At 35.5% G+C, this 127,839-nt stretch overlaps 3 long non-coding RNA genes across 3 annotated transcripts; 2 read left to right on the top strand and 1 right to left on the bottom strand.

Moving 5' to 3' along the window:
* The first annotated feature begins 15,388 nt into the window (after window positions 1-15,388).
* LOC135578656 (uncharacterized) lies at window positions 15,389-25,598 on the top strand. Its single transcript, XR_010470630.1, has 3 exons — window positions 15,389-16,336; window positions 20,690-20,790; window positions 23,383-25,598. It is a non-coding gene; the product is annotated as an uncharacterized LOC135578656 (long non-coding RNA).
* Window positions 25,599-30,729: 5,131 nt separating this feature from the next.
* LOC110363799 (uncharacterized) lies at window positions 30,730-33,884 on the bottom strand. The gene is made up of 2 exons (XR_002422133.2): window positions 33,675-33,884; window positions 30,730-33,545 (listed from the first exon to the last, which is right to left on the bottom strand). It is a non-coding gene; the product is annotated as an uncharacterized LOC110363799 (long non-coding RNA).
* A 370-nt stretch (window positions 33,885-34,254) lies between these two features.
* On the top strand, window positions 34,255-80,502 carry LOC110363798 (uncharacterized). Its single transcript, XR_002422132.2, has 3 exons — window positions 34,255-34,393; window positions 75,208-75,290; window positions 77,315-80,502. It is a non-coding gene; the product is annotated as an uncharacterized LOC110363798 (long non-coding RNA).
* The last annotated feature ends 47,337 nt before the right edge of the window (window positions 80,503-127,839 follow it).

The following is a 127,839-nucleotide window of genomic DNA, read 5'->3' as shown; positions in this document are numbered from 1 at the left end:
CATCTACTTCCTGTAGGCATATTCATAATGATTAGATGTAGGACATGGTGTGCTGCAAAGTCTCTAGCCATGTTGTGTGACACCTTCCAGTCCCCAGAACGTAAAGGGGTCATTAATCATAGATAACAATGGGGTAGATGCATGGCAGTTCCAAATTCCCACTCAAAGCCCCTGCCCTTTCATACCAATCCTTTTCCTGACTCCAAACACTTTCATATTTCAACCCTCCACACCTTTCTTATCCCATCATGCCTCTTAACAATGTCTGCACTCTCTCTGTAATGTCACTCTGGTGCAAAGTGCTTCCCAACACAACTGACAGTCTAGCTCTGACAGACTAAGGAGCCCCTTGTGGCAAACTACAAGTGCTTACCAGCACAGAAAGCTGTCTGAGCAGCAGCATACTCAGCTCTGGAGACAACACAGTTTCCAGCTGAGCTACCAGCTTTGCTGCAAAGCCTTCTCTTGATGGAAAACTATGTATAGAGTTCATTGCTAAGAAATATTGGGATGTTAAGCCACTCCTGGTCAGACATCATGGTGATGAGGATAGTGACGAAACAGTGATACTCCAGAATGAGTGTTGGAATGAAACCGCATCTGTAGACCCATTCCTTCTGGGAGAATAAGAGGTAGAATATTTTTTCCTATTTCCTCCACAACTGCTTGTCGATGCAATGTCTATTGTAATCTCAGTCTATTCTGCAGAAGCGTGCAACAGGAATGTGCAATGGGCATGCTTGTGTGGGCATCTGTGCTCTTGTGTAACAGACACCATCTTGGATAACTCACTGTAGATTACACCAGGCACCTCCAGAGCTAACAGCATGAGCTACTACAGCTTGAGAAAACAAACCAATCTCCTGTAGCTGTGGCTGTAACAGACATATATCTCCTGTGGATCCAGCACAGAGGGGGACCTGTAACACATACTCATCACTAGTTTATACATGCACATTCATGTGTGAGATTTTTGTACTTATTGGAGTGGGATTCTTTACTTAGTAGAACCCAAGAGAAGACAAATCAAAAACTTAAATTGAATAACATTTACAAAAACATAAGGCTACTAACATGACTGAGGTTTCTAAAGACAGATTAGGAAATCAGGTTACAAGAATCAGCCTGTAATAACAGAAAAGTACAGTCAATCTTTGAAGCAGAGTTTTCCAATATGAGGTGTAATTTTTGAAAGGAGTTGGAACTAGGAAAGCTGTTGGTTATAGACACAGGTCAGCATCTTCAAGAAAGGAGATATAGTTGTGAAGAAACAAAATGAAACAAAACAGAAAACACAGCTTATATGTGACTTTCACATGAATGGCTGCCTGAATTTGTTTGCAGCCTTAATGTATAAAGCGTACCATTTATTTAAACAGGCAAATATTCACAGCAATATCATTATAGCAGTCATCTATGGCTTTTAGATGTCTTCAATTTTAATTTTTTTTCTTTAAAATATGATCAAATGTTCAGTTTTGGGGAAATATACTATGCATTATTGGTTTGGTTTTTAATGTTCTAGTTAAAGGAAGTTCCAAAAGTACTAGAAGAGTTTTTTATTTCCCTTGGTCTCTGATTAGTGTGAGTTTGTTGAAAATGAGAACTATGGTTTTGGATAAATGTTTTAGTGTTGGATTGAAAGAGTGGCCTACTACCTGCAACCATTTTTTTGCAGAGTTGGTGTACATGCAAAATAAAACAATATTGAATAACATACACCTGACTTCACACCCCCGATTTCTTCTTGACTGGCAATTTGCATAACACTCTGAATATTTGTTATTTTCTAGAGTGGTGTTAAACTCTGAAGTAGACACAAGAGATGCTTTTCTTGTGTTGTTTTGGTCCTGATAAATCATACAGAACCGTAGCTGAAATGTGAGGAGAAAATTAAGACAAATAATTTAAAAATATGCCAAAATTGATATGTTTGGGGGTTTTGTGTTTATTTGTTTGCTTGTGTTTTTGTTTTTGTTTGTTTGTTTGCTTGTTTGTTTTCCTATATGATTTATAATTCAATATGACCCTGATGTGAGGAATCTAATTGTAACAGGAAGTACAACCACTATCCTAAATATAATTCTTAGAAAAATTACTTGAGTCAACTCAAAATATCAGTTGTAACAGAAGTGTCCCTGATAAATGAACACTAGCCTTCCTTGTAAGGCTTAATAAACCAGTTCACTTTTGAACTGGTCACTAGGCTAAGATTAAATTCAAGTGAAAAAACAATTCAACATGCCATTCACTTCAATCAGACTGCTACCAAATAACATGAAGTGCCTTAATTCTTTGACTTAGTTCATATGACCAGTATCCACTATGTTCCATTTTCATAGACTGTTCCTTAAAGACTTGTGTAAAATCAAATATGCATTAGTACTTTCAAAGTAATTTTTATTTATTTGCTATAGACTAGATCAGGCATTTATCGACCATGCTGAACAGTGTGCAAAGCAGACCACTGTAGATGATTATAAGAGGAAATGTTCTACATCAGAATTATGACCTAAATTATAAATTTAGGTTAAATATGTATAAATATGTAAATAGGTTAAATATGTATAAATATGTATAAAAATCTCCTAAAAGGGGATGTGATTTACTTACAGTTTTTGAAGACTCTGCTCTGTTTATCCTAGAAAGTATATGGAATACAATAGCCATTAAATCATCTCTTAGTATTGAAGGCTATGTCAAAAGTTAAAATCTCTCATTTTTGGCCAAACTGTTATCTTCAGGTGAACACAAACTGTACTAATCTCTAATAGGACACATATAAAGATTATAGTATCTAGATACTGTTGCAGTTTTGTTCTTGTGTTCCAGTGATTGTCTTGCACAGGTGTGATTTGGTTCTATACATTAGGCATTGGCATATGTAAAGGAAGAAATGATTCAATTCTGAAAGACGCTAAAATACCCTCAATTTCTTTCTAATTTCAATGAGACCAATAACAGTGGGATTAATTCAGTGGGGCTCTTGAACTGGGTCATTATAAAGCATTGAAATAGCTGTGTCCTGCAGCTACATTTGCAAGAGATGAGGACTCCAACACAAACCAAAGGCACTCAATCCACTGTGTACATTCTTGTTGATTTTTAACTTTATTTTTTGACACCATTAAAAGTAAACAGGAACTTATCACGGAAATAATGGCAGTTGACAAGAACTCATAATCCTTCAGAAGCCAGAAATTCATCAAAGTAGGTTTTAGCAGGAACATCACAATATTTTTTGTATGAATAAATAAAGTTTCTTGTAAAGACACAAGAGATTATTCTATTTTGTGTGATACAAATAAAACTGTCCTCACAAAATTGTAATCTTACACAATTTATGGTAGTTTCCCATAAATTACATGAGTGTATTGGAAGCTTGTTAATAATTAAAAGTCTTTTACTTTTTCAACTCTCAAATAAGTATTAGAGTAAATAATTTCAAGTCTTCATCTGACATGACATCTAACCGATACAGGCATCACAAAATAAATAATTTATGAAAAATATTTATTTAAAGAGCTGTAATTTACCTTGCATTTACCATATGCCATTCATCCAAGTATCAATATAAAATATTCATTAGAGAAACTCATTAAAACAAACTTCTGTACAATGAGGTGATGGGCCAACAAAAACCATCAGTCATCACAGGGGTTTAAGTTCTGATTAGTCCATATGCATAAACTAATATTTCAAGGTAAAAAAAAATATTAATATTTTTACATTTACTCTGGAATGACCAGGACTACATTCAAGCTTTTTCTTCCTCTGTGTCACAGAGGACAAGAGGTCCATGACAGAACACAGAGATCTAATTTATTAACGATGAAAAGATCTTATGTAATAATTAATGGGAAAACTATAGCTAATCTTAATGGAAGAATTGTTAGTCATTTAACGATATTTAAGTTTGGCATAAAAGATCTTGCATTGCATTGCAAACAGGGCAATTACTTGTAAATGTATGCAACTCTAGATTAATGGAAGACTACCAAGCATTAAACCAGTGCCGGACTCCCCACGCTCAAAGATAAGGAATCTCTTATAATTGCTAATATACTGTTTTTAAACCTTACCTTAGGGTAGTGAGATGATATATGTATAGGTAAATATTTGGAAAAGTATATGCTATCAATATCCTCAATCAAAAATAACTATCCTGTGTGAAAATTAGGTAGGCAAATAACATGACTTCATGTCTAAATTCAGGAAATCTAGCATACCACATCAATACATTTATGGGATTCACCTAAGAAACTGCGTAGCTTTCTCCCATATGTAGATTATTCCACATTACGAAGTTCTGCTAAATATCTGCTTCACATAGACTGCAATTCTATTACACTGTTGATCTGTGATTAAATGTTCTAACAAAATTAACTGGCTTTGCTACAAACAGAACATCTGGAGCAATGTTTAATTTCATGTCAAACATACACAGGAAACACCTGTCTAGGTGAAGTAATTTTTAAAAAAAATCATATTAATCCATCTGTTGTGGAAATGCACATCACAGTTGTCACATTATAAAGCAATATCAACAAACACAGAAATCTTAAATTACTTTGGAAGGTAACTCTTCTAAAATTAACAAAAAGTTCATTAATCCAAATGTTACCATGTCAGTCTGATTTCATACTGAATAAGATCTCTCTTTTCTCTTCAGATTAAAAATGTCTTTCAATTATTGCATGGTACAACTTCCAGATGTGAAATTAAGCTGCACAGCTAGAAGACTAAAAGTATTTATGTGGCTCTTCCTAAGTACCTGTACAAAATTTTGCCTTAGAAGACTCTTAAGATAAATAAAATGCATTCCATATAAAAGGAAAAAGCACGTAAATAAATCTAAATATATCTGGTATTTAGAATTGAGACTCACAAGTTTGAACAAGACAAAATGAGTAGGACAGTGTGTTTGCTCAGAAGTGTAAAAATTCATATGATGACAGAAATATTCTTATTTTGTGGGATTTCTTTTCTCCAACACATTAGTACAAAGTATACTACAAATTTTTAAATACCTGTTTGGAAGACAAGACTAATAGAAACAAAAGAGAAACAAACCCAATATCTAAAAAGGATATGTGGCCTTTGTGACAGAGTTCATCCACCTTACATTTCTGCATTATGTTGCAAACTTTCAATTAACTTTTCATTAACTTTCCACCTAAAAAAAGGTCTTTCAAGGCTACAAGCAAGACTGCTTCTTCAATAGTGGTAAAATTTATTAAAAGCAATAAAAGGAAAAAAAATGTTTAAGATTAAAAAGAAAGCAGGAGATTCCTGCTTCAAGGAATATTATGATAGGAGCTATAAAGAAATTTTCTATGAGCAAAGTTTAATTATTATACATCACGGTGTCTTAAAATGTCTTCTGCCTCTTCTGGTACTGTCCACTGTTAAAGATAAAACAAGTGACCAGCTAAAACTTTATTTGACCTGTTGATAAATTTGTATGCCCTTCTGCTTCCCGTTTCATCTGGTGTTGATCACAGATAATAGTAGGTGCTATTTTGTTTAATAATTTCTACTGTATTTCAAAACAAAGTATTTTGTATCCTCTTACGTACATTCTGAATCATAGAGTAATTTGGTGGGATGGTCCTTTGAGATGGGTTAAGAATAAAATTCATCAGGAAATGTGCAAACAAAACACAAATGTGTTTTGAGAACCCTCAACATATTCTGGAAGTGATTTTGAGACTGAAGTTTCTAAATCTTCCTCTATCATCACCAGTAATGTGAGGATGAAAGAATGGGCAGGGGTTTGTGAGGGCCTACTTGGACAGCCAAAGTCATGTTGAGACCTACAAAGCCAAAACTAGGGATAAGAAGACAAATAACTATAGAAATATCTGCTTGCATGTCAAGGGGTCTCAGAAGAGACCATGGGGCTTTATGCCTTACATGGTCCTGTTTGCAAGAGGATGAGAGAACTCCTTGATCTTGTGAGGGACAAGCAGAAAATCATGCTGGAAGCAATAGAGAAGTCAGCAGTACCATATGTGCTGGACTTCCACAAAAGAGTAAGTGGGTTTATGGCCTTAGCACGCCATAATAACCTTCCTGAAACATAGCAAAAGCAGAAAATCTGGTATGATTGACAAGTTAAGGCTTAGACATATGAGGTGGGGCAAGAGGTCGTCGTTCAGATCCCAGCTTGGCAGGAAAACTGTAAACATACTAGGAGGGACCATTTAACAGCATTAGACAGGTCAACAATATTATCTACATCATACAGCTTCCAGAGAGGTAGTGGAAGCACAGACTCTACAGTTTTAAGACAAAGCAAGCTCTAGCAAGGACAGGAATTTTCTTCACTATATGTGGACACAGTATGAAATTGAGGTAAAATTCATAATGGATTTAACAGGGAAACAAAGAAAATACTATCATAGAGGGAATGATTTCCCCGCTCCAGGTTGTATCCATGAAGACAGTTCAGAAGTCAGTAGTGAGAAGTTCTGCCACCAAGGTGCTTCAGATGAACTGTGACAGAACTCAGCAGTAAAGCCTTGGGTGAGGCTTGACTCTTCAGAAGTACAATTACAAAACTATAACAGTCATATAAAAGGGAAGCACTGCGTAACTACATATTATGGGCTGAATCTAATATCTTAACCATTTTTGACTTCTCATAGGTGTTTTGTGATGGCTTTTACAGACGTTTCCTCTGCCGTAGCAAGATTATTTGGAATAGGCACTCAGAACAGTTAATTGTGGTTTTTGTATCAATGCCGGAAGAAGTGAAAATAATCCGTCAAAGATAAAAATAATTTTATAAAATAAAATAATCTAACAGCTCTCTCAGTCTTTTTAATTTTGAAGGACCATTGAAAGATTGTTACCTATTGCCTCCCTAGACTTTTTCGGTCTTCCTCATGGCACCATCAAACCCAAATATAAATAATTAAGACTAACAGCCCCAGCACATTGGAACAATAAATTCTACTTCTCTAGTGTATTTTTTTTTTTCATCTTCAAAGATGTCAGGCACCTTGGTCAGTCTGCAGCTACCACAGGTTGGGAATGATAGTATGACCTCAGATGAAATTAGGGTAGATGGAAATAAGAAAAAATTTGGGGGTCACACTCTTTCAGTGGTAAAGATAAACAACTCAGAAGTAGAGAAGAAATCAACCTCTGAAGTGTCTGTAACAGCAGTCTGTGGTTTTGACGGTGAAATGAATCATGTTCGTTGCTTCAGCCACAGTTGGTGGCATTACCTTCAAAAGCAAAGGAGGAGAGAGACATTTTCTGATAACTGACCTTTCTCAGATGTGCAGAATAAGCTCTGCATTTGTGATGCTTTTATCTAATTCAGCACTAAACTCTTAAGTATCTTTCAGAAGCCTCAGCCCATGAAAGCAGTTGAAGGTATTGTCCATGTCTGAAATGGACTGTAATGGCACTGAAATAATATTTTCTTGAAAAAAAAAATCCATGTTTCATTAATTACACACATATTTCTATGTTTTTCTTGAAAAAGAGTGTTGTATGAGCACGAAATTAGTCTTTGGCCTACATTATCTTCCAAAGAGTTTACTGGAATTTTAAGAACATTTCATTCTCTCCTGGTTTTCTTTATTTGCAGAATTGATAACTTTTTGCATGTCTTATGATTTCAATCAATTTTCCTATGGCTGTCTCCCTCAAATACAATGTTACAAAAGTTATAATGCTTTTATCAAATGTGTATTCAAATCTTTTCTCACATTTGGATGTCTTCACAAAGGATTAATATATGAGAACAATTTTTAGCCATATGTTAATTCTATAAGGAATCTATAACAAATGTTCTTTCAAGAGGTGATGTGTGCTGTCATTCTATCATCTTGAATAAATTAAATAAAGCCTCATTTTTTCTAGTAGTTTTAGTCCCTTCTTTTTTCACTGCCATTAATAACGTTGGGAAGAATTCACAAGACACAAAAATAATTTAACTGTAAGCAACATCTTCCATATGAAGACAGAGTTGAATATTTACACAGGTCCTTCAGATTCTGCTGCTGCAGCAGTACAACCAATCAATGTGCCAACAATGATGACTTTAATTATTGTTTGTTTCTTCCTACAAGTGTATCCCAAAAGCATTTTCATTGCAGTCGTCTTCATGCTTTGTCCAGGCAGGTAGGGGACCAAACCTCTCCACACCCTGGAGTACCTTGGGGAGCTCTCTGTTTCCTCAGTCTGGGGAGGCTACTTAAGCCACTATAAATGTGCTGATGGGTCAAAGCAGACCTCACAACATCTGCAAGGGAAATCGTCCTGGCACAACGGCCTCAGCAGTAGCAGACTGGGGAGAGAGAAATTTAAAGAGCAAGTGTAATGAAATGCACAAAAGTCTCAAAAGGACATAGAGAACGCCAGGACTTTTTCTTGGTGTGTGCTTTTGTTCGTTTGTTTGGTTTTTAATTTTATTTTTATTAATATTTTTGTTTGTTTGTTTGTTTGTTTGTTTGTTTGTTTTCTCTTTTGGTTCTGCTATTTCTTAGGCAGCATACCCCTACTATATCCTTTTTTTCTTTTTCATAGCTACCTGTAAGCACCAGACAAGTTCTTTTTTTTTTTTTTTTTTTTTTACTGTGTAACCTTCCTCAGAGTGTATCTTGAAGAAGTCATCATGCGCATGTGATCTGAATACATTTTGAGGCATTCCAAGGCTGGTACTTTACAGCTCTGGCTTTTGCACACTGTGTGCTGGACTAACCTTTCCCAGATTTTTTGCCTGCACTTTTAAAAATGTGTTTTGGCCTCAGAAAAAGGAAAAAGATTCATATAAGTATGGTTTCTTGTTTCACCATTTTCAAATGAGGAAGCGAGCCCTGCAACATCATTTGGTTTTTGAACTCCTCTCTTGGTCCTGTGAAAGATTGTTTATGTTTCACACTAGTGTTTTTACACTTAAAAGCACTGAAGGATGCTTCTTCTTGGGAAGGCCTTTAGTATTTTTGATCTCTCAAAATAGGAAACGAACTCAGTCACAAATTGCCATGTTCCTATTCTGAGTTTGGTTTAATGCAATTTGGTTTAACCAACAGATCATTCAGAAAGGTTGTTAGGTTGTTGACATTCTGGTTAGTGCATGGTCATTTTCAACATTTGTACGTGGGGAAAACCACCTTAAAGAGTCTTAGTTACAGTTGTAAGATGTCATGATAATCAACCCGACTTCTACAAATCCTATCTGGATGTCACCTTTGGTGGCCCATCTTAATAAAAAGGTAGTTTTTATTCTTACAGAAAATCAGTTTGCATATCTCCTAGTATTTCCCTGTTCCCATGTTTTTGTTTAATATAGATCTCATCTGTGTTTTTAAATGCAGAGAAAGAGATATGTTGCCTTGATGCTGTTTTCTTTAAAATATGTGATTACAATACCTTGAACCTAGAGATATGTACATAATTAAGTTTTATATGAACTGATTTTGATTTATAAGTTCTTTATATGGAAATTTAAGTCTATATACCTGCATGACCTCTTATGTTATATATAAACAACAGCAATTGTTATTTTATTTATAATTAGATTTTCAGTGTATGTCTTCTGTCCAGTTAGTGGAATTTTCAATCATCTGAATATTTACTGTATTTCACAAAGACTTCATTAATGGTTGCAAGCATGTGTCTTGGTTCAAAATCATACAGTACTAGAAAATAAACTGTAATATAAAAAAGGCTGGCCAAATTTAAAGCCTGAGATATATTCAGGGATCACCTACATATTTCAGATAGAATTCTGTGTACAGAACAATGGGAGAGATCCCAGCTTTGCAGAAGTTACTGCTAGTACTTTCAGTGAATCCAGGATTTCACATAATGTCTTATTGTTCCCTTAGGATAAACAGACTCACCTGGTCTGAAAATCAAAGAATCTATTATTCTTCAAATGAATAGGAGTAGGAGAGCACATATGCTCACTGTCTGAGGGCAGAGGAAAGTACAAATAGTAAGAATTGTAGCTGTACTTCTTTTAAAAAATTAGAAAATTTAAAAATGTAAGTAGGAGCTAACATAACCTTTTATGGTCTTCAATCACCTAGAAAGAAGGCATGGAAATTCAGTATGTGAAAAAAATCTTTAAAACAAAAAGCTGTTTCCATAGTCTCTTATTGGAAATAACCTGCTAGCACTCATACAGGATTAAGAGAACCTTAGGCCAAAACAAATGAGAGAGAAACTGTTTGCAATGCGTTGATAATGTGAATAAATGTAAAAGATTCCTCTGTAGAATCTGTCAGCTTTCAGTTTCGTGACAGACCACAGAATCATTTTGGTTCAGGAACCCACATTATGATACAGAAACTGCTTTCCAAACTAAAAAAAAATATATATATTTGTAGCTAGGAATCAGCATTTCATATTTAGGCACAATATACTGTCACACTGTGTGATATTGCTAATGATGTGCTATGCAAAACTGATGAGATAACTGGCTACTTGCAAAAAATGTAAAGTGACATTCTATACACCTATCTTCAGCAGGAACAGTTCTTGTAACATATGTCATGTAGTAACAATGATACAGCCAACTGACACCAATTAAAAAGTCACAAGTGGTTGCTTTTCTCTAATGTTCAAAGAGCTCAAAGAATTTAGATGTGTACATTAAGGATCAGATGCTCAGTTGCATATTTTACAAACTATGTTTTAAACAAATCAGAATACAGATGACTGTGACAATAACTACCAGGAAAAAGTGAAGGGTGAACTGTCACAAAGTTTGACAGGCCATTGCATATTGAGGGTCTTCTTTTCCCATTGCCATTTGAACAATCCCATAGTATTTCTATGCTCTGTTTTGCAGGCAGATGGAGGACAGGTACTTATTCTGATTAAGGCATGGGACTGGAGGAACAAGAAAACTGCAGTAAATATTTTTATACTTCCATAGCAACTTTCAGTATGACCTTAGATAAACGTTTAACCAATCTGCCTTGGTTTTCTGTATCTGAGAATTTTGGATACTACTAGCTTCCTATCTCAAATTTTCTGTGTGTTAGTGAGACAATGAGGTGCCATGGCAGTTGAATTACTACCATAGTCCCATTTATTTTTTTTAACTCATTTTACGGAGTGCGGGTTTTGTGCTTTTGAAAGTAGTTTCAAATGCCAGGGACCTGTACTTAGTGGCAGAGGACAGGAAACAGACATTTGGGGACAAAAGGAACTTGGTTGATCCATTCCCTGGAAAAGAAAACAGGTATGAAATACAGGTCTGGGCTTATCCAGAAATACAGGCAAAAAATTGGTATAAAAATGTTGTGTATGATAAAATATAAAAAAAAAAATAAATAAAAGAAGGCATAGGCATTTATTAAAGAGGATCTTCCAAGGCCAAAGTCACTTTTTGGTAAAATTCCTTTGGCGTAGTTCATGACAAAAGTCTTTGCACCCAGGGGATCAGATATGGATATGTCTATGGATAGAGTTATCTGTAAAATTAGCAGAGAGAAACATTGTTCTCAACAGTTATGACACTGCAAAATCTTAATTCTCAGGTTATACGTTGGAGAACAACTGCAACTAATAGCCAAAGGAAATCTGTATTCCTAGATGTGTTTAGCTGACGTGTTTCTTAATCAAGTAGCCCTCAGAAGTAATCATGGAGAAAATAACTTTAAGTAATTAATTAATATGGAGTTAATTAAGAAGTTGATTCAATTTAAATTAAAGTGAAGATATACAAAAGTAGGACAGTAGGTAAGGTTTGGGATTTCAGTAGAATCTATTTTGGTACGAGAATTGAGTAATAAATTTAGATGGGTTGAAAACCTTGAATATGGTTAACCTCAGCTCAAGAACTTGAGGCGTGAAATATTTCCAAGTCAAAAGTCAAATCGAAAAGTAATCTGTGCCACAGACAAAGAGACCTTACAAAAAGGAAATTAATGCATGCATAGCCACCTCAAAACCTGTACAAACAGAGGCATCTAAATACTGGAAAAAAATATTATAACAAAGAAGAAAATGTTTTAAAGTCGAGCTGTGATGGAGTTTGCCAGAAGATGTAAAGTGTCTGAAGTGTTTTAAAAGCAGGTTGATTTTCACCTAATTGCACCAACTAGTAGACTGTTTAAGGTTTTCTTTGGCCAGCCAATTCAGAACTTCCTTTTTTTCCCAACTTGAAGACACCCAGGACCAATTTCACACCACTATTTCTTAGACCAATATTGCCTTTTAGTTTAACTCTTCCCTCCTTCTGATGTTCTCATGAAAAGGGGATCATCCCTGCTGTTTTTCTTTTGCTTTTGCTTCCTTTTGTATACTTCTTTTAGTTTCATTTAATCCTTGAATGATGGCAACAGGAAATGTAGCCATTTCCAAGCTGTACTGTTATGAATAGTGTTCTGTTGCTGGCTCTGACCTCTCACTTTGTAAGTTTGCCTTTTCATAGCTCCAGACCAGTGGTGATCCCACGGTCATCAGCTAATACTCCTGCTACCAACTCTTCTCCAGTTGTTTTCCTTGGGTGATTTCCCAAAATAGGTATGTCATCAATAAACCATTAGTAATACTAGAAGGAAAAAAGAGCTGTTTGAGTTGAAACCTTATATTGATTATTCCCAGCTGAGAAGCTAGAAATAAGTTGCCAGTTGTTATATTTTTCTGGAAATTGGAAGGACATCCCTAACCCACTGCTTTACCAAGCAGTAAGATTCCGATGGCTTCCTAAAGAGGCTTGCAGTAAAATTTCCCCTAAATTTTTCAGATACATCTCAATAACTTCATAAAAGAGATTATATGATATGCTGTCTGTGAGTTTGAATAGCAGATCTGAAATGCCTTCTCCAGTCCTACGTTTCTAGCTGATTTTTGCTTTCCATAATTAAAAATCTCTCCAGATTCCTTATATAAAAGTAGTTTTTATCTTGTAACTCCTTATCCTTTGGTTTACTTTGCAAAATATGGAAAAAATGGCTTTCGACCCTTTTTTTGGTTTGTTTGTTCGCTTGTTTGTTAGTTTGGTGGTTTTTCTTGTGTGTTTTTTGTTTTGTTTTGTTTTGTTTTGTTTTGTTTGTTTGTTTGTTTTGTTTGTTTTTCCTAACAGAGAAAAGTCAATCCTACTGTTGATGCATTGTCTCTACTCATCTTCTTGAATGTATGGTTCAGTTTTAAGCTGCAGTTTTGAAAAGACAATGGTATTTCCAGGTTTGCACCCGATAAAAAGCATGACACAGAGGGAGAAGGAGTAAAATGTCTGGAAAATTAAGACTTATGGCAATGTAATGACCCGAGAAGAAAGCACTTCCACTGTAGAGAATTCCCTACAGTAATTTTGGAAATCTCATTAGAGACAGATCTTCTTTTACTTCAAGTATAGTCTCAAATACAATTCTCCTGCATTTCTGTGCAATAATAAGAAGACCTATCTGTTGATTAAGCCCCAAATCTTGAACGTCTGTAATTCAGGACAATTTGTAGAAAAAATAAAGAGTGTACTATGCCAATTAAATCTCCCAGAAGACTGGATTACCACAGTTTTGTTTGATCATAGCCTTGTTTAGTGTTTGACAGGGTAATAAATAGCAGAGAGAGATGTAATATTCCTGTTTCTTCAAGTTCAAGTGTTACAGTTTCACTTGAAAGCCAATATTAGCTATTTCACATACTTAAGAAGGAAGAGAAAGAGCAGGAAAGACCCTTGTTCAAAATGGCATAACAGCTGGCCTTTCCTTTCGAACGAAAATGAAGGGAGAAAAGGAATCAAAACAAGACACTATAATCATACTCCAAGCTATATGTTCCTTTTCTCAAATCTTGTTTCCTTCAGTAGCTGAAAGTAGATGCCATGCCTTATTTTTATCTCTATAGAAATGGACAGTCTTGCTAGTTTGATGACACAAGAACAGAGGACAAGCATCGTGCTTGATGCAAAATATTTAAGGGAAAAAAAGGATAGTGGCTGAATGGTATAAGCAATTCAAAATTGTCCTCACAGATGATAAAAGTAAATTATAGACTAATTTTTCTGAAACTGTTGCTTCACACACACTGCATCAGTAATTAAAAAAAGCCCAAACCCCATATAAATATTACCATATGTATCTAATAGTATCTTTATTATCTTCTTGTTGATCTTTTTTTCCTTCTTAAGTATATATTAATACATCTATAAAAATGTTATTGCTCTTCCTAAAAGATTTCTGCTGACCAGTCTGTTATTTCACAGTATTAATTCTGGATAAAGGAAAAGCTACCACTCTCTGATTGTCTTGGGTACAGATGTCACCCTTTCTTTAAGTTAATAATTTCATAATCAGCGATATGGCTGATTTGCTCATAAAAATAAAGGCTCTGTGGTCCTATATGTTATTTATCATTTGGTTTCACAAGGAGATCATATTTTGATGTACAAATCCATTCTCAAACAAATCTGATTCCTTGCTAATCCATAGCATGTTTTGATCTTTACTGGGTAATGAAGTCTTCATTTTTATGTGTAAAAAAGTCTCATGTATAATACAAACAACATTATCTCTAAAACTGTGATACATCATCATACATGCAAAACCAAAGCCTTGGGTAAGACAGCCTGGCAAGTTAGATGAACCACTTCAATTTTCCATCAATCAAATTATAGTTTATTGTTCAGCTGAACTACCTCAGGCGACACAAATCTAAAAACTGTCATTTTGGAAACATTACATTTTTTTTTCTGTCACATTATAACCCAAGCCATGGCCATAAAAAAGAATGTCATACCATTACTGACTGTAATATTCTTTAATTTAAGAACAGCTAATTCATCTGTAGTGCATGCAGTGTTCCTAGTATTCGAAACTTATAGCAGTGTTCAGTTACAGTAATCTTATCAAACTCCATTAGTACCTTTATTATTTTTTAAATAATGGATATTTTTGAAAATTCAATTAAGAATAGAATGGTTGTTTATAACAGCATTTTAATGCCTACATTAGAAATAAGGTTTACATTTCAGAATCATCTAATATTTCAATTATTTGGTTTCTATGAGCACTAAATTGTAGGGAATTTAATTAAAAATTAGGCTTCTATGGCATACACTTGATGAAAGAATCTGATGTCTTTTTTCTATTTCTTTATAGCAATGAGTGTCATCACTGTAAAGCTCAGAAGTTTAAAATTAACCCGGTAAACATTACAGATCTGTTTGTATTCTGTCACTCCAAATGCACCTATATCCTTTTTGACATTTTTGTTATGAAACTTGTCTAACATTGAAGACCAGAAATTTAATGCCTGTACATTTTAAACATTCTTTTTTTCATTTATCCTAGATTTCTAAATGATAACTTTATGATGTACCTTACTTATTTATGCACATTAAGTTGAAGTGCATATGCTAGTTAATGGAAGAGTAGAGGGTGAGAATTACAAACAGAAGAGGGTATATTTCTTCCCTGGTCAACATAGATAGAATTGAGAATGTGAAAAGGAGGAGACTTAATAACACAGGTATGCTCCCATCACCATCTATATGCTTAAAAATATAATCATGTTATCCTCGGAAATCATGAACTTAGGTAAGATACAAGTCTTTAAATAATGCATGGTGAAATGTAAAGATAACTGAAATGTAAGAACATCCGCTTCACTGCCAAGATATATATCATGAAGACACCTGTCCCCCCCGCTTAATTGACTACCCGCTAAAAGAAAAACCTGCTAAAAGAACAGATTTAGTGTGCAGTGAGGCAATGAATTTAAGAGATCTCTGCTGAATAAAAAACTAGTTCTATTGGTTATGCTGGGTCATGTTCTTGAACAAGTTCAGACATATTAACTGAGCTTTTATGTGCTTTTATGCAATATTTATTTTTGAAAAATCAGAAATTTCCACGGCAACGATTACTTATGCACCAAAATTACTGATGTTGGTATCCACAAAATCCATGCTCAGCAAATTATAGCAAGAGTTATTGTAAACACTTTGTATGTTCATGCAAAAAGTTGAGGGAAATCAACCCAACGACACTAAATGTAAAGAACATGGCCCGAGTTTTCAGGAAAACAGAAATACAAGGCTAAAATTTTCAGAGCATATTAGAGTCGTAGCCAACTCATTCTCTATTGCATTGAAAAGTATCACACTGGTGAATCTCTTAAGCAGCAGTTAGAAAAGGTAGGCGTCAGACATCATTTTCTGAGTAACAAACCGCTACCTTCTAGTGTTATGCTTGTTCTGTAACAGTTCTTTTTTCTGTTTTCTTCTATTTTGTTTCTCCTCCTGAAGGAAATTGTTTTTCTTTGAGCTGAAAGTGGTCCCCTAAGCACTTTGCTGTCTCAGATGTGAGTTTTACAGATCAAAAGGAACTCTGAGAAAGCCGTGATCTTCATTCTTACGGTAGGTAAAAGAGAAGTAGGAAGAGGGTGCCATAAAACTAGTTACAATAAAAAAAAACCAAAAAAAAAAAAACAAAAAAAAAAGACTGACCCATGTAAGACTCAATAATATGGGTTAAAGTTGCTTCCTCTCAAGTGAAAACATGGTTTTTGTGACTCATTCTACTGACTCATGCATATATGTATATTTTCACTAAGTCTATAAAAATTCTTGTTTTATCCTGTTTTGTCAGAAGCTGGACTTTCCTACTGTGATACTAGCTGCCAGCAGTGGAAGCACCCAAACATTTGGCACATTTATTCAGCCTTGAAATAAAATCCAGGGTGTTTCCTAGGTACAGTATAATTAACATCAAATGCTATGTTACAATTGTGCTTAGGGTGTGACTTAGACAAAACAAAGCACTTCTGAGTGAAGACTGATGTTCAGTTCTAAATGTCTGCTTTTTTTTTTGTGCCTAGGTAGTATAAATATTTCAGAATACTATAGATAGCACCGAACCAGAAAAAAATTATGTCCCTTTAATTCAGGATCTTAGTATAACAATGTGAGATTAATTTTTTTTTTTTTTTCTTAGCTCATTTAAGCTCTTAATGTTTAAAATATGAGTAAAACCTAGCAAGCCATAGCCACATTTACCTACTTGTATTTAAGATTGTGCATTAGGATAAACATAGTAATCATGTACAAAGCTTGATAAAATCAGCATGGAAGCTCTCTGGCTCTGGTAGCCAGAAATGGACACTGTAAGTGTTTATGCATACCTGCTTCAGATCCTTTGAAAAGGTTTCCAGCTATAATAATACATTGAAATGGACATGCTCTCTTCTAGTTTGCAAAAAGTACAGATTCCAAAATAATTTTTCTCATGTTTCAGTTATGTCAGTCAAACAACCTCTAAAATGTGACACCAGTTTCCTCTTACAACCACTTCCAGGCTTCTTCCAGTTAAGTTTATCTTTGGCCATCAGTTCATGTGACAGGCTATCAGGGAGTGAACCAAACTGCATAGGCTTAAGTGCCATCTCAGCCCTGAGACCTTCACCATTACCCTCTGTGCACTCCATGCTCAAAAGAAGCCCAATTTGGAAGACAGGCACTGGTCGTCTGCCTACAGTGTAGCCAGATTTTGAACAGACAACACCAGAGCCCAGTCATGGGCCGTGATTCAGTCATTCAGACCATAATATACTCAACACAGAGCTCCCTCCAGGGTTAAATGTTTTCTTTTAAAATAATACGTGTCTAAAGAGGGATGCTTTAATACAATCCTTTGACATCACCAATTGACGGACTACACTTAGATCCACTCCACAACTATTGTCCTTTGCAATCTGCCTTATAGAATACAGGGAATTTCTACTTTTCTGTTATTCCTTTATTAAGCACCTCACATCAGGTAAAGTACAAGCGGTAGGAAACACTAGATGTACCTATTGAAATGGGCACAAAATGCAGCTCAGGCATTTTCAGGGTAAAGACATTTGTAGTTGTTATACAGTCCATAAAAAATGAACTAAAATGAAAATATGGATGCATCCTTAATAACAACTCATGGATGGGTTTCATTTATGATCCTATTATAATAGCCTGATCTCATTACAGACTGTATCATCAATTTATAAATAGTGAAAAAATCAATAAATAGTAATTTATTCAATTTTTCTTTAAGCCAATGTGTTGGTATAGGAATATGGCAGATCCCCAGGTATTCAAATGCTGCCTGTGGCTTGCCCTTCTCTGAGATTCTTTATCTTGTCATATTTTAGAATGGTTTCAAAGGAGAAGATCAAATGCAGAGTAAGATTTTTAACAAGGCAGTCATTTTTAACTACCAAAATTCTTTTCATTCTCTACAGATACACATCAAATAGAATCACATTTGTAAATTCAGGTCACAGCATTAAACACAAAAGAGAAAAATAAAGAATTGCTTGTAACAATATTTTTATATTGTACTGATTGGATCATTAAATGCTGTTTTATAAAAATTTTACAAATTTGAGTCCAAACATAAATTGTAAAGAATCTAAGTCTTAGAACATTACAGACAAAAGTTAATCAAAGCAATACTTTTTCTTAGGCTGGTGAGCAGAGAAGGCATACAAGAAAAGGGAAAGAGAGAAAAAGTTTCTAAACAACTGCATGCAAAGAACTAGAAAGTACTTTGATGTGAGTTCTTTTGCTGAATAAAAATGTGCTCTCCTTTATGGAGAATGAAGCTGTAGCTCAGTGTCTCCGTCCTTCTGAGAATGTTAATCCTATACAAGTGATGAGAACGGAGTAGGACCAATGATCAAATCTTACAACTTCCTCATTTATTAAGACACAGAATCCTATTTTTAACATGTTACATGAAAGATAAATTACCACCAAGTACTAAAGAGTAGAAGCCAGAAAATGGATATTAGACTTGGTAAATATGTCAGATTGTTGGAAAATGACCCAAATGTTCCAATTTTTATGAGGGTTCTTGCTCTGCTTCGGACCTTTTTTCTAGATTTGTATTTGGAGTCAGAAGGACTTATTTCCTCTCTTGGAAATCTCTTTAAGAAGGTCTGTGGACAACATGTGTTGGATCAAAAGTTTCAGAACTTTAAGGCCTTTTAGAGTTTGTTTTGTTTTGTTTTGATTTGTTTGTTTTGTTTTTGTTTATTTTTTTAATATTGTATTTCTTTTCATTAAAACTCATCTTGATGATGGTTGGGTAAACTGTTCAGAAAATTAAAAAAAAAAAAAAGAAAAATAAATAAGTGAATGTGCACAAAGTTCATTGGTTAAAAAATCTGACCTAAATTGAAGCACAGCTTTTTAATGGTATTTCTCTCTTTCTGTTTTAGCAGCTCTGTAGCACCAGTGGTTTGTTTGTTTGTTTGTTTGTTTTTTGGTGTCTCTTTGTATATTTTTGTACATTACACAAACAAACAATGTTTCACAATGAAGTAATTAGCCTGAAGCTGATACATACCTTCTTATTCTGGTCAATAGGGAGAATGTGATTATCCCGAAGCCACAGGAGTTCTTTCGGATATGGAATGAATTTTTGTATTCTTAGTTTACTCATTATTTTGTATAATTTTTGCATGCACTGTAGTGTCATATATATACAGCAAGTGGAAAGTGCAAATATATATTATATATATTATCTATACATCGTAATTTCTGAAATTGTGAAATCTATTACCTGAATATTTACTCATATTACAGATTGCTCACTTAGAAACTTTTGTCTCTCTCTCAATATTTTTATGTATACAAGCATATAATGTGATATCAGATTCATACTATTACACATGACAGGGTCAAACTTAGTACCAGAGAGACCAGAGTTTTGTATATAGTCAATCAACAAAGAAAACCAAGATAGAACAGTAATGGTAGAAGTAGTAAAATAAATAAATGATTGCTATAAGGATGATAAATTTTTCTTCATAGTCCCTGGTGGTAAGAAAAGAAGTAATCAGTGTATTCGTATCAGAAAAATGTTGAATTCAAATATTATGGAAAACTTAATAAACAATAGTATTGAAACAGGTTGCTCAGAGAGGTTAAGGAAGCCCTTGCAATGGCTATTTCTTTAAGAACATACTAGACAAATGTCTGTCAGTAGCACTCTGCATATAATTGATCTCTTACAGAGCAGGGAGATAAAATAGGTGACCTCTTCACATGCCTTCCAACCCAACATCTCTACAAAGTTCTGACTGAAAAGAGCTCGATACTAATATTTGTCAGACTTTTTTTCTTGTTCACATAGTTGGTTACTTTATGATTCTATGAAAGAATAGTAAACTCAGGAATTGACAGCAAATGTTTTAATTTGGCAGTTTTTAGGAAAAAAACCTTTGGGCTTATTTTGATGGCTGTTACTGGCACAAAATACAAATGTAAAGCTGCCAAAATCTCTTTGAGCAAAATCAGCCAAGTAATTTTCTTTCAATATGAGACATATGATTGTGTCTACCACCAATCTCTGAACTTTTACTTGTATATTTCATACCACCTTGAAAATGTATTTTGTTATATGTATACACAGACAGGCAGACAGGCCTCAGACTTTCTTTAAGCAGTCAAACTGAAGGAAAATTCCACTCAAATTTTATAATGTTGGTGCACAAAAATGCAAAATGTTATGGATAGCATTGGTTACAGAAAACCAGGATAAGGACAACAGTCATATCTATTAGGTGTATTGAGCTACTTCCAGTTTACAGTTAAAACTGTTCTCATGCAGAACTATCTGATGGCTGTGACTGTAAGATGGTGTGATACTTACCTCTGAATCCAGGAACTGCACATCAAGTGACCACAGAAAAGCTGAAAAATGCCATCCCCCATTTTTTTGTTTTTCAGCAGAAGCTGTCATTAGACAAAGGCTTGGAAGCTTCAGATACAGGGTAATTTCAACCACATTTCCAGCTCTTCTGTGGGTGATGGAGAGAAGATTCAGACTGGTAAGCAGTTTGCACTCCCCAAAATGGAAAGGCTGGGTTTCCTCATCACCTTACATGCATGAGGTAGAAGAAAAGCTTTTGTCTAATGCAATTCATAATAGCCAGGAATAATATTGCTATAGCTGCTACCTGGGAGCCTCTGCAACAGTCAGAAAGGTGGACTTCCAGCTCACTTATGTAAGGCCAAGGGCTTACAAACACCAGTCAGATGAGACTTGAGAAGAAGTGTCACATTTGGTGGTACCCAGATGCACTGAAATCCCAAATGTAAAACCAAAAAAAAAAAAAAAAAGTCCGATACACAGTCACTTTAATTCTCTTTTCTGAGTAAATAAATCCAATGTTGCCTAGAGAAGAGGTTTTTAAAAATTACAGCTTTTTCAGGTCTCTGTTATTAAGAACTATGATGTCACAGATTGTGGCCAGAAAACAGGTATTTACAGCTGCTTTTTGTCCTAAGGCTTTAAGGTGTCAGGAAGTGATCCAAGTTACTGAAAATATTACGATAATGCCATAATCACTTGCATTCCTTCTCTTCCTGCAATCATCATCACCAAAAGCAAGAGTAGGCACAACTCACCTTTCTTCTGAGAATCTCACAAAACTGTTTCAATGTACTTATTTATAAATTTCAGTCATGTTTTATTGCTTCTTCATCTTTTCCTTTTAACATCCTTTCACCTAATTTGTTGGTAAAATTATAACTTTATGAACATCCTTTTAATTTGTCTTTGAATACCTTCCAGTTTTGGTTAATACTTTCCACTTCAAAAGTCTTTTTACAGTCTTTTATGCCAACAGTTGCATTAAACTTTGAAAGCTGACCCTTCTGAGTTGCAAGTATAAAATTATTGGGCGTTATAACATATTTGCATTAAAGAAATGCAACTAAATAAGAAGTAGCCTTATTATTTGGACTATTAATAACTGTTAGGTCATCTGTTGATATTCCTTTAACTCTACAAAAAAGAGTACAACTCTATTTAAAGTATAGCAGTATCAAGCATTTTGTTATTATCCTGGATGCTAACCATTCAGTTAGACTTTAGACAACTGTTATACTGTACACAAGTAGCTTTGAAATTTCCTCGGAATCCCTTTCTTCTGCAAGCTATGCCACAAACTACATATGCTGAAACTAGAATATTGTGGATCAGCACTAGTGTGGGCGCAAGGCAAAAGCAAGTGTTTTTCAACAAATTCAGCACAAGTAGTTTGCATACAAATGAACAATTTGTTCTTGAAAATGTTCTTTCCATCTTATTTAACTATTAAGCACAGTTGGAGACAATTGTTGGTATAAACAATTGTTGGTATGATTATCATGAAAACTTTGGCAGTGAAACCAATGAGAACATACTGCAGGAGGATGTCATGCCTTCCAACTAACATTTAGAGCAACGGAAAAAACATATAAAAAGTATAACGCCCACACTTTTACACACAATATAACACAGGACAACAGGAATTTTAGGATCTCACACTGCATACTCTTACTCTTATTGCTAATAGAGTGTATTATGTGGTAGAACTTGTAGACTCAGACTTGAAGTAAGATCCACTAGGAGCCTATGTCTGTGTATAACAGAACAAAGTATTTAGTTTTATGATGACTTTTCAGTATATAACTTCACAGCACTTCTGGCAATTTCAGATATTTTGGAAATCAACAATGCCCTCACAGAGTATTTTTTTTCCCCTAAAGCTCCAATTTCACCACCACTTGTACTAGATTTTTGCACTATCAAGTACTAATTTGATTTTGTTCAAATGTAGATATGACATTGCATTACTGTTGAACTGGCCAGAACATGCAATATAGTATTTATATCAGCTTTCTGCTCTGATAGAGTTTTTATGTCAGCTGTAGAAGAAAAAATGATACCTGATCCAGCAAAAAGTTTTGGTACAAATACAAGAGCGGTCTTATACCAGATGAGTGCTTTGCATCACACGGCTATGGCATTTCTAGTCCTGTGGCAAGAGCTCTGAAGCAAGATTTACTGTATTGTCAAACCATGGCCTGAGGGGTTTAAGCAGCTTGATTAGAAGATTCATACTGTCACATAATAAGATCTGTTGAATGCAATGAAAGGTTAGTATTTCACACAATGATTTGCAAACCTCCAGTTGAAATCCAGTAGGATTTTTTTTTCCCTTGGGGAAAGTAGATTGTGTGTATTTTTTGCCTCCAAATTTCAATATGTTATTTGTAATCTAAACCACAACAACTTCTGTACAACATGTGGTACATTAATTTATAAGAAAAAAACAATGCACTAACTCTGATCCTAAACTTTTTCCTAGTGTGTCTATAATAAGAATAAGAAAAAAATTTTATCTTCAGATGATACTTTTAGTTAAATAAAAAACATTAATAAGGACAGATCCCTGAACATATCATATAAAGAAAATTGAATCTAGCATCTATAGTCAGATATTTTCACCTGTTCATGAATGGCATATTTCTGCTTCAAGATAAAAGGAGATCTCAGAAAGGGATATTCAAGTAGGAAAAATAATTTGATGACTCAGTCAGGTCCAGATAAAAACAGGACTTTTTCTAATGGGAAAATACATATTGTCTTTCAGGATTGACTCTTGTCCAGTACTGAATGTTCCTCTAACCCCGATTACTGTGAGGTGCTACAAGATTCCTGCAGAGATAACAGACGGATGTGGCTCAAATCATCCATGTAAATAAAAATCTCCCAGGAGATTTTACCTCTGTGGTATTTTTTGTTGTTGTTGTTTTATTTTTCTCCTTTTTTTTTTTTTTTTGGGTAAGGTATTTAGCTGAAGTATCAGGACTGTAATTGAGTCAGTATCCTCCTTTTACTTTCTTCCATGTCCCACAAAATAATTTTTATAAGCAAAAATCTATCACATTTGACAATAATGGGAAATGTACCTGCTATCAGATTTTTTCCCCTGCCTATACTTGATTTTTCCTTTCCATTTGCTTTATTTACAATGTAAGTAAATACATATTTGGTATATATTTAGGGACACCAATTCTTTGAGATATGATAAAAAAAATAATACTTTCTGATCATAGAATCATAGAATGGTTTGGGTTGGAAAGGATCTTAAAGATCATCTAGTTCTAACCCCTCTGCAATGGGTAGGAACACCTTCCACTAGACCAGGCTGCTCAAAGCCCCATCCAGCCTGGCCTTAAGCACTTCCAGAGATGGGGCATCCACAACTTCTCTGTGCAACCTATTTTAGTGCCTTCCCACCATCATAGTGAAGAATTTCTTCCTTGTATCTAATCTCAATCTATCCTCTCTCAGTTTAAAGCCATTACCCATTGCCCTATCATACATGCCCTTGTAAAAAGTCCTTCTCCAGCTTTCCTGTAGGCTCCCTTTAGGTACTGGAAGGCTGTTATGAGGTCTCCCCAGAGCATTCTATTCTCCAGCTGAACAACTCCAACTGTCTCAGCCTGTCTTCATAGGAGAGGTGCTCCAGCCCTCTGATCATCTTCGGGGCCCTTCTTTGGACTCAGTCCCACAGATCCCTGTTCTTCTTACATTGGGGGCTCCAGACTTGGACACAGTACTCCTGGTGGGGTCTCACAAGAGCAGAATAGAAGGGGAGAATCATCTCTGTTGACCTGCTGGTCAGTCTTCTTTTGATGCAGTCCAAGATACAGTTGGCTTTCTGGGCTGCAAGTGCACATTGCTGGCTCTTGTTGAGCTTTTCACCAACCAACACCCCCAAGCCCTTCTCTTCGGGGCTGTTCTCAATCCATTCTTCACCCAGTCTGTATTAGTTCTTGGGATTGCCTGGATCATGTACAGGACCTTGCACTCAGCCTTGTTGAATTTCCTGAGGTTTGTATGAGACTATCTTTCCATCTTGTCAAAGCCTCTCTGAATGGCATCTCTTCCCTCCAGCATGTCGACTGCACCACACAGCTTGGTGTCATTGGCAAATTTCCTAAGGTTGCACTCCTTCCCACTGTCCATGTCACCAACAAAGATGTTAAACAGTGCCAGTCCCAATACCAGGCCCTGAGGAACACCACTCATCACTGGTCTCCACTTGAACATTGAACCACAACACTTTGAATGCGACTATTCAGGCCATTCCTTATCCAACAAGTGGTCCATCCATCAAATCCATGTCTCTCCAATTTAGAGAACAGGATGTCACATGGGACAGTTCTTTGCACAAGTCCATGTAGATGGTGTCAGTTGACCTTCCCTTACCCACCAGCACTGTAACCCCATTGTAGAAGGCCACCAAGTTTTTTAGGTACGATTTGCCCTTAGTGAAGCCGTGCTGGCTGTCACCAATCACCTCCTTATTTCCACGTGCCTTAGCATAATTTCTAGGAGGATCTACTTCGTGACCTTTCTGGGCACAGAGGTGAGACTGACTGATCTGTAGGTCTCCAGATCTTTCTGGGGGAAGAATCTGGAGGTTCAGGTCAACAGCAAGTTGAACATAATCCAACAGTGAGCCCTGTCAGCCAAGAGGGCCAACTGTGTCCTGGAGTGCATCAAGCACAGCATTGCCATCCGGGTGAGGGAGCTGATTGATCCACTTTGCTCTGCACTGGTGTGGCCTCAACTGGAGCACTGTGTACAGTTCTGGGCACCACAGTGTAAAAAGGACATTAAGCTACTGAAGAGTGTCCAGAAGATGGCTACAAAATTGGTGGAAGGTTTAGAGGGGAAGCTTTATGAGATGGATCTGAAGTCACTTGGTTTGTTCAGCCTGGAGAAGAGGAGACTGAGGGAAGACCTCATCGCAGTCTGCAGCTTCCTCACAAGGGGAGGAGGAGGGTCAGGTGCTGATCTATTCTCTCTGGTGGCCAATGATACAGCCTGAGGGAATGGCAGGAAGATGTGTCAGAGGAGAGTTAGGTTGGACATTAGGAAAAGCTTCTTCACCCAGAGGGTGGTGGAGCACTGGAACAGGCTCCCCAGGGAGATAGTCATGACCTCAAGCCTGAGACTATTCAAGGTGCAATTGGATAATGCCCTTAGAGACATGGTGTGAATATTGGGGTTGTCCTATACAGGGACAGGAGCTGGGCTTGATGATCGTTATGGGTCCCTTCCAACACAGGACACTCTATGATTGCCTTCAGCAACTTGGGCAGTATGACTAGAGCACTTGTCAGAGAAGACTGAGACAAAAACATTATTGAGTATCTCAGCTTTCTTCATATTCTGGGAAATGGGCTCTTCTGTTTCCTGTTGGAGGGGGGCCACATTTTACCTTATCTTCCTTTTATCACCAGTGTACCTATAGAAACTTTTCTTGTTGCCGTTGACATCCCTGGCCAGATTTATTTCTATCAGGGTTTTAGCTTTCCTAACCTGATCCCTGACTGCTCAATTTGTCTGTGTTCCTCCAAGGATACTTGTCCTTGTTTCTACCCTCTGAAGGCTTCCTTTTTATGTTTGAGTTTGTCCAGGAGCTCCTTGTTCATCCATGCAGGCCTCCTGGCATTTTTCCCTGACTTCCAATTTGTTGGGATGCATCACTCCTGAGGTTGGAGGAGGTGATCCTTGAATATTAACAAGCTTTCTTGGGCCTCTCTTCCCTCCAGGGCTCTGTCCCATGTTAGTCTACTCAAAAGATCCCCGAAGAGGCCAAAGTCTGCTCTTCTAGTTGAGTGAGCTTGCTGTGTGCCCTCCTCACTGCCCTAAGCATCTTGAACTCCACCATTTCATAGTCACTGCAGCCAAAGCTGTCCTTTCACTTCACGTTCCCCACCAGCCCCTCCTTGTTGGTGACAACAAGATCCAGCATAACACATCTCCTTGTTGACTCCTTTGTCACTTGGAGAAGGGAGTTATCATTAACACATTCCAGGAACCTTCTGGATTGCTTATGCCGTGCTGTGTTGTCCTTCCAACAGATATCAGAGTGGTTTGAAGTCCCCCATGAGGATCAGGGCTTGTGAATGTGAGGCTTTTAGTATTTTTTACTGAATGCTTTATTTTTTTTTTTCTGATCTGGCAACACTTTCAGAAGGTCATCCAGACAGTACTAGTCATTATGTATCAGTAGAACCACTCTTGAAGTAGTATGTATAAGAAATGGAAAACAATTTTGCTGGTAGGACCTTAAAGTCATGCCCAATATTGCTGAAAGTGTAAAACAAAGTAGGCAGAAAATTTTAAGAAGTAACAGAGTAAAAAATTCAATCATTGATTCTAGAAAGAAATTTGTCCTGTTTTTTTTTTCTTTTTTCTTTTTTTTTCTTTCTTTCTGAAATAACTCCACTGCTTAAACAGTGTAAATAATGTTTCCCTGTACTGTAAAGTTCTGTATATTGTTATGTTTTGCTAATGCTTTCCTAGAAGAGTGCTCTCTCCTTCTAACTGTGATATTGAAGTGGGTCTAAGGAGGAAGCATTGCCTGGTACATCTAATATGATGCAACCACACACACATAGCTCTTTCCTTCTTCACTTTTCCCATTTTCCCACTAAGCACAGGTTTCTGACCACTGGCCTCACCATAGCCAGCTTCTCCATTATTTGGTATACTGGGCCTGCTAATTGTCAAGAAGATTGTGAAAGATCTCAGTGGGATGCCAGTTCATGCTCATTTTCTCACCACAGTTCCAGGATTTACCAAGGTGATTCTGTCTGCACAGATCTTCAGAGGGGATTTTACTGGCTGGAAGGGACATGAATGCACTTGCCAAGTGATGAAAAGCGAAAATAAATTTGAGAAAAGTAAGAAGAAGAAAACAAATTTCATATATGGACCCGTTTTAGTCTATCTTTTGCAACATATTATTTATATTTTAGAAGGAGCAGTAAAAAGTGAAGAATGGTTTTGAGGAAATTTTACTTGTTATATAGAGGATTCATTATGCAAAAACTTCAATTTTTCTGAAAGGAAAAAATCAAATACTTCTCTAAACTACAGTGATAAATTACTATGTTAACTATTAATAGGGAGAGGTTTAGAGCAGGATGAGAAAACTCTAAACTGGATATGGCCCCATAAACACGTCTCAGAATATTTCAGATATTTAAAATGCTATCTCCTATTCAGTATTTATGACTGTGGCATAGTATAGCACAAGTAACTTCATTGTGTTGTGAAGAAGACCAAATACAGCTCCCAATGTAGTTCCCAGAAAAACTCCCACTTACATTACAGAGCGCAGAAGCAGGCAGCCCTAAATTAGCAATAGCTGATGTGTCATTAGATTTATCTTCTGCAGCCTAGAACCACTTCTGTGTGGCATGATTCATTGCAGGTTCCAGCATAAATTATGGATCCAGGAGAAACTGGTAGTTACACATTGTAAGTTGCAATGACTGGAATTTGTGTTCTGTTTCTTGTTCTTTCTTTTAACTATGGACATCGGGTTAACAGTAAAAATGTTGTTTTATTTCCCATCTCCTGGTACATGTTTTATCAGCATTCAGTATTCCCTCCTCCATTTCACAGAAACTTTCCTTTGCCTCTCACCTCTGTAATGTAATAACCTAAAGTTCAGAAATTAGATTCTCCTTTCCTCAGTCTTCCCCTGTGCTGGGCTGCTGAGTTTTGTTGCCCAAGTGTTGAATTCAGCCCCAGAACTGGCCAAGTTCAGTGCAGGGCAAAGTGATTTCCATGTTGCTTGTTATATGACTCACTGTGACAATAATGAAGCCTGGGATGGCATGGTTTTCAGAGAGCTGATCTTGCATCAAAATCTGGTTTTGTTAAGCAAAATTGCCAATGAAATTTAAAGCACAATTACTGACCAGAGAATTTTGCTAAAAGTAGTAAACCACTACACTAAATGAGACAGTGTTGATTATGCAAACAAACAACTACCATGGAAAGCTTGTCTATTGTCTAAAACAATGCATTCTATTATTATTTATGTTATGATACTGATCAGAACTGGAGCCTTATTATGTTATATGTTATACAAACACAAATTACAGGATTGCAGTGTAATTTCATACAAGATGCAATAAGTAACAAACCACAGAAAGAGACCTCAGGTCTGAGGGAATTTTGTGCATATTCAAGTTTATTAATTATCTAATAACATTTATAGTCATTACTATTTTGTCTTTAGTAATCAAAGGACTGCTTGAAACTGAAAATAGCTAACTCAGTCCTGGCAATTAAATTAAAAGCTTTGCCATGTGAAAGCCCTTGGTATTGAAAGCATATTTATTTTATTAAGGAAAAAATGAACTTTTTCCTGGCCTGGCAAAGTAGGGCAAATAACACATTTTAGCAGATTTCACTTTCCCAGCAAATTCTTTGGCAAAACTAGAAAATCTTGCACAAAACTTTCAATTATTAGTTATAAATTAATGCAGCATGCACAACTGGAAATTACAGACACAGTGTCTGAAAAAATATACCACTGAAGGAACCATAAAGCAGGAGAACACATAAGTTTCACCTCAGAAAGAAAGATTTAACTCATCCTTTATAAAAGCCAATGCAAAAGCCACTTCCCAGTCTCAATCTGTTATCTCTTCCCTGGTTTGCCTATTTGCTTCTCTCAAAAATCATCTCTGTCTCCTTTGTGTCTAGGAATCGAAAAACATGAAGGGGAAATGGTTTACGGTCTATAGAACAGAAATAGCTAAATTGTTTAAGTTCAAACTGCTGTTACATGCACAAAGTAATCAGAAAAAAAAATATTCAGGAAACTACATTCCTGCAGATGGAGAAAGTTTACAATTCAGTCCCAAAAAGAAGTCCACTCCAGTGACAGGAGCAGAAAGCCAAGCTTCCAGTAACAACCACAAACCTGGAGTGATATCCAACACAACACTACGTTACTCAAAAAGATCTTCAATCAGAAGAATGATTATAAAAAAAAATGGCTTCCTTTTAAATTCTATGGGCCAGCAGATCTGACCCTTACTCTATATAGTGAGCTCTGTGGTTTTGGTATCTTAATTTTTTTAGCAACACAATGAGTTAGACTGAAATGTTGTAATAGGCCTTGAGCTGTCCTTCTAAAGCATCTGCATACTGTGAATGGGCTGACTGTGCTACGCCATCTCTAGTGATGGTGAACGCCCATCACACAGTACATTTTTGTTATGAATAGCACAACAGTATTTTACTTAACAACACAGTAGACCTAAAAGGCCAGAGAACAGGTTGTAGTTTCTCCTAGGAAATATTAGCATCACAACTTCCTTTATGCCAGGCATTTTTATCTTTTCATCATTGAATATGATGAATGTGTTAGGAGCTTAAAGAACTTTTCATTCATCTCTCCTTTGTTTGGGTTCTACAGTCACAGGCTGCAAGTTGTTGAGGAATTTTGTATAGGGGAAAAAAAATACAACAGGAATTAATTTTTCAAAGGATTCACTTTGTTTTATGACTGTTGTAAATGGATGTCCAGCAAAAACATTACAGTTTATTTATTTGATATTCTCTATGGATTTGTAACCTACATCTCAAGGCTCCTTTCCCACTGGATTTCCTGTTTGGAAAGCCAGTAACATATTGTTTTATTTTTCCTTTCTCAGAAAAGGACCACTTTATTTGCTGTTTTGGGGTAGATTTCCAAAACACTTCATGACAGCTACCCAAACAACAACTTTAATATTGCTATTCAAACAACAATTTTAATATTAATTCATCAAGATGATGTGCTTAAGGAAGAAGAGTATGGAAACATAGCTTGAAAGTTCTACTGCTCCCTCCTACATTATGCACGATTTTGGAAATATAGAACAGAATATTCTTTCAAAGGAAGGAGACATGATATTTCATGCTTTCCCCCAGAGTAAAAGAATTGAGTTCTAAAGCTTCTCAAGAACAGCAAACAAATAACAATGAGTGTCTACCTTTGCCAGCCATAGGTTTCTGTTCTACAGGAGCAGCGTATCATTTTCTACCCTTAGAGAACACTACATTACAACTGACCATTCCCTGCATGATCAATTATCTTATTACTACATAAAAAGTAAAATGAAAACAAATCTAAACAGTATTTGGGTGTCATTTATTTTTACAGAAAACAAAGCTGATATGACTTTCCCAGCTGAAATTATAGACTATAATTATACAGCACAATATTGTTTACAACAGGTTTAGACATTGCATTGCTCTTGCTTTTCAATGGATTAAGCTAAATAACCAGCCACAGATTAAGTTTTTAAATTCAGTGCCGCAAATTGTTTATGAATGACTAGAAAAAACTCCAGGATTTTTCTCTGTCACAGTACCTCTTTAATATAGAAGGCTGTTATAAAGAATTATAAAAACACATGCTATAGACTATAGTGGCATTCTTTTTGCTAGATTTATGTTAATGTGTGTGGTAAGGAGTAGCTATGTACAAAAAGAAAGCACTGGAAGCATTTCCTGCATGCCTGATCATTTCCTGCACCTCTTAATTCAGTGACACTCTCGACTTCTCCTGAGTCCCAGGACAGCTATTTTAAAATCTATGGGTAGCAAATGCAAGTCTTGGAGAATTTTTAGCACTTGTTGACTGAGCACTGTTTCACTGTTTCTGAAATAATATCATACATGTCATGGATAAATTAAAATTTCCAAGGTTTGTGCATAAATTACTTCCAATAACACAAAGTTGAAAAGGAGAATGATAAGGTAAATCTTCCACTTTTGCAATTATTCATTCTGAAAAAGACTACACAGAAAGAAAAGGGAGGGATTCTTGGGGAAATGTGTAGCTAGGAGCACCTCTTCTTCAGCAAGTGTCAGTGAAGTAAAAGATCCAGTGTCCAAGCCTGGAAGAGAAGGACCAGCTTTGCTCTCACAAATACTACTGTAAAGCTCAAGACAGTCTAACCAAACCAAAGTGGAGAGCACCTGATGGTACACATACCAAGGCTCAAGTTTTTAATGGAAACATGCATGCATATATTAACTCCATCACAAATTAAACAGTGTGTCACATTATGCAGCAGATAGATTTAGTGCTATTTCACAGCTCATGCTTTGTACTCTACTTGCAGTGAAATCAAACCTCCAGTTAATGTAGAAGATCTGTTTACTTTAGCAATAGTGTTTATCTATTTGCTTAAAGAATTCTTCCACACGGTCTCTAGACACGGGAGTTAATGCTTTAGTCATATGTCACACTATATCTTCAGCTAAAATCCTTATTGCCAGTGTATTCCTGTTATATTCTGCATAAACTGACATCATATACTGAAAGAGAAAGAGGGCCAATGTACTTCTCAGAAATCAAGTAGTCATGAGACTTTACCTGCTATTACAGATATGCACACATGTACACAGGTACACACACATGTACACATGTGCACACACACACATATGCACACACAAAAATAGGAAAAACGACTCAGCAGTTGCAAGAGTAGCAGTTTACTATGGAAGCTGCTACTTAATATTCCGCTTGATCTGCCAAGTTTATAGCCTGGCAAATCTGAATACAAATGTCGATGCAAATGAGGATTCATTATTCTTACATCGTCTTTGTGTTGAAGCTTAATGTAACTTGGTTCCTGTGGTTGCTCAGGGAATGTAGATTGCAAGACAGGAGGAAAAAAAAACAACAAAAACAGCCAAACGACTAAACCCAGAGAAGCAAATAGGGAAAAGTAACAGAAATGGAACCAATTGAAAAAAAAAAATGTTAAGGTTTCAGACTAGCAAAATATCTAACTAATATATCAGGTTCTCCCCCATTTTCTCATATAAAGTACATTTGCTTACCATTATCAGCAGAGAAGGAGTTAACTAACCAAGACAAGTCTCCACAGAGTCAAAATATAACAATCCTTCTTTTACTGATTGTACAATATTTTGCCCATTGTAAAGTCAGTGCCCCATTTATCTGAAAATTTCAACATTCTTTTGTAATTATAGAGCTCATCGGCTGGTAGAACCTGTACATTTAGATCTGTAAGAAGATTAAAAATGAATTTAAAACCACCCCACCAGTTCTGCTTCTTTCATTATAAATTACTGCTGAATAATTCAGAAACACGTTAAGAAAACTACGGTACGATTAATAAACTACACAATCAAAATCACAATAGTTTAAATCATACATTTATTGTCCCATTTATAACCCATCACAAGCAAGGGTTGAAAAGAACCAAATTAGAGAAAACATGAAATGCTGCAAAATTATAATTAGATCCTCAGTGCCACAGTACATTGTTCTGATGAATCTTTTGTACGGATAGCTTATGCTTACATATAAATACCTTCTCAGTAAATAAAAATGTACTGTAGTCTTGACTTTTAGAGAAGCTGTAAAGCTTAGCATATGCGATGATCCCAAAGTCAATGCTGTAAGGCTTGCTTCTTCATCCATAAATAAAGCACATTTGCATCCATTCAGTCAAATTAGCTCCATATAAAAAGGTGGTTATAATTAGCTCCTCTTTCAGGTTCACGGTTAAAACTCAAGCGTGCCTGCCGTCTTGATTAAATCCACCATCGTCTTCCAATAGCTAGTGCTAATTCTTCCAAGGAAATATTCAGTTGAGGTGTTATTTTATTCTGCACTGCTGTTAGTTGTCTAATTTACGCCAAGTCCCTGCAGTGCTTTCCTTAAGCCATCCTCTTTGTCTTGCCTTTGAAATTTACCAAATCTTACAAGAAATCAATACTTAATTGATTATTCACTTTTCTGCAGCTTCAAACAGCAAGCACGCATAAGATCCTGAAGTAGTCACCCGATTTCCAATGCAGGAGGTTGCTTGGTGGCAGGGATCTGCAAGTATCCAACAGCAGGCATTCCACGGAGCTGTACAGTGGCGTACAGTGCCAGCATCCAATAAAGAAAACGAAGATACTCTAATGAAGCAGGAAAAGTTCCCATGTGAGATGGATCCATATCAATGCTTTAAATAAAAAGCAGAGGCTCTGGCTTTCGGATACAAGAGCATCATTCTTTTTGCAGCTATCCCTCTGTTTTTTGCTTACCCTTTTCTTCCCATGGCATTGAAGTGGAATATCCAAAGTGCTACCGAACTCAGAGAACTCCACACCGGAACAGGGGTGAGGCTCGTGCTGTACCTCTGACATAGAATAAGGATGGCAAGCACGTAACATTACGAAATGTAGGACAAATTCAGGCGAGAGAGAGAGAGGGAGAGCAAGAGACAGATGGCGGATCTGGCTAGGAGCCAAAGCCAGTGAAATGAATTACATTGCTGAATAACTGTACACCATTGATTCTGCCACTTGTTGCTGTATGGCAAAAAAGGGCCCTGACATTGGCAGGAATCTCCTCGCGTGTCACACATGCCGCAGACAACTTTTCGCACATAACTCACCGCACTGACAACGACATGCCACGGCAGGGAACGTCGGTTGTGTGTGTGATTGTGTGCGTGGGGAAAGTGCATGCGTGTGCGTGAGGAGAAAAAGAGAGAAAGCCGGTGCGCAAGTGGGGGGTGTGTGGGTATGTCTCTGCGTGCGTGGTGTGTGTGCCTGTGCGCGCGCGCGTGTGTGTGGAGGGGAAAACAATCACTGCAATCCAGCCATTTTGTTTAATGAAGAATGGAAGGCTGGCATTCACAGACGTGGTTATGTGCCGCATATTAATGTGTGCTCTGTAGACATCCTCCCCCTTTTTAAATGAGTGGCACAGGAACGAAGCCCTCTACAGAGCAGCCACCGTGGGAGCAGGAGCTCGCAAGGTAACATATCATCGCTAAACCTATGGACGTGGCACCTGCTGCTCCACAGAAGAACAAGTTGCTGTCTGACAAGGAGGAAAAGCTGGTCGTACGGTTCTAATGTTGGGGTGTTTTCGAAAAGATAGCCAGAGTCGAAGCAGATTGTTCAATAAATGCTTCATACCCAGGATGAAGGGAGACATTATGGGATGCCCAGGGGGCTTTGGAAATCAAATACAATGTTTGAGTAGCACAATTTGAGGTACATTATAAAAAAGCAATTTGAATTGCCAATGAGGCGACACATATCTGCATGCTAATTAGACCTGTGTCAAGCTTAGTCTGCCGGGTTGTGTTGATGGCTAGGAATGCGCTTGTAACTCTGCTGAGAGATTGTTTCTGCATAAATTATCAGCTTTGTCCTACTGATCATTTTCTGCAAACAAACATGAAATGTAAGATCAAAAGGCAATTCTGAAATTAAAATTATTGATTGATACAGCCTAGATTTCAGAATCTAATTAAAGGAGGCACAAACAAAAGCTGATATTATTACAGATTGTGCCTGAGCTAGCAGTCTGATTGTGCAAGGCTTGTGATTTATCTTTGTTTATGCAGCCAGGATATTAAAAATGTAATTAAAATGGTAAAATGATCTGATCAGAAATAGCCACCTAGTGGCAAGTATATTATTTTAAATGGATTATAAAAGCATTGATCTGTGCAAATAAAAGGGTTTTTTTCATGACAAACATAGCAGCTCATTTAAACTTGCTGAGCAATTTGTCTTTTGCTAATAAGTTGTCTTTTGTGTTTTGTTCCATAGATAAGCAACATCATTTATAACCCTCATTTGCACACTAATAAACATTCTGTTATTACAGGTGGTGTTGGGAACATCTTTCATAAATTATGGCATATGAAAATTGAAGAAACAAATAAACCCTTTTCTAGACACGCATATATACATTTTGTAAAATTAGAATATTCATCTGACAGCAGCAGGGCAAGTTGCTTATTAACTCACTCTATTGCTCTGTTTAAGCCATGAAATGATAGAAACACTATCAATATGTATTTCAGCTTCTTGCCTATCTTGGTTACTTAAAAATGCTATACAAAACACAGAGGGCCCAATTTACTACGTCTGTACAGATTCAGTTACTAAATTTCATGGTAATCAAGAGGTCTTTGTGATTTATACATTATTTTTGCCCTAATTTAGTACTTTTCTAGAGTTGCCAAGTGGATTAGATATTTAAAGTACAGACTGTTTAATTGCAGACAATATAGAAATTAGTTTAAAAATTTCTTTGCCATCATGAGCTATGGACAGTGAAACTGCCAAAAAAAGCTTTGTCATATGCTAATGAAGCTAGACTATGAAACAACAATCTAGAAACCGTTTTTCAAGAAAATAGAGTCAGAAGCTTGTGAGTTCATGAGCAGGGCTTAATTCATGTATTTCTTTTTATTTCAGATTTCCACATGAAACCACTATGGAAATACCCAATTGCTTTTTAAGAAATTCACAATTTAGGGTCCTGTCAGCAGCTCTGGGGTCTTTTGTTAGGTGCACTTAAAATGCCAGATTAAATATTAATATGTGGTTAGAGTTGTGCTATTTTGCAAGCCCTGAAACCCTATTAGTAAATCATGATCTGGTGACTGATGCAAGAAATTTCAAGGCACCAAGAGTGCAGATTGCCCATCAATCTGATGGATCACTAATTTTTAGTAAATCAGGCACTTGGACTTTTAGCTGTAAGCAGATGTATGTTTCATTGTGATAGGAAAAGCAGTCCAACTAACAGAGCAATTTTCTGCACTGAATGTGTACCATAACAGGCAGAGTTGTTTTGCATAATCAGCAAGTTATTTGAATACAAGTGTTCATTTAACAGGCTGTGCATGAGTGATGCCACTCTTGAAAAAAAACACATTTTAAGCTAGAAGACAAAGGTGCATTATTTTTACAGAATAGTGTTAGGATTTCAAAACGGATCCTCAGTGTGGTAGAGCTCCAGAAGGGAGTCAAAGAAGAATGCCCAGAGACAAGTAGTGTCACATCTTCCCAGCCTGCCCAAAAAGCTGCATTCCTTCAATAGGCTTCATCATCACTGACCACAGGCTATATATGGAAAGCTTTTCAGTGGGGTAAGGAAGTATCACGAAGGATTCTGAAGGATCAGGCAAAGGAAAATGGAACCCAAAAGAAGGGGTGTGAAAGAATCTAGGTGAAAATACTTAAAATGCTTTTTGGTAATAAGCTGCTGTTGTAGAGAAGATAGTTTTTGACATATGGCACACTTTGATATGTGGCTGAGTTACAGCCTTCCTAAACTCCTGAGGAAAAAAACCCAGTCCCTAAAACCAAACCATACCCTCTTTATCGGCAGTATTTATTTCATACAGATGAATCTTGACTTCTAGTTCCCTCTAATACAGTTTCAAGCAGCTGATTTAAGTATTTCCTAATTACAGTGTTTCATGTGTACAGATCCTAACATGAAGTATATTGCCTTCCACTTTATATCTGTCCTTTCTGCTTTCATAGCTTCCGTCGCTCTCACTTTTTAGCTGTCTGCTGACGATCGTATGGAAATCACTATTAGTAAGAAATCTCTGCACACCTCCTCTCCCCGTGCTGCTTGACCGACACTGATAATGTCTTGCACGTGTCTGTATCTCAGGTCACCCTCTTCAAAACACCTACACACTCTGCTTAAAAGAAATCTCCACAATCTTAGTCTAAAATAAAATGCAATTAGTAAATTAAAGTTTTATTGTTTAGCAGAAGGTGAAAATATAAGTCTTCATAATAAATATATTGAAAATACAACACATAGTATACTCTATTTTTTTTTTAATAAATAATTATAGTCTGCAACAATTGTAGCCTTTCCCAAGCTAATTGACAGTCTAAGAAAGAGAGACAAGGTTGTGTTATTTTTATTCCAGGTGGCCATTTTTTACTATTTTCAAATACTAAATAATTTCTTTTATTTAAAGAAAGTGACCCAAATAAATAGGCCTTCTGGTATTGATGTTGCAAAGTAATACATGGCAACACCAACCTTTCTGAAACATTCCAGTGGGCTTTTAATGTGAGTGAGAGTCTGCTGGGAGCAGCCTCCCTGGTCGAGGCACTTGGAGGGTGTCCTAATTTCCACTAAGCCCTGATCAATGGAAATTTATTACCATTTATACAAATAGAAAGCCAGACTGTTTGTGCAAAACTGAAATGGCTTGGATATACGGGCCACATCAGATAGATACACAAATATTGAAAGTAAAGCAAAATGATAAAACAATATGTGGATGTGTTTTTAGCCTTCATTTTCCACAAAGCTAATGCTTTTCTACTGCATCCTGTGAAAATACAAATGCTGACAGAAGAAAGCTCACATGTATTGGTGTTCCAGAGTAATGTACGGATCATTGTTTCTGAACTGATCCTATTGTGCTCTGTGTCATACTCATGTGTTTACCAAATGTCAGAAACCTCCCTTACAGGCTATTAATACTATTGTGGTCCTTCCAACATGCACACAAATACACCCACTCCTCCCACCACACACACTTTCTCAGTGTCCATCAATATGTTACAAAGTCTGTGTTTCATTACCATATCATATGGAGTATTGATTTCTGTTCCAAGCGAAATAATGTTGTTTTTTAAAGGATCTTTCTCCCTTTAAGTAGGGTTTGCTGACCGAACCACAGACTGGTAACATATTATAGTATTTGATACAATATATACTTTGGCAAACACCAAACCCAGTAACTTAGGCAGATATTTCAATGCTTAATTCAAGTTTTACAAACAAGAGAACTGTGCACAAGATCCAGTTACATGCATTCCATGTTAAAAAGGGAAACATTCCTAATAGACCTTTCAACATAATAAGATTCAGGCCCTAGCAGTAAAGAAAATGATTACAAGTTTTATTAGGCTTCAACTAGTTTCCATACCAGATCTAAAAAGTCACCTTGCACCTATATAAAGAGGATTATTTATGTAATTATCTGTACATATGTCCTCATCAGCCACTGTATACAATCATTTCATGGCATTCAGATTCAGCACAAAAACATCAAGGCCTAAGTACAAATATTATTACTATAATGGGTTTTCATTTCTAGAGGTCATCAGGGGAAGGGATTAATTTTGCTTGCTTTATTGTACACACAGAACAGCACACCGGGTCATATTACAATGCCTTTATCTGGAAAATCACATTCAGCTGTAATGAGAAAGGCCCTTCTTAAAACAATTCCACAATTTGGGGTGTATTAGATGTATTTTATTTCATTTCTATGTTGTTTTCCTTTCTACACATTTATTTCACATATCATCGATTGTTACTGATATTTACAGTGATGATTTGGGGTGTTTTTTTTTGATCTTTGACAACTGTTTGCACTTCCTTTTCAAGATTCTTTTTGTTCATAGTGGTATGGAAGCATTTTGTATCTCTGGGTTACCATAGACAGTCTTTCAGAATTGTATAGAGAACTTAAAATCTGTTAACCATGGCAAAACTACTCCAAATACATTGTATTTCCTTACAATTTTGCTAGAGGGTACATAAAACGGTCTCTGGCTAATAACTTACAGACAAAGCTTTATTTTCCCCTTGCTTCCTCAGAGACCATCTCCTTATGAGGTATTATTTAAATGAGACAACTGCATTCTCACCTACGCTACATGAACCTGATATTCTGCTACCCAAGGAAGACCATTCTTGCTCACATCAGACGCCTTTGTGAAGCAGGCTTTCTAAAGGCAGGGTCAGAGGTAGTAGGAAAGCAAACCCAAAAGATCACGTCACACAATGTTCAGATATATACATCTGTACACAATATTCATTTAATGAGTATGAAATTGACATTCACATTTTAGCCATCGACAGAGGATTTTTTAGTCTATTTTCAACCAGTTTCAAAGCTGTGTGAGTGAAAATTCAACAGAGCCAGGACTGGCTGCAGAATCTCAACAGGACAAGCTAAGATAAGAAAAAGAGAAAATAAATTTTAAAATAAAATGTGGAGAAAAGTGAGATGAAAAGCAAAACCAGAAATTAAATAGAACCATTGAACAAGACACAAATACTGGAACTAAAATGAAGAAAAGGCAAAATTTAACGCCTAAAGCATTTCTTATTAACGTACGCCTAACAGAGATTATTCGCTTGCACAGACATAACTTGTTCTTCTTTTTCTATGTTTGATAAAACCTAAATTTTGCTCAAGTTAGAAAACTTGTTTTCCCTAGGTGTTCTTGATAGGGATAAAAGAAGTAGAATTTAAACTGCTGGAAAAAAAGACTGACCAACCTAAAGATGTTCCCTGAATATTCCCAGCCTTAACATTCATATTCTTCTGACTTATTTTGTCTTGGCAAAGGAGCTGAGAAGCAGCAGTGTCTGGAGACATTGTGATTTCAGGGGCCAAGACTATCCATAAACCTTACGAAAGCACTGGAGCAGTGCACAGAGCAGCGGCATTGTAGGCACGACAAAACACATGCTTCCTTTCCCTAATGCACACTCTTTCTGGCTCTGCAGATTGGCAATGAACTCGTTCTCCCAGACGCTGTCTTTTTGTAGCACGGAAGACTATTCTTGGCACTTGAGGAATACACGCACAAGCATGCTGGCCACTGAAATTATGAGCATAACTGAAGAAATGATATGTCCTTTCTCATTTTAGCAAGGATATTTCAAGGACCTTATTGACTCTCATGCATTGAGACTATTTCTCACTCCTGCAAAGATCCATTAAACATACAACTTGTTTGTTTGTTTGTTTGTTTGTTTGTCAGAATATAGGCAAAGAAAATTCTTATTGCTATGTGAGAGTACACGTTGTGCAAGAGGTACACAAAAATGTACCTCAGGGTTACCTGCTTTTGGTCCTAAGTGCATTTCATTTGGAACTTACAACCTATGCATTTTGCTCTAGCTTTTTGAAAAAATATGCGATGGAAGTGCAGTTTGCTGTGGAGTAACATAGGTTAAAGACCATAATGGCCCTCTATGTTTCTGCGCAAAGCATGCATAGGAAGGGAAAGAGGATAAGAAAATGCATTCTGCATTCATGCAAAACAATGTTAAAAGCCCAAGTAGTGCTTAAGCTTGCATATATTAAATCCTGACATGAAAGTTAATCATACTAACCCATTATAAAGTACCTCATAAACCTTCCCTTGCTTCTCCATCTCAACATGTTTAGCATCAAGAGAAGAAATCAAATACTGATACACTAGAAATAATTAACAGATGTAACTTTGGTGAAGAATATGCATTTTCCTCTACTGGAGTACATATACACAATCAGATACTTAGGCACAGAGAGAATGTCTATGTGACCCCTACCTTTCTTGTTGCTTAAAATGTTGCTCTTTAAAATTCAATACAAGTTTCTGAAGATATCACAATCAAAAACATTGAAGATGCTAGTTTAATCAGAAAAAGAAATATGATACAAAGAAGTGGAGTTAGTCCAGAGTTTTTAAAAAATATTTGTCTCTAAATACACCCTTTTTCCAAGCCAAGGGGATTGGATTCCAGTCTCCTGGGCACTCAAAAGAACAACTTCAAATTTAAAAGGTCTGATCCCACTTGACTCTCTGTCTCTGAGTATGACAGCATCTTGGCAGCTTTCCTTAACCTCACACTGAGATCCTGGACAACATCACATTGACTCACAGAAGAACACTCCTGTGGGCCGGGGACTACTGGTCCCCCAGCTGATTCTTTTAAGCCAAGACCTTACTCTCTCCACTCTAGAAGGTTATTATTTTTGGATGGGTTAGTGGAATTGTGTCCTTTCTTAACTAGGAATTCCACACTTGTTGGGGCTGGAAGGCGTATTCCCATGAAAGATTTTAAATTTTTATGGTCAAAACATGAAATCCAAAAATGCTCCTAACCAGTTCTATCTGAACACAGCTCTACGCAAGGAAGTCTGTATAGAGCAAGACTGTGAGAATATATGACAACCCCATCCCCTCCAAACATGTTGGCTTAATGTTCAGTGTGGCTACTCAGAAGGTAACACTAAGGCCAACTGGCACAGAACATCCCACACCCATACTACTGAACTCTTTCACCCTCCAGAAAAGGGTTGCTGCATTCAAAGTGTCTGTTAGAGATTTTGCCTGGGTCACACTAAGTCCTAAACTATACCCAGGAATTAGTCAGCCAAAAGCTAGCTGGCATAAGCCAAAATCATGCTGAGGAACACACTAGCACTTCAACAGTAGAAAGGGTAGTGTTCCAGGGCTCAGGAATGTTCCTAGGCTCTGTTTAATTTTAGGCTATGCATTTAGCTTGTAAGTCTTTCCATTAATGAAAGTGAGCTTTGGTCCTTAGAGGGCCAGTGACGTTTGAAGGATGGGAGAGGGATACAATCAATTTAAATATGCATTTGCAAATTTACAAAATATTATAAACATGTAAGGTAGAACATCTATCTTCATCGTACTCTAAAGCTGTAAATACCAGATGTCATTTATAGATTAAATGATTTTCCTAAATCTAATTTTATATTAATACAAATCATTTGTCAATTTAACATGAAGGTTTTACTTTAAACATTGAAAAGTCATGGAATGCAAATGTTAGGGTTATCCCAGTGATTCATTGCACAAAACATAAATTAAGGTATAAACTGAATGGAAAAATTAGCTTTTCTGAGAGGTGTTGAAACAGATCTGTAACTGACCTGCTCATAGTATTTTCACCTTTGCTCGTGTTTTAAGTTCCCTTGTCTGGGGAAAATCCCCTCAAAACCCCAGAGCTCCAATAGCTTTATCTCCTGCACATGCAAAAATTTAAGTGACAGTAAACAAAAATTCAGCATGTGCAAGAGGATTTTGACATGTGAATTCATAAGGAAAAAAAATAATTCATCCACAGTTTAAGAACTTTTTCTGTTCCTGCTTACCTTCAATACTGAGAGCTTCCAAATCATTGAACACTCTGTAACTTTATCTTCATTATCACTCAAAGACTGATCCTTTCAGAAGATCTTCAAAGTAACTGGCAAAGATAACATGTCAACAAGTATTTAAAGAAATTAAAGGAAACCATATAATCCTTAGATAAAAAGAAAGTTTTTAAAAGTAGCAAACTCACAGCTGATTCCTTTTTCACCATGCTGCAGAAGGGTAAGATATCATAGAGAGTAATATTATCAAAACAAATTTGAACACTTGTATTTGATGCTACTGTTTTCAAATTAGAATCTTTATAATATCATTAAGGCTTTGACAAGATCTGCAAATCAGAAAATATAATTGTTTAAGAGCAGAGTTTTGCCAACATATATTTTCCAGAAGCCCTAATTTTGAGCTCCCAAAGGAACTGTCAACACAGTTGGAAATTAAAAAGGAATAACTCAGTTCAAAGTGATCTTTGTCATGTTCAGTGTGCATATTTGGAGCCTGACTAAGGGAAGTGAACTATCAGGCATAAGGCAATGGAGGCCACTTCTGTCTCTGCCCTTGAGGCCATAATGGATAGTCAGCTCCACAGAGTTAAGTCTTCTATTCCTTTCTACCCTGTGATAAAGCAATTAAATACAGATACTTTCTCACCACCAGGATTTTCCTTCTTCACTAGTTAGCATCAACACTTCAAGAACTCTCTTATGTCTTGAAAACGACTCCTGACTTCAAAACCAGTCTAGGCTATTTTTTTTTTTCCCATTTTTAAGACAAAGGACTTGAGCAATGCGGGCATCAATGCTTCCTAGACAGGATTCAGCTGTTTTAGTGTACAGTGGCAGAAGAGTTCATCTCCTATTTTAGGAATTCCTTGTCTTGAACAAGCTATTCTAGCAAAAGGAATCCATATTTTCTGGATTTTGCTAGCATAGTTATGGCAGGAGAAGGAATGCTCTGAGCTAAGCCTTGACTGGAATAGTCATGGACTTATGAACGAAGTATGCATTTTTTAGTTTTGTGTGTACAAGGAAACATCTTTTCAACTTCTATAATTAAATTATTCAATGACAGGTGTCAAAGTTTGTCACTGAAATTTGGAGCTAAACCTCTTGTGTTTGTTCTCACAGAAGCCAGTTTGATGAGATGACTGTGTACTTACTGTGAAATGGATGAGTACTCAGGACTTCAATATTTTTGAAAATAAACCTATATTGCTTCCTTTTTAGTATTAGCGTGTTCTAGCATTTCGAGTACTTACACAGATGTCAGTTATGCATACCTCTAAAACTTAGTGTATTCTGCTGACTTTTTATAATATGAAGTCAAGCACAACCATGTTTTCATGACATAGACGTTTGTTCTGTGGGATCTCTCCACAGGTCAAAAAAATGTAAAAATCCCCCAAAACAAAACCTGAAGCATAAAAACAAGGGACAGGAGAGGCATCTAAATATATCTGTCTTGAAGAAGGGATGTCTTGTATCACATACCCCCATATATCACTTATTCACTGTGTATGAGAACACTTTGATTTTTAAAATGTCTATATTAAACTATAAAGAATTAAAAATTGTGAATACAACAGAATATGCCAATATGAAATGAAGGTCTAAACCACCACGTGCTTTAAAGAGTTATATAAATACCTTTATATATGTATTCATGAAAATAGCAGAACCGGAGATAATAAAACCTCATTAATGTACAATGCTTCATATTACATCTCAAATGACTTTCACAGCAAGAAACTTGCCCTACCCATATCCAAGCATCTGTGGTACTTCTAATTGGAAGGGAATATAAAATCAAATAATTCGTAGCACATCATTACATAATTTATTCTCAATTATACCTTGTGAATTATTTTAAATATTAAATTAAGCTGCATTTGAATTTTGCCAAAGATTATTTCAGTTCTTATCACCTTTGGATGCCTGTTCAACATGCTTTCTGCTAAGGCATTAAATACACCCTCCCATATTGTCACACTGACTGTAGGGTAAATGAGTCTATGATGATTTCTCCCTCTAAGGGTTGGAATATTAAATTCAAATCTAAAAGAAACAACAACATTGTTTTCATATAACCAGAGGCCTCTCCAAATAGAAAATATATTTGCATAGTTCCAGACTCACTGAGGAGGAAGTAAGTTGACTTATTCACATAAAAGCTGCAGTGATGTGTTATATTCTGTCAAGCTACAAATCTGAAAATTTGCCTAAAGGCAAATTGGATTTTATCTATCCATAGCATTAATAGAAAACAAGTGTACATAGCTTTTTATTGATATTAGAGTTCTTACTTCTAGATTTAAACAACCTTTTAGCTGACAACACTTTACAGCTTTTTTGTTTCTTGCTTCTTCTATTACTTATGTACAATATATTCAGTGGAATTCATACCTTTAAAAATTATACCTGCTGCTAATTAACAGCATTTTGACAAAAAATTGCTAAAGAGTAACTAGACTGTGTTGATCTAACCCTAAAGTCATGACTTAAGTATGTATTTCAGTGGAGAGCTTTTTATTTTTTTCCTGAGTAAGGACTGCAGGAGTGTTTGGGGTTTGTTTGGAAATTAATAGCTAGCAGTTTTCTTGTTCATTAGTAAAAGCTTTATTTTCAACGTTTCCTCCATAAATTATCTGAATCCTTCCCTACCTTGGACAATGAATTAGAACCATGTTGTAACATTACATCATATATATAGTTGTAAAATAGATTTAATACAATCAAGAATAAATCATTGACAAATAAATTCAATAAACATGGTCTGAAGACTGAGTCTTGGCGGACATCACAGTCCATTTCAGCCAAGCCAGATTCCTTGCCCTGTACAACAAATCTGTGTGCTCTTCTTATTAAACAGCCATGAATCTAAGTTAAATGACTTATCCTCAAGAGCATCATAGTCTTATATCCTCTAATCAGCATTCTAGAGTCAATCAAATCAAACGCTTCTGTGAAAATTACAAAATACTGTGCTAGTACTTTGATTCTATCCAATGCCTGGTCACTGGCAGTATTACAGTGAAAATGCCAGATGCCAAAGAATACTCTTGGCACAGTCAGGAAGAAATTAAAATCACGTATCTAAAAACTTGGGTTAAAAATCTGCCAATTAGAGACACAGGAAGAGAAAAAGGCAAGATATTGTTATTCTCTTACCTACGGATAACTAAACAAAATGTACTGAAATTACTGAAAATCAGCTCAGAAATGGCCTTCTGGGAGCTGATGGCAACATCAGGCGTCACCCAGAGTAACGGTGAAATTCTCCACAGCAATCCTTACTTTGGCATAACTAAAACCAAATTTGTTCTTTTTCAGAAAGTGTTTCAACATTCTTGACTGCCTGCCCTAAATGAGAAACAACATCATTTCTCCTAACCGCTATCAGGGTTTGGTTTTTTTTTGTATTTTGCACTGTAGGGGGTAGGCAGACTTCAGCTATAACTGACCAAACTACTTCTGAGTAACTTTTCACAGTATTTTGTTTTCTCTAAATTGCAGATTAGATTTTTTATTGCACATTAAACTATCTCACCTAGAAAATAATCACTTGAAAATCATCCTTAGTTTGGGGGATTATGTGTGCAATACTTCAAATACAGCTAAACTGATCATAACATCTAAAATTCTTAAAGTTGGTAGGCCTGACAAAAAGCATGAATTTTACAGTATCCAAAAGAGGTTAAGAAAAATCACATTTACATGTTACAGAAGTAGATTTCAGTAATTCTGTTTTGTAAAGAAGTAGCATAATGGAGAAACCTATCTGTGTGAAAATGACTATCACTGAGATAACTTTGTCCTTTTATAGCATTTCTGTGGTGCACTTTAAAAAATTATTTAGTTTTATATTTAGAGAGGTTTTTAAGGTACTCTACCCTTAAAGTAACCAAACCCTTATCAAGTTCATTTTTATTAAAAGAAAAGTGGGTTTTTTGTTTGTTTGTTTCTTAAAAGAAAATGTTACTGTGGCAAAATTCCTGAAATAGTCATCAAAGTTTACCTGGAAGCAAAATAGTCCTCTTCAGCTTTTAAAAATGCCCTGGAAATCTATACAAGGCTTCTAAAGGACCAACAAAAGAGTAACTAGGAAAATAAGCTGTGACCCTCATATGGGATTGAAAAATATAGTAAAAGATTTGCAGATCTGTTCTGTGATTGGTAGAGTTCAGGCAGGATAACTTAATACCTTAAATTGCAGTAGACATACATTTGGGCAAATAAATTGTGCCCATCTTGAGAAAAGACTCAAAATTCACTACAAAAGGGTTCACAACTCATTTAGAGATTTGCTGTGTGAAGAAAGACTCAGAAATTAGATAGCAAATAAAAAGAATGACGAAATGTTTGCTGTTAATGTACTTTTCCCAACTGTCTCATTTTGCATCATTCATCGTGCACACCTGACATCCTATCATAAGGTACAAAGCTCTTCTTATTTATTGTATACAGCATTTAAACACCTCGCTCAGTATTGTGAATTCCTCTCCTAGAACAAGACATGTGACTTCATTCTTGTCATTCTACTGAGCAAAATAATATGTGTCTCTTGTTATATAGTCTTTAGTAGTAGAGGGTGTCTGGGGTGTACGTGCACCTCCTGTCTCCTAGTCTGGATGATCTCTGTCCCATCCTATTTTAGGATGAGATGTGGGAACCTAACACTGAAGCTTTTCCCCTTTTCTCTGATTTTCCTGGGAGGGAAAATTAGGTGATTGGACTGGATGGAAAAAACCATAAATCCCCCAGTTTTAACTCTTTATTCTGTTTTTATATTATACAACTGTATGACTGAAAACAAAGGCTAAATAATAGGATTATCATATATAAATGCGTTTTATTTGTTATATTAATTATTTAATTAAAAACATATAGAACCAATATTTAACGTTTACGTTATTTCAAGGATCTGATCTTTGAAAAGCAAACTGAAGAGAAATTTAACATACAGTAGTAAATAGTAAATTGGGAAATATCCACATCTGCCTGTGAGTTTATCAGATTTAAAGGACTTGCAGCAGAAAGTCAGGTTAACTTTTCACAGAGTGGTTTATGCTGTAAAATCTGTATTTACATAACTGAACAAGACTGACGATATATCAATGAACCCTCCAATATATTGCTATGTGTAAGTGAGTTTAAACCAAGCTTCAATAAAGTTAGGAAATTATCTGTTTAATGATGAAAATGAAATTTCATAGTATATGTTAACATCTGATTTTCTTTAGATGTACGTCTTAGAAGGAAAGTATAATACTTACTCTCTGACAGTGTGAACTTTTGGACCACAGCTTCTTTATTAACACCTACTAGTTTTAGGAAGGGTAGTCTTAGATCCAGAGCTAAATTTAGGGTTTTGCCATGGCACTGAAATGCAGTATTCAACAGCCACAGTTTCTATGTTTTATATCTCTAAGTTCGTTCAACTGAAATATACAAAATTTTACCACGTCACCAAAAGAAAATATTTGGAGTTGACTGTATGCAGAACCAAATGTTACCATTATTTTTTATAAGGTATACTTTCAACCATATGCTATCCTCAGATAGGAATCTGCGGCTGAAAATAGCTTATGAGAAAACACAAACTGGATTTTTAAGGTTATTGAGTAATGCATTCCACATATCCGAAGCTCAGATAAAGCTGTTTCTTTTGTTTGGTATATTTTTGTTGTTGTATTTTTTTGTTTGTTTGTTTGTTTGGTTGGTTTTGTTTGTTTGCTTGTTTGTTCGTTTTCACTTTGGATTATAATCACCAGTACAATGTTCTGTCCATAAAGATCTGTTCAAATTTTTCCATGCTATGATATTCATTATCATAACCTTTCAAGAGAAAGCTCAAATGTTAAAATGTAGCTAGATGCATACCACCAATATATCACCTTGTTCTAGTAAACACTTGTTATTTATTTTATTTTTTAGATTAGTTTCATCTTGAAAATTACAAATTGCATTAGAAGGTTGATATGATTAGGAAACACATTGACAGTCTACTTAGCATTTTTATTAGTGGTGTAGATTGTCTATAGGCTATAGATGACCTCAGTCAACTTAACATTCTTTAGGCAGGCAGATACAAGGCAACATCAGCCAATCATAAAAACACGTACTTGATTATTAGGTCTCAAGATACATTAAATCAATACACTGTATCACCTTCAAGGCTGGATATAAGAAGGCATCTGCATCTTTCATAACTTAGGAGGCTGAAGAAAAAATGCTAAAATGAAAAACACAGTTTACATATGTTCTGTTTAATATGGGTACCAATATTATTATTTCAGGTTTTTGGTATAATTATCACAATTTTCCTATTTAATTCTCTTTGAAACCCAAAGAAATTTAGTTCATAAATCTATTAAATAAAAATGTAAACAGATCACACTATTTCTACAATCTCTTTGTCATTACTATATATGTATCCAGCATTAAGAGGTCTCTTCTGCTTCTGATTGCAACAACAAATTATTTAAAATAACCAATGTACAGTAACGAATCAGAAGTCTGTTTGTAATCATGCTTAACTGATGCCATCACACTTTGTGATGTAAAGCTTAAGGGAAATATATGTAATACAGAGACAGTGGTTATACTGTACTTGCAGTATTTCTGTGCAACAGCCACATCAGTAGAAACATAGGGAGTGAACAATTTTTCAAAATTGTTCCTTTTCTGCAGTTCCTTGGTTCCTGGGTATCTATTAATCTATGCCTGGCCTTTACCACTACTTGGTTATCAACTTCACCCTATTGTCTGCTGACATTTCTATCACATTTACATTATTTAGCAAATCGGGGAACCAAGACCATCCATTCTTTCTCTAATTAGCTTAAGCAAAGGAGTAGAAAGTGTAAAGTGTCATTAACTTCCACGGATCTGGACCCACATTTAAGAAAGTTACTCAGAGGTAGAATCTACTTACTGTTCTGAACCAGAATAATTCAAATATACAGTTTGTCTACAGGCTAGATAGCATTAAGCCTATCTTTTACAGTTACCAAGACAGAGTGAAGAGACACCAGTCCTTCTTTAGGATTACCTTACAGGAAAACTTAATCTTTGCATGCTTCAGCTGTGTCTACAGACTGGATGTCAAATGTTTCACAACAAAGAGTGCTTCCACACTACGGCACTCTGTTCCCCATGGATAAACTGCAACCTTGAGGCTCCGATAAAGATGAAACAAGACACACCTCTCCATAGTCAAGGTCATAATATGATCACTGGTAGTAACTATGAATTTAGTTTTAAGTGGCTTGTCAAATGTTTCAACGATTTTCATGTTGATTTTTCATTTAACTTACCAGAAAACATTTTTTATTTCTAAAATTAAAATTGATTTGGAGGATAAAATTGTGAAGAGTATATTCAGAAAAGGGGTGGAAATCTTTATGATAGCAGATATTTCTAAGAATGCACAAAATGTTGTTCTGATCAAACTTCTTGAATGAGAAAATATCTGCCTAATACATTTACGTATATCTATCAGACAGATATTTTTCTCCTGAAATGAGTCACCTGGAAGTAGTTCAAATAAGCATTACTTATAAAGACAGTAAAAGACCAAATGCAATAATACTTCATTCATTGAAGTGGTTTAAAAACTGACCACACCTTTTCTTCAAAAGAACTTTATTGAGTACTTGAAGTATTATTTGAAAATGTTTTTTCTTTCAAAACACAACTTTAGTCAATCTTCTTTCTTCTTAGTGGATTCATACTAGGGAAAGCATGTTTAATATTCAGAAACTTTTTAAATACCTGTGCACCAAAGACCTTTAGAGACTGAAGTTCCAGCATGCTTAATATCACAGCCAGACAGTTTAGGAATTTGTTCGTTAGTTTTATGGAATACTACCAGAATTACAGGGTATTAATAAAGTTTTTTCTGCCTAAGTCATTCAGTTGTCCCTTTTGCAACAATGCTGGAACTCAGGTGGCTTCATGCATAACGTATCTCACTTCAAAAAGCCTATGCAAGCCAACATTATTTTTTTTCTTCTTGTTTGATATATAGATTCTCATACTTTAAAATATTGTAACTGTTATTCTCAGCAGAATTAACTGTTATTCTGAATAGAAATACATGTTACAATGCAACCTGGTGTTTCAGAATTTTTTTTCCTTCTCTTCTTAATTAAGTCCCGTAACTCCTAATTAACACTTCCTAAAGCTTTAGTTTGTCTAAGGTAGTAAGCCCTGGAATTTCAAGGGTAACAGGTGCTATGCTAATTGAATGGATAGTTACAAATGAGTTGCTAAGGGATTAGCCCAAGAAAAGCTAAATACATTTAAGAAGGTTTTGTGGTAGCTTTCTATACAGCAAGATCTAATGAATCTTAACTGACTAGAAACTGAAAATCAAGTAAAAATGAGCTCCTTTATAGCCGACTCTTACTAATATATACCTCTTCATCCTTTCCTCTCACTGACTTTGTTGGAAAAACTAACACATATGTCATAATTAGCTAGGTTTACAAATAAGAGGTTTAACTTCAACAACCCTTAGTGAATTTTGTTGCCTGATTTATGCTGGCTAAGGATAAAAAAAAGTCAGATATGAGGGGCTAAAACTTTCCTCTGCTGAATACAGATTTCTGCTAACCAACTAATGTCTTTATTACAAGTTTTAAAATAATTTCTCTTTGCTCTCTACTACTAGGAAGTGTATATATGTTGGATACACTGAAAGAGATTGTTTTTGCAGAGAGACTCTGAAGTAAAACCTGCCATGCTGGATTGGGCAGCCCATTGGTAATGTCCCAGCACACCTTTCAAATGTCCTACAGAAAGGCGCTGAAGTACATGACAAAGCAAGAATTTCTAGTACACAGAACTAAGGGTCTTCATGCCCCTGGAAACATCTTACTATACTGAAGTTACAGTTATTTAATTACTGGTAAATTTCCTAAAATGAACCCCTGGGTCGTTACATAATCATACTTAATTTTTCCACCTTTTTTTACTTTCCTGTCCTTAAGGTCTCCTGATAATGTTCTACTGGATATCTTAATTAGAGACATGGTTCAGACTTCTTTATTTACCATTTTATGAAAAAAAAATTAAAATGAATGGTCTCATTAGAAATCTAATAGAATCTAAATTCCACATACCTTTTCATTGTCACTTTTGGTTTTCTCTTCTGTCAGACTTCTTCATGATACTTCAAATTCACTAATTTTGCATTTGAGTATAATTATGTTCCATTAATACACTATTGCAAACTACTTTAGTGTACTTGTAAGTGAACACATTACTTTTGGTGACCTGTGTAACAGCTTGTACTGTCCCTACCCCATTTCCCCTTCTTCCTGGTGCTGGTGATAACAAAATCAATTAATCAAGGACTGAGGCTGGTGTTTTGCAAGACAACTTATTTTCTTTTTCGAGTTCCTAGCTCAGGTTTCTTCTTTTCTTCTTCCAGTTTCTGTTCACTGACCCCAGTTAATTCTTTTTTTTTTTTTTTTTTTTTTTTTTTTTTTTTTGAGAAGACTATAATGAAGTCTCCCCAAAGGCTTCTGTTCAACAGGCTAAACAACCCCACTCAACCTTTATTCATAGGTGTGGTGTTCCAGCACTCTGATCTTTTTTGTGGCCTTCCTCTGGTTTTTTCTCTAACAGATCAATGTATTTTTTTTTGCACTGGGATCCAGAGACACCACTACTACAGGTGGTGTCACACCGGAGCGGTGTACAGGGGAAGAATCACCTCCCTCAACCTGCTGGTCACGCTCTTTTTGACGCAGCCTGGGATGTGGTTGGCTTTCTGGGCTGAAGTGCACATTGTTGGCTCATGTCCCATTTTTCATCTACCATTATCTCTAAGTCCTTCTTGGCAGGGCTGCTCTCCGACCATTCAGCCCCCAGTCTGAACTGATACTTGTGATTGTTCCAACTCAGCTGCAAGACCTGGGCCCACTTCTCAAGTCTCTCAAGGACCTTCTAGATGACACTCCTTCCCTCAAGCATATCAGATGCACCACTCAGCTTAGTGTCATACACAAACTGAGGCATCTGAAGATAATGGTACAGTAGGATTAACATTGAAGAAAGATCTCATCTTGAAGATACTGTATGACCTAAGATGAATACTGTGGGGAAGAAAAGAACTCTTTTCTCACTATATCCATATACCTCCAAGTTTGCCTCATAAGCCTCTGGGAGCCCCAAGGACCCACAAAATTTTCACAAATACCTCCTGTTTCTTTCATACTTAAATAATACATTGTTTTTAGTCTCTGGATATATGTCTTTTTCTGTCTTCTTGTCTTCTTCATTCTGTTGTAAATGTTTGTCAGACACAATTTATGATTCTTACTACTGGGTTCACGAAGATAGGATTTCGAGCTTGGCTCAAGTAATCTTGCAGATTTTGCCACTTACAAATACATTACATTTTCTGCTGAAGTAAGTTATGCTCTGCATAGTTCTGTTATAACCCAATCAACATAGGTCTATTCTGAGTCAAAATGTAATTTTCCTCATGTTTGATATTATTGTCATTTTGACTAGTTATGTTATTAAAAGAAACAAACACACAAAAAAATAAAGAAAAATCTTCTTTATAATTGTATGTCATGGTGCTTTGGTTTGATTCTTTTTCCTCAAATTTTGAAATAATTTATATTATGATCACTTTTGCTTAGTAGCCCCAGTGTTTTCAAACAATTCCTGTATATTATCATCTCTGATATATTCCTCAGGTGTGCTCCTAGTATTCACAATCTTAGGAAGAAATGTTTTAAAGCATTTAAACCTGGTTTGTTCAGGCACCGTACTGAGTGAATCAGACTACTATTACTATTTAATTATCAGAAATAGTGGTTAATAGTAATAGAAAATTTGCAATGTATTTGAGCTTCTTTCTTGTTTAGCATTTGATATAATTCTCCTAACAATAGTCAGTGATGCTATACAACAGTGATGCTATTTTTGTGAACTAACCTTTAAACATACAGATTTTCATCATCAGAATCCCCTTCACTGACATTTTTTCTTGCCCTATATTTTATGCAGTATTTTGAGAAAACTCTCTTTCCTTTTATTAATTTTTGTCAACTACACAGCATAATTTGTACTTTTTCTTCCATGGTGTTCCAGTGATCATTGCAATTCATAACTGTTATTATTGATGTTACCATCCATTGCTTGTTTCTTTTTTTCCAAATATATGACATTTCACCTCGCCTTTTTCATTTTTTTTTCTTTGTTGCATATACTGAAAGAAAGAAATAAAGCCTCCACCTCCTTTCTTTGAAGTATTCTGGTTGGTTCTGGGTTGGAACCCGCACCTTACACTTATTAATGGGGAGTTCCTTCTTAATTTTATTAACAGAGCTCTAGCATCTTTAGCCTTAGTCATAAATATTATAGCTACATGAGTATGTAGCAGTGTCTACCTCTGGAAAAAGGGGATACTTTAGAATGCCTTCCTATTATTTTGTGTACTTTTAAATTCATTTTTATAGTCTTCCTTACAAAGGCAAAGGCAAACTTTTATTAGTTAAAGGTATTATTTCAGCACGGATGATATGCTTATTGGGAGATAGATTTATAATCTGCAAAAAATAACAGAGTCATTGGTATTCCATAGTAAGCATAAGGAATGCTAAAATGGATTTAAGAGTTTCTTCAAATTAAAAAGAAATTTAGTATCAGTTGCTTTAATGGCTAAGCTTTAAAGTATTCTGGGATCCAAGTTTTATGGATGAAGAACAAAATACATTTAAAAATGTTATTCAATATATTATCCCTTTATTAATGATGTTTAACATTTAAAATACTGATTCTGGCTAATAGAAAGAGACATTGTAGAAGTTAAGTTGCCTCAAATGGATTTCAGATAGGCAGAGGCCAAAATCCTCCATGAGTTGCTACAGACATTCAAAAGTTTCTCAAGCAGCTGCTTTGTTTATAGCTCTCAGACACTTTTATCATATTGTGTGTGGTGTTTGTTTTTATTTTTTTTTCTTAATGTACAATAATTTCTGAGCATATTTATCATGCAGTGTGGGAAAATAAGCAACCACAGACTGTGATGTAGGAAGGAGGAAATATAGCAATCCAAGAATTTCCACTTATCGTCTCAACTTCACAGTGAACTGAATGGACACTGCATAAGCAAGCAACATTGCTTGAAAGTCCTATTAGTATTTTAGATGTCTTAAGAATAAATGAATTCTTTTTTGATGAGTGTTATCTTCCTTTCTTTTGCAGTATTCATACATATTGCCAGTATACTGAGGGTTTTGATGGAAGTATTTATATGCTGAAAAAGGACTTTTCAAAAGGTACATGTGAAAAAAAAAGAACAACAAAACCACCAATGCAGAAAGCCTCTCCGTTTTTGCTTGTTCCTTTCTCATCTTGGTGTGGTATTTTTGGTTGGTTGTTTGTTTTGAGAGGATTGAAAAATATCTAAATACTCTCTAAATTGATTTTTTTTTACAGAATTTTTTTCATTTCTTCACAAGCTCACATCATCAAATCTTATTAAAAAACCAAGGTTTTGATAGTTTAAATTATTATTGTTAAAAGTATCTTCTTTATTTTTAAGGTACTGTGAGTTACATTGTTACTATTTAGGTATATACTTTTTTATTAACACATGCTGAGGACATTGTACTTGGATTGAAAATACAGCTGGGGTTTTCCACTCTGCCACCATTAAAAGAAACTTGAAAACAATTTTATTCTATGTGGGAAATGTATATCCCTTGACATTTAACTTAAGATATAGCCAGTAAGTTCACATTCATGTGACAGAACAGTTCAAATTGATGAAAACAATGTATTCCTTGTGTCATTGTAAATTTGATAAAAATCTGAGCATAGCAAACAAAAAATGGGGAGGTGTGTTCCTGCAAGCACTAGAAAAGGTTAGTTGTTCGGCTTTTCAAGACAGATTTTTTTTCTTTGGTGAGTTAATGGAATACTAATATTTTTACCGCATTATTAGTTATTAGTGTTTAAGTTAGTGGTTGTAAAAAAAAAAAATAATATTTCAGAAGCAAATGAACTATGGATATTTCAGTCTAATATATTTATGGCACATGTGCTATGACAATATGCCTTTTAAATGGAATAGATCAGTAAAGAAATGAAAAAAAAAAAAAAAGGATGTTCACTTGAAGCATTTAAGAGATAGAAGTAACCTAATTTTGAGCATATTATGCAACTATGACTTAATTTGGGCGACAACAGCCATGGGCATTCTGTGGTTTTGGTGATCAGGGCACATGAAACCACAAAACAAGACGGAACAACAAGTTGTACAGGAAAAATAAAAAGGAACAACAGGAATAATTCAGCATGAAGCTAGAGATTTTAACAGAAGAGAAGATCGGTACAATTCTACAATGAGCACTATTTAAAAATTCCACCTGTAGGCCAAATCAGTCTCCTATGATCCTCTTAGGCTTGACAGTTGAACCTTACTTTAGGATTTTGCTTAGAACAAAAGAATAAAAGCCATTTTAATCAACTCACCTTCTTTTTAATCAGTGCAACATGAATTTCATGAACAATTTATGGCACTCGACAACAACATGGGACTTCTTTCAGATTTGCAAAAAAACAAAAGAAAAAAGTATCCTAAAAGAGAACACCATCACTATGGATAGAAAACAGGCAGAATATGGTAGGATATGAGCAGGCATAATTGCATGCTTTGATATTTATGATGAAAGACCTGAGCTGAAAGAAAAATGACAAAAATGCTATCTTAGCCTTTTATGAAACAAAGAAAACCTGAAGGTCGTGCAATAGTAATTTTCATCATTCCTTCCAAAGCCTTGGCAAGCTTTGAAAATTCATATGTAATAGCAGCTAGGTTTTCTAAGTGAAAATGCTTTGAAATCATCTTGGGATATACAGTGTATAAAAGAAAGCTTCATTTTTCAACTGCAACAAAAGCAAAATTATATTTCAGAACATTAAGCTGACTATTTTAAATGATGTTGTCTTAGTTCTAGAAGAATGTTCATTACATTGTACAATTAATTTTCTTAAACTCAGAATGTTCTGCTGTATATATTAACTTTTAAAGAAATTACTTCTGTAAATTAGGAAAGAAGCTCTTAAAAATTGCAATTTATTCACTAAAATTTAGCAAAACATGTCTGGCAAAATCCACCAACTTGCATAATAAATGCAAGCTACAAGCATACCATAAAAAGTTGTTTATTGTGATATTTCCACAGCTGCATAGCATGCAAATCCAAATTCAATCCTAATTCTTCTGTGTACAAAGTAATGGTCAAATTTAAAGATACCTACAATCTCAACTTTAAGGATGCTTAATTTATCTTTAAAGTAGAAGCATATTCTATCTAGTCATAATCATTTCTCATCTTCTGAATGAGTGGGATTTATTTTACCAATAAATCATTCTCTCTTAGTTTCTGCATTTATTTGGACTATTGGGCCTTTTTCCTGCTCATCCCTGAAACAGAGGCTGAACACCTGTTTAAGCTATAATTTGACATCAATGCCTGCCTCTTCCGATTGAAACTGAATCCCCAGCAGTAGAACAAAATACAAAAAAAACATCTCAGGGACAAAAAAAAATCCAAACATTTGGAAACTATTTCAAACTTCAGAAAAAAAGTAGTATCAATGGAAAAGTAAAAGGAAAGCTATCCAAACTTGTTATTTTCCTTTAGTATTACCCATTCTACATAAATTTTCTTTTTCTTTTTCTTTTTTTTTTTTTTTTTTTTTTCATTAATACGTGTTTTAGGAAGTTTACTTTTTAAGAACATGGAAAGGAACAAAAAGTGTATTTAATAACCCAAACAAATTAAGCATCCTGCTGCCTTTCCTGGCAAAGTCAGAAGAAAATGTGTTTGTTTATAAAAAGAACTTTTTAGAGGTGATAAAAGCAGAGTAGAAAAGTAGAAGCCTTTTTCATATGTCTGGAAGTTTTTGTGCCTTTTTTTTTTAAGACTCTTCAAGTGTTCACCTCTAGACTATCATTATTTGCACATGTGGGCAAAGCAGTCCTGCACTGCATAGCATCCCAAAGCTTCTTTAATTCTCCAGTATTTGCTGAACATATGGATGAATACTGTTCAGTTTTAAGATGTTCACTTTTATACTTTGTTACTTTGATGTAATTTAGCCTTTTAGAACTGAGATGACATGTATTAGAAGTTATCTGTTCTACTTAATTAAGTTTAGGCACAAGCCCACACTGCACTTGGCTGGGTACAATTGCTCAACTGGATGTGGAGGATGAACAACGAAGTGCAGCTTAGATGCTTGGGCTAAACCACCAAGAAAGAATGTTTGCCACTTAACAATGCAGGGAATGTTGTAAAATTGTGTTTTAAAAATAGGGCATATGATGACATTCTGTGGCTTTTAATGTTCAGAGAGATGAAACTATTTGTTAGGTTCAATGTCTAAAGGCAGTGAGACTTAGATCCAAATTCTTATCTTGGAAATTCTATGTTTAGATGACTAGAAACGGGGTCAGAAACAAAGAACCATCATTGGTTTTGTTTCAGAACTGGTATTTTAAGCATGTGAAACCAAAAAAAAAAAAATTATTTCAGGAAGAAAAAATAATACATGAAGATATCCAATTCTCTTTGATGACAATAAATATAGAACCTGACATCACTAGAAAGTTAAGACAAATCTCTGCACCTTAAGATAGCAAAGGATCATTAAATACCAGTTTAGTGGTACAGGTGGTTGAGACTGACTGTTTTAAGTCTGAAGGCTACATGTTTTGATTCTTAGCATCTGCGGGAAAAATTCAGGTTTTGACCAGCTTTTGGAAGACAAAGCTTTCTTGTCAGGTGTGGAGGTGTGACTTCTGCCATCATTTTGTTTACTCTTTCTTGTGACTCTGCTCAGAGGAGGAAGGAGCAGCTGCCCTTAAGAATCAGCTTGCCTTCTTTCTCTGTGCATTCTCAGAGTTTTCTATCAATTTAGACTTTGGAGAAGAAGTCATATCATTAATGATTATGCAGCCTTTAACCCTTCAGAAAGCATTATTTCTCCAAAAAGAAGCACTAACAGGTTGTTAAAAAGCTTATCTTCTAAACGCATAATGAAGAATTGAGAGAATTTGTTATTCTTATAATTGTTAATGACTATTGCTATTAGTGCTATTTTTACCATTTATAGTGGTAGTTGTGTTGATTCCTATATGGTGTTACCTAGGTTTTACAATATAATATTCCGATGTATTAGACACTGTATAAATATTCCAGTATTCTGAAGAGCTTATCAGTGAAATACAAAACTACTAACAATAAGCACCTACAAGAAATAGACTGGAGGAGCACAGGAGAGTGAATAGATGTCATTTATATGTCCTAATACAGAGGTCCTGAACTGTCCTCTGGAGGCAGTTATTTCTCTTCATTGGTTACATTATGTCACAGAAGTTTACACTATGTCACTCCTAACCACTGGCATCATAAAAGAATAAAATCTTACAGAGGAGTATGTAAAGTTGTAATATTTCTGCTAGTATGGGATTTTATTGCTTGAATATATTATCTGGACATACTAAATACTTGTAGGAATATACAGTCTTCTGTGTTCCTGTGTCTACTAATATGGATTCCACAGCACAAGATGTTTCTGATAAACAAATATATTTATTTCAGCCCTTTCTGGATGAATTGGCCCTGTCCTTGCTCTGCTGTTCTTTTTGCTCAGCTAGGGAAAAACTGCTAGGTGGTCTCAGGCTATGCAGTGGTTATAACCATCTCCCCATCTCCTGTGCATAAGGTAGGAAGGCTTCTGTGGAGAGTCTGGTCTGGAAACCACCCTCTAACCTTCCACTAGAGTTTATTACAGTACATGATCAACAATGAGCTGCAGACTGAATGAGCCACAGTTAAGTATTTTGCATTCTGCATGTCTGTTGAAACTGTGCTGAAGCACCTCTTCCATCCTTGAAATGTTTTTAACTTCGGGAGATTAGAACATCCAGATTATTATTTCTTTTAACAACTACAACAACAAAAAAATCTCATTATGTTTTCCTCAAAAATGCTGAAAACTGAATTGGGCTGAAGATTGATCCATTGCATCGTTGGCTCAGTAGTACAAAATAATAACAATTTTGTTCAAAATCATATTTCTTAGATTTTGGTTTTCATTAAGGAAAAAAACCACAACCTGAAAACATATGAATGTAAGTGATAAAAGAATCTGGGGAGATCTTGGAACAACAGCTCTAAGCAGTGTAATCTGTCTCATTTTGATCTTTGGAAAGGAGACAAGTAATTGTCTGACCCTACAGGACAAATTATTACCATAGACAAAGAGGATAAGAAAGAAAAAGAGATGCAGGAGAGACTTGACTTTACCTAAATAGTAGGAAATCTTGGACACAGAAGGGGAGTGAGATAATGTTCTTTCATTTTTCAAGGACTTGTATCTAACAAATCACTCTAAACAAAATAATTATGTGTAGGAAATGCTCTTCCTGAGTTTTTGTTGTTTCTGTTGGGGTTGAACTAGAAGCTAATAGACACTTCAGCTGCCCTGGGTTTCTGAAGAATCCTACATGGGTGGCAGAAGCTCTGCAGAATAGGGGTCTTATGGCTTAGAAGATGCTGGCAGTACAATTATCACTTGGGATTTATCCTAAATAATTTTAAGATGAATCACCTGAGGTTACCTTTGCCACCCTCTATATTCAGTGAAAAGAAATAAGCATCTCTAAATGTCAATTCAGTTCACCTAAGACTCAAACATTCTGAAAATGCTTATCTCCCTCCACTGATTACTTTTGTGCCTAGAGTGATTAGGGTGCTAATTTAGTAACCACAGTTAGGTGAATACAATTAGGTCTTAATCTCCCCCTAATTTTCCCCTAAAAGCATCGATACTATTATTATTCTTGGGGAAATAAAACTTAGTTTTTTCGGGATTTTGTTTGTTTGTTTGTTTGTTTTAGGTTACTTTTTTCGAGTGTCTGCGTTACTTTTACATGAGCACCCAAAGAAAAGTACATACCTATTTTATTACTTATCTGAGAAAACTTGAGTCCTGAATTAAATATTTCCAAAAAGGGTGACCAAGTTAAATATTTGACTTGGTTTAGAGCTTCTTTAAAACACTACATAACTATTATATGATTATGATCCTATAGGGTCTAAAGAGAGACCAAATAACTCCTCATAATTTTCCAAATCAGAGACTATTCACATAGTGGAGGTGGGAACGCTATGAAATAAAAATCCAGTACAAGTTTTAAAACGAAGAACTTTTCTGTTTTGTTACAAAAGAGAGAGAACAAATAATTTTGAAAGGTTAATAGGTACAGTTTAATTATTACAAAGACTCATCTTTCTGTATTAGTCGATTTCTTAGTCAAAAGCCCAAAACCAACAGAATAAAGCAAAATTACAATAAAAAACCAACCAGGCATCCTTTTCAGCATTAAAAAAAAAAAAAAAAAACACTGCTGAGAATTCTTGTTTGTTTACAAATTCAACATTCAAATGTTTTCATCAAAAGCTTATTTCAGGCAACAAATGAAGTAATCTTTTTGGAAAGTAATAGGATTTTATTCTCATGAGATTCCCCACAGAGAGGTGGCCACTTTCTTAAATAAGTCAGTCAGGTATGATGATACCTCAAATCCCAACTGCTTGAAGCAAATAAATAATAAATGGAGATGGTATTTGAGTCTGAAAAATCATCCAAGAGGTCAAGATCCTTCCTTTTGGTGAACTCTGTAAGATGTGTAGTGTGGAAGCAAAAGCTAAAGGTTAGAAGCTTGACCATGCACTGCACTTCAGCTTGTAAGCTCAAAAGTGGCTACTAACCATGAACCAAACACATCATTGAAGGATGGGGTTTTTGTGTTCCTTTTTTCCCTGTTCGTTCCTTATAGTCTAAGGTTTGCTTTCACTCCAGGGGAGTAGAGAGTCAGAAAACGCAGGAAAGAAAAGTTAGCATTCTTTCTGAGCACAAACCTGCTGCTAAGCTGGTATTTTGTATTGATTTTTCCTGAAGCCTGTAATCTTGAAAGCTTGTAACAGAGGATGAGGTAAATATCATTTTATTTGCTCAAATAGGTTTAGATTAGATTGAGATGAAAAACTAGGGACAGGCCAAATTAGGACTGAAAGCAGCAATTACAGATTATTGTTTCCAGCAGTAACTAGAATAGGTTATTTCACTGATAAAAAGGCTTGCTGAAAGAAAGAATAGGTGATTTTCCTTAGAGCCTTAAAATAATATCAAGAAAAGTATAGACAAGGAAAATACAAACAGAATTTAATAAGAAATTTGTTGTGTTGTATGTTAAAAAATTCAGGCTACCTGTAGAGCAAATTAGCATGTGAATTATTGAACTTGCTTAAAATGCACAGTTTAACAATATATCCTCAAGAATAGATACTTCTGAGTATACACAATATGGGTGCTTAGCAAACTAGTAATATACTTTTCATTGTGTACATTTTTTCTCATCTTGTTGAAAAACAAAGCATACCATTCAGCCTGAAGGATAATAATAAAAATCATCTCTTAAAAGTAATTCCTTCGATAAAATAGTTTCTGAGGGAAAAAAAAAATGTGTACAAAAGCGTTCAAATGATACTGACAATAAGGCATGGAATTTAAAAGGCTTAACCATGTCTTATCTCAGAGTCTGTTTTATTTCTTCATCTTCTGAGCACTTCAAACATATGAGCTGTTATTCCATCTTTAGATCAGTAACTTTGAATTGTTCTACCTGTCATTCTGCAGTGACTAGCACAGCTAGATGTCATACAATGATTGTTTGCACTTTCATTCTTTCACATTAAATGGCAATCATCCGGTCCTTTTGATTTGTTTCTTTTATTTAGCCCTGAAGTTTTTACACTAGAATCTCATTAAAGCTGAACTGGTGTACTCCTGTCAAAAAACTAATGGGAAAAAGTTTAAAAGAGAAATGTTTCACCTATATTGTCACTTGCTGGTGGAGTTGCATTTATCAAGATTTGCAGAGTTTACTTCTTTGGTTTATGTTCTTTTGGCCTTGTTCACCTCTCCGTGGTTTTTTTTTCCCTCTATTGTACAAAATTAGGATGGTATGTTCTAATAAACTAGACACCTAAATAAAATAACAGCAAAAAGAACAACAAATTTTATCTCCTGAAGACAAATATTTCATTTCATAGGACTGCTAAGTCAAGGATGTTGTCAGAGAAATTTCCTATGCAAAGGGCTAAGCACTTCACTGAATGTACATTGTTTACAGAAGTATAACTATATATCTGAGTTACAAGAACAAACGAATTAAACAAATCCTCTGTTGCTGATATTTCCAGGCATATATGATGATATTATTTGTCATTCATGCAGGCAACTAAGTCCCACCCACGAAAATAACTCTACAACCCTTTTCCCCTCCAGCAACATTTGGTTTTTGATTCAGGTAAGACCTTTAATTACAGCATTAAAAAAAAAAAAAAAAAATGATTACTGAGCTCCTCATAAGAGTTCTCAAATTACACAGAAGTTATTTATGCAGAAGTATGGCTTGCTCTATCAGGAAAAGAAAAATCATACAAGACCCATTTAATCTATGGTATGAAGGACAATGAAAAATATATCCATTCAATAAGAATCTTCTTTTATCTTATGCTGCTGCACTGACAGATAAGAGAAATATATCATGTGGATTCTGATCCCTCTATGAGTTCCTGAAAATAAGATAAGGGTCTGTAAAATGCTGGCAAATTAATCCCAGTGAAATTACTAACCATTTTGTCTAAAGATCCGGTAGTCAGGAGGGATAACTTAGAGGTCACCTTTACTATTAACGCTAAGGGTTTTCTAGCTGGTATTGTGGCATACATTGTACATCTAAATGCCTGATCTAAAAATGAATTCTCAGCATTTCTGAATATGCTTCATAGATTTAACTCAAACGATGCAAGGCTTTTTCCTCCCATGTAAAATGTGATGTTTTAAGCCCTTTGTCTCCCATTTGCCTCTGCATAAATGATGACCTCTTCCTCAGAAACTTAAATGATGTGCAAGCTGCTAGATGTCAAAGGATCTCCGTGCCTTGAACACAACGATAGTACTTATTAACAAAAAAATATAAAATTACTTTGATATGTAATTGTTACAGAAAATTCCTATTTAAGAAATGCATATATAAGAAATAATGACCAAAAGGGAGGACATTTCTCAGCAGTTAATGACTAGATAGAAAAGTTAATGGCTGCAGGTGAAGTCAAGGTCGCATAACTCAGCCTGTCATTAATAGCTTGGAAATGCCCAGCCAGGAGGTCATCACTGCTATTACGAGGCATAGGAATATAAAAATATAAAGAAAAAAAAAATAATTACCTTTTTGTGTTTTGAAAAGTTAGAACTAAAACTGTAGGTTGCCATGGATATGTTGTGCTGTTTACTAGAGTTATATCCTCTTAGCAGTTAAAGGCCAGGGTTACAATTCAGCATGGTGCTGAGCCAAAACAATTAAAGCACACAGCCCAAAAAGCAAACCTCAGCATACTGCAAGATCAAGGTTCAGGTTTATAGTAAGTGGATAAACATTCCCTCAGGTGTATTTTCAGTAATGAGTATTTCTGAGGAAATAATTTTTAAGGTAAATCACACCTCTTAATACATTTGTTTCCTAATTTTCCCTATTTAAATTTTATACCACTAAGTCCACATTTACTCTTGAATTTCTGACTTATTTTCACCATTCTTTTCCTTATTGATTTTCACAATTTCTCATTTGTTTATTCACTCTTAATATTTTTAATTTATAAAAAAATATATCATAGAAACATATCCCTCCTCTGAATCGTACTGAAATCAGGAGTCAGATATCTTTTGGAATGAGTTCCAAAGGTTAAGAATTACATAAAAATATTTTTTCTTTGATTGTTTAATTGCACTTTTTATGTCAGATGCTACTTCTCTGCTCTTAAGTTCTAAATGAGGATAAATAACATTATCCAACTTTGTTCCTTATCATTCATTATGTGTGTGTCTCAATAATGTCCTCCCTTTGCCTTACATAATGGCCTACGTACTATCAAATAAAGAACAGAACTACACAGAAAGACATGGAAAACACCCCTTCAGTTTTCTAGACCTTACAGCTTAAGACATGGTAGGGATGCAAGTCAATACCTTTAAAATGCTACCCTGTATTTTAGGACAGTTCAATAATGGGATATAACCCCAACAGAATATGAGATTATAGAATCTAATTAATCTCTTCAGTAGAGAGTTCTAAAATGTACTTTCAAAAAGTCTAAGAAAATAAAAACTAACTTAAAAAAGCATGCTCGTTTTCATAGAATTCATGTGCATAACTCTATTATCATACAGCTATGTGATGTTGCTTCATTTTTCAGAAAGTTTTTGAGTCTACTTCACTGCAATGTCTTTTGCAGTTGGCAGTAGTGTAATAAAAAGTTGCATACCAATAAAAGTTCCAAAGATAAGTATGAAAATAATGAAAATGAGGTTGGTGAATGTCACTCTGTCACTCTGCAGTGGCATACTATCTCCATTATTCATATTAAAACAGGCTTATTCAAAACCACTATTATTTGGATTTATGTAAGACCAGGTATAATGCAATTCCACAAGAATTAGAGTCTGGAACTGTGTCTGGAACTGAGACCAGAGCTGGATACTTGAGAACTCAATGTATTTGTGTAGAAAAATCAATGACAAGATTGTCATTGATCTTAGGATGAGTTGGTTATTTTTTTTCCCCTTTTACTGAGTATCAGCATCATGGTAAAAAACCCCAAAACCAAAACAAAACCACCCAAAAACAAAGGACCAGAAACAACCCACAACAAAAACCAACCCAAAACAAAAAGAACAAAATGAACCAAAACCAAACCGAAAAAAAACAACCAAACAAAATGAACTCAAACATACATATTAATATTTGTATATATATATAGGTTCATACACAGATATTATGTAGAAACTATTTGAAAGAGCACCAAGGACATTGAGAAGCACCTGCTAATATTTCTAGATCCTATATGTTCAGACATTCAGAGAGCTTTTAAATTACATCCAAAAGTGAATATTATCCACAAAAAATCCTGTTTCCCATCCAAATGGTTGTGCAACAATGTAGATAGTTCAATGAAATTTTTGAATCTCTACTTATATATTCAACAGGAAAACACTGCTAAACTCATATCCTTCCTCCCCAAATAAAGTTTGTAAATCCAGCAGGGCCTCATGATTTGCATATCCAGGGATCATCAGAAGAAAAATAGAAAGAAAGCCTCAGAGAGAACCTTACAGATAGCACACTAAATGTTTCCAAAATCTATGTGTCCATGACAGACAGGAGAGTATACCTCATAAGTAGTCCTGAAGTAAAAATCAACACTTGAAACTAAGTGTCATCTCAGAACCTAATAGGCTCAGGATCCTACAGTCTATGTCTACAGAGACAATGTTTATTCCCAGCAAAATGTCAATAGTTTCATCTGTGTAAAAGTGTGTTTTTAAAGAAATAAACATTACTAAAGTAAGTTTCCAGGTCTCAATTTAATTTCAAGATTATGAAGAGCTCATTCCATTAGAGGTGATACAGAGGAAGATGTCAGTCAATTGGAAATAAATGGATGAGAAATTATTTTCTTTGTTAAAAAAAAACCCAAAAAACTAATACACAACAAAACAAAACACATACCACCAATACCAGTCTAATTTCACGAAGGCAGATGCAACTCCAAGTAAGGGTTTGTGTGGATTTTAACCTGGTTCAGAAGGCATCAATTATAGTGCATATACAAACACAGAGATCTCAATCTATATTTTTCATGAGTAGTTCTGTATAAGACTATGGAAATTCTTGAGTATCGGATGAGCTGATAAATACATATAGTCAGCTGACATTCAAAAACATAGCTGTTTAGAGTTAAATAGAAATATAACTAATATCTCAAAAAAAAAAAGAGAAAGACAAAGAAATTTAAAAGAATCTAGAAAACTGAGATTATTTTCATTTTGAAGATTTTCATTTTTTTATATTTGGAATTTACATTTATGATGCGTTTGTGCAATACATTGTCAGGAAAGACTGTCTTGAAAGCAAGCCAGGTTCATTTGGGACTAATCTGAATGAGTGAAAAAGCATTTGGGTCACTTGTTTTAGTATCTTTTTTAGTAGCAAATAGGTATCAATCCTCCAAAAAATGTTAGGTAATTTAAAAATGGTAAGGCACAGCATGAGATGACAGTGAGCTGATCAGAGCCTAGAGTAGGTGTTCCACCCTCTTACAAATGAATGTTCCAGAGGATGTCCAAACTCTAGGGCTGTACTATTAAAAACAGAAAATAAATAAAAAATAATAATTAAAAAAAACAATAACAAAACCACCCCAAAACAAACAAACAAACAAACAAAACCAGGACAAACATTCTCTTCAATTTAAAGAGAGGAAACTTGAATCTTTTTGGTGAGAGATTAAATTAAAGCTCATAAACTTACTGGCTTATCTTGTCCTTGCACGTTGGGCCCTTTTTTTTTTCTAGTTTGGTTTTCTGGTTCAGCTTTCATTACTGTCCAGTATTTCTTAATTCTACAGTCTTAATCTCTAGAAAAGCTCCCACTTTCAAGAACACTATTTGAAAATTTCTTTCTTATTCTGGCGATAACTTGCAATGTTTTTAGAGCTACAGCCTCTGGACTCCTCTGATTAATTACATATGTCAACTTCCTTAGGGAAAAAAAATAGCATCTTTTACAAAATTCTCCTCTCCTCTCCTCTCCTCTCCTCTCCTCTCCTCTCCTCTCCTCTCCTCTCCTCTCCTCTCCTCTCCTCTCCTCTCCTCTCCTCTCCTCTCCTCTCCTCTCCTCTCCTCTCCTATCCCTCTTGTTCTCTGCTCTCTTCTTTCTTCTGGGATTGCAAATTCTGGCAGCTCTTGGACATAACCAGTCAATGCATAGCAAGTTCAGCACAACACTGTTCCTCATAAATTTCCCTCCTCGTATGCCCATTTCTGTAAATACCAAACTGTTGAAGTAGGGTTTCTCACAGTGGAAATTATTTCAGAATCAAAGCATATGAAAGACTATATTTTATCTTTATTATAAAGGAGAAGTTATATATTTCAACTACAAAAACAATGTAAAGGTTTTGAAATATTTGATATTTATTTGATGGTTTATTATACTTGAAAAGGGAATTTTTACTTACAGATTTGAATTGTTTATGTGGCTCACCGTTATCTATTTAGAAAATGAAGGGACATTAAATTAAGTAGGTGAAATAAAAAGCTGTGGAATGGTGTTTCTCAGGTATAGGTTTCATGAAACAAATTCCCTTATTTCTTACATTGCTTTTAACAGGTTGTTGTTAACATTTGCATTTTCTTTCTCAGCTGACCTCTTTCAAGATGCTCTGGCATTTGCTACATTTCTGGAAGAATAACTTTGTGCAATCAGAAGTCTGTGTGATCAGACAAAGCTTTCCAGCCATGCAGTTTTGTTGCTCTGATCCACACCTACTGACATGCCAGCTTACCTTGATATGACTCCTGTATGAGAATTTAATCAGTCAGAAAGATGCAGAAAGAAAGACTTAGAGGTTGAATTATACTTAACAGTAAGGCAAATGGAAAAACTGCAGAGCAGACTAACACATTGTTTATGCTGTATTAGAATAAGTAAACGAGTTGAGCAATTGCTTTCAAGGCACCTGGAAATATTTCTGAAGCCAGTGTTCACAGTTTCTTCTTAAGTGTATTTATTATCAGAGAAAAAGTATAAAATACATTTTGTTTTTAATTACTGATATCTCTTTCCCCTGTTTAATTAAAAAAAAAAAAAAAAATAGAAAGGAAAGAACAAAAACCACCTGTACAGCATCTATTGAATTTTACAAAGCAGAGAAGCAAGATTAAATCTGTACAGCAGATCTAAAGAAAAAGGAATAAATAACCTGAGGTAAGACCTCTGGAGACCAATTTAAATGGAAACTGAAAAGCAAAGGGTTCAATTGGCCTCCTATACATAAACATATCTTTGGATTTATTATAATTACTTTTAAAGCCAGAGAGGATCCCAAACTGATTTATGAACAGTGTAATAGCCTGGATTGAAATATCAGGATGGGTTATAAAAAGAAGAATATCATCCACACACAGTATTCATTTATGTTCCTGCTTGTGTGCATCAGTAATGATACAGTAAGTTTACAACATTTCTAAAAGCCTCAGGAAGTGTTTGAAAACTAATGTGGAGAAAGGAGGAAAAGATGGACAACAAAGCATAAATACAAAACTCAGGAAAAAAGATTTTAAAAGACTGTGGATATTTTATTATTATAGTATTTTATTTTTGTGAAGAATATTGAAGCTCATTCTCAAATCTCCAAATAGATGTCTCTGCAGTTCAGTTTCACCAACACCCAGAAAGTGTAGTCTTTTTATTCACATCAAATGCTATCATTGCATCTATGGAGACTGCAAGGGCATCATTCTTAACCTTGTCTGACCAATGCATTAGATTACTCTCATAAAATCTCAGAAATACTGGACCTTTATGTAACAGTCTGCTTAAAAGCTGTTTCTATCTTAATGCAAGCTGAGTTCAAATAATACTGTTTACAATGCATTTCCAATTGCCTATTTTTATTTCAAGTCTAGTAAAAATGTGATTTAGTTTCTTTTTTCTTTTTTTTTTTTTTTTTGATCACATTGTAAAACACAACGACCCTTGTAAAAATGCATTAGACATGCTTCTAAAAGAATTCACTCATCTGCATGTACCCTGAGTCTCAATTAATTTCCTAAGAAATCTACCTTTTTGTTATAAGGCTGCATTTTATTTAAAATAAAAATCTGGGAGGAAAAAAAAAAACAACACAACAACAACAACAACAACAACAAAAAACCAAACCAAAAACAAACGGGGCTGGGGAGGGAGAAAGGTATGAGAATATTACCTTTTTTTCCCTTTTATTTTTCACGTCTTCATTTAATTCTTCTTTGTAACTTTCATACCTCCCCTATATGAGTATCCATGTCTGCTGAGATTGGTCTTAATCTTGGGCAGACGGAGGGAAAACCAGAGATGGGTAAAGAAGAACATGTGCGAGCATGTGTGTGAGAAAAAGACCACTGCAAAATTTCAAATCAGTATGGACCTTTCCAATAGATTTCAGCACCTGCAGCTACTATTTGAAGTGAATGGGAGTTCTGGGAGTTACTAGGAAAACAAAAGAAGTCTTAAAAAACTGGAAATGCACTATAATATGGGTTCTAATATGCTTCAAATTAAATGGTAATCTTCATAATTGCTCACAGAAATATTCTAATGTTTCATGAAGATAGTTACTTATCTAGGAATCCATGGTCTCTAATTTAGCCCTGTGGACTCTGCAAGTATTCCCTCTGTTGTTCTCTGTATTTGAGGCAAGAATACACTATACATTTTTCTGAGGAAAAATAAAGCAGTTTAAAGAGCAATAATAATCTATCCTTAAAGCAGAGATGACTGAGCTCCAGAAGTTAGTTTTGTAATTGATGGTATGAAAATATCAAACAAAATATATCGCCATTCTCAGGTTTTCTCTTGCACTTTTTTTCATCTGTACATAACACAAATGCTATTCTAGAAGCAGTGATTTAATGAATTGGAGGTTCCGCGATGTTAGTTGATCTAATTTAAATCCAGTGAATCCAGAGGTTCTGAAGGTATCTAAAAAATTAAGAAACACCTGTTTTCTCACAGAAAAAGTGATGAAGTCTCACTGAATTTGTCTTTCTATATAATGGGCTGCTAAATGGCATTCTGAAGTAGGTTTTCAGCTATATATAGTAAATATTTAAAGTTCTCCATATTTATACAATTAATGGGTGACAATTTCAGGAACTGATGCTCTTATTTTTGATGTATAAAAAGCTGTCCAATTCAAAATATTTACTTATATGTCATTTGCTAATTCTGTCAAATCATGGAGGCCTTCACAGCATTCAAACTCCCCTTCAGTGTTTGCTTTGGGAGGATTCCCTGCTTTTCAGCCACCTTGGAGGACAGGGTATTATTCTCAATTAAACGAATAGAAAGTTGAGTTTCTAGACTTAGTTACTCTCTCACATAACAGGAAAAAGGTATACCCTTCTCTCTTTGTCAGCTCTGGTGGTCATCATTGCTTTCCCTCTTCCTGCTTCATAGAATTGCACATATAGCAACGCAGTTGGCCCTCAGGACTTCTCTTGAAAAAAGGGCTTCCAAATAGCAAGTCTTTCATCTCAACCATTCGCACATCTAATTGATAATCATACACTGGGATATACATCATGAGATTTACAACACATTGCAACCCTATATAGAGTGCATTTTGCCCAGTTTGTGCCCTGTGCTGATTTCCAGATCCTAGGTCATAAAAATAAGAAGAATTATAACTTACTGTTTATTACTGTAGAACTTACTCCCTTACTTTATCTGAGAACAAAGGCAGCCTTGAACTATAAGCTACCAAAAAACAAAATGAGAGTATGGCGTCTTGAAAAGCCTGCATAATTGAAGCCTACAATGATGTGATATAGCCATTGGAGTCCTTTCTGTGTGTAAATTGGTATCCTCATTTAAAGGAAAGAAAGACCTTTTAGAATATCCTGAGTGGGGACACTTACACTCAGTAGAGTTTGTCTCTAGACGAAAGAACAGTGTGTGCATTTTGGTTAACATGTTCTTATCGTTCCCTATAACCAAATACGCAAATGAACTCTCAAAGGCTGAATTTATTTTTTACCATACAATGTTCATTAAAGGATAGCTTGTGACTATTGTAGTAGGCAGCTGGTGAAAGTGGGTTGAGTGAAGGGCGAGTGTAAGTTTTGCTGAGCAATAAGAGAGGAAAGATGGAAGTACTTGTCCCTAACACAGTATGGCTTGAATATAATCATACTCTTACATTGGGAAAAGAGCCTTTGTTACAATATTGAATTTAGAAGATAGGAAAGGGTAACTAACAGGTCAGTCTGCAATTTCTGTATCTTTTGTATAGTTGAGTATGTAACATTCCAGCTGGAAAATTATAACTAAGAAGCATTTGTCTCCAGCCTTTCTGTAAGTGTACAGATCTAGAGAGACATGCACTAAGCAGTGACATTTCTCTTCATTATGTAACCACTTTTTAAAATGTGTCTGAGCTTGAATGAGATGAACCTTTGCTGAACTATGTACCTGTATGTAGGTAGAACAATTTCAAACTACTTACTCCAAGGACAGCAGTTTGTTTAGTAAAACTGTATTATCTGCTATTGATAACAACACTCCATCTCCTACTCTATCACTTTTATCATCACATGCATTTCTAAAGTGCTCATGGCCACACTGTATGCTCACTCTCCTTTTCCTTTACCTTCTTGTTATACAAGCAAGGATGATCTGCTTCTCATATTGCTGAAATGATGTGGCACAGTCCACACAAATCGTCTTCTTTCTCTTTACCAGCTCCCAGCAGGTGTATAAGAAAGTAGGAAAGGTAAAGACAGGAAGGAATAAGATTATCCCAAACAACAACTAAGCACAGAATAGAGAAAAAACCTGCTTTAATTTTTTGAGGGCCTTATTTAAGGATTTTCTGTACATAATTCAGCTTAAATCTGACTGTAAAGTGTTATGAACAGTAGGCACTATGTTATTTCATCTAGATTGTAACAAAATTAGTAAACTCTTTTTACATACTCTGCTCATTATTCTAGATTTCTAACTTGTTGCACATTCTATTGTCTATGACCTTGCAATATCATTGTCTTTTGCTTAACTTAAAACATGATACTAATCCAATTGATCTATTAATGACCTTCAGGTTGAGAAAAAGTATGAACATATGAAGAATTCAGGACTTAATTTATTTTCCTGGAAAACAATTAAGTTATAGATAAATAAGCTAGCAAAAAATGTTTAAAATACAGAAAAAAAAATTAAAATATAGATTTGAGGTCGTCATTTGCAAGATTCCATTTAGGGGCAGCCTATGCCAATGAGAATGTGTTTTATATCATGGTTTTCTGTACTACTTATGAAAACTGGTTCAGTTTTTCAACATATATTTTTGCTAATTTATACATTTATTTGATTTTCTCCTTATCGTTTTAAGAAAATTTATCTATCATATGAAAGTAAATTAACAGTTACCTAGTTCTGGCTGTATGGTTTCTGGATCATCCAAGTTTAGCTAAATTATACCCCACATAGAGTCAAGAATGGCTTATTTTGATTTTGGAGACTTAGAGTAAATATTTTCCTGATCTTCCAGACTAACATGCAATGTGATGACATGCACAGAGAACTTTTTGTTGTCTGAAAGCTCTTCAGAGTTATTTTGTCCTTACATGGTAGGTCTTAAAGTATTATTGGACTTAAATATTCCTGGAGAAGAGAGGGCTCTGGGGAGACCTTATTGCAGCCTTGCAGTACTATAGGGCATACCTACAAGAGAGCTGCAGAAGGAGTTTTTACGAGGACATGCAGTGATAGGACAAGGTGTAATAGTTTTAAAGTGAAAGAGGTTAGATTTAGATTAGATATAACTAAGAAATTCTTCAATATCAAAGTATTGGGACACTGCAACAGATTGCCCAGAGAAGCTGTGGATGCCCCATCCCTGGAAGTGTTCAAAGCCAGGTTGGACGGGGTTTTGAGCAACCTGGTCTAGTGGCAGATCTCCCTGCCCATGGCAGGGGTATTGGAACCAGACAACCTTTAAGGTTCCTTCCAACCCAGACCATTCCATGTTTCTATGAAATATTAAATAATATTTAAAAGAGTGTATATTAAGGCTATTCCTTATGACATTTCTGACACACATCAGCTTCACACTGGATTAGCCTCCTTCTTTTCCTTAGCGTAAGCTAACTCTAAGAAGACAGAAAATTAACACTAAGTGTAGTCACTTTAATAAATCAGAGATTGTGTGCAGCGGCTTGAACCCAAGAAATATATTTTTAGCTTTGTATATTTTTGGGGAGATTTTTAATACACTTAAATGTTTTTAAATGTTAAATGTTAAATCTTAAATGTTTTTATTTTGTAGATAATGCATTTCACCTAACAATTGTTCTTTGAATGTTATTTGTGCATATGTACCATGCATATTAAAGTAAAGACAGGAAAATTTTCCTGGGAAGGGCAAGTAAAATGGGCAATATATTAAATGTAAAAAACCAGGGCCATTTCCAAATTATGCTTGATAAAATCAAGGGAAATAAAGAGAAGAGAAAAGCTATAATAACATTTGAAAGAGCTCCCTATGTTTTATTATTATTACCCCCTTGAAATTTGCTTCATATGAGTTTCACCCAGGGAAGCAGTTCACAAAAAAAAAAATAAAAAGTGAAAAAAAACCCCAACAAATGACAAAATACCCAACAAAAAAAACAAAGAAACAACCCAAGATCTATTGAACTATCTGTTAAAAATCTCTTCAAGATTACACAGATGTGTAAAGATTTTCTCAAAGACAAAAAAACTAAGTGGCCAACTAACAGAAGCTCCCTAAATTGTATCAAAACTCAGTTTATATTCCCACAGATGTCTAACAAGCTGTGTATATGGTCTTGGATTATAGACTGGGAAAAATCAATAGCTTGCTGTCTCAAAGGCACCAATATAGATTATGAATCACAGCCAGGAAGTTGTCAGTGATCTTGGCTGCCAACAGTGCTTCAGTAAAGATATTTGCTAGTTCATATTCTTTTAATGTGCACCTTTCATATATGAAACAGAACAGGTCAATTTTTGACCAAAAAGAAAAAAAAAAAAGAAAAAAGGTAATTTTAGACAAAGCTATAGTAGATCACAAAATAAGAAACATCCAATATTATCTAAATAATAACATTTTACCAGGAGGTTGGTTTTTATCATGTGGTGGTTGGTGTTTTTTTTTTTTTTTTTGTTTGTTTGTTTGTTTGTTTCCCTCCAGCCCTAGAAAAAATACCTCCCTCATGCATTTTTTCTTGTTTATTCCACATATTACTTGTAATTGCTGAAACTAGTTCATACAGTTGTCGGAAATAACAAAAGAAGTAGGAGGAATTCACTGAAGAAAACTAATGGCAGAATATACATTTATTATTCTCTGACAATCATTCTGTAATACAGGAATATATGAGATCACTTCAAGGAACAGAGAGATTTTTAACGTGAGGTAGCATCTTGCTTTGGAGTTACAGAAATTGTCCATGAACATACCACACTATCACTGCTTTTCAAAGTACTACATTTAGTAAAATTACAGAACTAGTAAATAGAGAGGATTTTGCCCCATTTCATTTTTTTTTCCCCAAAATTTCAATTTAATAACAGGTACAAAAATAATTAAATTTCTTCTTGTACTAAAAGTATATTTTTGAGATACTTCTAAACTTCCTGTTAGGCATTTAAGCTACTTGCTTCAGATTTCCCGCAAAATGCTCTCCACGGACTATGTGGAGAATAGAGTCTAGAAGTTCTAAGTCTTCAACAGAATAAAGCAACTATTTCTATGACCTGCATAAAAACCAACCAAACAACCAAACCAAACCAAAAAAAAAACCAAAAAAAAACAAACAACAACTCAGCTCTCCAACACATGACCATTTATTACTACACTAGAGTGTTGTTTTGAGTGAAGGCTCTGGGGTTTGTCAAGTTATGACAACTATAAGAGCTTGAACATGTCAATAAATCAACTCTGGGAAAATAAACCAAGTTAAGAGAAATCAGCTGTAGCATTTTAAGTGGCATAGGGAACAGCATCTAACCCAAAAGAAGTGATCATATTTAGAGAAAAAAATTTCCCATAGGCTTCCTTATTTGGAGATGGTATAGATCTGGAGTGAGCACATGGGGAAACTGGCACTACCTGTGCTATCCATATGTCTTCTGCTTTTTCTGCCTCCAGGATACCACATCACATTTGAGCCTCTTCTACAGTGTTGCGAGGCAGAGATCAGGAGGTTTGAGAGAAAAGACAATGAAGAACATGTGAGTCCGAGTGCTTTACATCTTTCCAAGATACATTTGCTGATTTCACATTGAATACTTCTATAGCAACATTAATGCCCTTGGGATGTCTTTGTTGTTGATGTTATGTGTTGTAAGGTGAAAACTTGACAGCATTGATTTCCAGAGTAAAGCTATCAGGAGAAAGTAAGGGATGCTCGAAAAAAACTGTCCTTGCAAGTGATTGATCCAAATGTGAGAGAAATATTGCACGACTATTTGTACTGTGGTTATCCAGTTCTAGAGAACTGCAGCTATGATAATCTTCACTGATGTTCAGCTCTGGATCAAAACCAACAACAGATTTGAGTTGTCTTTTTAAGAAAGACACAGAAAACTGACAATAGAAACTGGATATATCTGCATAATTTTTGCACTGCAGGAGGTGGTAGCAAATTGAGTGAGAATAATTAATATTATGCAAAATTATTATTATGTAAATAACATAACTTTTTTGAAAGTGAAGTTCAGACTACTTTTTTGCATTGGCAACATTCTTCAAGATTGTGGCCATCTTATGTTTTGCATCAACTAGTTTAGCTGAGGGTTTATTTCAGCATCTCTTATGCTTTTACACTGTCTAAAATTATGATGGCAAAAATCTTTCTGCATGGTTTGTTTTTTTTTTTTTAGGATTTTTTAAATCCTAAAAATGCAGTCTGGGGATTCCCCAAACTATTTATCTTAAAGACAGTTTTAATTAACAGATTAGGCTGAAAAATGGTATAGCAGAAATCAGAAGTGATGAAAACGTAAGTATTTATTGAAGGAAACTTTAGAGTTCTTTAGATTAAACTGACAAGTAAACTGCTCATTTTCAACTTGTGAATAAGGACACACATCACTGTGCCTTTTGCTCCAAGCCAAAAAAAATCAACCTTTAAAAAACGATACCTACTTTTTAAATCTTCCTGAACCAATAATGATTATTTGTAAGTATTTAGACTACAACCAGCATTCTTAGTGATAATTGCAAGCACTTAAGCTAAAAAATTATATTGGCAGTCCCCTTTTTATTACAAGATTTCAGGCTGCACAAGACCTCTGTTAACAAATTGTTATGGAAGTTTTGCTGTGCTTCACTTCTTTGTTAGTGAAACAAGGTTTATCATATAAGTAGTTTATATGGCTTTCTAGCAGTCAGAAACTTTCCTCTTCAGCAATGTTCATGCCAAGACTAAACACTAGAGCCAACCCTGCCTGTTGCTGGGTCCTCTCTCACCCTGCCCACGATCCAGGTCCACATTTCAGTCCAGTCCGGCCCCCCTCAGCCCCTATCTGAACTTTCAGTCAGGCCATTAGCAGTGTCAGGGCTCCCTTAGATTATGGGGCTCCCACCCACAGACTATGGGGGTCCTTATGGCATGTGGCAGGGCAGAACAGGGTAGGCCGGTGCCACCCCCCCAGAGAGGGTGGCCAGAAAAGACAAAAAATGCGTGATTAGCATATAGGTTGCCTGTGATTCACCGGGCTTTCATTTTGCAGACGGTGTCTTTAGAGTTACACTATGTAAGACTTTTGCAGAGCTTGGGAAATACCTTGCTAAGAGACTTTCACTTCAACAGGACTTCATGTTTTTTTTGGAACATGAGAGGTAGTAACTAATAACTACAAACCTCTCCATCTTGCTATGAGTAATAATAACAAGACTTGCAAGTTTGAGAACACTGTTGGATCATCATTAAAAGAGCTAATTAAGGCAGAAGAGGCATCAGTGATTATATAGCTGGACCGAATTGCTTTCCCAGTGAGCTAACAGTCTAAGGAACTGCCATTGCTAGTGATTCTCTCCATTGATGGTTGCAGAGCTGCTCACTAGATATGGGGCAATAGAAAACTGACCACCCCTTAAGCACAGAGCTGTTAATCCTGAAATAAGTGCTACAGTCTAGGTAAGACTTGACTCCGTTCTCCTCAAGTTTCTGAATCTAGCACCTGTATGATTACTTTGGATGAACCTACGTCTCTTGGTATTGATAATACACTTTTTTTTTTTTTTTTTTCAGGACTTCAGTTCCTTCAAGCCTTCAAGTTGAAGGAGGAGACAGTATAGTAAAAAAGTAGCTGAGGCTTGGCAGAGTATGTGAATGTCTTCAGATTAGTTGCTAGCATGTACGTTCCACTGTGAGGCTTAGTATTTTACTACATTTAACAGCAAAACATTAATAATACATCTATAACTTTAGAAATGCATTTGGTACTTTATTTAGTCTTCATAGAAATGTATTTGAGAAAAACATTATTTGACACGTAAACAAGCTAAATATGATTCTTTTGTCTAGATGGTTCTTTGCATTCTAACACGTTCTAGTACTTTTACACTTGCATTCTAGCACAAGGTTGATGTTAGCCACTAGTTTTAACTTGTTTTCGTTCATCACAGACCATGATCTCTTTTGAGTAGAAAGAAATATACATTCTTTAGTGCTCCCCTTTTTTCCCTAAATGAAATATACAACTGGATTTTTTTTTTCCCAGCTGATTGTTCTTCCTTTTTCTTATTTCATCTCTATTTTATTTTTTTTTGGCATCGTCTCCAAACTCTTTCAAAAGGTCTCCATTAAAGAAGAAGTTAAACTCTCTAGATCTATGATGCTAAATACATCCCATTTCAAAATACTGAAGTAAACACATAATTTATTTTCTTCACATTTAGCTATTTTTATTTCTCCAGAGTACTGATTTTAGAATATTTAAGTGTGCTAAACAAAGAATCTGCCCTAAGGAACACATGATGTAAAGACTTGATGTGGTGAAGTGGATAAACACACTGAATACTGTACTGTACTGTTCGCACGATGTTTAAGTAAAATATTTTTTTGTTGGTTGCTTAGTTGGCTGGGTTTTGTGGTAGCAAAGATGGCCAGCATATACGAATACTATTGTTTAAAAGCAAGAAAGATAAGAATGAACACTATAGAGGGAAAGAACACAGAGCATGAGACGATTATAAGTTTATCTTCTTACAATGTAGGGAACTCATTCTGCATCATCTAACAGTAGCTTGATGGTCATATTAAATTGTGACATCAAGACCAGATTTTTTTTAAGTGATAATTTTTAGTTTAAATTGAAATTATGGACCTGATTCTGGAATGCTTGTATAAAAAATACTATGCTGTTATGTAAAATGACTGTGTATTCTTGATGTAAAACCTATGGATCAAAAGAAATTCCTACTTCATCCAGCTTGATGAGAGATTAAATACATCCTAAACAATACTTTCCAGAACTGATGTTTTTTTTTTTTTTCTGAAGGAAAACAGTGTCATAAGGAACAGTGTCATAAAGTTGCTTTGCCCTCCCCCCCTCCCCGTCTGTATATTTTCTGCATTTTAATTTTGCCCTGCTCTTCATTTCAAATGTCTATCTAAAAATACTGGGACAATTTAATCCAGAGATAGTTAGGAGATAATTTCGGGCAATTCTTCAGTAGTATGAAACAGATGGAATTGGCCTAGCTGCATCTTTATCAAATGCCTCACTGTTGCCGGTAAGACTGCTGGGAATGAAACTGAGGGTGTTATACTGTTTCCTTCTCTATAAAGAGGTTTCACAGAAATCTTTACATCTAACTTATGTAATACAAGATAGAGTTATTTCTTTGCAACTTGTATTGCAGCAAATTTCAAGAGAGTCACATGAAGCTTTGAAAGTCACATGAAGCTTTGAAAGAGTGACTTCACTGCATCCATAGGTCAGATGTAGCTAAGTATCTGACCCATTTACTTTTTTCCCTCAAGTGCTTCATGCACTGTTTTTCTTGATTTCCTGCTTAAAGAGATGGTTTTATGACATCACAATGACATTGACGAAGGACGGAAGGATAGTTTACACAATTCGAACCTTAAGAAGTAGACTTCCTATTTTTATCACAACAATATTATTAATAGAAATAACAAAACAAAACCAGGAAATATATGTTGGACATCTTTGATTAGTGTTTTACATACAGAGTTTTTATGATTGGACTGGAGTTTTTATGATTGGACACTGTTTCCAAGTGTCATCATAGTATTTTTCCTTACAGGACTATTCATAAGCCAACAGTGCTGATGTGACTGAGAAATCAATCCCTGAAGGAAGGAAAACTACAATATATAATATAAAACTACCCAAATCTAAAATACCTAAAAGTAATATTTTTCTCTTGGGAAGAGTTTGCCATGCTTCTTATAGTTCTAAGTGATCATGCATTTATGAAAATATCCCATCAGAGAACTTGAGACTGCTAAGAATGGAGAAAGATAAGGACGAAGAAGCTAAGACTGACTAGGAGAAAGTTTTAAAAAAGAACACCTTTGTAATCCTATTATACTTCACTCGGAAGACTGTGCCTACTGGTACAAAATTAACTGCATTTATTAACATAGCAAAATAAAAATTAATCCTGTAGAATAATATTTCTAAGAAAGGAATAGGGTGGTAATAATCAAAGATATTTTACTAGCTTCCGCTGAAGGTTTTACTTTTCTTAAAAATGGAAAGGAAAAATAGTATTAAGAAATTCTCGAGGATTGCTTAGAAACAAATGAAAACTCAATAAAAATATTCAGTTGAATTCAGCTGATACATAACTAAATTAAACAAATACTTTTTTTGAGATACTGTAGAATTCATATAGGATTATTGACTTCCTGGACAGACAGAATATGTGGTAGTTTTCCCTTCTCATTTTCAGATGACTGGAAAGAAAAATGTTCAAAATATTTTTTATCATTCAGAGACATAATTTTCCTTTCTGTTTGGTGCAGCTATTTTCTAGAGGTCAGAGTAATCTGAATCTTTCTTCTTTATCCTTTCTTAAGCTTCCTTTCTATAATATATTTCTGATGCATTCTGTGGTGTAGTCAGGAACAACATGTCAGTTGTTCTGTAAAACATATAACATTAAAATTGTGTAAGGTTCTGCCAGTACAGCTGCAGCAATCTCTTTAGCTAGCAATGAAATAATTGTGCATGTGAATGCCAAAAGATTTTTTGAATATGAATTTTAAAGTTGTCTCTTTCTGTCTTGGAAATATCTATTGAACGTCTGTACAAGCAGAGTTAAATTATGGGTTTGTCAGAGAGCTCTGATTCTCATTGTTAAAATAACTGATAAACTTTTATTAAAAAGAGAACAAATGCAATGAATTAATATGTTGTTAATTATTTAATCAGCTATAATTGGAGTCAAGATAATGAAAGTGAGTTACTCTCAAATTCTACATGACATGCAACCCTAAATAATCTGTTTCAAAAATACAAACAACACAATGAAGTTTGCACTATACTGTATGTCTGTAGACATTTACAAGCCATCTCTTGACTTGCAACATTATATTTTTGTACAAAGGTGTAAGAGAATAAAATATAATATAGAAATTTCTCAATTGTTACTTTGAATACTCTAAGGTTTCCTTTTCAAAATTAAGAAGATACAGAATATTTTATTGTTCTGTGGTTTAGCTCCTCAATCCTCTATTTTAAGTCAATTCTCAATGGATGCATCTTCATTAACAGTTTATTACATTGTTTTGAGCCAAATTTCCTGATTGTCCTTACTTGCTATGCTTATATTCATATCATAAAGTGTTCTCAAACAGCATGAACTGAAATTGTTTTGGATAAAATCCAACTGGAAGATACACTCCAGAAAGCACCTAGCAGACTCCAACACCACTCCATGGTACCAACAATGGCTATTTTTAAATAAAATTACCCAAAACGTGAGCAGTATGAAAGCTGGATAGTTGACACCACTCTTTCACTCTAATAATAAATAATATAAATAATATAATAAATAATATAAACATGGCATACTAAAGGCTGTCTGCAAGATTTAAGGACAAAAGAGCATCCCAGAAAAGCCACAAGAAGGAAACGGTTTTCACTTTTTGGTGATAGGTTTAGGACAAAGAAGCTGCTCATCTGGATACAAGGAAAAAAAAAAAAAAAAGTGAGATTTTTTTTTACTCATTTCAACTGGTGTTCTGCATTGTAATGATTATTACATATAGGGAGAATAACACTCTGTTCCTCCTAACAGTATTATTCAAGCTCAAACAAGGCAGACTATGTCCTGGAATCTTTGATTCCTTAGGATAGTAATGAAAGCAACACTGAAGACTGAAACACCATGTGATCTTCATAAAAAGCAAAACCAAAAAACAACCACCATACATTCTGCATAAACAGAAACAGGAGAAGTTTAAACTGGACATGAAGCAAACTTTTCCACCTGAGTACAGTCAAGCACTGGAACGGGTTTGAGCAGTTTTTGTCCTTGGAGGCCTAAACCTGACTGGATAGAGGCATGAACAACCTGTTCCAATCTCACAGCTGACCCTATTTTTGAGCATAAAGGTGGACTAAATACTTCTTGAAGTCCTTTCTGAAATATTCTATGAACCCATCACTCCATAGTATATTCTTGTATCTCAAATAGCTAAATCCCTACTTAATTGCTGTATTTATCATTTCAGCAGGTCTTGCTGTTCAGTCTGTCCTCCCCACTGCAACAGATCAACTTTAATAAACACTTAACGTAGAGATTTTTGTGGATGCATTAACTTCACCATCCATCACAAGCAGTCATTCCTACTCATCAATCCGTACTATTGGGTATTGTACATGCTTGTTCTTAAGCATATCAATACTCTTATGTGGAAAGAGTAGACATATTCATATAAAATTAAATATTACTGTAAGATTCTACAGACTCATAGTCTAAATAAACAGCCTAGAAAGAATGGAACAATGAAAACTATGTCTTCAGAGTTTTCGTTGATTTTTAAAACACTATTTTCTGTTAGGCTATTAATATTTTTTAATCATTCTTACAGTGTCTTAACTCATCAGGACACTTTTATGAATCACTATAATTATTATAAAAGCTATTTATAATCTACTTTTAATATTTTAATACCGTGTTCTTCAATGTGCAAGAAGTGAAATGCTCATGTATTGCTGCACTGTCCAGTTTCTTCCTATACACAAAGTGGAATCTTACATATGAAAATTGCTCCAGCCACTATAATCTTTTTTCCACATCTGCTTACTAGGTCCACACCTGCAGTTTTACTATAGTAAGAGAAATACAAAAAAGACCTAGCCCTTATCACAACAGAATTGACTGTTTCTAATCTGTGTGGCTGTATATATACGCATACACAAGTATATGCATATATATACTGCAGTTTTCAATATTGACCCATTTCCATAATGATCCAATGCTGTTTTCTTAGAATCAGGACCTCTAAAATGATGAGCATGGCAGTTTATTACGCCACATATGGTTTCTCTCCTACCTTTGCTAAGTTTTAGGGGACACTGACTTCATGCAATTTCCTTTGACACCAATTCAGAGGACTCTATAACATTAGGCATCAGGAAAATCAAGTACAGAAACATCAGAGAATAATACATTAAGTCTAGTTTCTTGCTAGAAGTAAGGACATTGTGTTTTTCAAATGAGAATATTTCAAAGGGAAGGGAAGGGAAAGGAATAAAAAAAGACTCAAAATTTTATGATATCATGCATATAACTGATCAGTTTCAAATTTATTATGGAACAGCCTATTTGCAATTATTTTAATTATATTGCAAATATAAATGAGACTGAAAAAATAATGTTCTTTTTTTTTGTTTGTTTGTTTGTTTGCTTGTTTCCAAATCAAAGGTGGGATTTTTAAGCTGAATGTAGCTCCTCTGATTTCAGGAAAGTTAGATTTATTCAGAGCATCTCAATATTTGCCTCTCAATGTAAAATAATAAGATTTTAGATGAGAAATTTAATGCTATTTGAAATGGGCACGTAAGCATTACATATAATAAAGGGATAAAGTACAGGCATAAAATTAAACATACATTCTCTTCCAAAATTATCCAGTAGGCAGCTACCACAGAACTCATTCTGAACTGCAATGCCTTCTACTCTGTACCCTGTAATGGCAATTGAGTTTGACATGGATGGCTTTGCTATTAATAGCCAAAAATGAATCATTCAGATGTGACATACAGCTTTTCCCAAATGGAGGTCCTTTGCTTTTCAAGTCTGACATGATTTTAGGAATTTTTATTTTATTTTACATTCGTCTTTAAAAAAAAAACTTGTTATTTTTTGTTGGGGTGATACCATAATAATAGTAAAGTGCAATTGTTATTGTGTTACCCGTTGCAAACAGATCAGAGTTTCTCAGCACCCATTTTAAGAGGATGTTAAAAATTAATATGAGATCTTTCAGAAATAAACAACTTATATTACAACTTCCATTACTTGACCTAGAGCAATGACTTTTCTAAAAGTTTGTATACCAAGTATTAGCAGTATGTGTGACTGCATTGTATTAATTATAGTATTTTTTCTTAATCTATGTAATTTATTTGGAATGTGCCAAATTTGTACAGTGATTCTAGCGGCTAAATATATGGGCTCACTGTGGCACCTCAGGCATGCCACAACCTAGTAGATACAATATGAGACCTAAGAGTCTGTCCGCCTTTCAGAATGGCTGTTAGAGGCCAGCCAGCACTTGCTGGTCTGAAGTGTCAGAGAACAACTATGCTTTGGTACCTGAATCACTCTCCTCACTTCCAAAACCATGAGAAAACCATTTGAAAGAAAGAAACAAACTTTTCTATATAGTTTTTTGATTAAAGAATGTTGCAGTAAGCATGAGTAAGCCCTTCAAAATAGGCAAAAGACATAATGAGGTTAACCGTGAGCAATTCAATTCTTTATTTTGAGATCTTTACATGCACAAGCAATCAATCTTTCATTAACACAATAAAGTGTTTTATTTCAAATTCATATGTATTTGTCTATTTTATGGTAATGTTAAGGCTTCATATTACTTCAGGAACTTAGCATGTAATAAGCCACAAATCATCTGTCATATTCAAGATATACTTTATTATAGTTAAAGAAATGCACTGTATATTCACTTTCCCAGCAAATATGTTCTTAGGTGTACTTCAAGGTGTGAGACAGTTAACTATGAAACTAACTGAAGTGCACATCATGTCCAATGTAAATTTCTATTAATAACCAGGAAAGGAAGTAGATGGAAAATCGGATAAAGTGCATCTTGGATTCACCAAAGGCAGATCATGCAGACTAACCCAATAGCTTTCTTGATAAGATTACTGATTGTCCAGACAAGGGAAATGCAGTAGATCTAATCTGTCTTCACTTCAGAAAAGCTTTTGGTACAGCGGTACTTTCAAAATTATTCAAGATGGTAAGGATGGGAGTTAGTACAGGAGTTGTAAAGTGAAAATTGATGTTCTAAAAGGAAAAGTATTGTGCTGAAAGGAGTTTGTCAGAAATTAGTGCTGGGGCAAATTTTTTCATTGATGATTTTGATGCAAAATGCTTTCAAATATTTGTACACATTCTCAACCTAAATAGTCTGGGAATACTTCATGTGCCTCTGAAGACTGATCAGGCCTTACACTCAAAAGAAGCAGAAAATTAAGGTGACTGTAGGAAGACACAGAAGGAAGTTAAATGACAAGTTGGGTACACGGTTCTTCACATGTGGCAGGTTTCTCTACATCTTACAAGATGATGCAACCACAAGGCTGGTTATATCCAACAGGGGGAAAAAAGAGTTCAATGGTGGGTGCAAAGTAATGATAGTATTGTGGTATGTTACCAAAATGACATTGTCTCAGCCCTCCTTTCTACTCCTTACTTTTCACATGAAATCAATCCAAGTCTTAACATTTTCTTTTGCCAGATTGTTTGCACGCATAAAGAGTTTTCAATAATATCTTTGTACTCTAACTTACACTCCAAATTTCCTTGAGTACTGCAGATCCTAGCAGGTGATGGGTAACTATTGAAAACTTACTCTAAAATTAGATAAAGATGTGAAAGAATTAACATTAGATTACATGAAAAGTAGGGGAAAGGAGGAAATGCAGAATTTTTCTCTCTTTTCTCCATGATAACATTTTTTGTACATAATAACATTTGTCTGGAAACTCATTCAAAATTAAAATTTATGGAAAAGCTGTGTATGATACCAGAGAGTGTCTTTGCATAACAAGTTCTCCCTCTTTTACTATTTGTATCTCTGTGCCTACTATCCATGTCTCTGAAGACTAGATTCCTGACAAATTTCAAAATGTAAGAGGCTTGAGGAGAAAGGATGGAGAGACCATATTGCATTTTCCCTGAATTTTTGAATTGTCTCCATATCAGAACTAAGCCTCAAGGCTTAGGCAAGGTCCAAAAGGCCCAGATAAGGAGGCGAAATGTCAAAGATCTGTAAGAGTTCAAAGTCCAGTTAAAGACAAGAATTACAAGTTTGTTTACTTTGAAACTGGGCAAGAGCAGACACGCCTATCAGTTATGAAATACAAGAACAAGTAGTTAAGAATGCAAGAAGTGCCCCATGTTAATTTTGAGTAATTTAATAAGTATTAATTTGCAGAAGTGGCAATACAAGAGCCTGTTTAGGTGGAGACCACAAACCTTGTTGCTCTCTGCAGTGAATATCCCTCAGAGTTCTCCAGCATCCACAGTTCCTGTATTGGTTGTATGTCCCTAGCCACTATCTTACCACCTTCTCACAGATTTGTCATTCATGCATTTGTTTAATCTCTTTTTGCTTGTGCTAGATCTCTCTGCCACCACAACAACCTGTGGCAGGAGGTTCTGAAGTTTACTACTTGCTGTGCAAAAACCACATACTTTTCTATCTGTTTAAAGTGATCTCCGAGGTTTAATTTAATGCAACTTATTTGAAGTATTTGGGATTTTGTGAACAGCAGTTAGACACTTAGCCTTTGTGATTTGTAAATACATTTAAAGCTAGATACATGCATAGGTTTTGTGGAGTTTTAATATCACTATTCTTTTGGAAGAAACATTTCATTGTGTTTTTCATTGATATTACTTTAATGAATAGCAATGCTCAATAGTAACTCTTGAAGTCTGAGTCAGATAAGTGTTTAAGTTCATCCCAAAATTTTCTCTTCAGTATTTAAAGAGCTACCAGTTTATTTCACACATATCAAAAGATAAATTACAGCAAAACAGTTCACCTCTGGCACATAAATGTCTAATTTTACTAGCAAACCTTTTTGCAGCAGAAGCAAAACCATTCTGTGTTAATTAACCCAAGAAGAGGCAATTGAACAGTCCATATCACTTCAACCAGAACTGGAGACTAAAGGATTAGTTGAGACACTTAAACGCAATAACTGAAAAGTACTCTCACACATATGTATTGTTGGGTAGCATCCATGCAGTGATTTGGTGTACATGGTCTCATTCATAAACAACAGATATCTCTCAAATGTTTTCAGCAGCTCAAAATGCAACCTCAAGAGTACCAAGAACTGTCCTGAAGAATGCCCTATCCTCTCCTAGTCACAGGAGTTGTCTTCAAAGGAGGTTTATAGACTGTAAACAGAAATGTCAACTACTATTTATTGAAAAATATGCCTTCATTCTACCTGGATTTTAGTTTAATATATTTCAGGAGTACTGAGCTTCCTTCATATTCTCGTACCACTTTCCTATTACTATACGTTGATCTATATAATACAGTTTCATTTTGTATGTGGCAAATGAAAAAGACACATCAGTACTGTTTGTAGAGGTATTTGTAACTCCACAAAGATATAGATTGATTATTTTTACCTTTTTTACATCTTTATGGAATAGTAAGTTGATTATTAGATCATAATTGCCAGTTTCCATCTCTATGACTAAATTCCCTATGTAATCATAGATAAATACTAGCTTAATAGACCCAAACAAGTCATGGCTCTACTCATGCATAATGCTACAACTGCCATTCCACAGTGTTCCACTTCTTGTTATCATAACAATTGCTATTGATTTATCGAGCTTTTTCATAGCCAATCATTAGCGTTCTAAACCATGCCAACAAAAATTGTGTACACCCACATTAGAACAGGAAGAAAGGTTATTGAAACAAAAAAACTAGTAATAAAATAAACAATTTAATAATTTTTCCTCTGTATGAATGCATTTTTCTAAGGCTTGTACTAATCGAGCACAGTACTTCTCAGTGTTCAAAATGAAACCTCAGTGGTTCTCAAGTGTTTGTTATAAACTCACTTCTATTATTTCTTCTCAGATTACTCAAAAATTACTTACTGTTATGATCAGTCAAGTCAATTTAATAAAGAAATATGGTATTTGTTTTCAGTATTCAAACACACAATCTCTGGCTTTAAATATGAGGATACTTTTTTTTTTTTTTTAATTTGAGTGGTGAAGAAATCTTTCATTTTTTGTTAGGTATTTTAGAAGATTAAAACTTTTCTCTGGGATCTTCCTATTTTTAGCTAGGGCAGTGTTCATTGTCTTTGCACACTGCTTAAGATAGGCAGTGTTTCACAAAAATCTGGTAAAACAAAGTCTCTGTTCACAGAATTTTGCAGACTTCCATGCAAGGCTTAAGAGAAAAAAGCCACTGAGCAGTAAAGTAAGGAAATATTTGGAAAATCATAGAATCATAGAATGTCCTGAGTTGGAAGGGACCCACAAGGATCACTGAGTCCAACTCACGTCCCTGAAAAGGACTACCTCAAAATTCACACCATGTGTCTGAGGGTGCTGTCTAATTGGTTCTTGAACACTGTCAGGCTTGGCGCCATGCCTGCCTCCCTGGGGAGCCTGTTCCAGTGCTCCACCACCCTCTGGGTGAAGAATCTTTTCCTAATGTCCAACCTAAATCTTCCCTGGCAGATCATCCTGTCATTCCCTTGGGTTCTATCATTGGTCACCAGAAAGATATAAGTGCCTGCCCCTCCTCCTCCCCTCCTGAACAAGCCGTGGACTGAGATGAGGTTTCCTCTTTTTTAGGCTGAACAAACCAAGTTACTTTAGCCAGTCCTCATATGGCCAAACTCTAAACTCTGAACTCTTCACCAACTTCATGGCCTTCCTCTGGACATGCTCCAGTAGCTTTATATCCTTTTCATATGTTTGTATCAAGAAGAGTTTCTCTTAAACATCAACAAAATGGCAACAATATTGGTATTTTAAAAGTATCAATATTTAATACAGAACCAAATTTTACTTTATTTCTCTGTCTTCAGATATTTACTATCATAAATGCAAAATAACATGAGATAATCAGGTTCTTTTCAGTGATGAATACAGGTATTTTTAGGATAACCAGTAAACACACAACATGCTGCTAGTCTCACTCCTTTAATATAAAATAAGTTGCATGGGTTATAGTCTTAGTGGAAGACATCAAGAGAAAGCACACAAAAAAGTAGCTAATTTAGAATTATTATTAGATGTCCTTCTAGTCTGACAGTATATGTATTCAGGCAAGGTAGAGAATATCACAAAAAATATGTACGCCCTGTCTATTACTTAAACAAATATTATTTCAGATTCCAGCACTTTAACACAGCCATTCTAATATGAAAACATCACACAATATAACACTGAAATGTTGTCTTATCAACCTGGTACATAACCGTCAGATGTCCATATAGAGTATAGTTTTCAAATCACTTTGTGACTCTGCCCCATATATCTAAAGGACTAATGATTTATTCTCCTAAGATGGTGAATTGAAAAAAAAAAAAAAAGAATCTTATCAGTCACCCTGCTGCCACTTCCATCAATGAATCTACAACTCAGAGAATTTGTGATCCTATTAAAGAGAGAAAACAAACTAGAAAACCTAAGAAGTCTTTGAAGTAACTAGTTATTGAAGAATATGTTAGTTTATATCAAACGTACATTGTTTTAATGAGTACTTTTTCCTGGAAGATGCATACTGAGTATATGCTTATGACATCACATAGAACTAAATATATGTGTGTCACTCAACATGGCTAAGTTAGAGTAGTTATAAGAACTTTATATGTTTTTTAAAGCACACACAAACCATTGTACTGGCTTTGCAGAGCAAGTCATTGGCAGAGAGAAATTGTTATGAACTGGCCACAACCCCCATTCTCCATACTACCGCATCGCTTGGAGTAAGTGGGGAGGAGGTTGAAGAGTTGAGAATGAAAGAATGAAGTTGAGCCTGGTAAGACAGGAGTGGGATGTGGAAGGTGTTTTTAGTTTTATCTTTGTTCCCTACCACCCAATTCTATTTTTAATTAGCAATAAATTATATTAATTTTCCACAAGTCGAGTGTGTTTTGATAATGACAGCAATTGGTAGCTGTTCTTCCTATCTTGATGCATGAGTTTTTCCATCTTATTTTCTCCTCCCTGCTCTGTTGAGGAGGGGGAGCAAGAGAGTATCTGGGTGGGCATCCAGCAGCCAGTCAAGGTCAACACAACACAACTACTCAGGTTAATTCCATGTGAATGAGTTATTATGGCTTCCAAATGCAGCAGTGATACATAGCCACATAATGGCATGAACTCTGTGAGGAGCTTTGTAGTCTTAACTCTTGCTGTTTAAGTTACTTCCCTTTGTGCATTTCATTCTAATGCCTTGCATAAAATGGGAATCAAATCAGGGGTTCTTTATAACAGTGTCTTGAGCATCTTCATTGCCCTTTCTCAAATTAAGAAATTATATTTTTTATTTTGTTTTAAAATGGCAGAATTGGGACTTGATAGATTTATTTAAAAGATTTAAATCAAGATCTTGGAATCTCGTATGGTAGCTCTTTGAGGTTTTTACAATGACATCATGCAATGTGATTTGATCTTAGTTCATTAAGCTGCTAGAGCTTTGCTTCTGCTTCAGGTGCATTTCTTCTGAGTTTTCTTACTTCACTAGTGATTCTGTAATCTTTTTTTCTCATTCAACATTGACACACCTGTTGAAAACAAGATTAACAAGATGTTAATTTAGTCTATATGGCAAATATAGATTTTTTTTTTTCAATATAGATTCAGTATCACTGTTGTATTTTGTTCTCTTTTAATTAAAATGGCTAAATAACTGTTCATATTTATTATTTTATTTCGTGTGCAAGATCTAACTTTGCTTACATAGGACAGTTTTTATGCTAAACCTGTGCATCCTCTTATTTTACTCTTTGTTCATTCTCTACTTCCTTATGATAGCAATCTTGACATGACTGGTTTCCAGTTAGGTCCAGACCTATGCCCTTTCTTTTTCTTGCCTTGCTTATGACTCAGTGTGTCTTAGTACATGATGCATATTAAGAATCTGTCAGACAATCCTCATCTGACAGTCACCATTTTTCTCCATGAAGGAAGCTTTAAGGCAAAGCAGGACATGAAATCTGCCACTTACATGTTTCCATTGGCTGCTATCTTGCTCTCAAAAAAAAAAGGTGCAAATATAGGAGAAGTTAAGAGTAACCTTTAGCTGCAATGAATACTGTTACTATTAATATCCTGAGGGTAAAAAGATCAAGGTACCTCCATATCCTAAAGAACTTCAAATAAGCCACCTATGTATTTGTACTGCAAATGGAAGAAAATTTACTTAGAACATTCAAAATGTTAATGCTATATCTTGGATACATCAGGAACTGATGGATTGGTAACAATTAATACAAAAATTCCTGAAATTTTTTGCAAAACGATGAAGGGTATCTATAACACATCTGCTTTCTTTCTTACTCTGTGACTTTGAATATTTTGGGCAGAATTTGAGTCTTCATACCCCAAGTAGCTTGCCAGGTATTTTTTGTCATGTTTAGTTTGGAATATGAGCAGATTACAGTGTTTATTTCACGCATTATAAAAGTGCCTTTTATAACTGGATCATTTTATAACCCACATAATGGTGGTGTGTCCACAAATCAGAATATAGTCCCCTGACTGAGGATAAGAAAGAATTTAAGAAAAAGAAGTAGCATTAGGATTTTTACACAGCTTAGCAATTCAAATATTAAAGGCAAAAAGCCTTTTAAATTTAGGAACATGGATCTGGGAGGTATAGCTGAGATCATCAATTTCAGGCCTCTGGTGTTCCAGGAAGCCACATCATATAATCTTTTTCATAACCTTATTAAACCCAATTTAAAATGCAGTTCATTATTTTTGTCACCACTCCTGTTCCAGGCCTCACTGTACTGATAGTTAGAAACTTTCCTGATTGCAGCTACTAAGTGTAGCTGAACACTAGACATAGAGATACATAAGTTTCTTATTTCTCTCCAAATCTCTAAATAACTATTAGAGTTCAGTGGGACTGGGCATGATGCCCAATAGTCAAGTATGGCACAGCATATTCTATCTGCTTATTGGCGAGGATAAAATTTAAAAATTACGCTTGTAAGAACTTAACATTTTCTGAACTGTATAAATACACTGTTAATTGATCTAATTCTGAGTATAAGAGTTTGAGTTGTTTAGTTTTAAACCTTCAGAATTGGACAGCATTGGAGAAGAAGCCAGAATTACCACAAAATTAGAACAATTAACATGCACAAAACTTCATATGCATGACTTAAGCTGATTACTGAAAAAGGAGGCTCTGTCAGAAAAGTAAATCTGAGTTTTTCCTGATACAGATAGAAAGTGAAGGACCTTATCTCCAAGTTTTCTCCAGGCTTCTTCTTCTACAGATGGGTTCAAGGGTGTAGTATTAGAAATTATATCCTATCAACTGGTCAAACAGATAAGATGACATTTTTATTTTTATCAGCAAAACCCTTATTTCTCATGAAAGAGTATATCTTTCAGCACAGTTCCTCCACCACACTATTGTTCAGGTTACCAAGCTGTGTCTATATTCCTTGTCTGTTTGCCCCCAAGACATCCTTGAAAATGAGACATGTTGTTTTAAGGCCGCAAGGGTTTTATCTGTGTGTAAAAAATTGAATAAAATAAATTCAGAACAAATACAGCATTAATATTTTATACATGTATTACTTTAATATTGCATCAGTAGCAAATTAGAACCCAAGCCTAGATTTTCATGTTTTGAATATTAACTGCTGAAGTTTCATCAGTACCCTTAGGAGGGTTGGTTGGATCTTAACGAATTGTGACAGAAATTATGGTTGGTGTTCACACAAAGTGTGAAGTGTCTGTTTGAAAACTGCAATAAAGTGATGTCAGAGAAGGAAACTGTCTGCCTGATCTCTAATCAACAACAGTAAAAGCAGGCCTGCTGCTGTACACTTACTAAATCTCTCTATACTTTTTCAGAGTGCAAAAAATAGAAGTACCAGGATGCATTAGGCACACCCTTGAATGATCATTGCCCTGAGGGGAACAGAGATATGCCTATCTCACATAGAATCTCCACTGTTTGATGTAATATTGCCTCATGTATATTGGCCAGATCTTGCAATATGCTTATCGAACAAGTAATCTACACTTCTCCAAGCAGTCTCATTAAGTGCACTAGAAAAAGTTTAGTGAATAATAATTTGCATTCAGGAACATTTGCAGGAAGATATCAAAAAATCTATATATAGAGATTTGTATCTCTTATCCAAGATGTCACTCCAGAAACACTTTAAGTGCCAATTCTTGGTCTCACAACATGGAAAAAAACCCTAAAATCAGTTAATTAGTTTGTACATACTGATGGCTGAAAATCAACATTTGCAGAGGTTTGTTATACAATTTGAAATAAATCAGTAACAGAAATGAAAATATTTTTCAACAATATAGAGAACTGGAAAAGCATGTTATTTAATATTTTGAAGAACATCTCAACTCAAATCTTGTAATTCTTCAAAACAGAACCATGTTAACAAAGTCACTGTAACTGAAGGTTATGTTGGATAAACACCACTTGTATAAAAACTCTTTATCTTATGAGGAATAACATAAAAGAAATATATTTAAAATGGACAAACCTGGGCTTTTTTTTTCTTCAATGTGGAAAAATTAAGTAGAAAAATAATTACTGAATGTTACAGTCAATGTAGTTGTAGAAATGATCAGAGTGCCTGTGATAATAATCTGGGATACTGCAAGAACAAGGGCAAGGCAGAACATGGTATAGTTACAAAGGGAGAAATGTCACCCAAAAGAAAATTGGCTGCATCACTTAGCATGTGTCTTCTGCACATTTTTCAATATTTTTTCTTGTCCTTAAAATGTAACATTCAGTTCTATATTTAACATTTTGTTTTCATGGGGCACACTGCTGAATTATCCCTAGCAGTTGTTCCCTGCCTGTCTCGGGAGATCAGGGACTGAACCATGACTCAGAGAGTCACAATATAGTCCCTGATTACCCCTTGCTCCAGGAAGAAAATAAACTGCATTAGCCTTTTACCTGGTACAGATGATTTCTTCTCTCTGCACCAGCCAGGCTGTGCTGGTCAGTATGTCGGGGCAAGGGTCATAGCCAGACATTACTCACTCCCCATGCATCTGCAAAGGAGTGGGAATAGCTGCCTTGTAGAGGCCATTCACCCTTTTGTAATGCAATCTGCACTCAGAGTAAATTGCACTGTGTAAGAGGGCACTTTAAGCTTCTCTCTAGGAGAGAGGTGTATATGACAAACTCCATTCTTGTCCTGTATCTATAGTATGTGTTTAGGCAAATGACTTTGAAGCGTCAAAGCTGCTTATATTGATCTTTAATCCCTGATCTACTGCAGTAGAAGAACATGATATAATGGCCTACATTTCCTAGAGAGCTGTCTTTGCAATGTGAGGTTACGGAGATACAGTGGTTAGCACCTCACAAGGTTTAGTCCATTTCTGGCATGGCCAGAAATGATATGACTGCTTATTTTCCCTATGTTGATTTTAAATGCACTATTTCTTATGGTCAGTGTACTCTTGTTTGTTTATTGGAAAGAGAAAATCAGGCTAACTAAGGGAAAAAAAAATCTGGATCACGATGTTAATGAAAGTGCTCCCTCACCTATAAGCAGGCTACAAAAAGAAACGTGTGGGAAAGGTACTCTCTATTTGCCCTTTGTACTTTTGCATGCACAAATCAAGAGCACTTTTAAAGTGAAAAAGCACATAATATTTATCGCTTTCAGTTCTGCAACAAAGAGAATCATAGCCCCAATTGCTGACCAGTTCAATTGTGCCCTTTTGGCAGATTGCCTCTTGCTCCAGAAAAGTGTAAACCTGGATAGTGAAAATTCAAGAAAAGTGAAAAATATCATGCACTATGTCAGAATCCATTATTTCTTTGAAGTTCAGTTTGTTGTCTGCTGTCATGGGACTGCCTTCAAAGAGTGCATGGAATATTTAAAAAACAAAGTGAGAAAACAGGCAGCACTTTCCTGTTACAGTCTACAGATATTTTGACACTCCAAACAATCATCATGGGTTTCCCAGGTGCTTGATGTTACACAATTTGTCACAATGTCTGCTGCGAGTACCCCTGGACTTCATGTCTTACTATCCTCCACTCTCTTCTTGTGGCACTGAAGGTGGAATATGTGTCATCAAGGGGGTATATTGTGCCAATAATTTAGTCTTTTCACAAAGAGAGATTTTATCTAGAAAGAATGGCATTCATTGACTCTAATAAACAAATGAAGGCAAGTTTGTCTGAGAAGACTGTTATTGAACAAGCACAATCACCTTGGAAAAAGGACTTCAAGCAAAATGAGAAAATTTAGAGAATATATATATTTATTTTTGCTAACTTCATAAATAATAACAGTGTTATGTTCTTTGTCACAAGACTGATACTGTGCAATGCAAAGGATTTTTTAAATGCTTTCAGATGACTGAATTACTAGGAGTATTCTAAGGTTTGTTGTACATATAAAAAAGGGAATAAGATAGTGATAAAGAAAAAGAAAAGTATAGTGAAGAGAGTATAGTTTGAAAAGTATAGTTAAGAGAGGGGGAAAGAAGAACCTTCTTGGGAAATAAAAAAAAATAGAAAAAAAAAAGAAAAAGATGAGCTATGCACTGCTCTAGTAGATAGTCCAGATTTGGTCATTACTCATGCAAGTGCCTGTTATTGCCTTCATAGGGAGTTTTTTGACTCAGTAACTAGCAACAGAAAGATGAGGTATTCAGAAGCAATTCTCTCTGAAATATCATATATATTCTGTTTCCTACTCCTGCTTTGAGAATGTTAGTGCCTTATGGTGTGTGGAAGATCTCACTCTGAAATAAACAGTGATAGATCCCTACCTGGAGGAAATTAGTCATAGAAAAAAAGTAAATGTCACGGAAAGCCTAATTCTGACTCTAGAAGAAGCCAAAATTCTCCAGCTGTGCCTTTGTTCAGCCTGTGGCTCTCTCTGTGCTGATTTTATGGTGCAATGTATGCCAAGGAAGCTCAGCTGAGCTGCTGGGCACCTTAGGGAGATCCCAGAAGGGAGTTGGTCATTTTGAAGTTCATTCTTCAGCTTAGAATGTTTTAAATTACACAAAGAAGGTTACTTGTCCAAGAAGTAGCAGTCCTGAATTTTATCCCATCCTTATTCTAACAGAGTTGGAAACTTCCTACCCCTTGTTTTTTAAACAAAAAAACAGTCTAATGCAAAATATAATATGCATGCACACTAATGACTGAGGGAGCAGGAGCCAGAATGAAGGCCCTTTAAGTCAGAGAATTGCAAGGGGACAAGATTGTGTCAGGCTTACCTCCATCACAGATGTGATTGGAGATCAACCATTTCATGCCTTGTGCTTGCTATCACCTGGTTACAGACAATTCCTGAAGAAGTGGTCTTGACATTAAATAGACTTAAAGTGGACTTGACAGTAAATGGAGTGACGTCTACTTTTGTGTTTGAGTATTTGTATTTTAGGCTTTTGGCTAGATAAACTACTTAAAGTAGGAAGTTTGTATTTAGCTGCCTACATGTTTGCCAAGTTTCAGGATTTCTCTTAGTAGGTCTTTGCTACCTCACCTCACAGTGGAGAATTTTTAAAATTTTTAATAATGTGAAAAGTCCACTAACATTTCTTTGTCACTTCAGAAGAGCTGGGTCTATGTCGCTATGGAAATTGGAATAAAAATCAACAATTTGATGGGAAGACTTTGCAATAGTGTTTGTCCTGGAGCCAATGTTTCAAGTTTGACTGTATTTATTTGAAACCTCTTCACTTTAAAAGGAGAAATTACTGGTCCATGAACAAATTATAAATCCCACAAGAGTTACATATTTAGCTAATGACCATTTTTTCCTACTGCTTGTTTAACCACTAAAATCATAACCTTGCTTTATAAACTCAGCAATTTCTATAATAACTATATAGAGGATTAGGACAGGACATTGGGTAGAGAGTAATCAGTAGGAAACTACAAAACAGTCTACGGTTTTGCTGATGCTTCTTTTAACAAAAGAGCAGAGTGGCAGGAAAAGAGAAAATAAATAAAAGATAAGGAGAATTATCTGTAAATAAAACGCTTTCCTAAAATTTTCCCTGAGGTTCTAATCTTCTTTAGTTTGACCCAGACAACATCAGAAGAGCTTCATCATATTGAAGGAAGAAACCTATTTCACACCTCCCCTAATCTTGGAGAGCTTCCTCAAAGACCCTATACAGAATTAACTTAACCCTTTGGGCTTGAATTCTGCATCTTGCAAAGTTAATGAGATCAATGGGACACGTGTGAATGGATCTATTTGCAAGGTCCTGGCTTTAAATTAACTTCCAGACCTCATTTGTTTCCTGATGGCTTCTTAAGAGATATCATGAGCTGGAAAAATAAACATAGGACTGGAAGTCATAGGAACTTAGTACTGCAGGATGTCTTGGCCACTGCAACCACTTCCCCCTGACTACATAATAAATGTGTAGCTTGTGAAGCACCTAGGTATAAAACTTTGACATATATCCCAATTTTTCTTGGAAAAAACAAACAACAACACAGACTTTTTGTAAAAGTAAAGAAATCCCATGTTTTAGTCCTGGTTCTAATAAACAGCATACTGGTATTTCACTTCGGTGTAAACAGATTTTAACCAGGTATCATGAGCCTTCTCCTGTACATTCCCACTGCGTTAACATATAAAACCCATTTCTTTATTTGCGGGACACATGCAATGAAAGAGAGACTGTTATCCTGATTTAATATTTTCCTTTCTCTGCAGACCTGCACCTATCAGATCAAAAAGGGAAAATATAACTATTTCCTTTCTGTCATTTAATATTTCCCTGTTAGGCACAGTTACTTTTTAGAAAAGGTTCTGTGTTTTCGTTAATATTTGGAAGTACCAGCCACAGAGAAACAAAATATAAGGGCTATAACTGAAATATACTATCTTCCAGCTTATCAAGTAACAGTCCTAATAATTTGCTTTAAAATATACATAATGAAATCAGACAACAAGAACAGAATATTTAAAATGTGTGACTAATCTAATCCATTAAGGAATGCACATTTGATATTTTCAGTTGGTTGGTAATATACAAACAAGCTCTGTATTTGTCTGTCCTGAGTTATGTGCAGTTGTGAACCTGCTAGGTTCAAAATGATAGGACTAATGATAGAACAAGTATAGAAGCTCAGTAAATCACGTATCTTGCCCTATAGTTGCCATAGTTCATCTTTCCTTACTTTAATGGAAGCACACTGTCTAAGAAAACATGTAGCAGAAGGATATTTTCAATGCATTGTCAGTCCTAAATTACATCTCTGTGAAAGTAGCACTAGTCATGTCATGCCATTTTACTAAGACAAGGACTCACAACTGCACTGCCCACAGCAGAGTCACATTTCACCTGTTCTTCTGTGGCTGGCATTATATTGACGGGATCTGTGACAAGAAGCTGAACAGATTTGTTGTTCTCAGGTTGACGGGCTTGTATTTGTACTGGTCCCACATTCTGTTGGCAGCAGGCTCTGCCATAGATGTGGCTACAGGAGAACACCATTATTCTCTAGTATCCTTAAGATCATGTTACCCAGGTAATCTTCTTGTCTTTCTTCTCCTGAACTGTTGGGATAGTTCCAGGAAAAGTAAGAGGTGCTGAATTACTATTTTTGTTATTGTGCAGAACTGAAACCCTACTCCAAACCTCCTTTAGTATCTCCTCAAGCCTTCAAGCCTAATTGACAGCAAATCTTTATATCTTGATTTGTTCCCATTAGAAGTCCTTGTGCCCTTGAATAAACAGGTAAGGTAATAACTTTAATTACCGCTATAATTAGGTGTATCTGAAGCACCTGTGCTTTGGCATGAGAAAAAAGGCCTAAACTGAACTTTCTTCTCTGCAACATTGATGCGTATTTTTTCTTAATACCATTTGTTTGGCAGGTAAAGACACCCAAAGTAGACACGGCAGCTTAAGTTTAAAAGGCAGATTTTTTAATTTTTTTTTTTTTAATTGCTGTTAGATGAACGTATTTATTACTACGACAAAGTCAGAAGAAATCTTCGTGTAGAAGGCAACAAAATCTATGTCACAGTTTTAAAGTCCATAGCCTCTTTGTACTAACAGTCTTTAAAGAAACCAAACAAAAATAAATGAATCAATAGGATGACATAGCAGGGTACTTCATAGGGCATAATGTCTTCTGCATTTGTTTTGTTTCTGTTAGCAAGATCCTATACTGCGTTAAATATATGCCAAACAAACAAACCAAACCCAAGACCACCACCACCAAAACCTACCACCAACAACAGAGAAAACCAAACCAATCATACATGTATAATGTATATGTATACATAAAGGTATGTGTATAAAATTATGTGTGTACTGTATAGTGTATGTGTATGTCTACAATTTGGCTTGCAAACAGTAAGTTTAGCACTTCTATTTTCCATTTCAACTGGTGATGAAAATAAAAAAATAAAAATGATTTTTTAAATGTGTCTGAGTAAACATAACTTTTCAACAGGAACAGAGTGATCATAGAAAACAAAAGTAAACAGCCCACTTTTGGCTGAAACTTTAGATTCCTTTGAAAAAATTTTCAAATGCTAATTGAAGTAGATGTCCTGAGAATGCATAGTCAGTATACATACCATCTTCATATCAGAAAACAAGAAAAGAAGGCAATTAATTCATAGTCACAAGTAGAAAGTTACATTTCAATAATGTTAGGAAATGCTACTGTTAAGGAAAGCAATGAAATTCAAGGTTAGGTGTCTGAATTAACATATCTTAGTATTTGGTACCCATGGAAAATAAGTCTGATTTTAGGGACTATGGAGTAGACCCAGTATCCAAGAGACTGCATATACTATGAAACTATGTTTTGGGAGTCCAATTCAAATAGTTGGATTTTATTTGGAACCTCTTTGAGTTCTAATTGGTGCAGTTAATTGGAACAACTTAGCTACAACATGTCTGACAATCACATCTCCACACTGAAAGGGCTGAGCATGCTGAAACCAGAGACATTTTTCAATGAGAAATTAAATAACGTTATAGTCATGTTCACTGTTGCATTCCAATATGGCTTTTGGGAACAAAATGGAGCACTTTAAAAGTTGAAATTCAAGTGAAAACTGCAGTTTTGTTTCAATTATTAAACTGAAAAAGAATTTCTAAAGAGGTCTGGATATATCTCACATAAACATTATAATCTGTAAGAAATGTGATGATTTTCAGAAGAAGATGGTTACCTCTCTTCTAAAAAAGGAAGGCTGCTTCTGTATTTCAAGCTTGGCACTCCAAGCCAATATTCACTTTTGAAAATTTTGACCTGTATACTTCCGTAACATAAATTTTCACTAGAAGTGATTAGTCTAGTTACCAGAGAACTGTCAGGCAATCAAAAAGAAGGGAAATGGTCTATGTGACTGTAATTTCAGAGAGGTAAGACAAAACCTAAATAATCTGTCTATTAAAATATGTTCCACACTATAAAAGATTGAAAGCCTACCATAAAACAAGGCACAATAGAGGGATGATATGGGATAACCGACTTTCCATTAACCACACTTTTGTTTTTCTTTAAATAAATAAAATACTTGAGGCTCTAATGGTGTCCAATATGTACTTTCCTTGAGCAGTAAATTTCCATAAAATCAGTCACTATGATCAGAAAAATAGCTGATCTGTGGGTAAGGAGTATTTTCTGAAGAAATTCCTTAGGAATTTTTATTAGATGTCTAGGTATATGTGACTATAAGAGAGTGATACCAGGCATTTAAATATCTGAACTTCAAAAAAAGTTCCAGTGTTCATAAAACAGATGAAGCAAAGATTGGGATATCTAAAGAAAGATGTTTGGAAGCTGCAAACCAGACCTCAGAGGAGCTTTATTCTTTATTCCACTGAGTCACAGCAAAGCATAATATAACCTAAAGTTTTTCTCTTTTTCTAGAGCTCTTGCTCCAATTATTTCAGTGTTGTTGGGAGATAAGAAGGATGCAGAGTGTGTATGACGTTAGTCCGAAGCAGATCATTGAATGTTTCCCAGATTTGTATTGATATTCTTGACAAACTCCAGGATCTTGAAGGGATAAGAGGGAAGAAAATCCGAAAAGCAGTGTTGCTGTTATTTCTTCATTCTTTCCTTCCAAAGGAAAAAATTTGTAGATGAAAACTTATACTGCTTTAATATGTGCCTGTTGCTTCCTTTTAATTTTGTTTCCTAACTGTTTCTGTCTTTATCTTAATTTCTAAACCAATCAAGAACTACAACAAAAAGGAGGATCATCTATTCAGTGATACAACACTTTTTCAACACATAAATACTGCAAACCAGAAAGTAACAGCTTCTGAATTTCCGCAAATAGTCCTGTATGAACCTAATCACAAAATAATGTATTAAACAGCTCTATTTTTCTTATGTGGGAGACAAATTCAGATGTACCTTTGTAGCAGAGTCAGCTGATATGACAGTTACTGTCCATGTAAACTCGCTGTTCAGAAAACATAAGTTATTTCAATTGTGATAGAAAAGGCTTGAGACGTGCGGGTGAAACATGGTCTGGTATACATTAGATCATTAATCCTAGACTGTGATGCCCAACATTTAGGATCTAGTCTAGGGCATTCCCGCTACTTTTCCAGGCCAGGGTTAGGCTGCCATGACGTTTCAGTCTGCAAAGCTTATGCCCTTATCACTACTGCATGGCAGACTAAGGCTCTGAGTCAAACAGACACTGTCTTTTGAACCAGTCTTCATTTTAATACAAATATGCACAGGAATAAATCAAGAGAAAATATAATATCAAGAAACCTGAAACACTAGCAAATAGTTTTCCACCATGACTAACAGTTTGACACAAGTATTTCAAGTACAAATGCCTTCCTCAATTAATTCTGCTCCTCTTGTTGTTGTTGTTGTGGTTATTTTTTTTTTTTTAAGCAGTGCTACATATACTAGTGTAAATAATGCATTTATTCTTGAAAACGTATTTCAAATACTGAAATCTGTCATATAGTATCTTTCTAATAGTAGAAGATGCAAAAAGAAAAACAAAAATATTGCCCTTAACTCGAAAGACTGAAAGACTTTTTTTTTTTTTTTTCATTTAGGTCACTAATTTAATGTGTTTTAACATTAAACTTTCTGAATTTTGTGATCCACTGTAAGAAACTCCTTTTGCAAAGAAAGGTAACTCTATCTGACATTCACAGCCCAGCATGACTCCAGCATTTTAGCAGGCAATGACTCCTAACAGCTTAGTTTTTCAACTGCAAGTAGAATACAGGCTAATTGCAACAAAGCCCCTCAGTTTAGTAAAACTTGAATCTCCTGACCGGTCAGACAAATCCATTAGGATTTTATTGGGTCCTAAAAAGAGTTATGTGATTCCCTAGGATCCAATCCTTGTCAATCAGGCATGGTAAATTGGATTCTTGAATAGGGATATCCCTAAGGGAGAGAAGATGTTATCTAGATCAGATGCAGTGATTTTTCGACTCTGTGCTCACTAGGTTCTGTTCTCTCTTTAGTGAACCAATAAAACCATAATAAGTATTGATTAACCCATTACTGAGCATTATCCAGTGGCTTCTGCCTGACTGTATTTAAACACAACCCAGTGCCTCTCTGCTACCATTGTACAGCTGTTTGCCTTTACATTGGCAGCCTTGGCAAGCTCATGACAGGTTTATTTAGTTTTCAAAACATCTTCAGTCACTTCATGTGCATTTCAGATACACTATTTTTCTTAATACGTCTTGAAAACAGCTATATTTCCTCTAAAAGAGTGGGGAAAGGAAATAATGATCAACATCTTTATTCCATGCTCTGTGTTTGAAAATTATTTTATTTGCCCTTAAAAAAAAAATCATATACTTTAAAAAGTAAATGTTATAAAGCACTCACAATCCTACAGAAGGAATATTTGTCATTAGAAATGGCATGAATTGTGGCTTTTTGATAGCTTCTATAATTGTGAACAATATATGACAGCTGCATAGGTATCTTTCTTTTGCACCCACATGATTTCATTAGCTGTTGAACATGTCATAACACTCCAGGCAGACGCCTGAAGTGGTCTGAAGCTATGAAATTTTGCTGGTGGGAGAGTGTGTAAGATTTGCCTCAAAATTGAATGTTCATGCATGAACTTTATTTTGCACTGGAACTGACCTACAGTACTTTTAAAACTTCTTACTAACCATTAGTATTTGAGGAAGATTTCCAAATATCTTTCTGACTACTACTCAGTACTTGGGAGAACAGAGATCACCTAGATAAATTAACTTTGATTACAGGAGACAAGGTCAGCAGCTGAATGGACACAGGTCAAACTGAGGCATCACAGAAAGCTCTTTTTTTAACAATCACATGAGTCACCGAGCTTTTAGAAACTATTTTATTTTATCTTATGTTGAACACATGCAACATTTGCAGGAGGAGAGGAATATGTGCTTTGAAAAATTGATGTGTATTTATGTCTTTTTTTAGGTATAGTTTTCAAGGCTATATGGTGTTTTGTGTTCATTACAGAATAGTCATTTGATCAAGTGATTTTCAATACGTTGTCAAAATAAATTACATTCACTTCATTAGATGTACAGGAAGTATAGCTGAAACATGGACAAGTATTAATTTAGGACTCCGTAGAAACTGACACTCCATCTTATGACCCTGAGGCTGTATTATTCAAGATACTCCATGATGGAAGGAAGTCTGTCTCCATAGCAATTACCTAAATCTTTTATCAGTCATTTCTGGAAAGAAAATTAGAGCAATTGTGTCAGGATGGTCATATGGGCAGAAATTGCACACTCATTCAAACCACTTATGTCTCTGACTTTGTCCCTGCTTGATGGCTGCTTTTGTTTACTACTACGCTTTTGAAACTTTGATTGGACATGAGCAGATGTGCCGTACTGTAACCACAAAAGGTTGTCCTTTGTTTCCTTTCCATTTCTTCTATTTTTTTTTTTCCCTAGAACTGTCACTGAATTATGCTGTGTTTCTGTTTATTAAGCAAATTACTCTCTTATGTCAAAAAAAAGCCCTAGAAAAATCAATTGAAATTAGTTAAAATTAGCAGCAGCAAAATTCTCATTGTCATAGCTTTAATTATTACAGACCGTGATAGTATTTAATGGCACAGGTTAATTTGATTGAACTCTTTAAAAGTGCTGTTAAGAGCAGTGTCTATTTTTATCATATTATACCAATCATATCACACTTGTAGAATTTTATTGACTAGATAATTAGTGGAGTTCTACAGGGCTAGCTGCTTTGGGAAAAGGAAACCTGGCAAATTTTAGTGTCCTATTATTTTTAAAATGATTAAACCAAATTAAAATGGAAAAGCTAGTATTGAATGGGTAAGGCTGTCTCTTTAAGAAATAAAACAAAATAAAAGAAGCACCCTCTTCTTCCACATTCAGATTTTTTTTCACTGTAGGTTTTTGAAATAAGAATAAAAAGCTTAACTGTTGATCAATAATAGTTGCAGCCTACGCTGAGTGGTATGAACAACAGCCTAAGCTCTCCCTTCAAGTTCCTTGTTCAGGAAAATTTACAATTAATGGCTTTCTTACAACAGCAGAGATATCCCCTTCTTCATGGCTCAGCTAGGGACCTGCCAGACTAATCTATTCCCAGTTTGCTGGCCATGGTCCTTTACTCTATCTGTCTTAGCATATTGATTTCTGAGCTGTCTTATTGGTTCCTAACATAATTATACCAGGAGTGGGTCTCTTAGTACAGCTAATACATTTACACCATGGCATCTAGGGAAGCTTATTATAGCAGCATCCGGTAGCACTGCTACAGTTAAGGGTCAGTTGCCATTTCCATTATAAACCCCATTTTTCAGGGGTTTATACCTTAGCTGTTTTAATCTGTATCAAGCTAGAACTTGGCATAGACATTGTCAGTCTGTATAAAAATTATACATTATTAAAAACATAAGTCAGTTAAAGCTGTTAAGGATAATTCTGGTGTGCATATAGGTATGAAGATACTGTTAGAATATGGAAAGATTTTAATTCTCTCTTTTTACTCTCTAAAACTGACAGATTGTAAGCTGAAATATTTTGTTAGAAATGTAAATGTTTACAAAATGTATCTTCTTTAAGAATTTCGAAGAGAAAAAATCTCCATCGCATAAAGCATTCATAAAACATTATGATAAAAGTGTAATGATTCTTTTGACACAGTATCATATCCAAAGGACAAACAGCTATGATGCAATGCCAATGAAAATGCCTCATGCAATGTATGAATAATTTTTTTCAGTCCACAGTTTGCTTGAATGAGATCACCAATCCCTTCCGTAAATACTGGGCTCCCCAGTACAAGAAAGATGTGGACTCACAGGAGTGAGTCCAGCACCGGGCCACAAGGATGATCAAAGGACAGGAGTATCTTTCATGTGAGAAGACGCTGGGAGAGCTGGGACTATTCAGCCTGAAAAAGAGATGTCTCAGGAAGGTGCTATCAATATGTATAAACACTTGATCGGAAGGAATGAAGGATAAGGAAACAGAATCTTCTCAGCAGAGCCCACTAAGACAAAAGGCAATGGGAATAAGTTAAAAATGTGACATTCCAGCTGAACACAAACCACATTTTTACTGTGAGGGTGGCCAAACATTGTAACAAGTTTCCCAGGCAGGTTGTGGAACTTCTGTATGTAGAGATATTTAAAACCCAACTGGACATGTTCCTGGGCAACCTGCTCTGTGTGACCATGACTAGTAGAGGGGTGGATTCTAACAATCTCTGTAGAGGTTCCTTCCAGCTTTAACTATTCTGTGATTCTATGATTCTGTGACTTTGTGATTACTAAATGACATCATGTAATCCACTGAGGGAGAGGTGAATTAAATATTAAAATTAAACATGATACCTTTAGAAGTTTATCATCTAAACTGAAACCAATCAAATGATCAGTAAGATGGAATCAGAGATGTCAGAGCTAAAGAATAATCTCTAGTAACAATCAGTAGAGAATTGTGTCTTTTTAATATGTTTTATAATCCTTACCTGTATGCTGCCTTATTGAACCTCTTTACTCTCATCAGAAGAACTAGTCAAATTCCAGATTTATTCTTTGATCAAGGGAGTAAACAACGGAAAAACACACTGTCCTGTTCTGAATGGGCCATTAAGTTACTAAGTTAGGGACAAAAGTTTGTTCCAGTTATCAGAAAATGGTCAAACCACTACCTCAGTATCTGAGCCATGGACAGTAGAGGAGGTCATAGTAGTTTAGGAGGTTCAAAGGATGCAGAAAAAAAGTTTCCTTATGTCTGAAGGGACACAAGAACCACTACTACTGCTGGCTGCAGGATGTTAAAGTAATCCTGGTCTAGGGACTACAGCCCTGGACAACTACTATGGTCACTAGAGACTTGCAACTGAAAACATACTTAGGTCATCAACTGGGGATGCTAAAAGTAAAACCTTGACACAGTACAGACAGGTGCAACTGAGGCAAAAGAGGTTGAATCTACAGTGTCCAAAGAGTGGTGATACAAAAGTTTTATTCACTGGCCACTGTAGATTGGCTTGGCATTAAGAGATTTTGGACCTCTTCGCATTTGTTCTCTTTCCTTCTGGCTCTGTTTCCTTCACTTTTGCCTAGAGAAGTGAGAGCAAAAGCAGCAGGCACGAGAGTGCAGCTGACTGCATGGGGTCTTGGGGACCAAAGAAGTAAGACTACAACACTGAGCCACAACCAGAAGGTGTGAGTTTGGTCTACCGGCCTTGTTATCCCTCTAGTGAGTGTAGAGAGGACTCAAAATATGGGAAGAAGAGCCGTTGATCCCAGCTGTCTTTCTCTTTCACCTGAAAGAGAGGGCAAGTCTCAATTGTGGAGAGAATCAGAGCATTGGGATGCCTCCTAATGAAGTACATTACATATAGAACACAGACCAAATTCCCAACACTTTTTATAGCAGTATGAGGATTATTAGATTAACTTCTGTCCCTGCATTGTGAGGATTACAGGGTAGGACTTATGTTTTAGGCTTGACTTTAGACAGCTTGATGCTACTTGCTTACAACTGACAGTCTGAGTTGTCAAGATTTTTTTCAGTGTATGTAAACAATACTTCACGTAGATGAATATCCACTAGAATGCTATGGTGCTCTCTCTGAACACCAAATGTTGATATTAACTCCTCTGCTTCCATCTGTATTTTGGATTAAGAATTTTCTTTAGAGATTTTTCTATCCCTTTTCCCTGCTCCACTAGCATACATACATGTTCTGTTGTGCTTGTGGTTATGTACATATATCAGCATCAAGTGCTCATCATGTTTTTGAAGTACCAAACAATTAAAAATGGAAAAAAACCCTATATTTAATAACTGTAATGGTAAGGGCTTAACCATTTCAAATTTTAAATCTGTTATCAGTGAGCGAAAAAAAAAAAAATTAAACACTGAGCTCCTATTTACAATTTTTCTTGTTTCTACGTTTATCATGTATTCTTGTTTCTCAGTTCCTATGGTGTTTCAAAACACTAGATTCAGTTTGATTGAGATAATGCGTTAGTCTTAATGTTGATTTATCCAACACATTTACATAGTCAACAGAAGTTTATAAACTGCCAGTATTCTAGATAGTATATGTGTGTGTATTTGCATAAATGAAAAAATTTAAAAAGTTTACAGCTTTATTAAGCATAATAAATCTCAAAGATCCAGCATTTGAATTTCTTTAAAGTATGCACCTTCTAAACATTATTTTTACTTCAAAGAGATGTTGAAAATGTTGTGTCAAAAAGATAAAACTTTTCTTTTCCAAATCCAAATGCGTTCAGAAAGTGGAGAAGAACTACAGAAAAATCAGTGAGAAAACTAAATATTGGTTTTTTAGCTTTATAAAATCATAAAATGTAAGGCTTGATACAAGCTTGATGAGAACAGTACAATTGACATCAATGAACTATTCTCATTAATGTAAGTTTCAAGGATGCAGCCATTAGATGTAGAAAACACCTATTAGGTAATCAATCCATCTCCTTGTCGTGGCTTTCGCATTCTTTAGTGATTTATCTGGTCTGGCATAAGTGTCTTAATTGATGAGACATTCAAAGCTTCATTAGAAAGACCAAAAGAAAAATGTTCATTCGAGTTTTGTGTAAGTGGTTTAGTTTAACAATGGAAACAACTCCAGCAAAACTTAAGGAAATATTTCCATCCTTCTGTGTAAAATTTCATCAAGTCTCAAGTGAATCAGATTTAAAACAAAGAAGTTATCATGCTCTGAAAGGGCCATAACAGTATAGATACATTAGAAGTAGCAGATACACTTTAATAACATAATTCATACTCAGAGACTATTGTACTAGTTGGCAAAAAAACCCCAACTTTGCATAGCCTGTTATGGCAAAAAATTGCCATCTATTTATTTTAGTGTTCCTAATTGTTGTCAGAATATGACCTGGGTCTGTGACACAGAATTTTTCAAAGTCAGCCTGGGAAAAGGGGCGTACATTTATCAATGTTTTTATTTTATTCACCAATGCAGCAGCACTTGTGAAGGTCTGTTTTTATTTAATTCTCAAGATTTTTTTGTTAATGGAAAAGCTGTCTCATAAATTAGGGAAGTGCTCAATTACAGGCCTGACAAAGATTGATTTAGTTCTATGCTTGGTCACTACTGGCAAGTGAGGGCCAGTAAAAACCCAATCAGAACTGATGATACATCACCTTAAAGGTGATCAGGGAACAAGCAGATTTAAGAAGAAAAAATGTTTATATAACAGCATAGACATTTGATGTTTTTTTATTCTCTTCACATTCTGTGAAGTCTTGGTCAGAAGACATCTGAAGCCACTCTGAACCTGTTAATTGAGTTTCCTATGTTTTGTCTCAGACACCAGTTACAAAATCCCTGTTGTGTGGTGGCACAAAGCCATGTTGTTTAAGGAGCAGACCATCTCTGGTAGATATGGCTAGCTCATGTATTTCTGAAGAGGTAGTTCTGGACTGAGATCTCATGTGCTAGTGGAAACAAGGGAAATAACTTTTTAAAACTACTTTACTGAGTGTGCATTGTCAATGCTGAGTCTCAGTACTCTTTTACATTGCTTATGTAGTTGCAATTACACCTTCAAATTCAGGGCGAATATTATTGGTAGAGGTCTAACACTCAAATGTCAATGTTGATAGTATTTATGTGAAGAGAAAGCAAAGTAATTTGAAGTAGTCGTTTGTCAATGAAGGAGAACTAAGCTGCCTTACAGCTGCTAGAGCTGAGGAATTAAGTACAAGGATGAAAATCACATCAGACAAGAAACTAAGATGTGAAAAAAATATCACTGAATATTAGTGAAATCCAATGGAAAACAATGTGTTTCCTCCTTTTCTGAGGCAGAACAAGTGACATTTGTAGTTCACTAACTCAAGTTTGAAGGACTGGTTAATGACTGTATGATACCCCAGTTCAGGACAAATTATAAGATATGTATGTATAGATATTGGTATAAATTATATGACTTGCTATGTCAGGAAATTCTATAATTAATGCTGCCCAACATGATACAGCATTATGATAGTCTTTGTTTCCATAATCATACACCATTTTTCTCATAGAACCATTGCTTGATTCAGTTCAAATGTTATATTTTGATTTATATATAAATTGTTGTTGTCCAGGATATCTTTTTTTCATATGTTGCAGAAAATGGAAGATGCATACATGAAAGATGGGGAACGAAACTACTGAGCTTAACGTCTCAGTTAATTTAGGTAAATATAACCATCAGAAACTGGGCTGTCGTGGAACCCTTTGCTCTACAGCTTGTGGTGCCACAAAATTCTTAGGTGACAGCAGGCAGATGATGCAGGTAAGTGTTTTCAAATATGATAATGTACAGTCTTGTCTTTGGGTACTTGTTTTGAGAGCATGTATTTTGCTTCAGGTATGAGCTGAAACCGCTGATTTCAGCAGAATTTAATGCCTATCATAGTTAGGCAGATGAAGAGCTAGCCAAAAATCCCAAGTACTTTGAAATAATCAGATGGCTGGTGCCTGATGTTGGGCCCTTGAAAAGGATAATTCTGACTTTAATTTCTTTGTGTTTCATCCCTTCTGATATTTGAAAAGCTGCTTCCTCACTTCAAGAGAAGTCTTCCCTAATTCTTATGTTGCACTCAAATACAACAGTGATGAAAGATAAATAAAAGCCTAGCTTAATCAAGAGATTATTTCTCTTTCTGTCCAGATGAGGATGTGTAGATGGGAAGAAGATGGGAAGAACTAACTTCTCAGTTCTCACTGAGTACTGTTTAAGACAGGCAATATTTGAGGCTTTTTTTTTTTTTTTTTTTCAGTCAGAGCAGATGTTTTTAACCTTTTACATTACCTAGATTCAGCCATTTGGAGTTTGCATACAATTCATTTGTAGCTCTAACCTTGGAAGTCACCATTGCTGTTCTCTGCCATCATCCTCTCAGCCAGAGTTAAACAATTAACTGTGCTGTTGTATTGTTAGATGTGCATGGTTCACTTTGTAGAAGTAGCAGTAAGTCTGTCAACCCATTTCCCCACTGAAACCAATATAGTTAGTCCTGATTCACAATGATATAATGGAGAACATAAATTGGCTTTCTTAGTGTAGCAACCAACTTCGCTTCCAGTCTGAGTCTTCCTGCTGACAGTGTTAATATTTTGTGTCTCAAAGTAAATTACAGAAAATTAAGCACAAATTGTGTGACACAACTCATGGAAGTAGTGAAAGCCTAATGTGCCACAATAAATGTAGAAGACTTTCAAGTGTTTGCTTGCTACAGGAATTTGTATGATAGGTTGCTGATCTTTGTGTATCAGAAGGATGAAAATTTTAACATTCACGTGAGAATAAAAGGGTTTCCAGTAGGTAAGTGCAATTTCTAAAGAAAATGAATATTAAAAAAATAGACCAACTTTTTTTTATGTAACACAGTTATAAAGGAGGAGATTTGTAATTGCAGTGAAAGTACCTACTTAGCTAACTTCAGTCAGTGGGCTACAGGAGAATCCATAGCTTTGCTCCACTGGCACTTGCTGACACAAAGGTGTCTCCAGCACAAGCTCATTTAATTTCAGCTTGTGAAGGAGAGGCAGAAATATTTGGGTCTCAAAACAGAAAAAATAATTTATAAAATATTTACTCAATTTATCAATGAATTGGCATGTGATTCAAATCACAAATCACAAAGTGATTTTTGGGTGGCTTGAAGATGGTCTCTGTAGGCAGTACGCAGTCCTACTCATTGATATTATGACTTTAAAAAAAAAAGACCTTCATTTGCATAATCTGCACTGTAAAGAGTGAGGAAAGGTAGCAGTTCTTGAAACTTTTGAAATTCATAAAAATCATTGTAAATACCTGTTGATATCAAAACCACTTTTTTTTTTTTTAACTGAATTTCAGCTCAATTTCAACTATTAATAGCTTTGCAGAGTCAATGAAAATTTAAGTATAAGAAAGTATCCTGGAGCTTTTAAGCCAAATCAAGCAGGCTTGTGTTTACTTGAATTTTTCTTTCTTCGCCCTAGTATTTCCAATTTGTCAAGCTTAATCAAGATAAAAAGAATGTTGGCTGAATAGATTAAAATATTAGAGAGGTGATGAAAACTGGTCACTGAGGAATAAAACATACCCCTTTGCAGACAGTGTATACAAGGCTTATGTATAACTGAAGACTCAGTCATGCTCTTCCTACAGGTCAGCTGCACATTGGCATTTAGTGATAGGTTCTGTGCAAAATAGAGATGAGATGAGCTCATGACACTGCAGATCAGAACTGTTAAATGTGCTGATTTGCTGAATGGAGAAAACCTTTTCTCATACCTCGCTTCAAAACTGTTTTCTTTACTTGCAAGGTTTTATTTTTACGCTTCCTTTTTATTGTTACCAAGAAATAGCACAATTATGATTTACTACCACAACAACAACAAAAAAATCGTCATTACCACCTTTCTTCTCCCTGCATATATGAGGGAGCATAGGATTTTGGATAAAGTAAATAAAGGCTAGATGGTCAGATAGAAACATCTGCTCGTGCTTAAAACAGACTGGCCATTCCCTACATTAAGCAAGAAATTGACTTTACATGCAGTAACGTCTACATTGTTCACTTAGATGTATCTCCTGCTAGTTTCCCATAATAAGAAAACAAAAAGACACACACAAAAATTCACCAGTTTCCTCTTTTCACCAAAAACCTACTTTTTCAAAAGTTTGAAAACAAATAACAACAATAACTGGCAAACTGGAAAAGCATGTGGTTTTGTTATTGCACATGTTCTGTGAAATCACTCTTAAAAAAATCAAAGTTTTATATGCTAAATTAGCGTGTGGTTGTGTGGTTTTTAAGAGGTCTGTAGCTTATAGATAGCATATGTACTTTATAATGCCGCAATTATTAAATAAACAGTAGGTATTCTCATGAATGGTAAAGGAATAGGCTTATAAAATCTGTGCAGTGTAAATTAGCAATGCATAAACACAGCTTAGTTTTGTACAGACTCTTTAAAGGAATTGTATGACTATTTTATAGATTTAATTAAAAATACAGAGAGCTAAGTAAGAAACAAATACCAATGGCATAGAGCAATTAAGGTAAGGAAGAAAGGATATGTTCTCAGTTGACACTTAAAACCAGATAGTGTATGGGGAGGCATACATATTGATGATTAATCCAGGTGTTTGCAGCTGTATGGGGTGTTCTGGTCCTGACAGAAGAGACAGAAGTGGCCAGTGTAAGGGACACAACAGGGAGATTATCTTGAAAATAATAGTAAGCTCCAGGTGCCTACTGGGCAGAAATAAAATTAGTCAAAAAGGGAATATGAGATTTGTTGCTGTGTGTAACAGAAAAACTGTGTGTAACAGAAAAAAACCAAGAATATTTCCAGGAACAGCAGGGTCTGGGATACTTCTCTGGGGAAGCTCAGGCTGGAGGAAGTCACTCCGTCAGGAGACACATCAGTTTGGGGGTGCCAACCCAGACAGAGAGCAGAACCTGGCAGTGATAAGGAGAGCTGCAATGTGGTGAGAGAAGGATTTTCAGATCCTGGAGCTGCAGCCATAGCAAAGGTTCACATCAAGGTTAAAGCAATAGAGGCAAACGGGAAGTACAAGCCTAGAAGAGATGTGAAGGAGACAGATTTATGTTTCATGGTGCTTATTCTGGTAAAATCAAAGAACAAAAAAAGCCTCTACTTCTGTCTTGACAAAATTAGATCAAAGTAGATAAGACAAAAACATTCATAGATTATTTCCACGTGTCAATGTGACAATAGTTAAACTCCAGTGAATTATAGGTCGCCAGTACCCAGGCCAGAATAGTGACAACTGATTCACCAAGTCATGAAGGTATATTTAACATGTCTGTGGTAGTAACAACTTAGTTAATCTTTTAGTGTACATTATTTCTTCCCCAAAGTGCATGATTAAATATCTGTAGGAGACATAGATATACTTGTTTTACTATAGCTTTCATGATAATGCTTCTTATAATTACATGAAAATGGAAGCCAATACATGCTTCTATCATACAGAAAATAAGAGACAATACATTGATTTATTATGAAAAAGTGAACAGGTTGAAATGTAGCATGTTTTCGTGGAAAGATAATTACAACCAGACTGTTTTCCGAAAAATGTAGTATTTGAAGAATTCACTTCATGGTTAAAATGTACAAAGATACAGAGTAAATTCTTTCACATGACCATGGCAATCAATGACAGAATGTAAAATTTTTAACACAGAACGTGAAAATTCAATAGTGTAAAGAAAGCTGTATTAACCCTAAACTACCTTTTTCTGAACCTGTATGGAATTTTTGAACAGAATATTCTCTGGTTCAGTCCCAAAGATTTACAGAAACAGTACATTACGTTTATGAACTCTAATAAGCACTAGAAATTTGTATCACAACAACTGAAATTTACTTTCGGATTTCCTATTCCTCCCATTTGAACTATTTGCTTTATTGAAAATCCAATAACAAGAATGCAGTTAATGCAGTAAACACAGATTTTGGAAATTCCTATTTTAAAATATAGTTTTATATTTTTAGGTGATGCAAGAATCAAGAGTGTAACTGTTCACTTTTTTTTTTTTTTAACATACTTTCTTTAGACCCATAATCTGAAGTATTTTAAGTGAGTAGAATGAAAACAGATTAATAATAGTAATTCCAAGAGACAGAACAATATTTTCCTAAGCAAAAATATCTTAAGTATCACAAATATTTTTTAGTATCCTTTTTTGTCATTCGTGTGAAACTTATTTGTCTTTTCATTGATGTCAGGCTACCTACTCAATGTAATTATTTACAGACATGTTTCAGATAAATTAGAAAGCTTGGTCTAAATATTCTAAACATGGTAATCGACATATTGTAGATAGACAGTGACTGTAAGAACAGCAGATCTTGAGAATGTGCCAAATTACCCTCCATTAGTTCAGTTATTGAACTAAAGATACCACTTGTCTCATTTGCAGGCAGTTTTGGTATTTTGCCTTCTGCACTGGCTGCTTTCCATTGGATATTTCATTCTGAATTTAAGGAATCATTATTCCCAACAGGCATCAGTCTGTATTTTGTACGTGACCCTTTAAAGTGAATTCTTAACTGCCACTGATAAGTCAAAGTGGATAGCTTGTATTTTGCTAATATTCTAAGGCTCTTCTGATGCATAAGGAAGGATCATATACCACAATTAATTAATTGCTTGTAATACACTTTCAGGCTTAATGCTGAGTGAAACAGGATGGTGGGAGTCAACAAAAAGAGCTGAATAAGAACAAATTGACTTAAAACTTTAGTCCTTCTTCATTAGTAGTAAGCAGTTATTAATTGCAAACGGTCAATTACAAAACATGACGACTACCACCGAGATTTTATATGCATTAAAGGAGAGTGTGCTATCCTCATCAAGTTGACCTTCAGGGTTGTAAACTGTCCAACGTGTTGAACTACTTTCACTAATATTTTGTCAGATTTAATTGCACTTAGCTAATTCAGTGAAGCAATTATTTAAAAAATATTTTTACAGTGTAACTGAAAACAGCATACAAAACTTGCTATATAAATACTGAGCTATGATTGATATAGTTTGTTCATTGAAATGAATACTTATTTTACTTTGGAATTTTCCCAGCCTATATAATCAGAGAATGCATAGGTATGCAAGAGCTATACTTTTTTCAAAACAATGTGCTAACAAAGCCTTCACAAACTTTAAAGCCAATGAAACATGTTTACAAAATTATACTACATGATAGTGCAATCAAAATTACAAGATAATACAGTGTAAATTCTTTAGGTTTAAGTTTCTTCTGATGACACTTTATGCTGGAATAAATTCCACTTACATCAAAGGAATATTGAACAAGTGTGAGAGAAAAATGAGATCTTTTTACCTCATTTTAGCTTCTAATTGATCAATATGTCAAATTTCATGCCTACAAGGAAACTTCGGCGTTTCTGTGATGCTTGCTGATTCTTTTTCAATAATATTGTTTTAATCAGTTTGTGCATCCACTAGAATAGTGTCATTTGCTCTCATTATTTTTCATAAAACATTGTAATTTAAATTGTGAAATAAAAAATGCCTTATCCTTTCAGATAAGAAAAGCTAACTCAGTTCAGGACAGCAAAATTTCAGGATGAGTTGATATATTGGCCTGCATAATTAAGGATATTTGGTGTGGGAACTCAGCAAGGATTTAGGTAGTTTTGATCATCTCATTTGTCCCTGAATTAGGTAATTCCAGGAAAATGCTTTACTTTCTGATCTATATCACCAAAATTTCCTGAGATGAACTTTCATACTCTCTGAATCTCCACAAAATACTTTTTCATGTTACTTAAGCAATTTTCTTCAACCTTGAGGTGTGAAAGGTATTTTTTCTCCTAAGTTTCATTATTCTTCTTCTAATTTAACACTTCTTAGTATGCTAACATATTCTTTTTTTCTTTCTCCTTTAACCCTCCAGATTTTTATCCTTCACTGGTTAGAAATCAATTAATTTTATTCACGATTGTGTTCTTTCCTCTCAAAATCATGCCTCAACCTGCAGTTTTTATTTTACAATGTACTATATTTATTTTATCTCACTGTAGGGACTCCTGCATTGCACATTTATGTTCCTAGTAGAAAATTTTGTTTCATTACCTGAAACTATGGCATTGTTCAAGATTCCTTAATTCAGTCTGACTTAATTCTTCTAAAAACAATCTCAAAAGAGGTTTGCCTCCTTGCAATTCCTGAGCTGATTATATGAAATCTAAATAAGGATGGAAAGGTGAGGCAGTATACTGCTTTTGGCTAGGATGGAGTTAATTTTCTTCATGGCAACCCGTATGGTCCTGTTTTAAATTTGTGATCAAAACGGTGTTGATAACACAGGGATGTTTTAGCTGTTGCTGAACAGTGTTAACAGAGCATTGAAGCATTCTGTTTTTTTCATACCGCTCTGCCAGTGAGCAGGCTTAGGAGCGGGGGACACAGCTGGGACAGCTGACCCCAACTGACCAGAAGGATATTCTGTATCATATGGGATACCAATAAAACCTGGGGGAAAAAGGAGGAAAAGGGGATGTTCAGAGTTATTGCATCTGTCTTCCCAAGTTACTGTTCGTGCCACATGAATCCCCGTTTTCAGAAAATGGCTGAACACCTGCCTGACAGTGGGAAGTAGTGAATGAATTCCTTATTTTGCTTGCTTGTGTTTGCAGATCTTGCTTTACTGTTAAGCTGTATTTACCTCAACCCATGATTTTTCTTCCTTTTAACCTTCCAATTCTCTCCTCCATCCCACTGAGGGAGAGTGAGTAAGCACCTGTGTGGGATTAGCTGTCTACTGGGCCTAACTCAGAACAGGCAGTTAAAGGAGAGGCAGTTCACCAACTCTAGCTCCTTCATTAATATGCTCATAAATAAATATTTATTAAGTATTACCCAATTTATTATAACCATAGATTTTCTGTGTGAATTGTAGAGTAAAACTAATATTTAAGAGTCCTTGTGACTTAGACAAAATGAAGGCTTAAGAGAGAAGTTGGGAACCTGTAGAAACTTAGAATCAAGAATCACTGGCTACTTCTCGGCGACCAGCAGACCACAAAGGTGGAACACAACCTGCTAAAGTGGTGATGTTAAAATATGTCACATTCTGCTCCTCTTCAGTCTCCAGGAAGAAATATCAGAGACATTATTAAATTAGAAGAGGCTAATACATTGACACTTGGATGTTTAAAGGCAATTTAGTAAGCTATCCTTATTCTGTAAATAACTTAGGAATTTCAAAGTTGCTGAACTATGTCTGGGGAATCAGCACCCCAAAATCTGGTCATGACCAGGTGTCTTATGGTAGCTATTCACTTTTGAAAAGTGGCACTTGGAAGGAAAGGGCAAACTTGTGCTCAATATTGGAAAATTAGTGATCAGCCACTCAGAAAACACCTTCATAGTGTATCTCTTATATTAGTGTTTCAATCACTTTAGTAACATTTCTAGTTAATCAACAAAATAAAGAAGAATAAAGGAACAGTTTAAAACACTGCAGAGACTGGTTTCCTATACAATTGGTATACATGCTTACAAGAGACCTAAATAAAAACTCATGTTCATTTATACACAGTAGTTCCACTGATTCTGAGTGAGTTCTTTCATTTGGTGAAAGTCTACAAAAAAAAATAATGCAAGGCAGGGAGGAAAAAAAACACTGATGTTGTCTCAAAGGAAAAACTAATATATTTCGGTCCTTTATGAGAGATCAGTGGTGTTAAATTATTAATATGATGATAAGTTAAGGAGCATCTGTTTCTGCCTATGGTCTCTGGTCCAATGGCCTTTGATCCAATGGTGGTCTTTAAGTTTAGTTCACTTGCCTTTAGATTTTTCTTGTGCACTACAACTGCATCATTCACAATAGTCTCCAATGGAAAAATAAAGTAATTTCTCACAATGCCGTTTAGATTAAAGCTCAAGTCTATTTCCACCACAGTGAACAAGTTGTTGTTAGATGCACAGTTCCTATCAACAACAGAGAGAAATCTGTGTCTAATTCCCACATGCATCCTTAAGTGCTTGCCTGTTTACTGTGCTTTTAAACTCAGCCATTTCTTGAAACAGGTGAACAAATAAAAATAAACCAAACACAAAACTACCTCCTAAATGTTATATTTTCCCTATCATCAAGCATAAAAGTTATATCAAGCAACATTGTCCAAGCTTTATACAATCTGATATTGCTTTCTGGAATAAGAACTATGTTTTTCCATATTTTGTGTTTAAAAAAGCTCAAAACCAAGGATTTCTATTGAAGATATCATTATTTGTCAGTGGTATAACTCTTTCTTCACATTTTGCTTAGCAATATTAAAGTGATAGAACCTTTTATGATTATTTAACTGTTTCCAACATTTTTAAAATTAACTGTAGAAGCCACTACTCTTCATGTTCATCTTTCTTGCAAAATTTTCTAGATAGACACTAGTTCTCCCACAGTAGTTTTTTAAAAGTATGAAACAAAGTAATACAATATCCTCATATATTGAGCCTTCCATAAGCTTAAGAACCAAGCTACCTAGAATTTAACAAAATGCTCATGTGTCCATTCAACAGAACACTTACACACAGCTCTAGTTTTAAATAAATAACTAGATCCATCCTGTCTGAAAGAATGTTCTTTAGGCAGTTGCATGCTGCCAAAACCATGAAAAGCTTTTCTTCTCCTTGAGTCTTTCTTATTTTTTTTCCTGTGCCTGGGCATTCCTGTATGCACAGATAGTCATGACTTCATGGAAAGGCCCATTGTCCTTGCTGCTTAGTGGAGACAGGGGAATGAGCATCATCCGGAGGGCATCTGAACATGCCTGTGCCATGGATGTAAGCAGTGGTAACTGAGTGTCCATACTACTCAGTACTGGGATGCACCCTGGAGTGATTTTGCTCTGCTCCAACTAGCTCTGTCCCAGGTATTGCTTATCCATGGTTTGGGCAGTTGTGACGTGTCAGTAATTGTTACTGACAGACAGCACTGGTAAGTCCATCAGGCTTGCAGAAGGGAAGAGACTTTGGCCACTTGTGTGGTAATTATGTCTTGATCTATTTTATTTACAAGTTCAGATGGCATTGTCAGAACCAGTGTGCAGCAGACAGTAGAGGCACAGCAGTAAGGCCTTAAAAATCCTAAAAGCCCCTTGCTTGGAGAGCATCATACTAATAAATTATGGTTACCCAGGAAGTAATAATAGAGCAGTCATGTTAATATTAGACATGAGATGCTTATAAAAAACGAAACTAAATGTGTAGCTAATGGTCTCTGAACACTTTTTTTTTTTTTTAATTTTGTTTTATATAATAGGTCTTGCAGTATTTGCACAAGTGTAAGAGCCCTCTACGCTACAGCTACAGCTACAGTCTCTGTTTTCCACTTTCAACTGCTATTGCTTTTTTGGGGATGGGGTGGATTTTTCAGTTACTTCTTTCTACAGGTGTTTTCTAGGCTTGAACTCTCTTCCCTCTACCCTCTTTCACATGTCATCTTCCGCTTCTTAGCACTTCTGGGACTACATGGACCTGACTTAAGGTGTCTGTCTGTCCTGCTGTTGCCATTTGCCATTTCCTTTTCAAAGGGCTATTGCTTTAACAGCTCTGTTCTAGGCAGGGAGTGGGAAACCTTTGAAACTGGTGCAGCTTCATTGCGCAGTCTTTCAGAAAGAAGCAACATGAAAAGAATATCACTTCATACCTGTTTAACTGCTATAGGATTTAGTAAATTCTAAACAAATGAGAAGTTGGTATGTATTTTAAAATGCTTATTACATACCTACAGAACCGCATTGATTTCGAAGTAATTTTCTCCCTCCACAGAACAGAGGGACAGTAATAATTTTTCTTTGAAGACAAAATGCCACCAACAGGAGAGGAAGACAGCTCGGGCAGCTCAAAGAGTCCCAAAAGTGTTAGGGAACCACAGAGGACATCTAAAGGGGAAAGTCCAGGCTGTGAGCAGCCTGAGGAATTAGTTTAAAAGACCCCTTTTCCCCACAGAAATCCTTCAGATGAAGCGGCAGCTGTTGGATTCTTTCACAGTTAACATAGAGGGATCAAGCTCAAACAGTTCTGAAAGTCCTGCAAAACAGCAGAGAATAACTAAAAGGTCTAAGTAAAGAGCAGGTCGTACATTAAGGCATTTTCCTCTCCTGGCATGCAAAGTGAAGAGGGGGAGAGGGAGCAGAAAAAATGAATAATAAGTGAAATGTAAGATTCAAGTTTGAACAACCGCATTCTTTCTAACTACATGTAGCTTGCAGCTTTAATTAGATACAGTGTTTTTCTTTTGCTATTAAAAAGCTGCCACTATTCACTTCAGAGGTGACTACACTTCAGTGGGGGTGAAGGATAAGCTATTTGTACTTCGTTGTGTAATGCCCCCAAGCACCATATAAAGAAAATGACTATTGTACATGCTTTGTGGCTTGTAAAGTCCTTTGAAATAAAAGGTGGACTATAAACATAATATAAAAAGGACTACTGACGAAGAACTATATAGTCCTGATAACTATGTGTTTATTGGCAGCTAATTAAAAGGAGTCATCAGATCAGGGCAATGCTTTTATCCCAAGAATTTTATAACTATATTTAGACCATTAGTTTGTGAGGTATTTGGATGATTAAAGATTGAGAGATACTAATAAAAATGACTTTACTCTGTTTCTGCCTCAATAGTAGGCAAAAGGTGTATAAACGAAGATAATAGCAAGACAGAAGTTTCTTTGTCAATATAACCTTTTTGATTAAAAAAAAAGTAATGGAAGGATATATCTCAGCATGAAAATAAGGTTTATTTAACTGGATTTTGAAATGAATTGTGTACAGCTATATTCACACTGTATCTATACAAAAGGTAGTTGGGGAGAGGTCGCTCATATTATGGTGAGGCCTGTTAGAAGGATTTGCATGTGCATTCATCCAGACAGTTTCTTTATTAGCGAAGTGTGAATGTATATATGAGAACACTTTCTGATAGCCCTACATGCAATTTCTGTCAGTTACCTCTATGATGTGTTCATAGCCCTAACTACAACATCAGAAAAACGTATTCTGAACACACAGACTTACAGTGCAAATCCTTCTTTCTTGTCAGCTCCTAAATCCCCAGAAACCTTCAGGAACTAGAAGGGAAGAAGAATGGCTTCTGCATGGATGTTTAGGCAAACAAGTTACAAGCAAATTTTTTCTTCACTGAAAGCACTTGCCTATTTATTCCTTCCAACTCTACATGATCCTAAGCACTACCCCTTACAAAACATCATCTACTTGGAGGAAGATCATGGACTGATGAATCAAGCCTAAGGGACAATCTTCCCTTCCCCATTTGGATCAACATCCCATTTTCCAGCTTGATCCCCCTGGTATTTCAAACCATGAGACTTAGACACGAGATTGAGGAATATTAGTCTCCGGATCCAAGCTAAACTCTGATACTACTTTAGGTGAACCATATCTTTCCCAAAGTTAGAGTGTAAACAGAATCAGCTATATAAACTAATTCTTCCTTATATTCTTCTAGCTGTCACTACCACTGTTTTAATGAATCTGAATGTCAGTGAAATCACTGGGTTTCTGTTTCAGAAGGCCTGCTCCCCAGGTCTTTAGTCCATTTACAGTTAATATTTCTGATGTAGCAAAAAAATCATTTCAGCAGCTGAATGAAAGAAAATCAGCAATGCTTACTCTGAGTCAGAATATCAAGTAAACTGAAATAGAACTGATAGAATTTTGGCTGTAGGAACTCAAAGAGAAAAAAAAAAATATTTTCTCACTTGCTGGAAAATACAATCCATTTGACCAAATCTTTTTTCGTGTTAGAATGCCAGAAAATAAATAGCCCAGATTTTAGATCCTTCCACCATCTACAGGAAGAAGTGGAGGAAATTGAATGAGTTGATGTATCTGACCCAAGAAAGTCTACAAATAATGATGTGATTAGTGTGTCCTACACTGAAAGACCCTCAAGATTTTAACGAAAATTATCTCATCCATGCTGGAGTCAAGAGATTAATATTTGCCATGTGCTAGCCTCTTCATGATGGGGTGACTTCAAACATGGAACTGGAAATGGGAATATATCAACTACTCTCACTAGGGCAAAGAAGCAGGAAGACCCATGTTTCTTTTCAACTTCTATGGAAAAATGTCACTTTTGGCATACTTCCATTCCTTGAATGTGTCTTTTAAGACATCATCCCATACTCTGATTTCTCAAAATGTTTGAACTTATTGTTACCATGGTTTGAGCTATGGACAGATTTGTGAGAAAGTGTTTCAGTGCAGTCTGTCAATAGACTGACCATGTCCTTGCAATGTGGATGAGCTTTCGTTCTTTAGTTTTGATACAGAATATGCTGATGGTATCATCTGCTATTTTCTTCATATGATGACCCCAATGCATCATAAAATGTTAATTCATAGATTTGTGGGTGAGGGAGGGCAGTGATTGGATTCTACCTCAGCTTTAGCAAGACTTTCAACATAATCTCTCATGATATTTTCTTCTGTATGTTGTATAAGGATGTTATACTTTTGATCAGTAAAAAAATTATGATGGGGTTCAGCAGGTAGGAATTAATGGGTTTGCAGATGATACAAAACTGCTGGGACCAGATGATACACTTGAGAGAAGATGAGTCATTCATTAACTTTCAAAGTATTCAAGATCTTTCTGGAGAAGCATGCCCACTAGTAGGGATAAAGAAATCAGGAACTCATGGCAAGATTTCTAGTGCTATACTGAATGGTATGATCTTGGACTAGAAGTGATGTTGACTTATGGTGAATTTGTTTTTTAACAGTGAAGGCCTATGTAAAACAACTTGCAAGCTGAAAGATATGAATCAGTGTCCTTTTGAAGTGACAGAATCACCAGTGCAGATATCATCATTCATTGTCCAGATTACTGATCAAGCTTTCAAGGCTTCTTACGTCAATATCGATCTCCAGCCTTTGCAGGGTAGAATGGAGAACTGCAGAATGTTCTCTCCTGAGATTAACAGGAATGCATATCCAAATTCCAAATACTGTTACAGCATGGCTTTACAGGAATCACAGCCAAAGAAACACTGGTAAGATCTGGGGGTTCTAGATAAAATTTTGGTTAGTGTAACTCTATGCTAATAACATCTATTCACCACTTGTCAAAGTGCTCTTCCAAGTGGAAGCATAACAACTTGTTCATTAAAAGATATAGAGGAGGAAAAGATGCTGATATAGAATGAAAGGGAAAATTGCTTTGTGCCTTTTCAATGGACCTTCTACAGAGATCTGTCTCAGTGCTGACAAACATGGAGTCAATGACCCTGAACCAGAAGTTTTCTTTAGTACACAAGCTTTTTCGCCTTTAATTAGTATGAAAAGGAAAGAAAGCCGAAGGAAATTAGGCCTCACAGGGCACTGATCATACTTTTGCTTGTGCCTTCTTTTGTTGGTCCAATGGAAGATTTACATTGATTGCAATGTTGCAGTTTAATGACTGTAGCACTTCATCACTGAATAGATTTTTTTTCCCTCAGGACATTGTCAGTTGTGGATTGGACATCCTTAGAGAAACTAAAGCATTGCAACCTTGATTACCTCTGTAACACCACAACCGTGAATAAAGTAGTAGCAGCCATGTTTGTAGTGATAAATGGGGTTTAGAATACAATTCTTATATTCTGAAACATTCTCTCAGCTATTAATACCTCAAAATAATTGCAAAAATCTTGATAAAAAAATAGAAGATGAGAAGGCTCGGTCAAGTATATCTTGACAAATAAACAAGATATGTGAAATTGGAAAGGGATATGATTTCTTGCTGAAAGAACCATTGTGCCTGTAGTCTCTAATAGCAGAGGACTTTCTGCCTATTCCTTATTATCCCTCTCCATAACTAGAGCTGTCACAAGGTATGTGGGATCTGAGTGCCCACATAAAAATAAATACTTCTTTCAAGGCCCAGACTTTCTTACCGGCATACCCGAACAATGATTCAGAGGAAGAGATCTTGGAAAGAAGCCATTGCTGTCAATGTCTTCTTAAGGTAGTGACTATTGGAGAAGGATGATGCAAACTCAAAAGCCAATAGGGCAGGAAGTAGATCCACACACATGTCCGAGTCATCCTATTCTAAGAATAGCTGAGTAGCTGAGTGCTGAAATGCATTATCTTGGCTGTAATTCCAAAGGTGTAAAGTTGCTATTGCCAGGAGATTTCCAGGAATGCCACAGTGTGAACATAATTAACACTTTTTAGAATGCTTACCCTTCCCTGCAATGGGGATGTACAGAGTTTCCACGGCAGAAGCTGGAAGCAAGCCCTCTGCTGTGCCTTTCTATTTGCTTTTAGAGGTCAAGAGGTCTTAGAATAAAAGGAGTAGAAAGAGTATGGAAGTCTGCTCTTCTGGTACCGGATGACACTACTAGTAAACATTTATAACTCCACATAGCTTAATGTAATACATACACATGGGTAAATACTACCAAGATTATCTTATTTTATGCAATACACAGGGAAGGTGATGAACATATATTCCCTCTCATTCAAATGACTGATAACAACTGAGAAGTAAGTCTACTTGTAAGCCCTGCCACCTCCACATGATGCACAGAAGTTTTTGTTTTCCTATGTGTTTTTTTAATTGTTTGTTTGTTTTGTTTCCTTGTTTTTTGAATTTTAGGAAAACCACATAAGGCAGAAAAACCCAAACAAAAGTTTTCTGCCAACCACAAGGTGCCAGTCTGAAAGGAAAAAGAAAGTAAAACACAACAATGTGTGAGAGAAACCCTCCACTGGAGAAAAGGCAGAACTTCCCCAGAAAAACTGTATAAAGGAACTTCATTGGAAAAAAAAAATCTTATGCAAAATGAGCCAGTCAAAAACATATTTTGAACTCGGTAAACTGGATTGTGAGCAATTAATCTGAGAAAGAAAATTGGAACATGCAGGAAAGACATTAAAAGAGGTCAAAATGCTGTTCTTAGAACCAGGCCTGAAAGAAGCTGTTGAGGCAAAGTTCCCCTCAGGCAATCAGCCCCAACCTGACACAGACATAGGCAAATTAGTTGCACAAGCACTGTTAACTGAGCTCACTCAGTAGCAGAAACAGCTGTATTTTGAGATGGAAAAACACAAACTAGAGACAGCAAAGAACCAGCAGCAGGCAGACTGGGTGGCAGGGAGAGCTGCTGATGCTTGGAAAGCTTCAGCAGCAAAGAACTAGGGACAATATGAATATGTACAGATGGAGCAGCTACCGGCAGCCAGAAGGCTGAGAGTGGACACAACCTCGAGGCGATAGCTCAAGTCCTTTATTTACCAATCCACTCTCCATTGAACTTTTGTTATCTTTTCTTTGATATTAAACATCAGGTTTGCAAAATATGTTATGAAAGCCTTTGCATTACTGTTGTCTATTGATATTTTTGTCAGGAAAAGTTCCAATGGGGATAATATAAAAAAGCAAAAAGGTAAAATATTCGAATAATTTAATTTATGAATATAAAAAGCTTTCATCCTTTGTTTTAGTCCTTACATTTACCACACAAATAAGGATGAGAAGAACAAAATAAAGGTATGAAAATACATCACAAACAATAAGGTAATAAATGTCACAACTTGTTTGAAACAGTTAGGAAACAAGTAAAAGCAAAACATCTAACACTTATGTCGAAAAATATGCTTTACAGTTTTAGTTTTGCATCTCATGCTATAAAACAGCTCCATCTTTGACAAGCTAGCAATCATGTGAGACAATATTTTAGTAGGGAAAATTTTCAGAAACACAATAAATAATTTTCAAATAAAACTGCTTCTGAAGTGACATGTAGTAAGATTCTTCTTAAACTTACTTAACTTACAAACTCTACAGACGTGCAGTTTGTCAGCCCCTTTATGCATAGCTAGGGGGCTTGCAGAGCTATGAACATGCAGTAAGTTCTTGCATTTTACTGCATTTAATGTAGCACTGCCTCTTGTAACAAAGCTATTAAGCCTCTTGATCTTACAATCTCCTGCTGCTGCAACAACTGAGGAGTACATTTCAATACTTAGGAGGTATATCACTCATCTCCTTTGGGGTCTCTTGAACTCCTACTACAGTGATGGATATAGAGACTTAATGCTGTTATAGGCATCTAGTATGGACAATTGTCACAATTTAATTAGCTTCATAGTCCAGTGTGTATTACAGTCAAATATCTATGTCTTTAAGGATTCTATGTTACCTTTGTGGCTTAATCGAAATCCTTGCAGTACAAAATGTCAGGTGCCATACAAGTATTTGTCTTCTTCTGTAACTGATAACATCTTTTCTCATAAAGTTCAGTTCAAGAGATTTGCCTTGATTCATTTTGGTTCCTCTGATGTTATTTGCACATATTCATAGGGATGCCACTGCCATTGTTCCAAACTTACTTTGTAAACATAACATAAGTAACACAAGTCAGGGTCCAGTTACAGGATAATGTGCTTTCTTCTATGCTTTCCACGTGGTTGATATACACTCCCAGAAATCTCATGCTGCCATATGCATCACTAAACAAGGAAAGTATACCATGGAGCGTTTATATATTCAATTTTTAGCATGACTGAATGGGATTCACTATACCACCTATAGCAAACCTGTAGATATGTACAGCTCATTTATCTGGCTTGCTGTTGCAGTTTCTAGAGAGGACAGCATTTCTGCAGTGTGAATCACATACATAATTGTCCCTAAAAGTCCATCCTTCTCTCTATTGATGATGCAGGGAGGCTGGCAAGATTAGTTCAGATGCAGACACTAAAGCTCTGGCTGTCTACAGTCACGGTGTTCCATCAGCTGCAGGATGACTCCTGCCCACATGAGGTATGACCACATTATTACAAGGCAAGGACAGTCTGAGGCCAGGCTGCCATGTATCCCATTAGCCTGTGTTACTTGAGACATCAGGGCTGAAGGAAGGACCCTCAAGGCCTCTCTCACCTGTAACTATACCTAATGCATGCAAGGACAATGCACTACTGCTGCATGGGTAGGCAGTAGGGTAGACAGTAGGTATCATTTAAACTAAATGCCAGCTGCCCAACCTGTCTGTGCCAGATTCAGCAAAAATACTATAAAATTTAAAACAGCTCCAAGTTTTATGTCAGAATTTACCTCAAGCCCTTACCTGGGTGTGGACTCACACCTGAACAGACCAGATGTGAGGCAAGTTTAGACATTAAACACTTACAAAAATAATACTTTAAAAGTGTAAATTTGCTCTTTGGTGACAGAATAATTAAATTATTTGTAGCATAGACATAGGTTGTATCCTTATTGTACCCTTAGCACAACTAGGCCCCAGAGACCTGGACAAGACTGGGTCACAGAAGCCCAGAAAACAGTAGGCATTGATTCAGTGGCTGCTGTTGAGTCAGTTCAGAGTCTCACTTACTAGAAAGAATTAATATGTCATACAAATGAAGGTCAAAATATCCTATTTAAGTATACAGCAAAATGATACCAATTGAAATAAATTATTTTAAAGTAAAGCAAGGTAGTTCCTCACTTTTAACCCTCTCTACAGACAAAATTATGACCTACTATATGTAAAGAAAGCTCACTAGCACAATCATATTTAGTGCTTCTTATGGAACATAGTATAAGTAATTTTTTTCAGACTCTGTAATGCACCAATCATGATAATGTCCTTTAACGAGTGCAGTGTCAGGTATTCTTACGCATATGTCTTTCTAGTGGTTACTCAGCATGGTTTTTGTTTGTTTGTTTGTTTGTTTGTTTGTTTTATAGTATGATACAGCTCTTGGAGATGCTTCAGTTACACAAATGACAGAGTGCCTTGGTTTTGGAGAAAAAACCTGCTGTGCTCCTTTTCTACTTGTGATTTGTGAATTCCATGTGGTTACATTATGCATAACTGTGCAATGGCAGGAAGTGGAACAGTTCACCACCAAGTCCACTGCAGCCACTGAATGGTTCCTTTCTTGAAGCAATTAATGCAATTTTCCCTGCTAAGGAGGGCATAATCCATAGTAAAATGTGGAATAGCAGTTTTATGATATTATTAATTCATTTAATTTTGCCTTAATTGGAATTTTTCAGTACACAGAAGGAAGTCATCCACTAGCCATCTGTTCTTATATATTGCAGTCATTTCTAAATTATCCTGTGTTTAACTTCCGATAATAAGGTTAACATGGGAGCTTTAGCATAACACCATTTCTTCTCTCTGTATTGTGTCCATATAAGAATGTATTTCATTGCTACCCAAGAGAACTTCTTAGGAAGAATCAACTTCACTTAAAGTATAAAAACCTGACACAGTTCCTTACTGAAACTTTTTGT

Source organism: Columba livia, chromosome 2, assembly GCF_036013475.1.
Source record: "Columba livia isolate bColLiv1 breed racing homer chromosome 2, bColLiv1.pat.W.v2, whole genome shotgun sequence".
NCBI lineage: Eukaryota > Metazoa > Chordata > Aves > Columbiformes > Columbidae > Columba > Columba livia.
The sequence above is the reverse complement of the archived record's forward strand: the minus strand, read 5'-3'. Positions and strand labels throughout refer to the sequence as shown.